This window comes from Carcharodon carcharias, chromosome 27, assembly GCF_017639515.1.
Source record: "Carcharodon carcharias isolate sCarCar2 chromosome 27, sCarCar2.pri, whole genome shotgun sequence".
Classification (NCBI taxonomy): Eukaryota; Metazoa; Chordata; class Chondrichthyes; order Lamniformes; family Lamnidae; genus Carcharodon; species Carcharodon carcharias.
The window spans coordinates 19,666,680-19,795,458 of NC_054493.1; the positions used below are offsets into that span (position 1 = coordinate 19,666,680).

General features: G+C 44.9%; 10 protein-coding genes across 19 annotated transcripts; 6 read left to right on the top strand and 4 right to left on the bottom strand.

Moving 5' to 3' along the window:
• Positions 1-1,797: 1,797 nt before the first annotated feature.
• Positions 1,798-5,690, bottom strand: LOC121270519 (gastrula zinc finger protein XlCGF7.1-like). The gene is given in 2 exon segments (XM_041175880.1): positions 1,798-4,017; positions 5,643-5,690. A coding segment is annotated over 1 exon segment (813 nt). The 5' UTR covers positions 3,663-4,017; positions 5,643-5,690; the 3' UTR covers positions 1,798-2,849.
• Positions 5,691-7,586: 1,896 nt separating this feature from the next.
• On the bottom strand, positions 7,587-16,574 carry LOC121270504 (gastrula zinc finger protein XlCGF8.2DB-like). 3 transcript variants are annotated; one of them, XM_041175843.1, is made up of 2 exons: positions 16,414-16,574; positions 7,587-11,611 (listed from the first exon to the last, which is right to left on the bottom strand). In XM_041175843.1, exon 2 carries the CDS (start codon positions 11,218-11,220, stop codon positions 10,102-10,104), a length of 1,119 nt encoding a protein of 372 aa, XP_041031777.1. In that variant the 5' UTR covers positions 11,221-11,611; positions 16,414-16,574; the 3' UTR covers positions 7,587-10,101. The 3 variants fall into 3 exon arrangements, with proteins under 3 accessions (XP_041031777.1, XP_041031778.1, XP_041031776.1); XM_041175844.1 differs by having other exon boundaries at positions 16,469-16,562; XM_041175842.1 differs by lacking the exon at positions 16,414-16,574 and adding an exon at positions 12,109-12,175.
• A 3,525-nt stretch (positions 16,575-20,099) lies between these two features.
• LOC121270525 (gastrula zinc finger protein XlCGF49.1-like) lies at positions 20,100-24,387 on the top strand. Its single transcript, XM_041175892.1, has 2 exons — positions 20,100-20,127; positions 23,053-24,387. The coding sequence occupies exon 2, from the start codon at positions 23,155-23,157 to the stop codon at positions 23,911-23,913; it is 759 nt and encodes a 252-aa protein (XP_041031826.1). The 5' UTR covers positions 20,100-20,127; positions 23,053-23,154; the 3' UTR covers positions 23,914-24,387.
• Positions 24,388-37,581: 13,194 nt separating this feature from the next.
• Positions 37,582-40,357, top strand: LOC121270529 (zinc finger protein 664-like; the record flags this gene model as incomplete). Its single annotated transcript, XM_041175896.1, has 2 exons — positions 37,582-37,797; positions 39,672-40,357. A coding segment is annotated over exon 2 (573 nt), but the record flags the coding sequence as incomplete, so codon positions are not given.
• A 3,163-nt stretch (positions 40,358-43,520) lies between these two features.
• LOC121270527 (zinc finger protein 239-like) lies at positions 43,521-47,195 on the bottom strand. The gene is made up of 2 exons (XM_041175894.1): positions 47,111-47,195; positions 43,521-45,614 (listed from the first exon to the last, which is right to left on the bottom strand). Exon 2 carries the CDS (start codon positions 45,220-45,222, stop codon positions 44,494-44,496), a length of 729 nt encoding a protein of 242 aa, XP_041031828.1. The 5' UTR covers positions 45,223-45,614; positions 47,111-47,195; the 3' UTR covers positions 43,521-44,493.
• A 9,729-nt stretch (positions 47,196-56,924) lies between these two features.
• On the top strand, positions 56,925-92,728 carry LOC121270352 (zinc finger protein 585A-like). The gene is made up of 6 exons (XM_041175643.1): positions 56,925-56,948; positions 58,070-58,294; positions 60,905-61,771; positions 85,622-86,763; positions 88,136-88,250; positions 91,661-92,728. Exons 1-6 carry the CDS (start codon positions 56,925-56,927, stop codon positions 92,621-92,623), a joined length of 3,336 nt encoding a protein of 1,111 aa, XP_041031577.1. The 3' UTR covers positions 92,624-92,728.
• Positions 68,783-72,254, bottom strand: LOC121270511 (zinc finger protein 239-like). 4 transcript variants are annotated; one of them, XM_041175866.1, is made up of 3 exons: positions 72,182-72,241; positions 71,653-71,777; positions 68,783-69,982 (listed from the first exon to the last, which is right to left on the bottom strand). In XM_041175866.1, the coding sequence occupies exon 3, from the start codon at positions 69,871-69,873 to the stop codon at positions 68,920-68,922; it is 954 nt and encodes a 317-aa protein (XP_041031800.1). In that variant the 5' UTR covers positions 69,874-69,982; positions 71,653-71,777; positions 72,182-72,241; the 3' UTR covers positions 68,783-68,919. The 4 variants fall into 4 exon arrangements, with proteins under 4 accessions (XP_041031800.1, XP_041031799.1, XP_041031802.1 ...); XM_041175865.1 differs by lacking the exon at positions 71,653-71,777 and having other exon boundaries at positions 72,182-72,254; XM_041175868.1 differs by lacking the exons at positions 71,653-71,777; positions 72,182-72,241 and adding an exon at positions 72,030-72,051.
• Positions 92,729-94,010: 1,282 nt separating the features above from the next.
• Positions 94,011-97,972, top strand: LOC121270496 (zinc finger protein 16-like). The gene is made up of 2 exons (XM_041175825.1): positions 94,011-94,153; positions 96,439-97,972. The coding sequence occupies exon 2, from the start codon at positions 96,556-96,558 to the stop codon at positions 97,855-97,857; it is 1,302 nt and encodes a 433-aa protein (XP_041031759.1). The 5' UTR covers positions 94,011-94,153; positions 96,439-96,555; the 3' UTR covers positions 97,858-97,972.
• A 5,150-nt stretch (positions 97,973-103,122) lies between these two features.
• Positions 103,123-109,489, top strand: LOC121270518 (zinc finger protein 239-like). The gene has a single exon (XM_041175879.1). It carries the CDS (start codon positions 103,909-103,911, stop codon positions 104,749-104,751), a length of 843 nt encoding a protein of 280 aa, XP_041031813.1. The 5' UTR covers positions 103,123-103,908; the 3' UTR covers positions 104,752-109,489.
• A 3,599-nt stretch (positions 109,490-113,088) lies between these two features.
• On the top strand, positions 113,089-116,986 carry LOC121270521 (gastrula zinc finger protein XlCGF8.2DB-like). 5 transcript variants are annotated; one of them, XM_041175887.1, is made up of 2 exons: positions 113,089-113,104; positions 114,838-116,986. In XM_041175887.1, exon 2 carries the CDS (start codon positions 115,168-115,170, stop codon positions 115,924-115,926), a length of 759 nt encoding a protein of 252 aa, XP_041031821.1. In that variant the 5' UTR covers positions 113,089-113,104; positions 114,838-115,167; the 3' UTR covers positions 115,927-116,986. The 5 variants fall into 5 exon arrangements, with proteins under 5 accessions (XP_041031821.1, XP_041031820.1, XP_041031819.1 ...); XM_041175886.1 differs by lacking the exon at positions 113,089-113,104 and adding an exon at positions 113,201-113,311; XM_041175885.1 differs by lacking the exon at positions 113,089-113,104 and adding an exon at positions 113,211-113,467.
• Positions 116,987-128,779: the final 11,793 nt, after the last annotated feature.

Genomic DNA, 128,779 nt, shown 5'->3' on the forward strand with positions numbered 1-128,779 from the left:
TTATCCTGAATCTTTATAAATCACCGATTATTCCTCAGCTGAAATATTGTGTTCAATTCTGAGCACCACACTTTAGGAAAGATGTCAAGGCCTTGGAGAAGTTGTGTGGAAAAATTCCCAGAATAGTGTCAGGAATGAGGGGTTTCAGTTTGGTGGACAGACTGGAGAAGCTGGGATTGTTCTCTTTAGAGCAGAGAAGTTTAAGGGGTGATTTAATAGAGGTGTGGATGTTTTTGAGGAGTTTTCATCTGCAGAGGGAGAAATTGTTTTCATTGGCAGGATGGTTGGTAACCACAGAACACAGCTTTAAAATAATTGGCAAAGAATCCAGGATGGAAATGAGGAGAGATTATTTTGCTCAGTGAGTTCTGAAGATCTGGAACACATTGTCTGAATGACTGGTGGAAGCAGATTCAATCGTAACTTTCCAAAGTGATTGGGACTGATCGCTCTGCACAAGTTCAGGGTTCGTACATGTGCACAGCGCATTCAGTGGCCATGGCAACAGACTCTCTGTCTATTGGTTCAGGGGCTTGAGTGGAACTTTCCACTATTAAACTCATCATTCACTGTACATTAGGCTGCATCTACAATCTTATCTCTCACACTTCCAGTGAATGGGAGCATGTGGATGGATCACTTCAAGAAGGTCTTTACTGTCTGACGTTATTTTCTCTCTCGAAAGCCAGTTTATATACCTTATTTCTTTGCGGGGGGGAGCGGTCTCAGGTCAATCACTTATTCAATTGTCCATTAACAAGGGATAGGTATTCAAAGTAACCCCTCCTATGAAGTCTTCATGAACCCCTCCATGAAGTCTTTTGCGGCTCATCACTTGCTGGGACATCCTGTTTACCCTTTACTCAGACAGTTGGTTTACATATGGGTCATGAGATCCCCTCACCCGATCAATCTTGTCTTGTTTCACGGTCTGTGCCAGAGACATGTCCTTGGCAGAGAAACAGGCCTCACTGTCCTGTGTTTCTCAACCCAGGAAGCTTTCTTCATGAGAGGAAAACAGATATTCAATACATTTCTGATGATTTTATAAGGTTATTGGACAGTGATTTCTCACAGATCTCTCCACCTTGAGAAGGGAAAATCCTTATTGACTTCTCACAACTGATTTCTGACTAACTTCACTATTTCTAAGCTACGAGCTTGTTTTCCAAATTTCTTGATAACAAACTGTAGATAACATACTAAAGCTACTAGAATGTTCAGAATCAGCAACACAAACCATTGAACTGCCACCAAGAATAAATGTCAAAACTTTTCCACTAAATGTGATAACTATCGTCTTATATTCATCCTCCCCACCTGCTGATCATCTCTCACAATTCTAAATTATTGACATGTTGTAAATACATCTGGTTCAAACAAAAGTTCATGCACAGACTTTAAAGACTCTCCAGCTCTCTGTTCACCTGCATCCACCTTGTGGATATTTTCTAACTGATTCTGGACCTTCTTCACCTTAATTTGTCCTTTCTGACCCTCTTTAGAAATCCTATTGCAGATATACACGTAATCCTGGTCACACTCTTCTCCAAGCACCAGGATATCTCTCACCCCCGGCCCACCTGTTTTCTCTGTCAGACCATCAGTCGCTCCCTGTAATGTGTCAATGCCATTGTATACTCCTGGCTTCATTAAGGAACTTCTCCATTCACATTTAACTGAGACTGTTGCTTCTCAAGCCTATGATCCTAATCACTGTGATCCCACTCCTAACACCAAATGTAAGATTTAGGTTCGGGAGTCACAGATTACCTAAAAAGGGGATCGAGTTCAGAATTGAATTTATAGTAGTTTATTGAGAAGCAACAGTTTAAATATGATGCCAAAGCTAAACAGACACGAAAAAATACGACTCATGACAGATGAAAACAATTTACTGGTCCTGGAGGACAAACGGACAAATGACGCAGAGTGAGCGCTGGTCTCTGTAGCTGGTGGTGACAGTCTCCTCTGAACGGTTAACTGGTGTGTGCCAGAGTGTGGGTGTTGGGCTGAAAGCCAGTGTGGATCACGTCAATATCTCTGTGCTCTCAAGAGCCTGTTTTAACCTTTACACACACTTACAGATGGGCCATGAGACCCAATCGTATCAGGATTAGAAATGTCCTGTGCGAGAGACATGTCCTTGGCAGAGATAACAGGCCTGTCCTCCATTTCTCAGTCAGCAAGCTGCTATGGAAGATTTCTTCATAACAGCGAGAGTGTTTTGGTAATATACAATGAATCTCTCAACATTTTATAAGGCTATTAAGTGCGACTTCTTCCAGTCTGTTACTTGGATTGAACTTGTCCCCATTCCCATGCCGAGGGGATTTCTGTACCAGACGGGAGGGGTAACATTTGGGAACTCTTGATTATCCATCAGTTCCCATTTCCCTTCTTTCTGGTGGATAATGGAGGTGTCACTGTGAGTAATGCGCAAGTCTGTAAGAATTGTCAGCAAGGATTAAATCAGCACTTCTTAAATGGGGATGTTAATCAGTGAAACCTCTCAGACACTAAATTGTAGAGTTCGTACCAACGATTAATTTAGGATTGAAGTAAAAGTTCAGAATCGTGTTGGAAACTAATTTCTGATGAGAGTTCCTGAATTATGGCGAAAGAGCAGAGACAACGGTTCTTAAAGGGACACTTCAGCCCCGAGAACACAATCAGTTATTGATCCAGGATATTAAACTCCAGCCCAGTTGCAGGGATTATTAACATCAGCAGAAACAAACCACAGCTGTCAGAAAGAACGTGGTTCAGTCCTGGATGTGATTAACAGCAGCAAATAGAGCAGAATCCAACCCCTGCAGTCACTTGTGAACTCGCTGGTGTGTGAACAGCTAGGATGACTGAGTGAATCCCTTCCCACACTTGGAACAGGCGAAAGATCTCTCCCCAGTCTGAACTCCTTGGCGTTTCAGAAGGTTTGACGAAGACTTGAATCTTTCTCCACAGGAAGTGCAGCTGAATGGCCTCACCTCAGTGTGAATTCGTTGGTGCTTTACTGTGTCAGAGGACCCAGTGAATCCTTTCCCTCATACAGGGCAGGTGAATGGCCTCGCTCGATTGTGAACCTGCTGGTGTGTTCGCAGTTGGGATGACCGAGTGAATCCTTTCCCACACACAGAGCACGTGAACGGTCTCTCCCCAGTGTGATCTCGCTGGTGTGTTCGCAGTTGGGATAACTGAGTGAATCCCTCCCCACACAAGGAGCAAGTGAACAGCCTCTCCCCAGTGTGAACTCGCTGGTGTGTTCGCAGTTGGGATGACCGAGTGAATCCTTTCCCACACACTGAGCATGTGAACGGTCTCTCCCCAGTGTGAACTCGCTGGTGTGTCAGCAGGGTGGATGACTGAGTGAATCCCTTCCCACACTCAGGGCAGGTGAACGGTCTCTCTCCAATGTGAACTTGCTGGTGTCTCAGCAGGTCAGATGACTGAGTGAATCCGTTCCCACACTCAGAGCAGATGAATGGCCTCTCCCCTGTGTGAACTCGCTGGTGTGTCAGCAGGTGGGATGACCGAGTAAATCCCTTCCCACACTCGGAGCAGGTGAACGGCCTCTCCCTGGTGTGACTGCGCCGATGGTTTTTCAGCCAGGATGGGTAACTGAACCCCTTCCCACAGTCCTCACATTTCCACGGTTTCTCCATGGTACGGACGTCCTTGAGTCCGTCCTGGATGGATGATCAGCTGAAACCTCGTCCACACACAGAATACGTGTATATTTTCTCCTCACTGTGAATGGTGAGATGTATTTTCAGGCTGCGTAACTAGTTGAAGCTCCTTCCACAGTCAGTTCAGTGGAACACTCTCACTCGGGTGTGTGTGTGTCTCGGTGCTTTCCCAGTCACTGATGTTTGAAATGTTTTCCCACAGACAAAACAGACAAACATTTCTCCTCCCACATTCAAAGGTGATGGTATTCAGGCCCTGATTAATCGAGTGACTGTCAGATCTTGATGTGTTTGGTTTGAGTCTTCTGTATGCAAATCCTCTCCTAATACCCTGTAAAAGGATGTTATAAAAGTCATCACTGCTAGTACAGGATAGAAAGTCAGAACGGACAATTCTAGTCTCTATGAAACATTTTTTCTTCCCTTGTTCCACCAAAGCTGCGAAACCCTGTCCCACACACTCCCTCTTCTCTGTCCTGAAATCAAAATCAAGATGTACAAGCTTATGAGGGGCATGGACAGGGTGGATAGGGAGCAGCTGTTCCCACTAGTTGAAGGGTCTGTCACGAGGGGACATAAGTTCAAGGTGAGGGGCAGGAGGTTTCGGGGGATGTGAGGAAAAATTTTTTTACCCAGAGGGTGGTGACGGTCTGGAATGCACCACCTGAGAGAGTGGTAGAGGCAGGTTGCCTCACATCCTTTAAAAAGTACCTGGATGAGCACTTGGCACATCATAACATTCAAGGCTATGAGCCAAGTGCTGGTAAATGGGATTAGGTAGGTAAGTCAGGTGTTTCTCACATGTTGGTGCAGATTCAATGGGCCGAAGGACTTCTTCTGCACTGTGTGATTCTGTGAAGTGTTGGATAATTCTTTCAGCATCTTTTTAATAAATTAGTTCAACTAGAGATAGGCTTTCCCCCATATTCTACATGCATAAACTTATAGCCATCCCAAAGTGTTGTCTGTGTCTTAAATCACATCCTGTTCCCCTATCATCCCTGCAAGGCCTGATATGCCTTGGGTCCAAGTCAAGCAAACTCTTCATTTTAAAATTCTTACTCTCGTTTACTAATCCCTCCACGGCCTCATCCCTCTATATCTCTACAATGTCCTCCAACCCCATAACCCTCCAAGACACCTGAGCTGCTATAATTCTGGCCTCCTGTGGGTTCCTGTTATAATTGCTCCACCATTGGTGGCCGTGCCTTTAGTTCCCTCGGCCCCAAACTCTGGAATACCCTCCCTACACCTCTCCGTCTCTCTCTACCTCAGTTTCCTCCTTTAAGTCTCTCCTTAAAACCAACCTCTTTGCCCAAAATTTTGCTCACTTATTCTAACATCTTCTTACGTTGTCTGGGTCTCACACTTAGCTTTATAATTTTCCTGTGAAGTTCACTGGGGTGATTTAGGATGTTTAGGATGATTTAGGGTGCTATATAAATAGAAGTTGTTGTTGTTTCTGTCTGTAATCCTGACCTCCTGTTTCACAACAGACCATTAATTTCACACCAAACTCTTATCTCTGATTTACTGTATCCTCCATCCCTAACAAGCTGCGGGGTTTTGCAACCTTTATAAAGAAACCCGACAGTACAGCTGTCAATGAATCAATCGTTTTCTCTCCTGGTCAGTGGGACCCTGAAGCCCCGCCCACCTGTTGCTTTCACCAATCAGAGTGAACGAGGGGCGGGGCTGAGCTAGACGCTCCCGATTCGCTCCTGGGCCCAGGGAGGCTGCGCATGCGCTCCTGCCGCACTCTGCCTCCTCTCAAAATGGCGGCCGTTAAACCCGGGTTTCTGATCCGGAGAAGATCCACAGCTGGGGACCCGGGCGGGGAAAAGGTGGGGCCGCTGGTTCTATATTCGGGGTTCAGGGTCTACCCTGAGTGCTTATGAAGCATTTTCACCCTCTCATTGCATCCATCGCTCCCTTTGCGACGCCCAATAAACTTACCAGCTGCAGAGAGCAATAATTAAGCAGCTGCACATCGCCATCATCCGCACTGCGCATGCGCACTGGTTCGCTTTGCTGCGCTGGGACATTCTCCACCGATAGGAATGCTGGGAACAAGACTTCCAGGTTCTGCAGATGTTGTTCATCTTCATCATTTACAACATTCAGGACAGACAGCAGGGATTATTAGAGGGAATTAACACTGTGGTGGGAAAGGAAATTCAGTGACTGGTTTGGGGAGCTGGGACTTGTAACTGAAGGTTTGAGAACTGAAATAATCTGGAGTAAGGAAGGAGAGAATCACAACAAACTGAAATCCACGTGGGGTAAGTCGGAGACGGAGACAGTCACTGAGAAAAGAGATATGGCTGTGAAAGCGGGTTTTAGTAAACACCTTGTCAAACACTAGGAGGGAAATGGAAAGCAAAGAAGGTGAGCAAGACAACAGAGAGATACGGAAATCTTCACACCCTGCTTCCTGTAAGGACTCCATCCCATTCTCTCAATTCCTTCGCCTCCGTCGCATCTGTTCCGATGATGCTACATTCAAAAACAGTTCCTCTGACATGTCCTCCTTCTTCCTTAACCGAGGTTTTCCACCCACGGTCGTTGACAGGGCCCTCAACCGTGTCCGGCCCATCTCCCGCGCATCCGCCCTCACTCCTTCTCCTCCCTCCCAGAAACATGATAGGGTCCCCCTTGTCCTCACTTATCACCCCACCAGCCTCCGCATTCAAAGGATCATCCTCCGCCATTTCCGCCAACTCCAGCATGATGCCACCACCAAACACATCTTCCCTTCACCCCCCTTATCGGCATTCCGTAGGGATCGCTCCCTCCGGGACACCCTGGGCCACTCCTCCATCACCCCCTACTCCTCAACCCCGTCCTATGGCACCACCCCATGCCCACGCAAAAAATGCAACACCTGCCCCTTCACTTCCTCTCTCCTCACCGTCCAAGGACCCAAACACTCCTTTCAAGTGAAGCAGCATTTCACTTGCATTTCCCCCAACTTAGTCTACTGCATCCGTTGCTCCCAATGTGGTCTCCTCTACATTGGAGAGACCAAACGTAAACTGGGCGACCGCTTTGCAGAACACCTGCGGTCTGTCCGCAAGAATGACCCAAACCTCCCTGTCGCTTGCCATTTCAACACTCCACCCTGCTCTCTTGCCCACATGTCTGTCCTTGGCTTGCTGCATTGTTCCAGTGAAGCCCAACGCAAACTGGAGGAACAACACCTCATCTTCCGACTAGGGACTTTACAGCCTTCTGGACTGAATATTGAATTCAACAACTTTAGGTCGTAAGCTCCCTCCCCCATCCCCACCCCCTTTCTGTTTCCCCCTTCCCTTTTTTTTTTCCAATAAATTATAAAGATTTTCCTTTTCCCACCTATTTCCATTATATATATAAAAAAAATATAAAATAAAACCCACTAGAGCTATACCTTGAGTGCCCTACCATCCATTCTTAATTAGCACATTCGTTTAGATAATATCACCAACTTTAATTTTAACACCTATGTGTTCTAATGTACTATTGTCGTTGACATCTTTTGATGATCTGCTTCTATCACTGCTTGTTTGTCCCTACAACCACACACCCCCACCCCCCCTCCACCTCTTTGTCTCTCTATCTCTCCGCCCCCCACACACACACCTTAAACCAGCTTATATTTCAACTCTTTCTTGGACTCGAACGCAAGTTCTGTCGAAGGGTCATGAGGACTCGAAACGTCAACTCTTTTCTTCTCCACCGATGCTGCCAGACCTGCTGAGTTTTTCCAGGTAATTCTGTTTTTATTTTAAACTCCAGCCCTGTTAGGTATAGATTATTAAAATCAGTGGCAATAAACTCCCAAAGTCAGAATGAAGATAGTTCAGTCCTGAATGTGATTAACAACAGCAATAACAATTTTTATTTATATAGCATCTTTAACACATTCAACATCCCAAGGTGCTTCACAGGAGCGTTATCATACAAACCTCAACACCAAGACACAAAAGGAGATATCAGGACAGGTGACCAAACACGGGGTGAAAGAGGCAGGTTTTAAGGAGCCTGTTAAAGGAGAGAAGAGAAAGTTACAAAGGTTGAGATGGTTAGGGAGAGAATCCAGAGCTTTGCACCCAGGCAGTGAGTACAGAGGTAATGGGTGAATGGCACTAACTTTGAGTTAGGATACAAGCAGCAGTGTATTTCCAGCAGCTGGAATATGAAAGGAATGTTAGGAGAACTTTTGAATAGTTGGGACCAGAGGGAGAAAAGGCAGGAATATGAGGGCTTCTGCAGCAAATTGGCTGAAGCAGGAGAAGAGATGGGAGATGTCACAGAGGTGGAAGTAGGCGGCTTTGGTGATGGAGCAGATATGGGTCAGAAAATCAGCTCAGGGTGAAATTGACACTGAGGTGATGAACAGTTTGGTTCAGGCTCAGAGAGAGGCCAGGATAACAGCAGAATCCAACCAATCCAGTCAGATGTGAACTCGGTGTGTCAGCAGGTTGGATGACTGAGTGAATCCCTTCCCACATTCAGTTCAGGTGAATGGTTTCTCTCTAGTGTGAATGAGTTGGTATTTCATCAGATCTTTAAAGCTTGTAAATCTTTTCACACAGTGAGAGTAGAGTGAACAACTTGATGGACAGTGAGGCCAGATGCACAAGTGAATCCTTTCCCATAAATGGAGTCAATGAGTGACATCTTCCTTGTATGATTTCACGTGTGTTTCTGGCAACTGGATATCTGGCTGAATCACTTGCCACACTTATTATAAGAAGTTTTACAGTTTTGTCCCAGTGTGAACTCGCTGGTGTTTCTGGAAGCTGGGTGATTCAGTGAATCTTTCCCACACGCGGTGCAGGTGAATGGCCTCTCCCCGTGTGACTACGCTGATGAGTTTCCAGCTGGGATGCAGAACTGAATCCCTTCTCATAGGCCCCACATTTCCACTGTTTCTCCCTGTTGTGGCTGTTGCTATGTCTCTCCAGATCGGATAATCAGTTGAAGCTTTATATAGGATTAGCTTTACACAGGGTATACAGCACAGAGGTAGGTCATTCAGCCCAACCAGTCCATGCTGGTATTATGTTCACTTGAACCTCCTCCCACCTTTCCACTTCGAAATCAATCACTGTAACCCGATATTTCCTTCTCCCTCATATACTTGTCAAACCTTCCCATAAAACATATACAGTAATCACTTCAACCAACCCCTGTAGTTGCACGTTTCATATTGTTAACACTTTCAAGTGAAGAAGTTTATTCTGAATTTCCTATTGAATTTCTTGGTGACTATCTCATATTGATGACCTCTAGTAATGCTCCTCTCCACAAGAGGAAACATTCTCTCTGCATCAATTATTTGTCAATTCTGCAGTTTATTAATGTCCGCCTGTCTCTTGTTGCAGATCTCCTCAGGACTGACTATCTCCCCAGTTTGGTGCCATCCCAAATTTAGAAACTGTGCATTTGATTCCAAATTGTTAATGTAAATTGTGAACAGCAGTCGTCCCAGCACTGATCCTTGTAGAACACAGCTTCCCACTTTCTGTCACTCCTAATCACAGCTTTCCGTCTTGAAGCTAGCTAGCAGGCCATTCTGCCACGTGTCCCCTGACTCCACAATCTCTGTCCTTATTCATTAGTCTATTATGGGGCATATTAGGAATTACATCAGCTATCCACCATACCCCTGGCACTACACCTTCTGTGAATGAATTATGTGCAGTACTGCCTGTGCTATCTCTTCCCTACGTTCTTTTAAAATATGTGGATTCAATCTATCCAAGCCACTTTATCTCATTTGAGTTTTATTAGTTCATTCAATACATTCTTCCTTGACTTTAAATGCACTTATCTCATTACTCACCTCATCATTCAATGTCATGTTTTCCTGTTCTGTCTCCCTGGGAAACACCAAGCCAAACAATGATTGAATACTCCTGCCATCGCTCTGTCATTACCTGTGATTTCATCCTATCTAGTCCTTTAATGGCCCAATTTACATCACAGACTACCTCTTTTTTGATGTGCCTGTAAAACATTTTACTGCTTTGTTTATGTTACTTGATAATTTAGTTTCATAATGGGAGGTGTCACTGTGTGTAATGTGCAAGTCAGTAAAAAATGTCAGCAAGGATTAAACAGCACTCTCTAGTTGAGAGTGGAACCTCTCAGACACTGAATTGTAGAATTAGTCCCAAAGATCAATTTAGGATTGAATTAAAAGTTCATAACTTTATTGTAATCAAGTTTCTGTTCAGAGTTTGTGATTAAGAGGAAAGATAGTGGTGCTTTTATAACTGCAGCTCCAAAATCAGTGACATATCCAGAATAATAAACGCAGAGAGTTATAGGGGTTATGAACATCAGCAGAAACAAACCAAACATCGTCAGATAATCAGTCTTGGAATTGATTAACAGCAACAATAACAGCAGAACACAACCCCTGCAGTCACTTGTGAACTCGTTGATGTGACAGCAGGTGTTGAGACTGAGTGAATCCCTTCCCACAAATGGAGCAGGTGAATGGCCGCTCCCCAGTGTGAATTCGCCGGTGTGTCAGCAGGTGAGAGATCTGAGTGAATCCCTTCCCACACACAGAGCAGGTAAAAGGTCTCTCCCCAGTGTGAACTCGCTGGTGTGCAGTGAGTGCAGAAGAGTGCCTGAACCTCTTTTCACATGAAGTGCAGTTGAATGGCTTCTCCTCAGTGTGGATTCGCTGGTGTGACCAAAGGCCAGATGAATGAGTGAAACCCTTCCCACACACAGAGCAGGTGAATGGCCTCTCCCCAGTGTGAACTCGCTGGTGTGCAGTGAGGTCGGAAGACTGCCTGAACCTCTTTCCACAGTAAGTGCAGCTGAAGGGCCTCTCCTCAGTGTGAATTCGCTGGTGTAACATGAGGCTGGCTGATTGAGTGAATCCCTTCCCACACTTGGAGCAGGTGAACGGTCTTTCACCAGTGTGAACTCGCTTGTGTGCAGTGAGGTTGGATAACTGCCCGAAACTCTTTCCACAGTAAGTGCAGCTGAATGGCTTCTCCTCAGTGTGATTTCGCTGGTGTCTCAGCAGGTTGGTTGACTTAGTAAATCCCTTCCCACACATGGAACAGGTAAACGGCTTCTCCCCAGTGTGACTACGTCGATGAATTTCCAGCAGGCAAGGGAAATTGAATCCTTTCCCACAGTCCTCACATTTCCATGGTTTCTCCATGCTGCCGGTCACCGTGTGACTGCGTCGATGGTATTCCAGCAGGGATGGATAATTGAATCCCTTCCCACATTCCTCACATTTCCATAGCCTCTCCCCAGTGTGACTGCGACGATGGTTTTCCAACAGGGATGGATAATTGAATCCCTTCCCACATTCCTCACATTTCCACGGTCTCTCTCCAGTGTGAATACGTCGGTGAATTTCTAGTATGGATCGATAACTGAATCCTTTACCGCACTCCTCACATTTCCATGGTTTCTCCATGATTTCAGCCCCAACGTGACTGTGGCGATGATATTTCAGCCGGGATGGATAATTGAATCCTTTACCACAGTCCTCACATTTCCACGGTTTCTCCATGGTGCCAGTGTCCTTGTGTCTCTTCAGGTTAGATGATCAGTTGAAGCCTATCCACACACGGAATATGTGCGTAGTTTCCCCTTGCTGTGAATAGTGCAATGTTCTTTCAGAACATGTAACTGGTTAAAGCTGTGAGCGTACTGGAGTACTCACACTCGGGCGTGTGTGTCTCGGTGCTTTTATAAGGGAATAGAATCATACAAAGGCCACAGCAGTCGGAGGCAATCAAACTGAAGTTAAAACCCTTTCTCAGTGACAAAACAGGCAAACATCTCTCCTTGTACATTCAAAGGCCGACCATATTCATGTTCTGATATAAAAAGCGACTCTATCAGATCTTGTTGTGAACCTGATTTGAGTTTCCCATCTGTAAATCTTCCCTTTTAATACCCTGTGAAAGGAATTTATAAAAGTCATCACTGCACGTGCAGGACAGAAATGCAGAACAGGCAATTCTAGTTTCTGTGCAATATTTTCTCCCTCATTCGTTGCACCAAAGCTGTAAATTCCCATGGCACACACTCTCACTCCTCCCTGTACTGAAATCTAACCCCATCCCACCAGCTCCACCTACTCTGGCTAGGTTCACTTCTTCAGCCTCTGTCTGCAGAGTGAGAATAAAATCAATGAATCGATCACATTCTCTCCTGGTCACTAGACCTCGAATCCCCGCCCACTCTCTGCACGTCACCGTGATAGCCACGCATGCGCCCTGCTCCGCACTGGAACAATATGGCCGCCGCCAACCTGGGCCTACTCCCTGTTCAAAGCCCGGCGCTGCAGACGCGGGAACTCCAGGTTTTCATTGAGGGTTTGCGGCCTACACCGGGTGTTAATGAACCTTCCCCGCCGACCCGCTGGTTCCCCTCCCCCGCCGCCGCCTCTTACCGGCTGCCGATCGACAAATAAGCGTCTCCCCATCGTCATCGCTCACCCTGCGCTTGCTCGGAGTACTGGGCGGCACTGCGCATGCGTACAGGTCCCCTGCTCTGAATAGAGGACATTCTGCACCGCGGGGAATGCTGGGTAAGGTCCTTGCCATTGGAAGTCCCCAATCATTTATAATTATTCATTCGCTGTTACTCAGGTTGCGCTCAGCTTCCTGCGTGCTCCGCGCTGGAAGGCCGGCACTGGAGGCGGATTCCTTTGCATGTGCTTTGGTACCCATCTGATGGAGATAGGCCGTATTCACCCACTCTGAACTTTCCAGGTAGTAGATAAAAACAAAAAAACTGCGGATGCTGGAAATCCAAAACAAAAACAGAATTACCTGGAAAAACTCAGCAGGTCTGGCAGCATCGGCGGAGAAGAAAAGAGTTGACGTTTCGAGTCCTCATGACCCTTCGACAGAACTTGAGTTCGAGTCCAGGAAAGAGCTGAAATATAAGCTGGTTTAAGGTGTGTGTGTGGGGGGTGGAGAGATAGAGAGACAGAGAGGTGGAGGGGGTTGGTGTGGTTGTAGGGACAAACAAGCAGTGATAGAAGCAGATCATCAAAAGATGTCAACGACAATAGTACAATAGAACACATAGGTGTTAAAGTTAAAGTTGGTGATATTATCTAAACGAATGTGCTAATTAAGAATGGATGGTAGGGCACTCAAGGTATAGCTCTAGTGGGTTTTTTTTTTAATAATGGAAATAGGTGGGAAAAGGAAAATCTTTATAATTTATTGGAAAAAAAAAGAAGGGGGAAACAGAAAGGGGGTGGGGATGGGGGAGGGAGCTCATGACCTAAAGTTGTTGAATTCAATATTCAGTCCGGAAGGCTGTAAAGTCCCTAGTCGGAAGATGAGGTGTTGTTCCTCCAGTTTGCGTTGGGCTTCACTGGAACAATGCAGCAAGCCAAGGACAGACATGTGGGCAAGAGAGCAGGGTGGAGTGTTAAAATGGCAAGCGACAGGGAGGTTTGGGTCATTCTTGCGGACAGACCGCAGGTGTTCTGCAAAGCGGTCGCCCAGCTTACGTTTGGTCTCTCCAATGTAGAGGAGACCACATTGGGAGCAACGAATGCAGTAGACTAAGTTGGGGGAAATGCAAGTGAAATGCTGCTTCACTTGAAAGTAGTGTTTGGGTCCTTGGACGGTGAGGAGAGAGGAAGTGAAGGGGCAGGTGTTGCATCTTTTGCGTGGGCATGGGGTTGTGCCATAGGAGGGGGTTGAGGAGTAGGGGGTGATGGAGGAGTGGCCCAGGGTGTCCCGGAGGGAGCGATCCCTACGGAATGCCGATAAGGGGGGTGAAGGGAAGATGTGTTTGGTGGTGGCATCATGCTGGAGTTGGCGGAAATGGCGGAGGATGATCCTTTGAATGCGGAGGCTGGTGGGGTGATAAGTGAGGACAAGGGGGACCCTATCATGTTTCTGGGAGGGAGGAGAAGGAGTGAGGGCGGATGCGCGGGAGATGGGCCGGACACGGTTGAGGGCCCTGTCAACGACCGTGGGTGGAAAACCTCGGTTAAGGAAGAAGGAGGACATGTCAGAGGAACTGTTTTTGAATGTAGCATCATCGGAACAGAAACATGATAGGGTCCCCCTTGTCCTCACTTATCACCCCACCAGCCTCCGCATTCAAAGGATCATCCTCCGCCATTTCCGCCAACTCCAGCATGATGCCACCACCAAACACATCTTCCCTTCACCCCCCTTATCGGCATTCCGTAGGGATCGCTCCCTCCGGGACACCCTGGGCCACTCCTCCATCACCCCCTACTCCTCAACCCCCTCCTATGGCACAACCCCATGCCCACGCAAAAGATGCAACACCTGCCCCTTCACTTCCTCTCTCCTCACCGTCCAAGGACCCAAACACTACTTTCAAGTGAAGCAGCATTTCACTTGCATTTCCCCCAACTTAGTCTACTGCATTCGTTGCTCCCAATGTGGTCTCCTCTACATTGGAGAGACCAAACGTAAGCTGGGCGACCGCTTTGCAGAACACCTGCGGTCTGTCCGCAAGAATGACCCAAACCTCCCTGTCGCTTGCCATTTTAACACTCCACCCTGCTCTCTTGCCCACATGTCTGTCCTTGGCTTGCTGCATTGTTCCAGTGAAGCCCAACGCAAACTGGAGGAACAACACCTCATCTTCCGACTAGGGACTTTACAGCCTTCCGGACTGAATATTGAATTCAACAACTTTAGGTCATGAGCTCCCTCCCCCATCCCCACCCCCTTTCTGTTTCCCCCTTCTTTTTTTTTCCAATAAATTATAAAGATTTTCCTTTTCCCACCTATTTCCATTATTAAAAAAAAAACCCACTAGAGCTATACCTTGAGTGCCCTACCATCCATTCTTAATTAGCACATTCGTTTCGATAATATCACCAACTTTAACTTTAACACCTATGTGTTCTATTGTCGTTGACATCTTTTGATGATCTGCTTCTATCACTGCTTGTTTGTCCCTACAACCACACCAACCCCCTCCACCTCTCTGTCTCTCTATCTCTCCGCCCCCCACACACACACCTTAAACCAGCTTATATTTCAGCTCTTTCCTGGACTCGAACTCAAGTTCTGTCGAAGGGTCATGAGGACTCGAAACGTCAACTCTTTTCTTCTCCGCCGATGCTGCCAGACCTGCTGAGTTTTTCCAGGTAATTCTATTTTTGTTTCCAGGTATTAGTGCAGTCAAGAAATGGAAAGATTATGTGTCACACTCATTGAAAATTAAAATGGTACAAAACACTGAATATTATCTACTCCCACTCGTTACCCATCATGCACAAAATGAATGTAGTGATAGCAATACTTATTTTCATTACTTTTAAATGGTTTTCTTTAAACATATAATCATGTTTATCTGATTTTATTTCCCAATTCAGATTCATGATCTCAACTTTGTTTCTTCCTGCCAGCCCAGAACTCCATCTGATAGGGTAATGGTGAGAGGTGATTAATTGTTCTGGAAACCAACAGGAAGGGAATGCAAAGGCAGAAGGACCAAGGGAGCAGCGAGTTCTGTAACAACTCATGGATCTGGCGGGCTGGAACCTGTGTTGACTCATTGTGAAAGCCTGATTACCGATTTACATATTCAACTTAAACCTGCCGTTTCACTTTCAGTCAGGAACAGATCAGTTTTACACCAATCTCTGGTCTGACAGCAATTTCAAGAATTCACCATTGTTCTTCCGGGCTCTAAACACAGCCTTCTGTTCCGTGTCTAGGAGCTCTGAAGCATGGAAGAGAGTGGCTGGGACACATTTCTTACACATGTCAGGTTTAACCCTCATTGGGACTTTGCTGTCAGTTAAGAGAGATGAGAGAGAACAAAGTGCTGTTTGTCTCTCTAAGTGTGACCCTGAAGGACAGTGCCCAGGCCGACCTTCTGTTCTTGCCATATGATCCTCCCGACAGATTGTCTTTTCTGAGCTTCAGCCAGGTGATGTTGAACATTCAGGTGGAAAAGACAGAAATCGACAACAATGTGCTTGAAATATAGCTGACTTATTTGACATTTACCCGGAATATTAAACTCCAACCCAGTTACATGGATTTTTAACATCAACAGAAGCAAACCCCAACAGTCAGAATGAACATGGTTCAGTCCTGGATGTGATTAATGGCAGCAATAACAGAAGAATCAAACCCCTGGAGTCACTTGTGAACTCACTAGTGTATCAGCAGGTAAGATGATTGAGCGAATCTCTTCCCACATACGGACCAGGTGAGCAGTCTCTCCCCAGTGTGAGTACACTGGTGGAATCTGAGTTCACATGATCACCTGAACCCAGTCCTACAGTGAGAGCACCTTAACTGTTTCTCGTCAATGTGAACACATTGATGGCACATCAGTTCAATAGAACATTTTTAACACTTCCTGCAATCCAGACATTTAAAAGATCTTACATCAGTGTGAACTTGCTGGTGTGTCAACAGGTTCAATGAATCATTGAATCCCTCCCCACACATGGGGCAGGTGATTGACCTCGCCTGACTGTGAACTCACTGGTGTTGCAGCAGGATAGACAGTCACCTGAACATCTTCCTGTGCTGAGAGCAGATGAATGGAGTGGAACCAGAGTGATTGCACTGGTGAAGCATCAGTGAATGTGTGTTTTTAAAGCTCTTGTCACAGTCTAAACATTTAATCCTTCTCTCTGCAGTCTGAACTCACTGGTGTGTGTGTGGAGGCTGGATGCAGAAAGATGGGAATTCAGGGATCAGTTGCTGATGTGGAGGTGAATAATTACCTGCCCCCTGTACAGGAATACAGTCTCTCTTGTTTAGTGGCACAGCAGAGCTTACACTGATCTCTTGGGAACAAGACCCAGAGTTTGAGGAGCTTCTCTTGTAGACAGAGTTAACTGAGAGTAGCCAGACGATGTCCCCGGAGGTCCCAGATGTTGTAGGTGGAGCATTGGATCTCCTCTCTGATAACACTGATGAATGTCTAACCTGTTCAGGTAAGAAAAAGAAGCATTGTCATAGCATTAATTTGAAAATTTATTTCATTCCTCTTCTTGGTATACGAACATACAAAATAAGGGCAGAAGTAGGTCATTCAGCCCCTCAAGCCTGCTCTGCCATTCAATAAGATCATGGCTGATCTGCTGGTGTTTCAAGTTCCACGTTCACGTCTACCTCTGATAACCTTTGATTCCCTTGCCTAACAAGAATCTATCTAACTCTGCCTTAAAAATATTCAATGGCCCGCCTCCACCACCTTCGGAGTCAGAGTTCCAAAGTTACACAACCCTCAGAGAAAAAAACTCTCCTCAGCTCTGTCCTAAAAGATCGACCCCTAATTTTAAAACCGTACCCCTAGTTCTGGATTCAGCCACAAGAAGAAACATTCTTTCTGTGTTAAGACTGTTCAGGATCTTATATACTTCAACCAAGTCACCCCTCACTCTTCTAAACTCCAGTTTGTTTCAAGCCCAGTCTGTCTAAAGTTTCCTCACAAGACAACCTGCTCATTCCAGGTATTAATCTAGTAAATCCTCTCTGAACCACTTCCAACACATTTTCTTTATTCCTTGAATAAGGAGACCAAAACTACACACTATTTTCTAAATGTGGTATCACCAATGCCCTGTATAACTGAAGCATAGCATCCTTAGTTTTATGTTTAATTCCTCTCGTAATAAAGGATAACACTCCATTAGCCTTCTTAATTGCTTTCTGTACCTGAATACTAACTTTTTTTGACTCATGTTCTAGAACACCTAGATCCCTCTGCACCTTGGAATTCTGCAGTCGTTCTCCAGTTAAGTGATACTCTATTTTTTTCTTCTTCCTGCCAATGAACAATTTCACATTTTCCCACATTATACTCCCTCTGCCAGGTTTTTGCCCACTCACACAACCTGTTTATATCCATCTGCAAACTCTTTATGCCATCTTCACAACATACTTTTCTACCTATCGTGACCATCTATCACTCCACCAATGGTTACCATTTTGTTATTTAGTGAGGACACAAGATCTGAAATTTCCTCCTTAAACTTCTCCACCTCAGTTTCCTCAAGATACTCCTTAAAACTTCCCTCTTTGACCAAGCTTTTGATCACCTGCCCTAATATCTCCTTATGTGGCTCAGTGTCAAATGTTACTTTCTAACATTTCTGTGAAGTGCCATGGAAAGTTTTATTATGTTAGAGGCACAAATAAATACAAATATTGTCACTGACTTGGACATATATTGTTGTTCTGCCTCATTAGTAAGACATTGTAACTCAACATGTGAAGTAGTTGTTCCCATTCTGCCATTGGAAAATTTTCAACAACATTGCCCCTGAAAAATATGGCAGCCGCGCTTGCATCCCCTGCACATTGCGAATAAAGATGGTGGTCGTTAATCCGGATCTGCAATTGGGAGAAAGCTGAGGCCTCACTCGGGGCAATCAGCTGTCTGGCTTAAAATTTCAAACAATGCTTGGCAGTAACTCTCAGTCACCATTAACTGGTACATTCTCCATGGCAACGCTTCTACCAATCAGAGTCCACTTACCAAGCAATCAGCACTCTTCTCATACAGTATAGAGTTGTTGCTTCCCCTGACATTGGTAGTCTTGTGATTGTCCTGATGAGCACATGATGAAAAGCTTTGACAACGTGTCTTTATTCAGCAATATACTTAATGGCAGTGTTGCAAAGAGTGTACAGGGACAGGGGGAACTGGGCTTTGATGTGTACAAATGTTTGGAGGTGACAGGACATATTCAGAGAGCAGTTAACAGAACATCTGGGATCTTGGGTTTCATAAGCAGATATAATGTATGCAAAAGCAGAGAAAGTATGCTGATCAAAAACAGAATTACCTGGAAAAACTCAGCAGGTCTGGCAGCATCGGCGGAGAAGAAAAGAGTTGACTTTTCGAGTCCTCATGACCCTTCAACAGAACTAGGTGAATCCAAGGAGAGGGGTGAAATATAAGCTGGTTTAAGGTGGGGAGTGGGTGGGGGGGTTGGGTGGGGGGAGAGAAGTGGAGGGGGTTGGTGTGGTTGCAGGGACAAGCAAGCAGTGATAGGAGCAGATAATCAAAAGATGTCACAGACAAAAGAACACAGAGGTGTTGAAGGTAGTGATATTATCTAAACGAATGTGCTAATTAAGAATGGATCGTAGGGCACTCAAGGTACAGCTCTAGTGGGGGTGGGGTGGAAAGACTAGCAGGGCATAAAAGATTTAAAAATAATGGAAATAGGTGGGAAAAGAAAAATCTATATAAATTATTGGAAAAAAACAAAAGGAAGGGGGAAGAAACAGAAAGAGGGTGGGGAGTTCAAGATCTAAAGTTGTTTAATTCAATATTCAGTCCGGAAGGCTGTAAAGTGCCTAGTCAGAAGATGAGTTGCAGTTCCTCCAGTTTGCGTTGGGCTTCACTGGAACAATGCAGCAAGCCAAGGACAGACATGTGGGCAAGAAAGCAGAGTGTTTAAATGGCAAGCGACAGGGAGGTTTGGGTCATTCTTGCAGACAGACCGCAGGTGTTCTGCAAAGCGGTCGCCCAGTTTACGTTTGGTCTCTCCAATGTAGAGGAGACCAAAGTATGTTGATCCTCCTTTATAAAGCTCTGGTTAGGTCACACCAAGAGTATTGCATCCAGTTTTGGTCTCCACCCTTTCAGAAAGATGTGAGGGTCCTTGAGAGGAAACAGGGGAGATTCATCAGAATGGTTCCAGGAAAAAGGGAATTCAGTTGCAAGCTTAGATTGGAGAAGCTGGAGTTATTCTTCTTGGAGTAACGGAGTTGAGGGGAGATTTGATGGAGGTGTACAAGATTGTGGCAGGTTTAGATCAGGTGGACAAAGTAAAAGTTGTTTCCATTTGGTGATGGTACAAGGATTAGGGGGACATAGATTTAAGGTTATGGGCGATAGACACAGGGCAAATGCAGGGAAGAACTTTCACACAGCCAGTGGCAGTAGCCCCAAACTCACTTGAGTAAGAGGGGAATTGAAGCAGAGACGTTTGGTTTGAGTTTCCCGTCTTTAACTCCTTTCCATATAATAATATAAAAAGGAGATTTATTTTTAAAATCCATCAGAGAGACCAGGATAGAAATTGAGGTGAGACAAACATATCCCTTGGTTTGAGTTTACTGTGTGTAAATCCTCCCACTCCTAACCCCCTGGAAAAGGTGTTTCCAAACATTCGGTGTAAACTGGGCTCCGGGAGTTTCTAATCCGGGTTTGGAGTCCTACACCGGGTGTTTGTGAACCCTCCCAGTTCACCCTCCAGCTCCATTATTCTCCTGCACTCGGCCCTTTCTCACGCCCTGGACTTTCACCCTGAGCGCTTGCAACTCGCACTGCGCATACTTCACTCGCAGCTCGGCCCCGCCCATCATTCACTTCGATTGGCTGGAGGACCTGCCGCTACCATTCGGTCTTCCAGCCCCGCCCCCTCTTTCTGCCGTCAATCATTCTGAGCTGGCGCATGCGCAATCTCTGGACGCAGACGGTGAGAGACTTAGAGCGAGCGGATTTAAAATGTGGGGTTTACAAAAACCGAGTGCGGATTCAGAGCTGAAAATAAACCTCGGATCATAGATAGGGCTGGGAGGCTTTATAAATTTATGTTTTTTCCCCCAAACCTTCGATAAGGAGCCAGTGATTCCGCGTTTCATGAAGTCAGACTTAGGCCTCTTTTCCAGAAGTAGGCCCGTGTTAACGGCGCCATCTTTATAGGGGACAATGAGCGACAGGGCATGTGTGGCCACCATCTTTGTGGGGGGCAATGTCCAACAGGGAGCATGTGTGGCCGCTATCTAAACAGGCTGCAGACCCGGATGATTGACCCGCAGGAGGGACAATAAATCAGAGATGGAGTTTGGTGTGAAATCAATGGGTTGTAAAACAGGAGATCAGGGTAACAGTCAGAAACAACAACAACTTCTATTAACATCATAAATCATCCCAGTGACCTTCACAGGGAAATTATAAAAGAAAGTGTGACATCCAGACACATGAGATATTAGGGCAGGTGACCAAAAACTTGGGCAAAGAGGTTTAAGGAGAGTTTTAAATAGTCTCTTGGTCGTACAGAGCTTGAGTATTACTGAAAAAAGAGACATGCTGTCAAAGCTTTTCGCTTTGCGCTCATCAGGGTAGATGCAAGAATCCCAAATTTCAAAGGGAACAACAATTTATCCTGCATGAGAAAAGAGTGCTGAATGGCTGGCCAGTCAGCTCTGACTGGTTCTTCCAACGGAGAATACAGTGGGGAGCAATTGTTCTCTGTGCTTTTGTTCAATTCAACGTAAGGTCCCCAGCCTGAATTTGTTACTTCTGCCTCCTGCAGTGTAAATGAGCCCAACCGATAATCTTTGCAATTTGATGTTCTTGCATCCTGATGAGTAAAGATAAATAGTTTTGACAATAATTTGATTAATATTCAAGTGTCTTAAAGGGGGGAAAAGTGTGGTAGACATGTGGAGAGTTAAAGGGAGAGAATTTCAGAGCTTTTGGATGAGGGAACTGAAGGCACGCTCACTAATGGTGGAGCGATTAAAATAGGGAATGTACAAGGCCAGAATTAGAGCAGTGTAAATATCTCAGAGTGTTGTGGGGCTGGAGGAGATTGCAGAGATAGGGAGGGATGAAGCCATGGAGCGATTTCAAAACAAGGATGAGAATTTTAAAATCAAGTTGCTACTAGACTGGGAGCCAAGGCAGGCCAGGAAGCAGAGGGACTCGCTGCGAGTGAAGATGCAGACAGCAGATATTTGGATGGCTTCAAGTTTACAGAGGGTAGAATGTGGGAGACCAGCCAGGAATGTGTTGGAATAGTCGAGTCTGGAGGTAACAATGCAGGGATGAGGATTTCGGCAGCAGGTGCACTGAGAGCTCGGGTGATAGTATGGAGGTGGAAACAGGCGATCTTAGCGATCGCACATATATGAGGTCACAATCCCATCTCGAGATCAAGTGCAACACAGAGGTTGTGAATAGACTGGCTGAAATCTCAAATTAAGCCAAGGAGAGGGATGGAGTTGGTACCTAGGGAATTCACATTGGAGCAGGGACTAAAAACAGTGTCTTCAGTCTTTTCAGTGTTTAACTGGGGTTAATTAGTCATCAGGAAGAGAAGCAGGAACCAGAATGTGCCATGAGACTGATCCCAGGTTTAATTTAGTTAGAGAGGGAAAGAAGGAAGGAAGGAAACCCAGGGAGGTTTGGAGAAACAACCTTCACGATTGCTCATGAAATCTCTACACTGTAAATTTTTGGACACAAGGTCTGCTATTCTGCCTGGTCGGTGAGGGGGTTTCAGATTAATGTTTTGTCTTGGGTAGTGATTCAAGTGAATGATCAAAAAAGTTGCTCCCTCTGGTTGTACGAATTTGTTAAAAAAGATACAGAAAGAATTGTCCAAAGCTTTGTTTGGATTTCAGCACAGGGAGGAGGGAGTGTGGTCAATGTTGTCTCCTCTACACTGGGGAGTCCAAACGCAGACTGGGTAACAGCTTTGCAGAACACCTCCGGTCTGTCCACAAGCATGATCCAGACCTTCCTGTCGCTTGCCATTTCAACACACCATCCTGCTGTCATGCCCACATGTCCGTCCTTGGCCTGCTGCAACGTTTCAGTGAACCCAACTGGAGGAACAGCATCTCATCTTCCAATTAGGCACTTTACAGCCTTCCAGACTTAACGTTGAGTTCAACAACTTCAGACCATGAACACTCTCGTCTATCCTCACCCCATTTTTAATCCCCTTTTTTTCCAGATTCATCTTTATTTTTCATCCAGTTATTTTAATTTTTATTTTTATTCATTTATCCATGGTTTTATCCCCTTTTTGATTCCTCCTTCTATCCTTTTATCCCCAACACCACCCTCTCCCCCCACCCCTATCCCCAAAAGGGCCATCTGTTACTTGTTCCATGTTGTTCTTTCACACAATGCTACCCTTGTTCTGCTATAATCGCATTTTGCTTGCTTACCTTTACGCCACTATCAGCACTTTTTTTAGCCCTTACCATCATCGTTAACTCTCCCTTTGTCCTTTAGCTCATGATACCTTTGCCCCCACCTATCGCTGGCCTTCTACCCAGCTTAACCTGCTCCAACCCCCTTAACCAGTATAAATTTCATCACATTTCCACTCTCCTTCAGCTCTGAAGAAGGGTCATACGGATTCAAAACGGTAACCTCTGTTTCTCTCTCCACAAATGCTGCTAGACATGCTGAGGTTTTCCAGCATTTTCTGTTTTTTTTTTCATATTTCCAGCATCTGCTTTTATCAGGGAAGAGGGAGAGTATGTGGGACGGGGATTTGCAGCTTTGGGGGAACACAAATGGAAAAATGTTTCTGTGGAACTAGAATTGTCTGTTCCACACTACCTGTACTAGCAGTGATGAATTTTGTAAACTCCTTTTTCAGAGAATTGGAAGGGGAGGATTTGCAAACGGGGAACTCAAACCAAACACGTCAAGATCTGACAGTCACTCGATTCATCAGGACCTGAATATCATTGGTCTTTGAATGTGGAGGGAGAAATGTTTGTCTGTTCCGTCTGTGGGAAAAGATTTCAAACATCAGTGTGACTGGAACGAGAGACACACACACACCCGAGTGAGAGTGTTCCAGTGCACTGACTGTGGAACGAACTTTAACCAGTTACACAGCCTGAAAAGACAAATCACACCGTTCATAGCAGAGAAACTGTACACGTGTTCTCTGTGTGGACGAGGCTTCAACTTATCATCCAACCTGGAGACACAGAGACACTTGAACATGGAGAAACCGTGGAAATGTGAGGACTGTGGGAAAGGATTCAATTACCCATCCCAGCTGAAAAACCATCGACGCAGTCACACCAGGGAGAGGCCGTTCACCTGCTCCGAGTGTGGGAAGGGGTTCACTCAGTCATCCAGCCTGCTGACACACCAGCGAATTCACACTGGAGAGAGGCCATTTACCTGCCCTGAGTGTGGGAAGGGATTCACTCGGTCATCCCACCTGCTGAGACACCAATGGCTTCACACTGGGGAGAGACCATTCACCTGCTCTGAGTGTGGGAAGGGATTCACTCAGTCATCTGACCTGTTGATACATAAGCGGATTCACACTGAGGAGAGACCATTCACCTGCCCTGTATGTGGGAAGGGATTCACTGGGTCCTCTGAACTGGTGAAGCACCAGCAAGTTCACACTGGAGAGAGACCGTTCACCTGCTCTGAGTGTGGGAAGAAATTCACCCAGGCAACTAACCTGTGGACACACCAGCGAGCTCACAACTGACTCCAGAGTTTGGATTCTGCTGTTATTGCTGCTGTTAATAACACCAAAAACTGAACCTTCTTCATTCTGATAGCTGGGGTTTGTTTCTGCTGATGTTCACAATCCCTGTAACTGGGCTGAAATTTAATGTTCTGGATCCATAGCTGATTGTGTTCTCGGGGCTGCAGTGGACCAGGAGGCTCCACAAATATCTCCATCCTCAATGATGGAGGAGCCCAGCACATCAGCATGAAGCATTTGCAGCAATAATCAGCCAGAAATACCTAATCGATCCATCTCGGCCTCATCTGGAGTTCGCCGGGATCACAGATATCAGCCAATTCAAATTAATCCACATGGTATTGAGCAATGATTGTCGGCACTAGATACCGCAAAGGCTCTGGGCCCTGACAATATTCCGGCAATTATACTGAAGACTTGTGCTCAATGCCGCACCCATAGCCAAGCTGCTCCAGTACAGCTACAACCCTGGCATCTACCCAGCTATGTGGAAAATTGCCTAGGAGTGTCCTGCACACAAGGAGGATAAATCCAACCCGACCAATTACCGCCCCCATCAGTCTACTCTCAATAGTCAGTAAAGTGATGGAAGGGCTCGTCAATAGTGCTATCAAGCGGCACTTGCTTCGCAGCAACTTGCTCACTGTTGCTCAGCCTGGGTTCCACCAGAGTGACTGAGCTTCTGACCTCATTACAGCCTCAGTTCAAACCTGGAAATAAGAGTTGAGCTCTAGAGGTGAGGTGAGAGTGACTGCCCTTGACATCAAGGCTGCATTTGACCGAGTGTACCATCAAGGAGCTCTACCAAAAGTGGAGTTGATAGGAATTGGCGGGGGTTTGGGGGCGTGGGGTGGGGGGGCGGGGGGGTGGTGAATCTCTGCTAGCTGGAGTCAGACCTAGCACAATGGAAGATGGTTGGGAGTTGTTGTTGGTCAAACATCTCAGTTCCAGGACACCATTGCACGAGTTCCGCAGGGTAGTGTCCTAGGCCTAACCATCTTCATCAATGACTTTCCCTCCATCAAGTGGGGATGTTCATTGATGATTGCACAATGTTCAGCACCATTCACGACTCCTCGGATACTGAAGCAGTCCATGTCCAAATGCAGCAAGACCTGGACAATATCCAGGCTTTAGCTGACAAGTGGCAAGTAACATACACACCACACAATTGCCAGCCAATGACTATGTCCAGCAAGAGAGAATCTGACCATCGCCTCTTAACACTCAATGGCATTGCCATTACTGAATCCCCCACTATCAACATCCTGGGGGGTTATCATTGACCAGAAACTGAACTGGACTAGCCATATAAATACTGTGGCTACAAGAGCAGGGTCAAAGGCTAGGAATCCTGCAATGTGTAACTCACCTCCTGACTCCCCAAACCTGCCCACAATCTACAGGGCACAAGTCAGGAGTGTGGCAGAATACTCTCCGCTTGCCTGGATGAGTGCAGCTCCATCAACAATCAAGAAGTCTGACACCGTCCAGGACAAAGCAGCCAGCTTGATTGGCTCCACATCCGCAAATATTCACTCCCTCTACCACCAATGAACAATGGCAACAGTGAGTACCATGTACAAGATGCAATGAAGAAACTCAACAAGGCTCCTTAATAGCACCTTCCAAACCCACGACTACTACCATCTAGACGGACAAGGGCAGCATATACATAGGAGCATCACCACCTGGAATTTGCCCTCCAAGCCACTCACCATCCTGACTTAGAAATAAGTCGCCATTCCTTCACTGTCACTGGGTCAAAATCCTGAAGCTCATTCCCTAACAGCACTGTGGATGTAACTACACCAAAGGAACTGCAATGGTTCAAGAAGGCAGCTGGCCACAACTGTCACTACGGCAATTAGGGATGTGCAGTAAATGTTATATTTCTACACATGAGAGTGACAGAGGCCTAAGGAGAGACAAATACCAGAATGAAATGATATCGCCAACTTTGCTCAGTTTTTGTTCCATTTCTGACTGGAAATTTGTCAAATGAATGGAAATAAGAGAACATGGATGTGTTTGGATAGCTTTTCCTCTATTTGCACGATAATTAGTTCTGTCAGCGCTCGGTTAAAATTGTACATAATGTGAAGTGTAAGCGGCAGGATTCAAACTTACGTGGGGAGACCCCAATGGATTTTTAATCCACCGCCTTAACCACTCAGTCACGACTATATACTGTCATGAAGCAACATTACTGTATATACTGTTATTGGAAATTCGATGGGCCAAAGGGCCTTTTTCTGTGCTGTAGACCTCTATGACTCTATGACCCTATTTTTAAATTGGACTTGTAGCAGGGCCTCTGCCTGTGTGTGTCCGAATTGGATTAAAGCCAGCTGGTCTGGGTGTTTTGATGTATAGTAGTTTTGAGATGTTAAACATTAAGGTGAAGAGGGGACACTTGCATTTTGTTGAATAAAGGGGACACTTGCGTTTTGTTGAATAAACCATTCAAATACTGGGGATGAAATATTGCACCTAGCTAGGAGACACCAAGCAATGTTTATATTACTATTAAAATGGCTGCTATGAAAGTGGTTTTATTATTAAAAGAGGTTGGTTTCAAAGGGCCTGGTGATACAATGAGAATTTACATTGAAAGGGAAGGCTAGGTATATACAGAAGAGTTTTGTGTGCGGAAGTCAGAGGCATGGAAGATCTAACCACTGTGTTTGCAAAGGAACCTCATTTTGAATTCATACGGTAAAATGTGCTGTGCTCGATGTCTGTTTAAGTCTATGGGTTATTGTTGCCTTGGGGAAGATTGCCTGGGAGTGATTAATTTGGGACTTGTTTGAAACCTATTATGGTAGTAATTTGTAGACGTGTAGGTGTTCAATTTCTTATAGGTGATGACAGTTGTTTAAAGTTTCCCTCTCGGATTTTAAATAACTCAGCCTTTACCAGCTGCTGTGTCATACACAGACATTGTCAGCATATTAATATTATTTGTATAAAATCATAAAATGGTTGTAGCAGAGAAAGAGGATCTTCTGCCCGTCTTGTCCCTGCCCTGACCCAACCTTTTCCCCGGACACTGCAATTTATACTGACTCTCCCTGTTCTTGCTACCAAACTGGGAATGAAAGAGAGTATGAAAGAGGAAGGGAAGTGATGGGTTTTGTCAATCCCAGGGGAAAGAGACTCCAAGATCAGTTCATTGTGACAGTTCATAAAGCAACCAGAAAACAACATTCCCTAATGAGGGCCAAACCTGGACGGCAGTGGGAGCGCAGAATAATAGCATGTTTAGTTCAAACACAGAAGACTTGTTCAGCCAATAACAGCATCGAGTGTGTTAGACATGAGCATGAATGAACAGTGAGATGAAATAGTGCCACAAGCTGCGGATGAACAACTTCCAATTTCCAAAACCAACCAACCTAATCTCTGAACCTTTCAAGGTGCAGTCCCCAGAACTACACCCAGTCCTCCAGGTGTGATCTAACCAGAGCTTTGTATAACTGTAGCAAACCTTTCCCTCATTTCTATAACAGCCTCTGTAACCGGTTGTGCAGCAAGGGGGATTACGTTGTATATATCGACTGAGAAAAATAAGGAGGTGCTTGATCAGAATAAAATTCCTTTGCAAATTTGATTTGAAATTAACTTCATTTTTTGGAAAGCTGTATAAGAATCCCCAGCCTAACTTTTCATGTCATTGGGTCAGGGAAACTTTGTTAATTTTCACACACTGTGCATGGACACTGCAGAAGCCCCTGCACCTCTTTCAATATTGTTTTTCTTCACTTAGGGTTTTCAAAAGGGAATTGGACAATGACTTGAAGGGGAGAAAAATCAGGGTTATGGAGAAAGAGAAGGAAATTAAGACCAATTGGAAAGAACATTGTGAAAAGCTGATGTTAATATGATGGGTTGAATGGTCTCCTCATGTGCTCTGCCATTTTATGATAACACTATCAGATTAATTTGACGACAACATTTCTAAATCTGTCACCCCAATTCCACTTCCGTAAATCAAAGACCCAAAGTGCTGCTGCATGACCTCACAGTTTAACATGATGTGCAGGTGCCTCTGGCTCTGTCAGGTATTTTGTAGAGGAGTGGTTTTCACATGTCACATCTCAGTGAATCCAGCATTTGATATCCCAGTAATATTACCACTGTGCTCCCATTTCCTCAGTGACTCCATTATTAGATATGCCAGTAATATTATCATTGTGCTCCTGTTTGCTCAGTGACTCCATTATTAGATATCCCAGTAATATTACCACTGTGCTCCCCTTTCCTCAGTGACTCCATTATTAGATATGCCAGTAATATTATCATTGTGCTCCTGTTTCCTCAGTGACTATTATTAGATATCCCAGTAGTATTACCACTGTGCTCTCGTACCCTCAGTGACTCCATTATTAGATACCCCAATAATATTACCACTGTGCTCCCATTTCCTCAATGACTCCATTGCTAGATATCTCTGTAATATTACCACTGTGCTCCCGTTTCCTCAGTGACTCTATTATTAGATATCCCAGTAATATTACCACCCTGCACCCCTTTCCCCTGTGATTCCACTGTATTAGATAGTGGAAGGGGTAATGGAAGGCGTCATCAGCGGTGCTATCAGGCAGCACTTGCTTACAATAGCCTGCTCGCTGATGCTCAGGTTCGGTGACACCAGGGCCTCTCAGCCCCTGACCTCATTAAAGTCTTGGTTCAAACATGGACAAAAGAGCTGAATTCCCAAGGTGAAGTGAGAGTGACTGCCCATGACATTAAGTCAGCATTTGACAAAGTGTGGCATCAAGGAGCCCGAGCAAAGCAGGTGTCAATGAGAATCAGGGGGTAACCTCTCCATTGGTTCAAGACATACCTAGCACAAAGGCAGATGGTTGTGGCCATTGGAGGTCAGTCATCTCAGCTCCAGGACATTACTGCAGGAGTTCCTCAGGGCCGTATCCTTGGCCCAACCATCTTCAGCTGCTTCATAAATGACCTTTGATCCATCATAACATCAGAAGTGGGGATGTTTGCTGATGATTGCACAATGTTCAGCACCATTCGTGAATCCTCATATACTGAAGCAGTCCATGTCCAAATGCAGCAAGACCTGGACAATATCCAGGCTTAGGCTGGCAAGTGGCAAGTAGCATTCACGCAGCGCAAGTGTCAGGCAATGACCATCTCCAACTAGAGAGAATCCAACCATCCTTGATGTTCAATGGCATTAGCATCACTGAATCTCCCACCATCAACACCCTGGAGGTTACCACTGACCAGAAACTGACTAGCCATATAAATAGTGTGCCTGCATGAGCAGGTCAGAGGCTAGGAATCATGTAAAGAGCAACTCACCTCCTAACTCCCCAAAGCCTGTACACCATCTACAAGTCACAAGTCAGGAGTGTGATGGAATACTCCACACTTGCCTGGATGAGTGCTGCTCCAAAAACATTCAAGAAGCTTGACACCATCCAGGGCAAAGCAGCCCACTTGATTGGCACTACATCCACAAACATTCATTCCCTCCAGCACTGACACACAGTAGCAGCAGTTTATACCATCTAGAAGATGCACTGAAGGAATTCATCAAGGCCCCTTAGACAGACCTTGCAAACCCACAACCACTAACGTCCTAGAAGGACAAGGGCAGCAGATAGATGGGAATGTCACCAGCTGGAAGTTCCCCTCCAAGACACTCAACACTCTGATTTGCAAATGTATTGGCTGTTCCTTCACTGTCACTGGGTCAAAATCCTGGAACTCCCTTCCTAATGTGGTGTACCTACACCACATGGACTGCAGAGGTTCAAGAAAGCCCTCAAGGGCAACTAGGGATGGGCAATAAATGCTGGCCCAGCCAGCGAAGCCCACATCCCATGTATGAATAACAAACTGTCTGCAGAATTAATTATTGGCTAAATAAAATAAAAACCACCCAAACACCCCTGAGTTTCTTCATCTCCATTTATTTTATAATTCTTCTCATCCGTGTTAATAAAAGTTATTTCAGCAGCAAGCATTCACTAAATTTGCAGTCTGAAATGGAACAATAATTGGCCAAGTTGGTGGCATCCTTGCTTTCTGGGTGTTTGTTTCTCCTTAGGCCCCTGTCGCTCTTGGTGTATATGTCTGTGTGTGTTCCTCTGTGTGTGCCAATGTGGTTCAGTTCCCCAAGGGGTTGAACACATTCTTACCATCACAGCTTTATTCACATTAGCTGTTCAGCTTCATATCAAAATGTCACAGGGAAAAATATCACGATGAAGGATGCAACAGGAGCTTGCAATGTTTGGAAGCAGGTGCAGCTAAGATTCAACGAGAAGTTTCCTTCTCATTTAACACGGGGTTTGGAACAAGATCTGGGGGATATTTGTGTCTGTGTAAACAGTACAATCTCCCCTATTACTCCTATATTTTGCCTTGTGCCTACATCTCTATAGTCAGTGCTTTGCAGCCTATCACAGCCCTCTTCTCATTCCCTATCTTCACCTCTGTATTTGTGCTCGACCTGTTGAGCTGAGAGATGGTTCACTTTGCTGAGTGTTTATTCTGTGAAATGATGAACAGCGAATAAAATATGCTTGCAAGATACTGTGTTCAGTTAATATTCCACAACAAATGGAAGCAATTCAACCTTTCTCTCATTTAAATAAGAAAGCTTTGATAATGTTTCAGCCTGGTTTAAACCGGGGACTTTTCGCATGTAAGGCGAATGTGACAACCGCTACACTGCAAAAACACTTCGCTACATTGTGCCCAACGCACCTGATTACAATGCAGTTCTGCAGCAGCAAGTTGGGACTTTGTTTTGAAGAAATGGAATTCGGCTGTTCTCATTAGGAACACTGGACACAGACTGATCAACAATGTCATCATCTAATGGCACAACATATTGGAATGTCATTAGATCATCATATCTATCCAAATCCAGGCCACAGCGGTGAATGTGCTGAATCCTAATCAGTAAACCTATCCATGCCAGCTCCTGTTGTGTAGAACAACCAATTAGTCTTAATTTACTTCTCTTTTTTCATAAACCTGATGCTTATCCACTTTAAGTAATTGTCCAATTCGCTTCTGAAGGAGTTTCTGCAGAATCCATGCACAGTTTGCCTGAATTAACAAAGTTTCCCTGACCCAATGGAGTGATGAGTTGAACTTTATACTGTTTTCGACTTAAACATTACTTATTTACACAATTGATTTTATACTGAATTTATAAAAGACGCTTATTCTGATTCAGCATGTCCTTATTATTCCTGAGCTGATATCTACATTCTCATTACAACCTCTACAACCTGCCAACCGAGTCTGTTATAGAACAGAGATAAATGATTGTTACAGATATCCAAAGGCCTGGCTCCATCACATGCTGAAATACATAGTTTTGTCCAATTGGTTTAAAATAATTTAGGTCTGGGAATGGAATCTTATAGAGGATAAGTATTTGCCTTGGATACAGGAAAACGAATCTCTGTGAAATACAAATCCCATGGTGCTCATTTTGACATTTGGTGAATGCTTGTAGATGAATGGAAATGAAGGAATGCGGAAATGGAGCAGGAAAAACACACGGGAGTGTTTGGAAGGTTTTGATTCCATTTAACTAATAATTAATTCTGGAGGCACCAAAAGGAAAGAACAGGGAGCAGCGCAGGGGGAAATTCCCAATGGATTTCCTTTAATCACTCAGTCACAACGACGAGCCTTCAACCAGCATTACTGTTGTTCATTTAAATTCATGGGATAGTTACAGCAGAGGAAGAGGGCATTCGGCTCAATTGATTCCAGGTCACCCTGCAAATTATACTGCCTTGTTCTTCCAACTAAAGTAAAGAACCGCAAACGTCAGTGCCCGGACAATAAACCCTGACATATTTGCTCAGGTGAGGAACCAGCTGAAGCTTTCAACATTGGTTTTCTTAACTCTGAGTTTCCAAATGGAAATTTTGCAATGGCTTGAAAGCGAGAAAACACGGTTAAGAAGAAAGAAAAGGAAATTGAGATTAAATAGAAAGCTGTTTGTACAAAGCTGACATAGATACCATGGGTCCTCTTACTGCGCTGTGCCATTTGATGATGACATTGTTGATCAGTCTGTCTCCAGCATTCCTAATGAGAACAGCCGAATTCCATTTCTTCAAAACAAAGACCCAAAGTGCTGCTGAATGACATCACCGTTTAATATTCTAGGCAGCTCCTTTGGGCTCTTTACAGCACAGGGTTTACATGGGCGAGTGTAGTTATATTCCCATCACATGTGAAAGAGCAGCAGTTTGAAACCTGGCAGGAGCATTATCTCAGCTTGTTCATTTAACTAAGTGAAAGTTCAATAATTTGTGTTTGTTATAAATATGAAAACGAGGGTTTTCGCTATTTGTGATTTTAACCGAATTAATTATCACTTAAATGGAAGAAAACCCATCCAGATACATCCGTATTTTCTGATTTCCAGTAATTTGTCAACATTCAGGAAAATTGCTTTCAGGAATGGAACAATAACTGAGCCAAGTTAGTGACATCCTTGCTTTCTTGGCATGTGTGTCTCCTTAGGCCTCTGTCACTCTCAGTGTATATCTCTGTGTCTTTTCCTCTGTGATTGTCAATGTGGTTCAGGTCCCTGAGGGGTGAACGTGTTTTCAATGCCACAAACTTCATTCACATACGTTGTTCAACGTCATGTTAAAATGTTGCAGAGAAAAGTATCAGCAAGAAAGATAAAAGAGGAGATTGATCAAAAGCAGCCTCCATTAGCCAAATTTCAAGTCTTGTTTGTAGTTTCTCTGGTGGTCCACTGACTCAGATTCGGCACTTTCATCGGACCAATAGGTTGGAGGATTTTGGAAATTGAAAGTTGCAGATGAGCAGCTTGTGGGACAATTTCACCTCGTTGTCGAGATGCGAGGCAAAATATATGTGGGAGAATGGCGAATTTTGCTGCCTAATATTTGGACCAGCAGAAATAATACTCCTGAACAACCAATCAATCAGAACTGCTCTTTGAAGGCAGCACACAGGGCCAAATGGCCTCTTTCTATGCTGTAACTTTCTATAATTGTATATTTCCCAACACCACGGTTGCTTCTTTCACAGTCACTCTGCCATTTTATAACTCACTGTAGAGAGATGCAATTTCGAACCTTATTTTCAGCTCTTTTTAAACCAAAACACGGGTTCAGCGAGTTTTCTTATCACTTCCAGCACGAGATTTGTCATGAGACTAATTGAACAACACGCTAATGGTGCTGATCCTTCACTGGAGCTCAAAGAGCACGTCCAAAGAGCACTGTTATCATCAGCCTGTTATGTACCTTCTTGCAGTACATCTGCTGAACAATACAAGCTTATCACAGCTCTGCTTTCTTCACATTGAATTCTAGTGTGAAAATATGAAAAAATTCAAAGCTGAACAATGTACACAAGACTGGAAGGAGAGTGTGATTGTGGAGAATTGGCACTGTGCAAATTCCTGTAATCAGTATCTAAGAGAACCAGGACAATCAGGCCTGCTGTCTCTTTACCTTGCTGTCTGCAAACCTATTGCCTTGTGTCCCACGAATTGACTGTGTCTGCATCAAGCAGTTAATTGATCTGGAAGCTGGAAGGGCAGAGGGAGCTGGAGGCAAGGCAAGGACATAAGCAGAAAGAGATGCAACGTGAAATTGCTTTGAATTTAACATCTGTCCATTGCTTTCAGTGGTGAATGTCTGCCCTGTAAGTTTCACGGGAGCCTCAATGATTAGGTTAATGTCTTCTTCTTTGAAAGCAGCACGTTTTTTTAGAAAATTACATCGCCCAGCACAGGGCTTGAACCCACAACTCAGAACCCAGGCTCTACTGATGGAGCTAGCCAGGCATGTGTGATGGAAATGCTCCATATACCAACATACATGGAGACAACTGTTGCTTTCCACCTGATTCTTCAGCTTGCTCTGAATTTCAAAGTCTAGAAGGTAATCGATCTACAAAAGCCCCAAGGTTGCAATGCATTCCTCTCAATCATCAATAACATTATTCACATCTTCCACTTCTTAGCTGCACCTCCTTCCAAAACATTGCAAAATCCTCTTGCACCTTTCATCCTGATACTTTTCTCTGTAACACTTTAATGTGAAGCTGCACAACCAATGTGAATCAAGTTTGTGATGATAAAAATGTGTTCACCACCTCGGGAAACTGAACCACATTGACACATACAGAGGAACACACACATACATATACACCGAGAGTGACAGAGGGCACAGGTTTCTCTCTAAGGAGAGACAAGCACCCAGAAAGCAAGCACGATACCAAGTTTTGTTCCAGTTCCAACTGCAGGTTTCGTGAATGTTTTCGTGAACGAACAGAAAGAGGAAAACTTCCGAGTTTCTGGATGGATTCTATTCAATTTAGCCGATAATTAACTCTGTAGACACAGTTAAAACCAGGAATAATGAGAAGCGGGAAACCCCAATGGATTTGGACTCCATCGCCATAACCACTTGGCCACAACGACTGGCCCTGTGGATGGGGTAATATCGTTGGTATAAAATTACAGATGGTGACAGCAGAGGAGGAGGACATTCCGCCCATCGCGCTTATGGAAGAGAATTTCAGCTAATTCGACAACCCTGCCTTTTCTCCACATCATTTTATATTTGTATTGTCTCTCCTCGTTCTTCCTGTTAAAATGAAACACCGCACACACCGGCTTTAACTGTGAGCTGGTACCTCTTCAATCAATGGGAGCTCTGAAACTAGAAGCATAATACAGTGCTTTAGACCTCTTGGCCATGCTACCAAGCTCAGACTGCTACTTCCCATCGCCTTGACTGTTATTGCTACTGAGATAGAACAGAAGCAAATCAGCAGCAATACATCATAAGGCCCCGCAAGCCTCCCCCATCACTTAATAAGATTATGACGGATCCCCAGTCCCAACAGCAATTTTCCACCCAATCCTGATAGCCCTTCATTCCCTTAGAGTCCAAAAATCAGAATTTTTGGATGAAAGCAAATTAATGCAGATGCTGGAAATATGAGATAAAAACAGAATATTCTGGATAGGTCCAACAGGTCTGGCAGCATCTTTGGAGAGAGATAACGCTTCTAGTCTGTATGACCCTTCTTCAGAGATAAACAGGATTTTGGGGTCTCTTTTTTTCTTCCATTGATCAGACAGTTAATTCTGTAGGCATCTGGTTGAAATCAGCAATAATGAGAACCACAGTCGGTAAGATTTGAACCTACCTGGGGAGATCTCAATGGAATTTAAAACCCTCCATGTAACCATTCGGCCACAATGATTGACCAAAGACTTAACACTTTCCAGTTAATCATAACAAAATCATTCACAGCTTCCCCTTCTTAGCTACACCTCCTTCCAAGCATCGAAATTTGTTTCTGGATTTAATATTTACCTGCTTTGTGTCCTCATTTTGAAATCAGATTCGCTTCAATATCCAACACAAATTGAATTGCAAATCGGATGGACAATCAGTGGAAAACAAGTCACTCGGTAACACAAATCTCGTGGTGTTCATTTTCAGCTTCACAACAGTCAAATTTTCAATAAAATTCAGAAAGTTAAGGTGACTTTTATTTGTGACTCACTCACTCGGGTATTCTGTAAATGCTGCTCGGAGGTTTAATGACCAGGATATAATCTACCTGCATTTTCCCGAGCCTATGTTCTTTGTATTGGGAGATTTGGCCCGGGATGGATTATCTTGTGTCTCAGAGATGGGCAGAGACTGCTTGCTGAAGTGACCCGCTGACTGAAGCTGCAGTCACTGCTTTCTACTGGCAGCAGGTGATTGGAGAGTGTGGGGCAAAATCCTGCTGCTTGTTCCTGTCTCACTCACTATGGAGCTAAGGAAGAGAGAATAATTGCTGTTCTGATGAAGAGTCATACAGAATCCAAATGTTAACTCTGTCTTCCTCTCCACAGATGCTGTCAGACCTGCTGAGTTTTTCCAGCTATTTTTGTTTTTGTTTCAGATTTCCAGCATCTGCAGTATTTTGCATTTATATTAGAATAACCTATGTGTTTGAATCGAATAATTTGATAGATTTCTAATGGGTTAGATGAAGATACTTAGTGGATCCAAATCTTTTCTCATTATATTTGACAGAAAAGTTAACTTTAAAAAAAACTGTTCAAATTGGAACTCACCAGATAACAGTGGATCTGGCAACATTATGCGAATATTATCTTGCAGCTGAAGTACCCACTGACAACACAGGACTCTGTGACAATGAATGCTAATGGGGAGAAAACAGTATAAGGCGCATCCCTAAATCATGTTGAACCACCAACCTTTTAGTTAGCAGGGAAACATACTGACCAATTCCACCACAGAGAATGATATAAGCTCAAACTGCAAGGTATCCCAAAAGGGGTGTCAGTGAATAAAATCTTCAAATTGCCACTACCCAAATGAGATTTGTTCTCTATCAGTTTCACTTTTCCAAAATAAGGTTTGGGACATTCATTGTGGATACATGGAAACCGTCTGATCTCACCCACTGCAGATACATCCATGTCACCAGGAATCAGCTCTCCTGCAACTGGTGCTATCTCCCTTCGAGCATTTCGGTGTTTTGTTTGTTACCAAGTATTCTGATTGTCCTGAAATCGATATTAGATTTGAATTCCTGATGTGCAGTAACGAGAATCCTTTCAATGTCTCAGATCAGTTAATTTCACTGTTAACATCAGAGTCAATGTTCCAGCGACTTAAAGAAGGGAAAGGTCCCTTGACTGTCTCTGGTCAGTTGAACAGTTCACACTTCATTCTCCTCTGATTTTATTTCTGAAAGGATATTTTCTTTTTCTTTTTGAGTTCCCTGGCCACATCTGGCAGCATAATTGGATTGAGAGGCATAATTAACAGTTCAGCTGCAGTGCAGCTCTGATGAAAGATTACAGACCCGAAATGAAAACTATGTTTCTCTCTCCACGGGCCTGCTGAGTATTCCAGCATTTTCTGCTTTTATTTCAGATATCCAGCACCTGCAGTATGTTGCTTTTCTTTAACTGATTAGTGCCAAGAATGTGGAACCAATTCCCAAAAGGGTTTCAGATGCATGCCTAAGCTGAAAATGTGTAGGTAAACTCATACTGTAAACAGATCATTCACCGCCTGGATTTAGAAAGGGATTCATTCTATCATCCCATTTACAGATACAGCAACACAGTCTCACCAGTGCGAGCCCATTCAAATACTTCACGTGTGCAAAGGGGTTTATTTGGTTTTCCCACCTGTTAACACTCTCACTTTAAAAGTTCAAAGCAGATCCACAATCAGAGCATTACTACTGGCAAGACACGGTTTAAATGTTCCATATATGGGGGTAAAAGAGTCACTAGCTCACCCCATCTTCTGAGACTCCACTGAGTTCTGGTCTAACTGTAGGGGTTTGTTCTGCTGTTCATTACATCCAGGAGAGAATTATGGTGAATGCCAGAGCAATTTGGTCGCTGCTTCAATTTATTCTAGAATTTTATATCTTGGCCCTACGGCACATCGGTATTCTGATTACAGGACATAGGTTTCTGTTCTACGTTGGCGGTGTGGTCATTCAGCATTCATTGCGGGACAGAAGGTGCCCTATCCAAATTACCAGACCTCACTGCGCATGCGCATTTCGGAACATGCATCGAGCATGCGCATTGGTGTGTCTTTCACGAGCATGCGCAGTGTTGGTCTGTGACTGAAGCTGTTTAGAGTGGGTGAGAGAATGTCGAATGGAGTAAACAACAGGATTAGTGGGTGTGTGAGGAGGAATGGAGCCAGCAGAGTGGGCAGGGAGGCTTCATAACGACACAGTGCAGGTCGCAGACCCAAAATAACAAGGTACCGGTCTTGCGTTTGCAGAGAACAGGCCGAGAAAGTCTGGATTTCTTCCTTTGCCAGGCCCGAGGTAACGGCCGCCATCTTTATAGGGGGCAATGTGCAGCAGGGCGCATGCGTGGTCATCCTGGTCTAGGTAGCAGGAGGAGAGAATGTTGTGAATTTCTTTCCTGGGCTGACAGGGATGGATTTTGGAAACTCATTTTACAGGGCGTTAGAAGAGGAGGATTTAGACACAGCAAACTCAAACCGAGAGGAATGTTTGCCTCTTATGATATAGATCTGGTAAATTTCTTTTACAAGAAATTAGAATGGGAGGATTTACGGTCAGAAACTCAAATCAAGAATCTCATAAAAATTTGACAGGGTCACTCGATTCCTCAGGACCTGAATATCATCGGCATTTGAATGCGGAAGGAATAAGGTTTGTTTGTTTTATTTATGGGATGAGATTTTGAACATCTGAGTGACTGGGAGTAGAGAGAAAGAGACCATGGAGGGATTTGTAACTAAGGATGTGAATTTGAAAATTGAGGTGTTGCTTCACCGGGAGCCTGTGTATGAGCAGAGTGCTGATGGAGGGAAGAGACAGTGTGAGTAAGATTTATTTAGATTTGATTTAGAGGTGTTCAAAATCATGAGGGGTCAGGACAGAGTAGATAGGGACAAACTGTCCTCATTGGTGGAAGAATCGAGCTTAAAGATAATTGAAAAAAGAATCAATGGAGACACAAGGAGAAACTTTTTCACACAGTGAGTGACTAAGATCTCAAATGAGCTGCCTGAGAGTGTGATGGAGACAGCTTCAATTGAAGCATTCAAGCGGAAATTGGATTTTTATCTGAAAAAGAAGAATGTGCAGGGTTATGGGGAGAAGGTGGGGGAATGGCACGACGTGAATTGCTCATTTGGAGAACTGGTACAGACAGGACATGTTGAATGGCCTCTTTCTGTGCTGTAACAATTCTGTGTTACAGACAGTGAAGTTTTGAATGATCTCAGGTTTATGGAGGTTGAATGTGGGAGGCCGGATAGGAAAGTGTCGGTATAGTCATGTCTAGAGGGAACAAAGGAATGGATGAAAGTTTCAGAAATGGTTGAGCTGAGGCAGAGGCAAAGCCAGACGATGTTACTGAGGTGGATCCACCCGATCACAGACCTTCCCTTTTGTTTTTCCCCCACAATCCCCCTTTCACTGACTCATTTCTATCTTTCCTCTGTTCTGAGGAAGAGTCATCACAACCTGAAACTTTAACTCTCGTTCTCTCCACAGATAATGCCTGACCTGCTGAGTATGTCCAACAATTTTTGTTTTTATTACTGAGGTGATAGGCGGTTTTGGTGATAATGTGGGTATGTGGTTGGAAGCTTATTTCACCATGATTGTGAACAGTCTGTTTCAGTCTCAGACATTTGCCAGGGAGAGGGATGGAGTCGGTGACTAGGTAGTGGAGTTTGGAGTGGGGACTGAAAACAATGGCTTCAGTCTTCCAATATTTAAATGGAGGAAATGTCTTTTCATCCAGTACTGGATGTCAGACAAGTCAGGATGGTTTGTGACTTGGAGGCGATGGTGTTCACATACACCTGCTAACCTGGTCCTTCTAGGTGGTGGAGGTTGAGGGTCTGGGAGATTCTGCCAAAGCTCTTGTGATGTTGTAGATATATAAAATCCCTCCCCTTCAAGTCCCACCACTTTGTCACTCCTTCCACAGAGGCCAGAGTCTTATGTAGTTCCAGATTGGGTGGCAGGTTCGCTTCCTTGAAGGACATTAGTGAACCAATTGGATTTTTACAACAATCCAAACCAGCTTTCATGGTCACTTTTTCCTAGTGCCAGCTCCACAAATTAACAGATTCATTCAGCTCAATTTCACAACCTGCCTTTGTGGTTTTGTGGGTTATCTCTCACTCCCTTCTTTCTGTTTTAAATCAATATCTTAGGGTATTAGGAGAGGATTTGTAAACAAGAAACTCAAACCAAACATCACATCAGGTTCTGACGGAGCTGCCCAGTTTATCGTAACCTGAATATCAAATATCATCGGATTTTGACCATGGAAGGAAAAAGCACCGTTCACAGTGGGGAGAAACCGTACACGTGTTCCGTGTGTGGACGAGGCTTCAACCAATCATCTGGCCTGTCAGAACATAAATACAGTCACGATGGGGAGAAACCGTGGAAATGTGGGGATTGTGGGAAAAGATTCATTTCCCCATCAAAGCTGGAAACTCATCGACGCAGTCACACTGGGGAGAGGCCGTTCACCTGCTCCGAGTGTGGGAAGGGATTCACTCAGTCATCCAACCTGCTGAACCACCAGCGAGTTCACGCTGGGGAGAGGCCGTTCACCTGCTCCGAGTGTGGGAAGGGATGCACTCAGTTATCCCACCTGATGACGCACCAGAGAGTTCACGCTGATAAGAGACTGTTCAGATGCTCTGACTTAGAGACTGCTTTCAGGTGTTCAGCGGACCTCACGATACACCAGCATGTCCATAACAGGGAGAGACCGTTCACCTGCTCCGTGTGTGGGGGGCGATTCACTCAGTCATCTGCCCTGCTGAGACACCTGCGAGTTCACACTGGGGAGAGGCCGTTCACCTGCTCCGAGTGTGGGAAGGGATTCACTCAGTCTGCCAACCTGCAGACACACCAGCGAATTCATACTGGAGAGAGGCCGTTCACCTGCTCCGAGTGTGGGAAAGGATTCACTCAATCTGTCAACTTGTTGACACACCAGCGAGTTCACAATAAAGTGATGGGATTTTACTCTTAATTACTGGGCTGAGCCATGTTATTTGGGGTCTGTTTCTGCTGATGTTAATAAACTCCAGCCCAGTTATAGGTGTTACTATTCTGGATAAAAGTCAAATAAATCAGCTTTGTGTTAAATACAATGTTTTGAATCTTTTTACTGTCTCTAACACATTAGTTCCAGTTGAAGTTCTCTCCCTCTCCCCTCCATCCTTATCTCTAGCAACAAGCGTGAGGAGCTCATGGAGCTTCTTCAATTGAAGATTGAAACAATCCAATCAGCTGCTTCTGCTGCTTCCCTCCCTTCCACCAGCCCACTGGGACAAACTGTCTCTAAAGTCTTGTCAGTATCTCAGGTGAGAATACAATGGATTTGTTTCACAAAGTCTATTAATCTGATTTTAAACAATTTTGGTATTCACTGGGCCAGTCTCTTAAGGTTACAATGTGATTTTTCCCAAGGCTCTTTATCAGGGATCCAGAAGGTTTCATAGTTAGAACAGTTTGTTTGAAAGTGCACTTTCTCACAATAATTGAACTTAACAAGTTTTAAATCAAAACCCAGTCTTTCTCATGTGATTATTGATTCTGTAATTATAACTCAATCAAGGCTTATGACTTGTATGATCATTTTTTTCATGACTGATTATTACCTTAATGCAGTATTTGATTAACAGGTGGTTAACACAGAATATGAAATGGTTTCATTAGCCAAGTGTCAATATCAAAAAGGCTTCCTTGACCTTGTTAGTTGTTACAATGGATGCAATATAACAATGGTCATGTCAAGCTAAAATCTACCCACCCAGACCTATTTTACCCATATAAGAAAATACAAGTAAAGAAACAGACATGAATGGAGTTAAAAGATTAGCCAGTTTTCCTTTCACCTGTGTCCAGCCTGTGGATAATTCACACTAAGGATTATTTCTTCCTTGCTTCCAATTGTCCCCACCCAAATCCTTTTACTTTAATACACTAATTTAATTCTTTAAAATACACTTGTATCAAATGACTGGGCTGAGGTCTGCCTTGGATAAAAATGAGGATGACTTGTCACCACAGAATCATAGAGGTTTACAGCACACAGGAGGCCATTCAGCCCATCATGTCTGTACCAGCCAAAAATGAGCTATCCAATCTAATCCCACTTTCCAGCTCTCAGTCCATAGTCCTGTAGGTTATAGTTCTCTTACATTTCAGTTACTCTCACAGACATTTGAAAGATTTTAGACCGGGACTCTCAGATTACAAAAAAAGGAGTCCAAGTCCAAGGTGATTTTAAAACATTTTATTAAGAAGCAGCAGTTTAGATATGATGCATAAGCTAAACAGGCGGAGAAGACATACGAGCCACTACAGGTGTGAATGGTTTACTGCTCCCGGAACAGGGGGATGCTGATCTCCATGGCTGGAAGTGACAGTCTCCTCGGAATGGTTTTACTGGCCCCAGCTCAGGGGGATGCTGATCTCCGTGGCTGGAGGTGGCAGTCTCCTCGGAATGGTTTACTGCTCCCGGAACAGACAAACAGACGGTGAAGCTGACCTGCACGGATGGATGTGGCAGTTTCGTCTTTTTTCAGTCTTCTTGAGCTGGGCGAACTATTAGGCTGAGGCCAGTGTGGATCACTTTGAGAAACTCTTTTCTGTCTGGACTGATTTTCCCTCTTGACAGCCTGTTTATGTACCTTATTTCTGGGGACCTAATGTCAGTCACTTACTCAATTGTCCATTAGCAAGGGACAGAAATTTGAGGTAATCCCACCCATTTCCATCAGAAGCCCATGAAGTCATTTTGTGGCTCATCACTTGCTGGGACATCCTGTTCACCCTTTACTCGAGAAGTTGGTTTCCATATGGGTCACGAGATCACGTTTGCCTTGTTTCAGGTTCTGTCCTAGAGACATGTCCTTGGCAGAGAAACAGGCCTGACCTGTGTTTGTCAACCCAGGAAGCTTTCTTGATAAGAAAGGGAGAGAGAAGGAGCTGTTCCAATAATATTCAATGGATTTCTGCAGCTTTTATGAGGTTATTAGACAGTGATTTCTTACCGATCTCCCCAGCTTGAGAAAGGAAAATCCTTATTGACTTCTCACAACTGATTTCTGATTAACCTCACTATTTCTAAGCTATGAGCTGGTTTTCCTAATTTCTTGATGATAAACAGTAGATGACATACGAAAGGTACCAGCACGATCAGAATCAGCAACACAAACCATTGAGCAACCACCAAGAGTAAATGTAAAAACTTTTCCACTAAATGTGACAACTACCGACTTAGAATCATCCTCCCCACCTACTGATCATCTCACACAATTGTAAATTATTGGCATGTGGCAAATACATCTGGTTCAAATAAAAGTTCATGCACGGACTTTAAAGATTCTCCAGCTCTCTAGTTTACCTGCATCCACCTTGTGGATATTTTCTAACTGATTCTGGACCTTCTTCACCTTAATTTGTCCTTTCTGACCCTCTTTAGAAATCCTGTTGAGGATATACTCATAATCCCCATCACCCAGTTGTGGTGTACACAAATGATTTGGATTTAAACATACGGGGTACAATCAAGAAGTTTGCAGATGACATGAAAATTGGTAGGGTGGTAAATAGTGAGGAGGATAGCCATAAACTGCAGGAGGCTATCAATGGACTGGTCAGGTGGGCAGAGCAGTGGCAAATGGAATTCAACACAGAAAACTGTGAGGCAATGCAGTTGAGGAGGGCTAACAAGGCAAGGGATTACCTTGTTAGGAATGGTCAGACCCTGGAAAGTACTGAAGATCAGAGGGACCTTGGTGTGCATATCCATAGATACCTGAAGGTAGCAAGGCAGGTAGATAAGGTGGTTAAGAAGGCATACTTGCCTTTATTAGCCGAGGTGTAGAATACAAGAGCAGGGAGCTTATGCTGGAACTGTATAAAATGCTGGTTAGACCACAACTGGAGTACTGCATGCAGTTCTGGTCACCACATTATAGGAAGAATATGATTGCACTGGAGAGGGTGCAGAGGAGATTTACCAGGATGCTGCCTGGGCTGGACGGTCTGAGTTATGAGGAAAGATTGGATAGGCTGGGGTTGTTTTCCTTGGAGCAGCGAAGGTTGAGAGGGGACCTGATAGAGGTGTATAAGATTATGAGGGACATGGGTAGGGTGGAAATAAAGGAGCTTTTTCCATTAGTAGAGGGGTCAATAACCAGGGGGCATAGCTTTAAGCTAAGAGGTGGGAGGCTAAGAGCAGAGTTGAGGAAAATTTTTTTCACTCAGCAGGTGGTAGGAGTCTGGAATTCACTGCCTGTTTTAACCTTTACAGAGACAGTACGTTTATGTATGGGTCATGAGATCCAATCGTATCAGGGTTAGAAATGTCTTGCTTCAGGGCCTGTGCTAGAGACATGTCCTTGGCAGAGATAACAGGCCTGTCCTGTGCTTGTCAGCCAGCAAGCTGCTATAGAGGCTTTCTTCATAAGAGAGAGAGAGTGAAATGTTTTGGTGATATACAATAAATCTCTCAACATTTTATAAGGCTATTGGACATGACTTCTTACAGTCCATGGATTGAACTTGTCTCCATTCTCGTGCTGAGAGGATTTCTGTACTGGGTGTGAGGGGAAACATTTGGGAACTCTCAATTCTCCACCAATTCCCATTCCCCTTCTTTCTGCTGGATAATGGAGGTGTCACTGTGAGAAATGCACGTCAGTAAGAATTGTCAGCAAGATTAATCAGCACTTTCTAATTGGAGATGTTGATCAGTGGAACATCTCAGACACTGAATTGTAGAATTCGTACCAAAGTTCAATTCTGGATTGAAGTAAAAGTTCAGAATCTTGTTGGAAACTAATTTCTGATGACAGCTCCTGAAAAATTAGAGACGGCGATTCAAGGGACACTGTAGGCCCAAGAACAGAATCAGCTACAGATCCAGAATATTAAACTCTAGCCCAGTAACAGGGATTATTAACATCAGCAGAAACAAACCCCAACTGTCAGAATGAACATGATTCAGTCCTGGATGTGATTAACAGCAGCAATGACAGCAGAATCCAACTCCTGCTGCCACTTGTGAACTCGCTTGTGTTTCAGCAGGTGGGATGACTGAGTGAATCCCTTCCCACACTCGGAGCAGGTGAACGGCCTCTCCCCAGTGTGAACTCGCTGGTGTACAGTGAGTTGGGATGAAGACCTGAATCTCTTTCCACAGGAAGTACAGCTGAACGGCCTCTCTTCAGTGTGAATTTGCTGGTGCTTCAGCAAGTCAGAGGATCTAGTGAACCCTTTCCCACATACAGGGCAGGTGAATGGCCTCTCCCCAGTGTGAACTCGCTGGTGTGTTCGCAGGTGGGATGACTGAGTGAATCCCTTCCCACACTCAGAACAGGTGAATGGCCTCTCCCCGGTGTGAATCCGCTGGTGCGTTCGCAGGTGGAATGACAGAGTGAATCCCTTCCCACACTCGGAGCATGTGAACAACCGCTCTCCAGTGTGAATCCGCTGGTGTGTCAGCAGGTCAGATGACTGAGTGAATCCCTTCCCACATTCAGAGCAGGTGAACAATATCTCCCCAGTGTGAAATCGTTGGTGTGTCAGCAAGTAGGCTGACTGAGTGAACGCCTTCCCACACTTGGAGCAGGTGAACGGTCTCTCCCCAGTGTGAATGCGCTGATGTTTTTCCAGCTGGGATGGGTAACTGAATCCTTTCCCACAGTCCTCACATTTCCACGGTTTCTGCATGGTGCAAGTGTCTCTGTGCCTCTCCAGATTTGATGATCAGTATTCAACAGGAAGTACAGCTGAACAGCCTCTCTTCAGTGTGAATGATCAGGATTCACCTCGTCCACACAGAACACGTGTGCAGTTTCTCCCTGCAGTGAATAGTGTGATTTGTTTTTTTTTCAGGTTGTGTAACTGGTTAAAGCTCTTTCCACAGTCAGTGGACTGGAACACTCTCACTCAGGTGTGTGTCTGTGTCTCGTGCTTTTCCAGTCACACTGATGTCACACAGACAGAACAGACAAACATTTCTCCATCCACATTCAAAGGCCTGATGAATCAAGTGACCCTGTCAGATCTTGATGTGTCTTTGATCTGAGTTTTCTGTCAGCAAATCCTCCCCTTCCAATTTTCTGTGAAAGTATTTTACAAAAGTCATCATTGTAAGAACAGGATAGAAACTTAAAACAGACAATTCCAGTTTCTCTGGAACATTTTTCCTCTCTTGTTCCCCCAAAACTGGCAAATCCCCATCCCACATACTCTTCCTCCTCCCTGTCCTGAAATCCAAATAAAGTGTTTGGATAACTCGGTGTCTTTTAAACAAATTGGTACAGTTAGAGATAACAATATCTTATCTCTCATATTCTACCCTCCATAAGCTTGAAGCCATCCCAAAGTCTGGTGTCTGTGTCTTAAATCGCAGCAAGTCCTGTTCCCCTACCAGCCCTTTGCTCCCTGATGTGTATTGGCTCCCAGATAAGCAACGTCTTGATTTCAAAATCCCCATCCTTGTTTCCAAATCCCTCCATGGCCTCGTCCCTCACTACCTCCACAATCTCCTCCTGTCCCACAACGCTCTGAGATATCTGTGCTGCTCCTACTCTGGCCTCTTGTACATTCCGTATTATAAATACTCCACCACTGGTGGCCGTCCCTTCAGTTCCCTCAGCCCCAAGCTCTGGGATTCGATTCCCACATCTCTCTGTCTCTTTACCTCACCTTCCTCCTTTAAGACACCCCTTAAAACCTGCCACTTTGCACTGGCTTTTGGTCATCCACCCTATAACTCCTTATGTGTCAGGATGTCACATTCTGTTTTATAATTTACCTGTGAAGCCCGCTGGGATGACATATGAGTGTGAAGGCACTATATAAATAGAAGTTGTTGTTGTGTTTGACTGTAACCCAGATCTTCTGTTTTATAATAACCCACTGATTTCACAACAAACTCTATTTCTGATTTATTATTCCGCCTTTGTGTTTTTAATCCGGGTTTGCAGCCTCCATAAAGAAACTCTGCAGCTGCCCATTAATCAATTTTCTCCCCTAGTCCCTGAAGCCCCGCCCATCCTATGTTGCTTCGCCAAGGTGGCTGCGTATGAAGCAAAAAGCCCCGGACAGGCAAATTCGGGTGCTGCAGCTTCTTATTGGGTGTTTGCGGCCTCTGGCAGGTGTTTCTCCTTCCCAGAGATCTAAGTCCTCATTGATTTGAGCCCAAATCATTTATTGCAAAAGCAGAAAATGTTGGGAAATCTCAACAGATCTAACAGCATCTGTGGGTTGTCCTCCGTCTGGACCAAGGGGACGTGAGGGCGGGGCTGGAGGACTGAGAAGGGCGGCTGGTCCTCCAACCAATCAGAGTGAACGAGGGGGCGGATCTTAGCCCTACTCGCTCGGACTGGCTCCACGGCCTAGGATTGGTGCGCATGCGCCCTGCCGCACACTGCCTCCTATAAAGATGGCGGCTGTTAACCCGGGTCTCTGATCGGGGGAAGGCACACAGCTGGGGCCCCCAGCGGGAGTGCTGGCTCCATGTTCGGGGTTCACGATCTACGCTGAGTGCTTATGAAGCATCCCACCTGTCCATTGCATCGATCGATTCCTTTTCAACAGCCAATAAACTTACCGGATGCAGAGAGGAACAAACAAGCAGCCTAGCATCGTCAACACCCACACTGCGCATGCTCTGGAAATTGTGCGGCGTTGCGCATGCTTCAAACGGAGCTACGAACCGCACATGCGCACTAGTCCCCTGTGGTGTGGATAGGGGACGTCCTCCACTGATAGGACTGCTGGGTACAAGACCTCCAGGTTCTGCAGATGTTGTTCATCTTCATCATTTACAACATTCAGGACAGACAGTAGGGATTATTGGAGGGAATAAACACAGTGTCGTGGGAAAGGAAATTCAGTGTCAGGTTTTGGGCGCTGGGGCTTGTAACTGACGCAAAAACAGAAATACCTGGAAAAACTCAGCAGGTCTGGCAGCATCGGCGGAGAAGAGCAAAGTTGACATTTCGCACCCTCGTGACCCTTCAACAGAACTAAGTAAAAATAGGAAAGGGGTGAAATATATGCTGGTTTAAGGTTGGGGGGGGGAGAAGGGGGAGTTTGTTGAGACAAGCAAGCAGTGATAGGAGGAGATAACCAAAAGATGTCACAGACAAAAGAACAAAGAGGTGTTGAAGGTGGTGATATTATCTAAAAGAATGTGCTAATTAAGAGTGGAGAGCAGGACAAGCTAGGTAGCTCTAGTGGGGGTGGGGTGAAATAAACAATGGGTGGAATACATTTAAAAATAATGGAAATAGGTGGGAAAAGAAAAATCTATATAAATTATTGGAAAAAACAAAAAGGAGGGGGAAGAAACGGAAAGGGGGTGGGGATGGAGTTCAAGATCTAAAATTGTTGAACTCAATATTCAGTCCGGAAGGCTGTAAAGTGCCTAGTCGGAAGATGAGTTGCTGTTCCTCCAGTTTGCATTGAGCTTCACTGGAACAATGCAGCAAGCCAAGGACTGATGTGGGCAAGAGAGCAGGATGGAGTGTTAAAATGGCAAGCGACAGGGAGGTTTGGGTCATTCTTGCGGACAGACCGCAGGTGTTCTGCAAAGTGGTCACCTAGTCTGCGTTTGGTCTCTCCAATGTAGAGGAAGCCACATTGGGAGCAACGAATGCAGTAGACTAAGTTGGGGGGAATGCAAGTGAATTGCTGCTTCACTTGAAAGGAGTGTTTGGGCCCTTGGATGGTGAGGAGAGAGGAAGTGAAGGGGCAGGTGTTTGCATGGGGAGGTTCCATAGGAGGGGGTTGAGGAGTAGGGGGTGATGGAGGAGTGGACCAGGGTGTCATGAAGGTTTGAGAACTGAAATAATCTGGAGTAAAAAAGGAGAAAATCACAACAAACTGAATAATCAGTAACAGGACATCAATTAGTCTCCTCTTATCAAAGGGAAATCAGAAATTCATCACAGCATGTGAAACAAAACTGATTAATGACATGATATCCAGAATTTTAAACTCCAGCCCAGTTAGATAGAGATTATTAAAATCAGCAGCAATAACAACTTGTATTTATATAGCACCTTTAACAGCTAAACATCCCAAGGGGCTTCACAGGAGTGTTATCAACCAAACCTCAATACCAAGACACAAAAGGAGGTATTAGGACAGGTGGAAAAACACTGGGTCAAAGAGGTAGGTTTTAAGGAGCCCCTTAAAGGAGAGAAGAGAAAGTTAGAAAGGTGGAGATGGTTAAGGAGGAAATCCAGAGCTTTGCACCCAGGCAGCTGAATGCACATACAGCACTGGTGGAATGATGAAAATTGGGGATGCATAAGAGTCCAGAATTGGAGGAGTGGGAAGATCTCAGAGGGATGTTGGGCTGGAGGTGGTTACAGAGAGAGGCAGAGGTGAGACCATGGAGAGATTTGAAAAACAATCTGTGGATTGTAAAATTGATGCATTGCCAGACCAGGAACCAATGTAGATCAGTGAGTACAGGGGTAATGGGTGAATGGCACTAACTTTGAGTTAGATATAGGCAGCAGTGCATTTCCAGCAGGTGGAATATGAGAGGAACGTTAGGAGAACTTTGGAATAGTTGGGTCTAGAGGGAGAAAAGGCAGGAATGGGGGTTTCAGCAGCAAATTGGCTGAAGCAGAAGAGACGGGAGATGTCACAGAGGTGGAAGTAGGCGGCCTTGGTGATGGAGCGGATATGGGTCAGAAAATCAGCTCAGGGTGCAACTGATACTGAGTGATGAATAGTTTGGTTCAGGCTCAGAGAGAGGCCAGGAAAACAATAGAATCCAACCAATGCAGTCAGATGTGAACTCACTGGGTTGTCAGAAGGTTAAATGACTGAGTGAATCCCTTCCCACACTCAGTGCAGTGAATGGTTTATCTCCAGTGGGAGTGAGGTGGTACAGATGTTTAGAGCTTTAAAAGCTCTTCACACAGTGAGAACAATTAAAAGGTCTCTTATCAGAGTGAACGACTCGATGGACAGTGGCTGGATGCACGTGGATCCTTTCCCCCATGTGGAGCTGATGAATGACATTCCCCTGGTGCGAACTCATCTGTGTTTCTGGCGACTGGATATCTGACTGAATCTCTTTCCAGGCATATAATAAGTTTTACAGTTTCACCCCAATGTGAACTCGCTGGTGTTTCTGGAAGCTGGATGATTCAGTGAATCCTTTCCCACACACGGTGCAGGTGAACGGCCTCTCCCCATGTGACTGCACCGATGAGTTTCCAGCTGGGATGGAGAACTGAATCCCTTCTCCCAGGCCCCACATTTCCACAGTTTCTCCCTGTTGCGTGTGTCATTATGTCTCTCCAGGTTGGACAATCAGTTGAAGCTTCATATAGGATCAGCTTTACACAGGATATACAAACAGAGACATGTCATTCGCCCCAACCAGTCCATGCTGACATTTATGTTCACTCGAACCTCCTCCCACCTTTCCACTTCGAAATCAATCACTGTAATCCAATATTTCCTTCTCCCTCATATACTCATCGAGCCCCCCATAAAAACATCTACAATAATCACTTCAACCAATCCCTGTGGTTGCACATTTCACATTCTTAGCACTTTTAAGTGGAGAAGTTTCTTCTGAATTCCCTATGGATTTCCTGGTGACTATCTCATATTGATGGCCTCTAGTTATGTTCCTCCCCACAAGAGAAAACATTCTCTCTGCATCCTGTCCATCAATTATTTGTCCATTCTGCAGTTTATTAATGTCCTCCTGTAACTTGTTCCAATTCTCCTCAGTACTGACTATCTCCCCAATTTGGTGTTATCCCCAAATTTAGAAACTGTGCATTTGATTCCAAATTGTTAATGTAAATTGTGAACAGCAGTGGTCCCAGCACTGATCCTTGTGGAACACAGCTTCACACTTTCTGTCACTCTGAATAACTGCTCTTTACTCCCACTCTCGGCTTTCCGTCTTGAAGCCAGCTAGCAGTGCATTCTGCCATGTGTCCCCTGACACCACAATCTCTGTCCTTATTCATTAGTCTATTATGGGGCATATTACTGAAGACCATTTGAAAATCCAGATCAATTGCATCTACTGCATTACTCTCCCTGTTACCTCATAAAAACATTCAATATGGTTGGTCAGGCAAAATTTTCCCAATTAAAACCAATTCTGACTATTCATTGTTATAATTTCTCATTTTTAGATGTTCTTCTACTCTCTCCTATAGTGGGGATTCTATTATGTTTCCTATCATTGATGTTAAGCTAACTGGTCCATCTTTACCTGGACATGTTCTGTCCTCCTCCTCAAATCTAGGAATTACATTCGCTATCCTCCAGTCCTGTGGCACTACACCTTCGGTGAATGAATTATCAGCAGTACTATCTCTTCCCTACATTTGTTTAAAATATGTGGATTCAATCCATCCAGACCACTTTCTCTCCTTTGAGTTTTATTAGTTCATTAAACACATCCTTTCTTGAATTTAAATGCACTTATCTCATTACTCACTGCATCATTCAATGTTATGTTTCCCTGTTCACTCTCTCTGGGAAACAAGGCAAAACAATGATTGAATATTCTTGCCATCACTCTTTCATTACCTGTGGTATTATCCTGTCTAGTCCTTTAATAGTCCAATTCACATCACAGACTTCCTCTTTTATTGATGTGTCTGGAAGATGTTACTGTTTTGTTTATGTTACTTGATAATTTAATTTCATTATGGAGGTGTCACTGAGTGTAATTTGCAAGTCAGTAAGAATTGTCAGCAAGGATTAATCAGCACTTTCTAATTGGAGATGTTATTCAGTGGAACTTTGCAGAAGTTGAATTGTAGAATTTGTCCCAAAGATCAATTTAGGATTGAAGTAAAAGTTCATAATTTTATTGTAATTGAGTTCCTGTTGAGAGTGTGTGGTTAAGAGGAAAGATTACTGATGGTGCTTTTAAAACTGCAGCTCCGAAAATCAGTTTTATGCTTTGTGAACATCAGCAGAAACAAACCAAACATAGTCAGGTCATCAGTCTTGGCTTTGATTAACAGCAGCAACAACAGCAGAATACACATGCAGTCACTTGTGACTGCAGGTGCTGTGACTGAGTGAATCCCTTCCCACACACAGAGCAGGTAAAAGGTCTCTCCCCAGTGTGAATTTGCTGGTGTGCAGTGAGGGCAGAAGAATGCCTGAACCTCGTTCCACAGGAAGTGCAGTTGAATGGCTTCTCCTCAGTGTGAATTCCCTGGTGTGACCAAAGGCCAGATGAATGAGTGAATCCCTTCCCACACACAGAGCAGGTAAAAAGTCTCTCCCCAGTGTGAACTCATTGGTGTGCAGTGAGTTCGGAAGACTGCATGAACCTCTTTCCACAATAAGTGCAGCTGAATGGCTTCTCCTCAGTGTGAATTCGGTGGTGTAACATGAGGCTGGTGGACTGAGTAAATCTCTTCCAACAGTTGGAGCAGATGAACGGCCTCTCCCCAGTGTGAACTTGCTGGTATGCGGTGAGGTTGGATAACTGCCCGAAGCTCTTTCCACAGTAAGTGCAGCAATATTCTTTCGGCTTCTCCTCAGTGTGATTTCGCGGGTGTCTCAGCAGGTTGGTTGACTTAGTAAATCCCTTCCCACACACGGAAAAGGTGAATGGCTTCTCCCCAGTGTGACTGCCTCGATGAATTTCCAACAGGCGAGGGAAATTGAATCCTTTCCCACAATCCTCACATTTCCACGGTTTCTCCATGCTGCTGGTCCCCGTGTGACTATGTTGATGGTATTCCAGCAGGGATGGATAATTGAATCCCTTCCCACATTCCTTACATTTCCATGGCCTCTCTCCAGTGTGAGTGCGTCGGTGGATTTCCAGGACAGATGGATACCTGAATCCTTTACCATACTCCTCACATTTACATGGTTTCTCCACAGTTTCAGCCTCAGTGTGTCTGTGGCGATGGTATTCCAGCTGGGATGGATAATTGAATCCTTTACCACAGTCCTCACATTTCCACAGTTTCTCCATGGTGCCACTGTCCCTGTGTCTCTTCAGGTTAAATGATCAGTTGAAGCCTTATCCACACACGGAATGTGTGAATGGGTGCAATATTCTTTCAGGCCATGTAACTGGTTAAAGCTCTTTCCACGGCGAGTGCACTGGAGCACTCTCACTTGGGCGTGTGTGTGCCTCGATGCTTTGTAAGGGAATAGAATCAAACGAAGATCACAGCACGGAAGGAGGTAGTCACACTGAAGTTAAAATCTTTTATCAGAAATAGAACAGGCAAACATTTCTCCTTTTACATTCAAAGGCTGATCACGTTCATGTCCTGACATAAATAGCGACTCTGTCAGATCTTGATGTGAATTTGATTTGAGTTTCCCGTCTGTAAGTCTTCCCTTTTAGTACCCTGTGAAAGAAATTGACAAAAGTCATCACTATAAGTACAGGACATATAATTCTGGTTTATATGGAACATTTTCTTCCTCACTTGTTGCACCAAAGCTGTAAATTCCCATCCCACACTCTCGCTCCCCCCTGTACTGAAATCCAAACCCATCACACCAGCTCCACCGTTACGTTCTTCCCCTCCCAGTTTTCTCCCTCTCTTTCCTCTGTTTGGTTTTAGTTCTCCAGCCATCCACCTCCCCTCTCCTCCTTGTTAACAATGAGAATAAAATCAATGAGCCAATCATTTTCTCTCCTGGTCACTGAGACACTGAAGTCCCGCCCACTTCCTGTCGCGTCACCGTGATATCCGCGCATGCGTCCTGGTGCCCGCTGGAACAAGATGGCGGCAGTTAACCTCGACCTCCTCCCGGGTAAAAGCCCCGGAGGTGCAGACGCGGGAGCTGCAGGTTTTTAATGGGAGTTTGCGGTATACAAAAAACGCCCACCCGCCGGTTCCCCGCACCCTCTTCTTACGGGCTGCCGAATGACAAACAAGCTTCGCCCCAGCGTCATTACTCACGCTGCGCGTGTTCGGAACACTGGTCGGCACTGCGCATGCGTTAAGATCGCCTGCAGGGTGGATAGGGGACGTTTTCCACCGCGGGGAATGCTGGGTAAAAGCCCCGCCATTTGAAGTCCTCATTAGCTTTTAATTTTTCGCTATTAGAGACAGCGCTCAGTTTCCTGCAGCGCACCGCGCATGCTCCGCGTAGAGGTCGGAGCCCTCCAGAGCAAGTGCTTTGGTGACCTTTTGATAGAGTCGGTCGTATTCACCCACCCTTGGCTTTCCGAGTTATCGGGTTGGTCATTTAAACAATCAAGAGAGGGAAAGATCACGTATTAAATGGGAGAAAGCACTGAATATTATCTACTCCCACTTGTTACCCATTATGTGCAAAAAATATATTAATAGCAATAATTATTCTTATGCATTTTAAATGGTTTTCTTTAAAAAATTTTATCATGTTTATCTAATTTTATTCCCCAACTCAGGTTCATGCTCTCAATTTTTTTTCTTCCTCCCAGCCCCTGCACTCCATTTGACAGTGTAATATTGGCGAGAAATGATTGATTGTTGTGGACACCAACAGGAAGGTAACTCAGAGGCTGAAGGACCAAGGGAGCAGCAAGTTTGGTAACAAATCGTGGACCTGAAGGGCTGGAACCTGCATTGAGCCATTGTGAAACCCTGATTACCAATTTATGTATTCAACTTAAACCTGCCGATTCACTTTCAGTCAGAAACAGATCACAGTTCTACAACAATTTCTGACAGTACGTTTCCAGTCTTCCAGACTCTAAACACAGTTATAAAGAAACCTTCTGTTCTATATCTAGGATCTCTGAATCATGGATGGGCGTGGCTGGGATCCATTCCTTACACATTTCAGGTTTAATCCTCATGGGGACTTTGCTGTCAGTTGAGAGAGATGAGAGAGAACAAAGTGCTGTTTTTCTCCTGAAGTGTGTCCCTGCAGGACTGTGTCCATGCTGAAGTTCTGTTCCTGCCGTATGATCCCCCCCACAGATTGTCCTTTCTGAGCTTCAGCCAGGTGATGTTAAACACTCAGAATGGAAAGACAGAAATCGACAACAATGCGTTTCAAATGTAGCTGACTTATTTGACATTTATCCATAATATTAAACTCCAATCCAGGTACAGGGATTATTAACATCAACAGAAGCAAACCCCAACTGTCAGAATGAACATGGTTCAGTCCTGGATGTGATTAACAGGGTCCCCATAAGTATCGAACCCAGTGAGTTACTTGTGAACTCACTGGTGTGTCAGCAGGTAAGATGATTGGGTGAATCTCTTCCCATACACGGACCAGGTGAACAGTCTGCCCCCAGTGTGGGTGCGCTGGTGGACACTAAGTTTACATGGTCACCTGAACCCAGTGAGAGCACCTGAACTATCTCTCGTCAATGGAACAAGTTGATGGCACATCAGCTCAATAGAACTTTTATAACATTTCCTGCAATCCAGACATTTACAAGACCCTCCATCAGTGTGAACCCGCTGGTCTGTCAACAGAGATAAAACTGTCGAAGGGTCATGAGGACTCGAAACGTCAACTCTTTTCTTCTCCGCCGATGCTGCCAGACCTGCTGAGTTTTTCCAGGTAATTCTGTTTTTGGTCTGTCAACAGGTTGAATGAATCAGTGAATCCACCCCCACACATGGGGCAGGTGAATGACCTGTCCCTGGTGTGAACTCACTGGTGTTGCAGCAGGATGGACAATTACCTAAACCTCTTCCCGCACTGAGAGCAGATGAATGGAGTAGAACTGGAGTACTGGTGAACCATCAGTGAATGTGGGTTTTTAAAGCTCCTGTCACAGTCTAAGCATTTAAACCCTCTCTCTCCAGTCGGAACTCACTGGTGTGTTTGGAGGCTGGATGGAGAAAGATGGGAATTCAGGGATCAGTTGCTGATGTTAAGGTGCTCCTGTGTGTAGGAATACAGTCTCCCTTGCTTAGTGGCACAGCAGAGTTTACTCTGATCTCCTGGGAACAAGAAGCAGAGTTTGAGGAGCTCTCTTGCAGGCAAAGTTAACTGAGAGTAGCCAGGCAATGTCCTCAGAGGTCCCGGATATTATAGGCAGAGCATTGGATCTCTTTTCTGGTATCACTGATGAATGTCAAGGTGAGAAACAAAAGCATAGTCATAGCATTAATTTGGAAATTTATTTCATTCCTCTTCTTGGTATACAAACATACGAAATAAGAGCAGAAGTAGTCCATTCAGCCCATCGAGCCTGCTCCACCATTCAATAAGATCATGGCTGATCTGGTGTTTCAAGTTCCACGTTCACGTCTACCTCTGATAACCTTTGATTCCCTTGCCTAACAAGAATCTATCTACCTCTGCCTTAAAAATATTCAATGACCCCACCTCCACCACCTTCGGAGTCAGAGTTCCAAAGTTACACAACCCTCAGAGAAAAAAACTCTCCTCAGCTCTGTCCTAAAAGGGCGACCCCTAATTTTAAAACCGTGCCCCTAGTTCTGGATTCAGCCACAAGAAGAAACATTCTTTCTGTGTTAAGACTGTTCAAGATCTTATATACTTCAATCAAGTCACCCCTCATTTTTCTAAACTCCAGTTTGTTTCAAGCCCAGTCTGTCTAAAGTTTCCTCACAAGACAACCTGCTCATTCCAGGTATTAATCTAGTAAATCCTCTCTGAACCACTTCCAACACATTTTCTTTATTCCTTAAATAAGGAGACCAAAACTACACACTATTTTCTAAATGTGGTATCATCAATGCCCTGTATAACTGAAGCATAACATCCTTAGTTTTATGTTCAATTCCTCTCGTAATAAAGGATAACACTCCATTAGCCTTCTTAATTGCTTTCTGTACCTGAATACTAACTTTTTTTGACTCATGTTCTAGAACACCTAGATCCCTCTGCACCTTGGAATTCTGCAGTCGTTCTCCAGTTAAGTGGTACTCTATTTTTTTCTTCTTCCTGCCAGCGAACAACTTCACATTTTCCCACATTATACTCCATCTGCCAGGTTTTTGCCCACTCACACAACCTATCTATATCCATCTGCAAACTCCTTTTTTCCTCTTTGCAACATACTTTCCTACCTATCGTGCCAATCTATCACTCCACCATTGGTAACCATTTTGTTATTGCTGAGGATACAAAATCTGAAATTTCCTCCTTAAACTTCTCCACCTCAGTTTCCTCAAGATACTCCTTAAAACCTATATCTTTGACCAAGCTTTTGATCACCTGCCCTAATATCTCCTTATGTGGTTCAGTGTCAAATGTTACTGTCTAACATTTCTGTGAAGTGCCACGGAAAGTTTTATTTTGTTATAGGCCCAAAATAAATACAAACTATTGTCAGTGGCTTGGACATATATCGTTATTCTGCCTCATCAATAAGACATTGTAACTCAAAGTGTCAAGCAGTTTGATGGAAAAGTTGTTCCCATTCTTTCACTGGAAAATTTTCAACAACATTGTTCCCTACAAATATGGCGGCTGCGCATGCATCCCCTGTTCGTTGCCCTCAATAAAGATGCTGGTCGTTAACCTGGGTCTGTAACTGGGAGAAAGTGGAGGCCTCACTCGTTGCAATCAAAGTCAAGCTGCCTGGTTTAAAGTTTCAAACAATGCTTGGCAGTTAACTCTCAGTCACCATTAACTGGTGCATTCTCCTTGGCAATGCCTTTACCAATCAGAGTCCACTTGCCAACCAATCAGCACTCTTCTCGTATAGTATAAAGTTGTTGCTTACCCTGACATTGGTACTCTTGCGATATTCCTGATAAGTGCAAGACAAAAAGCTTTGACAAAATACTTAATGGTAGTGTTACAAAGGGTGTGCAGAGACGGGGAACTGGGGTTTGATGTGTACAGATGTTTGGAGTTGCCAGGATATAGTCAGAGAGCAGTTAACAAAATATGTGGGATCGGGCTTCATAAACAGATATAATATTTATTAGCAGGGAAAATATGCTGACCCTTTATAAAGCTCTGGTTACGTCACCAGAAGAGTATTGAATCCAGTTTTGGTCTCCACTCTTCAGGAAAGATGTGACGGCCCTTGAGAGGAAGCAGAGGAGATTTACCAGAATGGCTCAGGAAAAATGAAATTCAGTTACAAGATTAGATTGGAGAAGCTGGAGTTGTTCTTCTTGGAGTTATGGAGTTGAGGGGAGATTTGATAGGGGTGAACAAGATTGTGACAGGTTTAGATAATGTAGACAAAGATAAAAGTTGTTTCCATTTGGTGATGGTACAAGGATTAGGGGTACACGGATTTAAGGTTATGGACAATAGACACAGGGCAAATGCAAGGAAGAGCGTTTTGCACAGCGAGTGGTAATAACCCTATTAACTCTAACTCTTCCTATGAGGGGGAGTGAAGCACAGATGTTTGGTTTGAGTTTCCCATGTGTAAATCCTTCCCATTTAATTTCCTGCAAAAAGGTTATAAAAAATGTCCATCACTGTGAGTACAGGATAGTCATTGAGACAAATAATCCTCTTGATTTGAGTTTGTTGTGTGCAAATCCTCCCCTTCTAACCCCCTGTAAAAGGAGTTTCCAAACTCAGCTTTGGGAGTTTCTTTATCCGGGTTTGGAGTCCTACACCAGGTATTTGTGAACCCTTGCAGTCCACCCTCCGGCTCCATTCCTCTCCTGCACTCGGTCCTTTCATCGTGGTCCTGCAGAGGCACTGCGCATGCTTCACGCCCAGCCGGCTCCTCGTCATTCACTTCGATTGGCTGGAGGACCAGCCGCTCCGGCACGGTCCTCCAGTCCCGCCCCCTCTTCCTATTGGTCCGCTGCTGCTGTCAGTCATTGTGAGCTGGAGCATGCGCAATCAGCGAAGACAGACGGTAAGAGAGTTCGAGGGAGCGGATTTAAAATGCGGGTTTTACAAAGACCTAGTGTGGATTTTCGTAGCCGTGAACATATATAGAGCCGGTGGGTAGGTTGGCAGGCTTCATAAACTCACGGTATCGGCCGCAAATCCTCAATAAAAGCCATCGATCCCGCCTTTCACGAACTACGATGATAACTGAGGCCTGTTCTCCGGATGTAGGCCTGAGTTATCGGCCGCCATCTTTTTAGGGGGCAACGAGCTACAGGGCGCATGCGTGGCCGCCATTTTTACAGGGGCTAAAAACCCAGAGGAATGACCCGCAGGAGGGACAATAAATTGGAGATAGAGTTTGGTGTGATATCAATGGGTTGTTGTAAAGCAGGAGATCAGGGTAACAATCAGAAATAACAACAGCTTCTATTAACATCATAAATCATCCCAGTGAGCTTCACAGGAAAATTATAAAACAAAGTGTGACACCCAGACACATAAGGACATATTAGGACTGGTGACCAAAACCTTGGGCAATAAGTTGTAAGGAGAGTCTTGAATAGTCGCTTGGTTGTATAGAACTTGAGGATTACTGAAAAAAGAGACAAGCTGTTGAAGCTTTTTGACTTGCACTCATCAGGACAGACACAAGAATCCCAAATTTCAAAAGGAACAACAGCTTATACTGCATGAGAATAGGGTTCTGATTGGTTGGTCAGTTCTCATTGGTCATTGCCATGGAGAATGCACCAGGGAGCTATCATCCCCTGAGCTTTGGGTTAATTCAACAAAAGGTGCTATGCCAAGACATGTTCCTCCTGCCTGCAAAGGACAGGTCTTTGTGCGTGAATATATATAGCTTCTAGCAAGTATAAATGAGCCACATTATGAGACCAACTGATAATTTTTGAAAAAAGCAAAAAACTGCCGATGCTGGAAATCTAAAACAAAAACAAAAATACCTGGAAAAACTCAGCAAGTCTGGCAGCATCTGCGGAGAGGAACACAGTTAACGTTTCCAGTCCGAATGACCCTTCAACAGAACTAAGTAAAAATAGAAGAGAGCTCTCCGCAGATGCTGCCAGACTTGCTGAGTTTTTCCAGGTATTTTTGTTTTTGTTTTGATAATGTTTGAAATTTGGTGTTCTTGCGTCTGTCCTGACGAGTACAAGATAAAGTATTGACAGAATGTCTCTTTTTTGAACAATACTCAAGTGTCTCAAAGGGGAAAGTGTGGTAGACAGAAAGTGAGGCACAGGGAGAGAATTTCAGAGCTTGGGGAGATGTGGGAGACCAGCCAGGAATTGTTAGAATAGTCGAGTCTAGAGGTAACAGTGGCAGGAATTAGGGTTTCAGCAGCAGATGCTCTGAGATAGGGTGAGGTTGAGTGATATTACGGAGGTGGAAACAGGCAATTTAGTGATGGCACAGATATGAGGTCACAAGGTCATCTCGAGATCAAATGAAACAGCGAAGTTGTGAACAGACTGGCTTAATCGCAGACTGTTTGCAGCGAGAGGGATGGAGTTGAGAGCTAGGAAACAGTTTCTTCAGTCTTCTCCATATTTAATTGGAGTTCATTAGTTATCAGGAAGAGAAGCAGGAACCAGAATGGACCATGAGACTGATCCCAGGTTTAAATTAGAAAGGGAGAGAAGGAAGGAAGGAAACCCTGGGAGGTTTGGAGAAACCACGTTCACAATCGATCATTAAATCTCCACACTAAGTTTTGGACACAAGGTTCATCTCTTCTCTTCTGTATGCTCGGTCAGGGGGGTTTCAGATTAATGTTTTGTCACGAGTAATGACTGAAACATATCATAGAACAGAAAATGTTGGAAATCTCAGCAGACATAACAGCATCTGTGAAGAGGAAAAAAAAACAGAGTTAACGTTTTGAGTCCTTATGACTCCTCTTAAGAGCTAGGAAGCTCTGAAGAGCTCTTCAGGGAGATAAGAACTCGAAACATTAACTGTTTTACCATCCTCAGATGCCTTTAGATCTGCTGAGTTTTTCCAGAATTTCCTGTTTTTGTTTCAGATCTCCAGCATCTGCAGTATTTTGCTTTTATCAAACGTATTTTGATCTCCAGTTGCACAAATTTGTTAAAAAGATACAGAAAGAAATGTCCAAAACTCTGTTTGGATTTCAGTTCAGGGAGGATAGAGAGTATGTGGGAGGGGGATTTGCAGCTTCAGGAGAACAAGAGAGGAAAAAATGTTCCATAGAAACTAGAATTATCTGTTCTGAATTTCTGTTCTGTACTGACAGTGATGACTTTTGTAAACTGCTTTTACAGGGTATTAGAAGGGGAGGACTTGCAGACGGAAACTCAAACCCAAACATCCCATCAAGATCTGACAGAGTCACTTGATTCATCAGGACCTGAATATCATCGGTCTTTGAATGTGGAAGGAGAAATGTTTGTCTGTTCTATCTGTGGGAAAATATTTCAAACACCAGTGTGACTAGAAAAGCACCGAGACACACACACCCAACTGAGTGAGAGTGTTCCAGTGAACTGACTGAGGAAAGAACTTTAACCAGTTACACAGCCTGAAGAATCATTGCACCTTTCACAGCGGGGAGAAACTGTACACTTGTCCTGTGTGCGAACAAGGATTGAACTGATCATCAAACCTGGAGAGTCACGGGGACACCCGCACCATGGAGAAACCATGGAAATGTGAGGACTGTGGGAAGGGATTCAATTACCCATCCTGGCTGGAGAACCATCGACGTAGTCACACCAGGGAGAAGCTGTTCACCTGCTCCGAGTGTGGGAAGGGATTCACTCAGTCATCCAAACTACTGAGACACCAGCGAGTTCACACTGGGGAGAGGCCGTTCACCTGCTCCGAGTGTGGGAAGGGATTCACTCAGTCAGCCTACCTTCTGAGGCACCAGCGAGTTCACACAGCTGAGAGACCATTCAGCTGTTCTGAGTGTGGGAAGGGATTCACTCAGCTGTCCAACCTGTTGATACACCAGCGAGTTCACACTGGGGAGAGGCCATTCACCTGCTCTGTATGTGGGAAAGGATTCACTGGGTCCTCTGACCTGCTGAAGCACCAGCAAATTCACACTGACGAGAGACCGTTCAGCTGTACTTCCTGTGGAAAGAGATTCAGGTCTTCGTCCCACCTCACTGCACACCGGCGAGTTCACACTGGAGAAAGACCATTCACCTGCTCCGAGTGTGGGAAGGGATTCACTCAGTTATCCAACCTGCTGAGACACCAGAGTGTTCACACTGGGGAGAGACTGTTCACTTGCTCCGAGTGTGGGAAGACATACACTCATTTATCCAACCTGCAGAGACACCAGCTGCTCCACACTGGGGAAAGACCGTTCACCTGCTCCGAGTGTGGGAAGGGATTCACTGAGTCAGTTGATCTGCTGAGACATCAGCGAGTTCACACTGGGGAGAGACCATTCACCTGCTCCAAGTGTGGGAAGGGATTCACTCAGTCATCCCACCTGCTGAGACACCAGCGAGTTCACAACTGACTGGAGGAATTGGATTCTGCAGGTTTTTTTAATTCATTCATGGGATGTGAGCATCACGGGCTAGGCCAGCATTTATTGCCCATCCCTAACTGCCCTTGAGAAAGTGCTGATCCTTCTTGAACTGCTGCAGTCCATGTGGCGTAGGTACATTCACAGTGCTATTAGGGAGGGAGTTCCAGGATTTTGACCCAGCAGCAGTGAAGGAACGGTGATACATTTCCAAGTCAGGATGGTGAGTGGCTTGGAGGGGAACTTACAGGTGGTGGTGTTCCCATCTATCTGCTGTCCTTGTCCTTCTAGATGGTAGTGGTCACAGGTTTGGAAGGTGCTGTCGAAGGAGCCTTGGTGAATTCCTGCAGTGCACCTTGCAGATGGTACACACTGGCTGCTACTGTGCATTGGTGGTGGAGGGAGTGAATGCTTGTGGATGTGGTGCCAATGCTTTCTACTGGATAGTGTCAAGCTCTTGAGTGTTTTAGGAGCTGCACTCATCCTGGCAAGTAGAGAAGGTTCCATCACACTCCTGACTTGTGCCTTTGGGGAGTCAGGAAGTGAGTTACTCTCCGCAGGATTCCTAGTCTCTGACCTGCTCTTGTAGCCACGGTATTTATATGGTTAGTCCAGGTCAGTTTCTGGTCAATGGTAACCTCCAGGAGGTTGACAGTGGGGGATTCAACAATGGTAATATTAACGTCAAGGGGCGATGGTTAGATTCTCTCTTGTTGGAGATTGTCATTGCTTGACACTTGTGTGGCCCAAATGTTACTTGCCATTTGTCAGCTCAAGCCTGGATATTGTCCAGGTCTTGCTGCATTTGGACATGGACTGCTTCAGTATCTGAGTAGTCGCGAATGGTGCTGAACATTGTACAATCATCAGTGAACATCCCCACTTCTGACCTTATGTTGGCAGGAAGGTCATTGATGAAGCAGCTGAAGATGGTTGGGCCTAGGACACTACCCTGAGGAACTCCTGCAGTGATATCCTGAATTGAGATGACTGACCTCCAACAACCACAACCATCTTCCTTTGTACTAGGTATGACTCTAACCAATGGAGAGTTTTCCCCCTGATTCGCTTTGTTAGGGCCCCTTGATCAAATGATCAAATGCTGCCTTGCTGTCAAGGGAAGTCATTCTCACCTCACCTCTGGAGTTCAGCTCTTTTATCCATGTTTGAATCAAGGCTGTGATGAGGTCAGGAGCTGAGTGGCCTTGGCAGAACCCAAACTTAGTGTCAGTGAGCAGTTTATTGGTAAGCAAGTGCCACTTGATAGCACTCTTGATGATCCCTTCCATCACTTTACTGATGATCGCGAGTAGACTTATGGGATAGTAATTGGCCCGATTCAATTTATCTTGCTTTTGTGTGCAGGACATTCCTGAGCAATTTTCCCCATTGCTGGGTAGATGCCAGTGTTGTAGCTGTGTTGGAGCGGCTTGGCTAGGGGTGCAGCATGGAGCACGTCTTCAGTACTATTACCGGAATATTGTCAGGGCCTGTCGCCTTTGCAATATCCAGTGCCTTCAGCCGTTTCTTGATATCATGTGGAGTAATCGAATTGGCTGAAGACTGGCATCTGTAATGCTGGGGACCTCCAGAGAAGGCTGAGATGGATCATCCACTCGGCACTTCTGGCGGAAGATTGTTGAAAATCCTTCAACCTTATATTTTGCACTGATGTGCCAGGCTCCCCCATTATTGAGGCTGGGGACATTTGTGGAGCCTCCTCCTCCAGTGAGTTGTTTAATTGTCCACCACCATTCACGACTGGATATGGCAGGATTGCAGAGCTTAGATCTGATGTTTTTTTTTTGCAAAAATATACTTTATTCATAAATCTTCAAAAACATTTCGAAACATTTCAAAATCACCATTACAAAAATACAAACAGGTTCAACTTTTAAAACATGAATCACACGGTGTATCAGTACAAACAATGAATATTACAATCATTGGCAGACATTCATTTTAAGCTGTACAGCCTGAGGGGCTCTTTACAGTTCCCAGCCCCTCAGTGCACTGCGGTAGAAAGGTCTTAGGCAGCGACCCTTCTCCATTGCGCTTTTGTGGCGGCTGCCCTAAGCTTAATTCTGTCCCTTAGCACGTAGTCCTGGACCTTGGAATGTGCCAGTCTGCAACACTCGGTCGGGGACAACTCTTTGCGCTGGAAAACCAACAAGGTTCGGGCAGACCAAAGAGCGTCTTTCAGAGCTTAGATCTGATCCGTTGGTTGTGGGATTGCTTAGCTCTGTCTATTGCTTGCTGCTTATGCTGTTTAGCACGCAAGTAGTCCTGTGCTGACATCTCATTTTTAGGTATGCCTGGTGCTGCATTGTTCATTTGGGGAGAGGCAGTGGCCTAATGGTATTGTCACTGTACCAGTAATCCAAAGACAGAATGTAATGTTTTGGGGACCCAGTTTTGAATCCCTCAATGGCAGATGGTGTAATTTGAATTGAATAAAAATGTCAAATTGAATAAAAATGTCAAATTAAAAGTAGATTGATAACCATGAAACCAGTGTTGATTATCTTAAAAACCCCATCTGGTTCGCGGATGTCCTTTAAGGAAGGTAGTCTGCCATCCTTACCTGGCCTGGCTTACATGTGAGTCCAGGCCCACAGCAATGCGGTCGACTCTTCACTGCCCTCAGAAATGGCCCAGCAAAGCAACTTGGTTGTATCGATGCACTAAAAAGTCTGAAAGGAATGGAACTGGATGGACCACCTGGCACCAGAAGCGACAACAGCCTTTTGTCTCTGTTAATCACATCCAGGACTGAACCATGTTCATTTGGACAGTTCAGGTTTGTTTCTGCTGATGTTAATAGTCCCTGTAACTGGGTTGGAGTTTAACATTCTGGATCTGTAGCTGATTGTGTTCTAGGGGCTGCAGTGTCCCTTTAAGAACCACTGTCTCTGATCTTTCCCCATAATTCAGGAACTCTCATCAGAAATTAGTTTACAACAAGATTCTGAACTTTTATTTCAATCCTAAATTGATCTTTGATACGAACTGTACAATTCAGTGTCTGAGAGGTTCCACTGATTAACATCCCCAATTAGGAAGTGCTGATTAATCCTTGCTGACAATTCTTACTGACTTGCACATCACTCACAGTGACACCTCCATTATCCACAAGAAAGAAGGGGAATGGGAATTGATGGAGAATCGAGTTCCCAAATGTTACCCCTCCCGTCTGGTACAGAAATCCCATCGGCACGGGAATGGAGACAAGTTCAATCCAAGTAACGGACCGTAAGAAATCAGTCTAATAACCTTATAAAATCTTTAGTGATTTATGGAATATTAAAGAAATAACTCAGTCTCTCTCTTATGAAGAAAGCCTCCATTGCAGCTTGCTGGCTGACAAACACAGGACAGGCCTGTTATCTCTGCCAAGGACATGTCCCTAGCACAGGCCCTGAAACAAGACATGTCTAGCCCTGACACGACTGGATCTCATGACCCATACATAAACCAACTGTCTGTGTAAAGATTAAAACAGGCTCCCGAGAGCACAGAGATATTGAAATGATCCACATTGGCTTCAGCCCAACACCCACGTTCTGGCTCACACCAGGTAACCGTTCAGAGGAGACTGTCACCACACCAGCTACAGAGACCAGCACTCGCTCTGCATCATCCGTCCATTTGTCCTCCAGGACCAGAAAACCGTTCTCGCCTGTCACGGGTCATGTGTTGGTCCTGTTTATTTAGCCTGTGTAATTAAACTGTCACTTCTCAATGAACTACTTTAAAATTACTTCTGAACTCTACCCCAATTTTGAGTAATCTGTGACTCCTGAACCTAAACCTTACCAGCCATAATGAAGAGGGCAGTTGAGGTCACCATATTATAGAAAAAGGTATTGAGTCACTGGATGGGCCCAGAGCAGATTCATAATGATGATACCGAAATGTGCAGGTAAACATATCAGGAAAGGATTGACAGACTTGGTCTCTTTCCTCTTGAGAAAATAAGACTGAAGCTAATCAAGGTCTTTAAAATGATGAAAAGTTTTGATAGAGCTGATACAGAGAGAATGTTTCCTCTTGTGAGGAAGAGCATAAATGGAGGCCATCAATATAAGATAGTCACCAAGAAACCCATTAGGGAATTCAGAAGAAACTTCTTGATACAAAGGGTGTTGAGAAAGTGGAACTTGCTACTTGGGAGTGGTTAAAGTGAATCATGTAGTTTTTGTTTAGTTGAAAAAGGCGCAATGCGTGGATGTGTTTTTTAATTTTTTGCAACGACAGGGCCCTGTGTGTGAATACACGTAGCTTCTAGCACGTGTGAATGAGCCACACTGTGAGCCCGACTGATAATCTTAAAATAGTTGTTAGTGTAATTCTGAGCACAATCAGGATTGTCCAATTGTGGAATCACATCTAATATCCAAGGGGAGACTAGACAAGCACAAGCAGGAGAAGGGAATAGATTCTTACAAAGATAGATTTAGATGAGGAAAGATGGGAGGAAACTCTGTTGGAGCATTAACACCAACGTGGACTGGCCAGACCGAATGGCCTGTTTCTGTGTTGTGTATTGTATGTATTTACACTCCTGAAGGGTCGCATTCTAAATTTTAGGCTATACCACCGATTCCTAGATTGCTCTGTTCCCCTTAATGTATTCGATTCTGCTGTTACTATCACTGTTAATCACATCCAGAACTGAACCATGTTCATTCTGACAGTTGGGATTCATTTCTACTGATGTTAATAATCTCTGTAACTGGGCTGGAGTTTAATATCTTGATGTCTGTTAAATAAAACAGTTTTGTTTCAAACACGGAGTAGTTCAGTTCTTAATTTCCCCAGGATGAGAGGAGACTAATTGATGTCCTGTCACCAACTGTTCCATTTTTGGATCTTTTCTCCTTTCTAACTTTAGATTCTTTCAGTTCTCATACCTCTGGTTACTCTCATGGACAAGTCCGAGCTCCCCATGCCTCCCTGAGAGCCTCTCTTCACCTTGGGATCCATGGAATGTATCGGTATTAAAAACATAAAATGCTGGAAATAATAATCCATACTTTTCTAATTGCCAATTGATTTTGTCCTGGATTATTGTCTCCAGCCTTTCCCCACCACTGATGTGAAGCTGATTGTCCTGGAATTGCTGTGTTTTTGAACAGGGGTGTAACATTTACAATCTGTCAGTCCTTTGACACCACTACTATATAAGGAGGATTGGAAGACTGACCAGAGCCTCCACAAGTTCCATGTGAAGGATGCTGTCTCTGACAGTGCAGCAGTCCCTCAGTGTCACCCTGGAGTGTCAGCCTAGATAATGTGCTCAGGTTTATTAATATTTCCTCTTGTTATTGATGTGGATCATTAAAAAACAATGGACTCATGATGTCATCATGACTTAAATAACAGGAGCCTGAAACAGTGACCATTAATTTATCAATTTTGAATGGTGATTGACCTGCTGTGTATTTCCCCAGGTTTGTGTTTTTCAGGTTTTCAGAATTTATATTTTTTTAATCTTGACAAAAGCATATTCTTGTTCTGACACAAATCCAGAGTCAATCCCCATCGAATACACAGGAGGACTCAACTGGTCCAAACTTTTTATGGTATCAATAAACAAAGGTCTGACAAGATGTTTATATGGGGAAATGTTTTTCTCTGAGACCAGGGATGGTCAAACTATGTCCCAAATTTCAGATTTGGGCCTTGAGCCTGGGCTATGGGGCCCACATAAAAAGACCACCTTTACCGGATGTCCTTCATCCCCGACTTTAATCATTCCACCTTCAGCTGCCTGGGCCCTAAGCTCTGGAATTTCCTCCCTAAACCCCTCCACCTTTCTACTTCACTTTCCTGCTTTAAGACACTCCTTATAACCAACCTCTTTGAACAAGCTGACCTAATATGTCCCTATGCTCCCATGAAACTCCTTGGGATATTTTATTATGTTAGAAGCTCGATGTAAATATATGTTGTTGTAGTTGCTATTGTGAGATCTGATCACTTACTGAGTCTGTATCATTGTAACTCAGATAGAGAGCTTGTGTGATAGTTCAGTGAGATCTGATCACTTTCTGAGTGAGTGTGTATAAATGTAACTCAGATAGACACAGCTTGTGTCATAGTTCAGTGAAATCTGATCACTTACTGAGTCTGTATAAATGTAACTCAGATAGACACAACTTGTGTCATAGTTCAATGGGATCTGATCACTTTCTGATTGAGTGTGTATAAATGTAACTCAGATAGACACGACTTTTGGATCAGACCTGAGGAGAAGGAAGCTCTGAACTAACCACTGGACTTTCTGTTCTTCAGAACTCAGATTCTTTCCAAACATTCAAAATGATGAATAAAGTAATTCAAGATGATTTTTTTGTTGTGAGCTGAATTATTAATGTGGCGTTATAATAAATGAGTGGGATTGGCCCAAAGCCTGAGTCACTACTTTAAGGACAGGAAGAGAGAGAATCTGGAGAGGAAAAAATAAATAAAAATAAAATAAAATAGAAGACTGGGCGTTGAATCCGGAACAACGGACAGAGGGGTGGAGGAGTGTTTGAGACAGGGATTTATAGACTTGGAGGGATGAAAGGAAGAAGAACATTCCATAGAAATCAGAATTGTCTGTTCTGAATTTCTATCCTGTACACTAACAGCCTCTGATTAGGGAAGGAGAAATGGGGTCTGTACTATGTGTGCAGATGAGGCTGCAACTGATTGTCCAACCTGGAGAAACAAAAGGAAACCCATCTGAGGGGAGAAGGGAGAGAAACTAGAGATAGACGTGAGTTCAAGCCTAAGACAGGAGAACATCAGAGACAGTTTGTCCCGGTGGGCAAATGGAAGGGAGAGAAGCAGCAGAGGCAACTGACCGGATTGTCTCAATCTTAGTGGCAAAGAAGCTCCATGAGTTCCTCACACTTGTTGCTGAGGATGAGGAGACGGGAGAGGGAGAGCACTTCAAAAGGAACTGACTTGTCTTAGAGATATTCAAAGATTCAACACGTATTTAACACCAAGCTGATTTATTTGACTTTCATCCATGATATTAACACCTATAACTGGGCTGGAGTTTCTGAACATCAGCAGAAACAGACCCCAAATGGGTCCTACATATGATTAACAGCAAAATCCCACCACTGCAGTTACTTGTGAACTCGCTGGTGTCTTAGCAGGTTTGATGGGTGATTGAATCCCTTCCCACACTGAGGACAGATGAAAGGTCTCTCACCAGTGTGAACACGCCGGTGTGTCAGCAGGTGGGATGACTGAGCGAATTCCTTCCCGCACTCGGAGCAGGTGAATGCTTTCTCCCCGGTGTGAACTCGCTGGTGTATCAGCAGGTTGGACGGATGAATGAATCCCTTCCCACACTGAGAGCAGATGAAAGGTCTCTCCCCCATGTGAACTCGCTGGTGTGCCCGCAGACTGGATGAATCAGTGAACCCCTTCCCACACTCAGAGCAGGTGACCGGCCTCTCCCCACTGTGAATTCGTTGGTGTCTCAGCAAGTTGGATGGATGACTGAATCCCTTCCCACAGTCAGAGCAAGTGAACGGTCTCTCCCCAGTGTGAATTCGCTGGTGGTCAGTGAGTTGAGATGATCGCCTGAACCCAGCCCCGCAGTGAGAGCACCTGAATGGTCTCTCATCAGTGTGAACACGTTGATGGGTCATCAGGTTCCCAGAACTTTTATACCTCTTGCCACAATCTGGGCATTTGAAGGGCCTCTCATCAGTGTGTACTCGCTGGTGTGTCAGCAGGTGGGATAATTGAGTGAATCCCTTCCCACACTGGGAGCAGGTGAAAGGTCTTTCCCCAGTGTGAATTCGCTGGTGGGTCAGCAATTGGGATAACTGATTGAATCCCTTCCCACACTCAGAGCAGGTGAATGGTCTCTCCCCAGTGTGACTGCGCCGATGAGTTTCCAGCTGAGATGGATAATTGAATCCCTTTCCGCAGTCCTCACATTTCCATGGCTTCTCCCCAGTGTGACTGTGCTTGTGTTTCAGTAGGTCAGAGGATCGGCTGAAGCCTTGTCCACAAACAGAGCACATGTACGGTGTCTCCCCACTGTGAATGGTGGTTTTTCCTTCCATGTTCAAAATCCAATGATATTCAGGTTACAATAAATTGGGCGACTCCATCAGATCCTGATGTAATGTTTGGTTTCAGTTGCCTGACCGTAAATCCTCCCCTTCTAACATCCTGTGAAATTGATTTAAAACAGAAAAAAAAGGGAGTGAGAGAGAACCCACAACAACACAAAGGCAGGTTGTGAAATTGAGTTGAATTAAACTGGGAATTTGTGGAGTCGGCACAAGGAAAAAGTGACCATGAAAACTGCTGGATTTTCATAAAAACCCAACTGGTTCACTAAATGTCGTACAGGGAAGGGAACCTGCCACTAAATCTGTGACCACTCAAGACTCTGTACACAAATTTCAAAATTGCACCTGAACACCAAGGTCTGGGTTAATTATATTTATTAGGAAGAGCAGGGGTCCTCGCAACGACTCCTGGGGAACTCCACTATAAACCTTCCTCCAGTCTGATAAAAATCCATTAACCATCACCCTCTGTACCTTGTCACTCAGCCAATTCCGTATCCATGTTGCTCCTGTCCCTTTTATTCCTTGAGCTATAACTTTTCTCACAAGTCTGTTGTGTGGCATTTTACCTAAAGCCATTTGGAAGTCCATGTACGCCATATTAACAGTATTATCCTCATCAACCCTCTCTGTGACCTCTTTAAAAACCTTATGTAAGTTAGTTAAATAAGATTTTCCTTTAAGAAATCCATGTTGGCTTTTCTGAATTAATCCACATTTGCTAAGGTGACCTTTAATTTTGTCCACAATTGTGGAAGTTTCCCCACCACTGAGGCTAAACTGATGGCCTGTGGTTGCTGTGGTTTTTGAGCAATGGAGTAACATTTTCAACGCTCCAGTCCTCTGTCACCACTCCTGAATCTCAGGAAGATTGAAAAATTATGGTCAGTGCCTCCACAATTTCCACTATCACTTCCGTAAGTACCCTTGGATGCATCTCATCCGATCCTGGTGGCTTATCATCTTTAACAGACAGACTATCCAACACCACCTCCTTATCAATTTAAAACCCCACAAGTGTCTGGTACCCCCTCTTTCACCTTGACCTGTGCATCTTTGTTGGTAAAGACAGATACAAAATATTAATTTAATACCTCATCCATGCCCCCTGCCATCATGAGTAAATCACCTTTTTGGTCTCCAATCCTCCCTTTACCACCCTTTTACCATGTATACGCCTGTATAAGACCTATTGATTTTCCATGCTAGCTTGCCAGTCTCTTTTCATACTCTCTCTTTGTTTCTCTTATTCGCTTCTTCAATTCCCCTTTGAGCCTTCCCTATTCAGTTCGGTTACTGGTTGCATTAGCCATCTGACATCTGTAATAAGCAGACTTTTTCTACTTCTATCTTTCTTCTTCAAAAGCATCCCATTGTTCTGTTCCAGTTTCACCTTCCAAACTTTGATTCCAGTTTACTGGGTCAGATCCATTCTTACCATGCTGCAGCTTACCCCTGCCCTTGCCCCACGTTAATACTTCTTTCTCTTACTAATAATCTTTGCCCACAAACAGAACATAGACTCATTATCATCTACAGTACAGAAGGAGGCCATTTGGCCCTCGTGTCCGCACCGGTCAACAAGGATCCCACTTTCCAGCCACTTGAGTTCTGATGAAGAGTCATACGAACTTGAAACATTGACTGTATTCCTCTCCACAGATGCTGTCAGGCCTGCTGAGTTTTTCCAGCTATTTTTGTTTTTGTTCCTACTTTCCAGCGCTTGGCCCGTAGCCCTGGAGGCAATGCCCCGGAGAACAGACAAACCTTTTTAACCGTGCACATTCAAAGGCTGATGATATACAAATCTTGATGAACCAAGTGACTATGTCAGATCTTGATGTAAAGTTTGATTTGAGCTTTTTATCTTGTCAATCTCCACTTCTAATATCCTGTAAAAGGAATGTACAAAGTCCCTCACTGTCAGTGCAGGATAGAAACGCAGAGCAGGCAAACATTACTCTTGGTTTGAGTTTGCTGTGTGTAAATCCTCCCCTTCTAACCCCGTGTAAAAGGAGTTTCCAAAATCCATCCGTCAGTCCAGGATAGAAAGTCACAATATTCTCTCCTCCTGCTACCAGGACTAGGATGACCGCGCATGCGCCCTGCTGCACATTGTCCCCTGTAAAGATGGCGGCCGTTACCCCGGATCTGAAGAAGCCGCAGCTGTTGCCAATTTGGTGCAAACGCGGGGCCGAGAATTTCTAATTCGGGTCTCGAGTCTTACACCGGATGTTTATGAAACCTCCCACTCCACACTGACTCCATCTCTCTCCTGTACTCGGCTGTCCCTCACCTTTTCCCGCCACCTTCCTCCTTCAACTTCCACTTTCCACGGGCATCGGGTAGAATGACACTGCGCCTGCGCCGGGGCTCAGCGGGAGGGTGGTCACGTGCCGATTAAGCCCCGCCCCCCCCCCCGCCGCTCAGTCACTCCTCGACCCCTTCTTTCTGTTGGTCCGGAGCTGAGCTGCCGTCAATCTCAAACGCTGAGAGCGGCTACAGACTCAGCCTGACTTGCTGATTCTTGGCAGCATTTTCTGTTTGGGAATTAGAGCTAGAGATGGATGATCAGTTCCCCTCTGTCCGGGGGGGATTCACACTCATTTTCCTAGTGCACTGATTATCACGTTTACTTTACATGAGGAAAGTCCCTGGTTCAATCCCGGCTGGAAACTTTGTGTTTACAATAGTTACTGAGGAGGAATTAACAGTGAGTTTAGTTTCATGTCGAACAGGGGGATAATTATTGTCTCATTCTGTAAAAGCTCCTTCTTCACCTTTAAACAGGGAAAGATAATTCAGAGAAAACTGATCCACTGTGACTCAAAAAGATACTGCCGATGCTGGAAATCCGACCTCAAAACAGAAAATGTTGGAAACATTCAGCAGCTTCCGTGGAGAGTGAAACAGAGTAAATGTTTCAGGGCGATGACCTTTTATCCAAACTGGAAGAATTTCTCAACCCCATTCTCCTGCCTTCTCCCCATATCCTTTGATCCCCTTACCAATCAAGAACCTATCTATCTCGGTCTTAAATACACTTAATGACCTGGCCTCCACAGCCTTCTGCGGCAATGAATTCCACAGATTCACCACTCTCTGGCTAAAGAAGTTTCTCCTCATCTCTGTTCTAAAAGGTCTTCCCTTTACTCTGAGGCTGTATCCTCGGGTTCTAGTCTCTCCTACTAATGGAAACATCCAGGCCTTTCAGTATTTTGTAAGGTTCAATCAGATCCCTCCCCCCATCCTTCTAAACTCCATCGAGTATGGACCCAGAGTCCTCAAACGTTCCTCATATGTTAAGCCTTTCATTCCTGGGATCATTCTCGTGAACCTCCTCTGGACCCTCTCCAGGGCCAGAACATCCTTCCTGAGATACGGGGCCCAAAATTGCTCACAATATTCTAAATGTGGTCTGACTAGAGCCTTATAAAGCCTCAGCAGCACATCCCTGCTTTTATATTCTAGTCCTCTTCAAATAAATGCCAACATTGCATTTGCCTTCCTATCTACCAACTCAACCTGCAAGTTAACCTTAAGAGAATCCTGGACTAGGACTCCCAAGTCCCTTTGCACTACAGATTTCTGAATTCTCTCCCCATTTAGAAAATAGTCTATGCCTCTATTCTTCCTACCAAAGTGCATGACCTCACACTTCCCATGTTGTATTCCATCTGCCACTTCTTTGCCCATTCTCCTAACCTTCAAAACCTTCTGCAACCTCCCCGCCTCCTCAATACTACCTGTCCCTCCACCTATCTTTGTATCATCTGCAAACTTAGCCAGGATGCCCTCAGTTCCTTCATCTAGATCATTAGTGAAATGTGGTGGTCCCAACACTGACCCTTGAGGAACTCCACTAGTCACCGGTTGCCATCCTGAGAAGGACCCCCTTATCCCCGCTCTCTGCCTCCTGCCAGACATCCAATCTTCTATCCATGCTAGTACCTTGCCTCTAACACCATGGGGTCTTATCTTTCTGAGCAGCCTCCTGTGCAGCACCTTGTCAAAGGCCTTCTGGAAGTTCAAGTTGATAACATCCATTGGGTCTCTTTTGTCTAACCTACTCATTACCTCCTCAAAGAATTCTAACAGATTTGTCAGGCATGACCTCCCCTTGATGAAACCATGTTGACTTTGCCCTATTTTACCATGCTCTTCCAAGTATTCTGAAATCTCATCCTTAATAATGGACTCTAAAATCTTACCAATGACCGAGGTCAGGCTAATTGGCCTGTAATTTCCCGTCTTTTGCCTCACTCCCTTCTTAAACAAGGGGGTTATATTAGTGATTTTCCAGTCCTCTAGGATCCTCCCTGACTCAAGCGATTCCTGAAAGATCACCACTAACACCACTATCTCTTCAGCTATCTCCTTCAGAACTCTGGGGTGTAATCCATCTGGTCCAGGTGATTTATCCACCTTCAGACCTTTCAGTTTTCCTAGCACCTTCTCCTTGGTAATGGCCACCATACTCACCTCTGCGCCCCCCCCCCCCCCCAACTCTCTTGAACTTTGGGAATGTTACTCGTGTCTTCCACCGTGAAGACTGACGCAAAGTACCTATTCAGTTCCTCCGCCATTTCTTTGTTCTCCACTACTACTTCTCCAGCGTCATTTTCCAGTGGCCCAATGTCCACTTTTGCCTCTCTCTTACCCTTTATATATCTGAAAAAAACTCTTGCAATCTTCTTTTATATTCCTGGCTATTTTACCCTCATATTTAATCTTCTCCCTCCTTATTTCTTTTTTAGTGGTCCTCTGTTGATCTTTGTAGGCTTCCCAATCCCTTGGTTTCCCACTGCTCTTCGCCGCATTGTATGCTTTTTCTTTAGCTTTTATGCTGTCCCTGACTTCCTTTGTCAGCCATGGTTGCCTCGTCCTCCCTTTAGTATGCTCCTTCTTCCTAGGGATGAATTTTTGCTCTGTCTCCCAAATTACTCCCAGAAACTCCTGCCATTGCTGTTCCACTGTCTTTCCTGCCAGGCTGATCTCCCAGTCAATTCTGGCCAGCTCCTCCCTCATGCCTCTGTAGTTGCCTTTATTCAACTGTAATACCGATACATTTGATTCCAGCTTTCTCCTCTCAAATTGCAGGATAAATTCTATCATATTATGGTCATTTCCTCCAAAGGGTTCCTTTATCTTAAGCTCCCTTATCAAAGCTGCCTCAATACACATCACTAAATCTAGAATTGCCTCTTCCCTAGTGGGCCTCACCACAAGCTGCTCCAAAAAGCCATCTCATAGACATTCCATAAATTCCTTTTCTTGGGATCCACTACCAAACTGATTTTCCCAGTCTACCTACATATTGAAATCCCCCATGATCACTGTAACCTTGCCTTTCTTACACACCTTTTCTATCTCCTGGTGTATCTTGTGTCCCACATCCTGACTATTGTTCAGAGGCCTGTACATAACTTCCATTATGTTTTTTTTTACCTTTGCGGTTCCCAAACTCTACCCACACAGATTCTACATCATCTGACCCTATGTCATTTCTTGTTATTGATTTAATTTAATTTCTTACTAACAAAGCAACCCCACCCCCTCTGCCAACCTGCCTATCTTTTCAATAGGATGTATATCCTTGAATATTTAGCTCCCAGTCCTGATCCCCTTGCAGCCAGTGGATGTGGTTTATTTGGACTTTCAGAAGGCTTTTGACAAAGTCCCTCATAAGAGATTAGCATGTAAAATTAAAGCGCATGGGATTAGGGGTAGTGTATTGAGATGGATAGAAAACTGGTTGGTAGATAGGAAACAAAGAGTAGGAATAAAATGGCAGGCAGTGACTAGTGGGGTACTGCAGGGATCAGTGCTGGGACCCCAGCTATTCACAATATATATTAATGATTTAGATGAGGGAGCTAAATATAATATCTCCAAATTTGCAGATGGGTGGGAGGGTGAGCTGTGAGGAGGATGCAGAGATGCTTCAGAGTGATTTGGACAAGCTGAGCGAGTGGGCAAATCCATGGCACATACAATATAATGTGGATAAATGTGAAGTTATCCACTTTGGTAGCAAAAGCAGGAAGGCAGATTATTATCTGAATGGCTATAAATTGAGAGAGGGGGATGTGCAATGGGACCTGGGTGTCCTTGCACACCAGTCGTTGAAGGTAAGTATGCAGGTGCAGCAGGCAGTAAAGAAGGCAAATGGTATTCATAGCAAGAGGATTCAAGTACAGGAGCAGGGATGTCTTGTTGCAATTATACTACTTGGAATATTGTACGCAGTTTTGGTCTCCTTATCTGAGGTCTCCTTATTCTTGCTCTAGAGCGAGTGCAGCAAAGGTTTACCAGACTGATTCCTGGGATGGCAGGACTGATATATGAGGAGAGATTGAGTCGGTTAGCATTATATTCGCTGGAGATCAGAAGAATGGGGGGGATCTCATAGAAACCTATAAAATTCTAACAGGACTAGACAGGGTAGATGCAGGAAAGATGTTCCCAATGGTGGGGGAGTCCAGAACCAGGGGTCACAGTCTGAGGATATGGGGTAGAGCACTTAAGACTGAGATGAGGAGAAATTTCTTCACCCAGAGAGTGGTGAGCCTGTGGAATTCGCTACCACAGAAAGTAGTTGAGGCCAAAACATTGTATGTTTTCAAGAAGGAGTTAGATTTAGCTCATGAGGCGAAAGGGATCAAAGGGTATGGGGAGAAAGCAGGAGTAGGCTATTGAGTTGGATGATCAGCCATGATCATAATGAATGGCGGAGCAGGCTTGAAGGGCCGAAAGGCCTACTCCTGCTCCTATGTTCTATGTTCCTATGAGAGATCAGAGTTGGAGTGTGGTGGAGAAATAAACAGGTAAATAATCAGAAACTCTGGATCACACTTGCCGACTGCTGACGGTCCACAGAGCAGTCACCCAATCTGGATTTAGTTTCGTCATCAAAGAGGACACCACATCATGAACAGTGAATACACAATACAAAATGCAAATAAGTACAAGTATACCTGTGATACCTGGAGAGTGTGTCTGGAGCCCTGGAACTTGGGGTGGAGGTGAAATGGTGGGTGCTGCATCTTCTGGACTTGCATGGAAATGATTCACAGTGAGGTTCATAAGAACACAAGAAATAGGAGCATGGGTAGACCTGCTGCACCATTGAATCATTTTCCACCTCAACTCCACTTTCCCGCCCTAACCCTTTATCCATTGATCCCCTTAGTGTCCAAATATCCATACATTGAGTCTATCACTCTCCATCCTGAGTATGTTCAAGATGGAAAGCCATGGAGTCAATGCAACTATTGCTCCAACCTGGCCAATTACTGCCCCATCAGTCTACTCTCCGTCATCAGTAAAGTGATGGAAGGGATCATCAGCAGTGGTATCAAGCGGCACTTGCTTAGCAATAATCCGCTCACTGACGCTCAGTTAGGGTTCTGCATGGGTCACTCATCTTCTGACCGCGTTACAACCTTGGTTTAAAAGATCTGAACTCCAGGGGTGAGATGAGAATGAGTGCCCTTGACATCAAGGCAATATTTGACTGAATGTGGCATCAAGCAGCCAGAGCAAAAGTGGGGTCAATGGGAATCAGGGGAAAACTCTCTGCTGGTTGGAGTCATACCTAGCACAAAGGGAGATGGTTGTGGTTGTTGGGGGTCAATCATCTCAGCTCCAGGACATCACTGCAGGAGTTCCTCAGGCTAGCGTCCTCGGCCCAATCATCTTCAGTTGCTTCATCAATGACCTTCCTTTCCATCATAAGGTCAGAAGTGGGGATGTTCACTGATGATTGCATGATGTTCAGCACCATCCACGACTCCTCAGATACTAAAGCAGTCCATGTCCAAATGCAGCAAAACCTGGACAATATCCAGGCTTGGGCTGACAAGTGGAAAGTAACATTCACGTCACACAAGTTCCAGGCAATGACCATCTCCAACAAGAAATAATCTAACCATTGCTCCTTGACATTCAATGGCATTACCATCTCTGAATCCCCCACTATCAACATCCAGGGGGTTACTGTTGACCAGGGGCCAAACTGGACTAGCCATGTAAATACTGTGGCTAAAGGGCAGGTGATAGGCTAGGAATCTAGCAACGAGTAACTCACATCCTAACTCCCCAAAGCCTGTCCACCATCTACAAGGCACAAGTTCAGGGAAGTGATGGAATACTCTCCACTTACTTGGATGAGTACAGCTTGAACAACACTCAAGAAGCTTGACACAATCCAGGACAAAGCAACCCACTTGATTGGCAGCACACCCACAAACATTCATTCCCTCCACCAACAATGCATAGTGGCAGCAGAATGTACCATCTACAAAATACACTGCAGCAACTCACCAAGGCTCCTTAAACAGCACCTTCCAGATTCACTGTTACCACATGAAGGACAAGGGCAGCAAGTACATGGGAACACCACCCCTTCCAGTCACTCACCATCCTAACTTTGAAATATATTGATGTTCCTTCACTGTCACTGGGTCAAAATCCTGGAAGCTCCTCCCGAACAGCACTGTGGGTGTACCTACACCACAGCGACTGCAGTAGTTCAAGAAGGCAGCTCATCACCGCCTTCACAAGGAGCAATTAGGGATGGGCAATAAATGCTTGCCTAGTTAGTGACACCTACATCCCGTAAATGAATAAAAAAAACTGGAAAATGCACAAGCAATGTGCACAGGCATTCCATATTCATCTCCTCGCTGCTTGGCAATCGTTTCAACTCAACTCTCCATGAAATCTAGTCATTCTCTGACAGATATTCTTAGTAGTATAATTAGAGGATTTAGAATGAAAACCGTCCTCTGTTGCATTGCCAGGATGGAAGACAACTTTGTGGATGATTCATAATGTTACAGGCAGGCTCATTTGACCTGGTCATTTCATCCCATCTTATTTTCAGCTAATGGGAGAATGGCTGAAATAGAGGATGGTGAATAACAGCTCAAAACCACAGTCCATTCTCCCACTGACGTACTGATCCTTCCCACATACAGGAATTTGGGGTAATAGTGATGTTGATACTCAGATCAGCTCTGTCTCCATGTAATGAGATGGATCAAGAAGCACTGGCGAATTTGCCAATAAGATTGACTGGAATTATGACAGAACTGGAAAGCTATATCAATCAATAAAAATTGAATTGGTTGAAAAGGTTTCATCTGGAAAATAAGAGTGAGGGATGACATAAGACAATGTAAGGGTTTGACAGGGTAGATAAGTGGCAGATGTTACCACTTGTGGATGGATGAGAAGCAAAACAGAGATGAGGAGATTTATTTTTTTCTCAGAGGGTCATGAGTCTTTGGAACTCTCTTTCTTAAAAAGTGGTGGAAGCAAAATCTTTTAATATTGTTAAGGCAGTGGCCAACAGATTCTTGATAATTAAGTTGGTGAAAGTTTATCAAGGGTAGCTGGGTGGAGTTGAGGTTACAATCACATCAGCATGATCTTGTTGAATGATTGAGCAGGCTCAAGGGGCAGAATGGCCCATTCCTGTTCCTAATTCGTATGTGCTTTATGTTTACATGTCAATAGTAAACATCTGATGTACAAATCGGGAACAACTTTAACCAGAAATAAAGCAAGAAGTGCTGGAAACACTCAGCACATCTAGGAGTATCTTTGGATTGAGAAACAGAGTTAAGTTTTCAGGTCTGTGCACTGATGCAGCGCCATTCTGATGAAAGTCACAGCCCTCAAATGTAAACTATGTTTAGCTCTGCTCAGGTGCCACCAGATCTGTTGAAAATTCAAGCATTTTCTGTTACGTTTTCATATTTACAGCACCTGATTTTCTCTAACTGTAGACGGTTGAGAATGTAGAACTCATTATCAGAAGGGCTTGAGACCCCAGCATGAGCTGGATATTCATGGGTACAATCACACTGTGAAAAGGTCGTTCTCCAGCTGAATGTGGAAGTGGATTCACTCAATTGTCCTGTTTGCTGACACAACAGCATAGTCATGTCTGAGGAAGACCTTTTAGATACTTCATGTGTTCAAAGGCATTATTCACATTGCCACCTGTTAATACTCCAGCTTTAAGTTTGAAGGATTTGATCCATAATTGCAACATTCTTACTGACAAGATGGGGTTCAAACATTCTGTGTTTGGGAGGAAAAAGATTTGTTCACACTCCCGCTGAGACTCCCGTGAGTTCACATCTAACATCCTCCCTTACAGCAGTGTGCATGTACACCACATGGACAGCAGTGGTTCAAGAAGGCAGTTCACCACTACCTGCTCAAGGCAATTAGGGATAGGCCTAGCCAGTGACACTCACATCCCGTGAATGAATAAAAACTATAGAGGTTTGTTCTGTTGCTCATTACACCCAGGACAGAACAATGTTGGAGGGCTGGTGCATTTTCATTGACATTTGATTGAAGTAAGAATTGTGTATGTTGGCCTGTGACTCCAATCGTAATTAGATTACAAAACATCATCTTCTATACAACAAAATTGATTTTCGATGGCGGCGAAGTTACCCAGGAAACAATGGGGGAGACAATATGCCCTATCGTCACCGCAGGAGCTCCAAGCGCATGCGCTATCTGCCCAGTGACTGGAACATGCGCATTGCGGTCTTCCAACTGAAGCATGCGCAGTATGGTCTGTACCTGGAGCTGTTCGAAGCGGCTGAGAAATGACGAACACAAGCGAGTAAATGGAGCCGGTGAGTGAGGAGAAATAGAGGCGGCGGAGTAAACTGGGAGGCTTCGTAAACACCTGGTGGAGGTCTGAAACCGCGAAATGAAGCTACCAGTCCCGCGGTTGCACTGGACGGGACGGCGGCTGCTGTGGCCGCGACTTCCCTCGGAGACAGGCCCGAGATATCGGCCGCCATCTTTGTAGGGGGCAAGATGTGGTAGGGCGCATGCGCGAACGCCATTTTGCCCGGGGACAAAGTACAGTAGGGCGCATGCGTGAAGACAATGTGACTTTCTAACCTGGATTGACTGGGATGGATTTTGGAAAGGGGAGGATTTACACTCAGCAAACTCAAACCAAGAGAAATGTTTGTCTCCTCAATTTCTATGCTTCCCTGACAGTGATAGATTTTGGAAACTTCTTTTACAGGACAGTAGAAGTGGAGAATGACAGACGGAAAACTCAAACGAAACATCACATCAAAATCTGACAGAGTCACCTGATTCATCAGGACCTCAATGTCAGCAAACTTTGGATTTAGAAGGTACACAGTTTGTCTGTTCTATCTGTGAGCAAAGATTTAAGGTGAGAGTAAAATCATTAACTGGGGAAAGCCAACTTCAGTGGTGTCAGAACGGATCTGATCCAGGTAAATTGGAATCAAAAGTTGGCAGGAGAAACTAACTGAACAATGGGCTGTCTTTAAAGAAGAAATAGTTGAGACACTGTAAAGATATGTTCCCATGGAGGGGAAAAGGGTAAGGCAAACAAATCCAGAGCTCACTTGGATGATAAAAGAGATGGAGATTAAGATAACAATGAAAACATCCGCTTATGACAGATGTCAGGCACAGCAAGTAATAAGGAAAACTAATAGAATGTTATGATTGATTGTGAGAGGAATTGAATACAAAAGTAGGGAGGTTATGCTTTAGTTATACAGAGCACTGGTGAGACCACATGTGGAGTACTGTGCACAGTATTGGTCACCTTATTTAAGGAAGGATGTAAATTCACTTGAAGCAGTTCACAGAAGGTTTACCAAACTAATACCTGGAATGGGTGGGTTGTTTGTGAGGAAAGGTTGGACAGGCTGGGCTTGTATAAGAGTAAGAGGAGACGTGACTGAAACACATAAGATCCTGAGGGGTCTCGACAGGGTGGATGTGGAGAGGATGTTTCCACTTGTGAGAGAATCTAGAACTAGGGGTCACTGTTTAAAAATAAGGAGTCACCCATTTAAAAGGGTCGTTAGCCTTTGGAACTCTCTTTCTGAAAAGGTGTTGGAAGCAGAGTCTTTGAATATTTTTAAGGCAGAGCTGGATAGATTCTTCATAAGTAAGGGGGTGATAAGTTATCAGGAGGACGCTGGATGCAGATTTGAGGTTACTATCAGATCAGCCATGATCTTATTAAATGGCAGAGCAGGCTCGAGGGGGCTGAAATGGCTTCCTGCTCCTTGTTTGTGGAATACAACCAAGAACCAAGCTGAAGGTAGAAGGTTCAGATGGGAATTGAAAAAAACAAACAAGGGAAGCAAAGAGGGAGCATGAGAAGAGACTGGCAGCTGACATAGAAGGAAATCAAAACGTCATCTATAGGCTTATAAATATTAACAGGATGGTAAAAGGAGGAGCCAATTAGAAATCAAAAGGGTGATTTACACATTGGAACAGGGGACATGGAGGAGGTATTAAATGAATATTTTGCATCTGTCTTTACCAATGAATATTATACTGCACAGGTCAAGTTGAAAGAGGAGGTAGATCAGACACTTGGGTTTAAAATTGATAAGGAGGAGGTATTGGATTGGCTGTCTGATAAAGTTGATCCGGCACCAAGACCGGATGAGATGCATCCAAGGATGCTGAGGGAAGTGAGAGTGGAAATTGTGAAGGCACTGGCCATAATTTTCCAATCATCCTGAAATTCAGGGGTGGTGACAGAGGTCTGGAGAATTGCAAATGTTACACCACTGTTCAAAAAAGTGTGTAAAGATAAGTCCAGCAACTACAGACCAGTCAAGATTACCTCAGTGGTGAGGAAGCTTCGAGAAACAATAATTTGGGACAAAATTTTAACACATGTGGGTGAGTTACAGATGTCATGAAGCTATTAATGTATGTAATATATTGGAAAATATTTTTCTTTTAAAATAGAGATTTAGTCTATGGGTGTGTCTTAATTGGATTAAAGCCAGCTTTGATATGTACTAGTTTTGAGATGTAAACAGAGAGGTAGAGTGTATTTACATTTTTTGAATAGAGTATTCAAGAAGTGGGATGAAAACAGACGCCTTTGTAGCAGCTACCAGGCCATATGTTTATATTACTAATAAAATTGGTACTATGAAATGGGTTTTATTGTTAAGAGGTGAGTGATACAGTGAGAATTTACATTCAATGGGTGGCGGCAGATATAACTCCAGCAGTTTTGTGTGTGTAGAGAAGAGGCAATGTGATATCAAAAGGCAGCTGCAAGCCGCCAACTGGCTCCAAGGGAACAAAAGTGAAAAGAGCCTCATTTTGAATTCGTAAGATGAAAATGCTTTGCCTGGTGTTTAGTTAAGTCTATGGTTTGCTGTTGCCTTAATGGAGATTAGTTTGGGAATTTGTTAAAAGTGGTGACAGTAGTCATTTGTAGCCATGTGTATATATATATATTTTTAACCTGTGTAAATTGATAAAATGTTTCACTTAGTTTAATGTAAAACTTCAAGAACTTGTGGTCTGATTCCTCAATTTAGAGTCGCATCTCAAACATAACATTTAAATTATAAGTAATGACAGTTGTTTAAAGTTTCCCTCTAAGATTTTAAATAACTCCGCTTTAACAACTGCATCATTCATAACAGAGAAAGCCAGCATGGATTCGTTAAGGGTTTTGAATAGATAACAGAGAGGGTTGATGAGGGTAATGTTTTAATGTGGTGTACCCAGTTTTCCAAATGGCATTAGATAAAGTGCCACACAACAGACTTGTGAGCAAAGTTATAGCTCATGGAAAAAAGGGACATTAGCAACATGGATATGAAATTGGTTGAATGACAGGAAACAGTGAGTAATGGTTAAAACAAAAACAAAAATACCTGGAAAAACTCAGCAGGTCTGGCAGCATCTGCGGAGAGGTTTAGGTTTTTCCAGGTATTTTTGTTTTTGTTTTAACCATTACTCACTGTTTCCTGTCATTCAACCAATTTCATATCTATGTTGCTAATGTCCTTTTTTTCCATGAGCTATAACTTTGCTCACAAGTCTGTTTGCAGTTAACGTTTCCAGTCCGAATGACCCTTCAGCAGAACTAAGTAAAAATAGAAGAGAGATGAAATATAAGCTGGTTTAAGGAGAGGGTGGGACAAGTAGAGCTGGATAAAGGGCCAGTGATAGGTGGAAATAACCAAAAGATGTCACAGACAAAAGGACAAAGAGGTGTTGAAGGTGGTGATATTATCGAAGGAATATGCTAATTAAGTGTAGAAAGCAGGACAAGCAAGGTACAGATAGCCCTAGTGGGGGTGGGGTGGGGGGAGAGGGATCAAAAAAAGCTAAAAGGTAGAGATAAAACTTTTAGCCTTTTTTAATTCCTTCACCCCACCTCACCCCCATTAGGGCTATCTGTACCTTGCTGGTCCTGCTTTCTACCCTTAATTAGCACATTCGTTTAGATAATATCACCTTCAACACCTCTTTGTCCTTTTGTCTGTGACATCTTTTGGTTATCTCCACCTATCACTGGCCCTATATCCAGCTCTACTTGTCCCACCCCCCCTTAAACTAGCTTATATTTCACCTCTCTTCTATTTGTACTTAGTTCTGTTGAAGGGTCATGCAGACTCGAAACGTTAACTGTGCTCTTCTCCGCAGATGCTGCCAGACCTGCTGAGTTTTTCCAGGTATTTTTGTTTTTGTTTTGGATTTCCAGCATCTGCAGTTTTTTGCTTTTATATTAAGAGAGTAATGGTTATTGGATGTTTCTCAGACTGGAAGAAAGTTTATACTGGAGTTCCCCAGGAGTCAGGACTCCTGCTCTTCCTAATATATACAAATGACCTGGACATTGGGGTGTTCAGGCACCGTTTTCAAATTTCTGGACAGTCTTGGGTGGGCACAGAGCGAAAAGCAGGTTGTGTGGTCTGCTGTAGGATGATCAATAAAGATTGATTATCAATCATGAGAAATTGGAGCAGGAGGAGGTCATTTGACCCAGCGAGCCTGCTTCACCATTCTATAAGATCCATGGCTCATCAGATTGTGGCCTTAACTCCACTTTCCTGTTTGTACTGGTGCGGGGGGGGAGGGGGAGGGGGGGCGGGGACGGGGACAGGGAGGAAATTCCTCAGCTTGTGATTAAAATCAGGAATGCTGAAGAGGCCAGAATTAGATGAGTGTAGGGATCTTGGAGGGGTGTGTGGTTGGAGGAGATCACAGAGATAGGTGTGAGGAGAAACATGGTGGAAATCAAGGATGGTAGTTTCAAAATTTTGGTACTTCTGAAAAGGAAGCCTTTGTAGGATAGTGAGCACAGGGGTGATGGGTGAACAAGACTTGGTGCGAGTGAGCACATAGGCAGCAGAGTTTTGGATGACCTGTATTAAAGATATGTAGAATCTTTCTCCTTCACCTCTTGCGTCTCCTGTCTGTGTGTCTGTGTCTGTCTGTCTGTCTCTCTCTCTCTACCTCACACTCTCTCTCACACTCTCTCTCTCTCTCAATCTCTCTCACACACTTTCTCTCACATTCACTTTCTCTCTCACACTCACTCTGTCTGTCTCTCAATCTCTCCCCTTCCATAGAGTCTTGTGTTTGCCCAGACTGGGTGGCAGGTTCCCTCCCCTGAAGGATATCAGTGAACCAGTTGAGTTTTTATGACAATCCAGCAGTTTTCATGGTAACTTCTTCCTAGTGCCGGCCCCACAAATTACCAGATTCATTCAGCTCAATTTCACAACCTGCCTTTGTGTTTTTGTGGGTTCTCTCTCACTTCCTTTTTTCTGTAATAAATCAACTTCACAGGGTTTTAGAAGGGGAGGATTTGCAGTCGGGAAACTGAAACCAAATATCACATCAGGTTCTGACGGAGTTGCCCAGTTTATCGTAACCTGAATATCATCGGATTTTGAACATGGAAGGAAAAAGCACCGTTCACAGTGGGGAGAAACTGCACACGTGTTCTGTGTGTGGACGAGGCTTCAGCCAGTCATCTGACCTGTCAGAGCATAAACTCAGTCACACTGGGGAGAAACCGTGGAAATGTGGGGACTGTGGGAAGAGATTTAATTACCCATCTGAGCTGGAAACTCATCAGCGCAATCACACAGGGGAGAGGCCATTCATCTGCTCCAAATGCGGGAAGGGATTCACTCAGTCATCCACCCTGCTGAAGCACCAGCTAATTCACACCAGGGAGAGACCTTTTAAATGCCCAGATTGTGGAAAGTGCTATAAAAGTTCCGAGAACCTAATGTGCCATCAACGTGTTCACACTGACGAGAGACCGTTCAGGTGCTCTCACTGTGGGACTGGGTTCAAGCAATCATCGCAACTCACTGTCCATCAGCGCAGTCACACTGGGGAGAGACCATTCACCTGTTCCGAGTGTGGGAAGGGATTCACTCGATCATCCCACCTGCTGACACACCAGCGCATTCACACTGGGGAGCGGCCATTCACCTGCTCCGAGTGTGGGAAAGGATTCACTCAATCATCCGAGCTGCTGTCGCACCAGCGGGTTCACATGGAGGAGAGACCTTTTAAATGCCCAGACTGCGGGAAGTGCTATAAAAGTTCCGGGGAACTGATGCGCCATCAACGTGTTCACACTGACGAGAGACCATTCAGGTGCTCTCACTGTGGGACTGGGTTCAGGCAATCATCTCATCTCATTGTACACCAGCGGGTTCACACCGGGGAGAGACCATTCACCTGCTTTGTGTGCGGGAAGGGATTCATTAATTCATCCCAACTGCGAACACACCAGCGAGTCCATACTGGGGAGAGGCCGTTCACCTGCTCCGAGTGTGGGAAGGGATTCATCAATTCATCTCACTTGCTGACACACCAGCGAATTCACACTGGGGAGAGGCCGTTCACCTGCTCTGAGTGCGGAAAGGGTTTCATTACTTCACCCCACCTGCTGACACACCGGCGAGTTCACACTGGGGAGAGGCCATACACCTGCTCTGTGTGTGGGAAGGGTTTTACTCAGTCATCTGCCCTGCTGAGACACCAGCGAGTTCACAAGTAACTACAGTCATTGGAGTTTGCTGTTAATCACATCCAGGCTGTTTCTGTTGATAACAAATTCCCACCCATTCATAAATGTTAATATTGTGGGAAAAAGTCAAATAAATCAGCTCTGTGTTAAACACGCAATGCATTGGGTTTTTAATATCTCCATCAAGTCAGTTTCTTTTGAAGTTTTCTACCTCTCCCCTGTCTCCTCCATCCTCATCTGCAACAAGTACAAGGAGCTCGTGGATCTTCTTTGTCACTAAGATTGAGACAATCCAATCAGCTGCCACTGCTATTTCCCTCCCTTCCACTAGTCCATTCCTAGACCCCAATGTCCTTACAAATCCCAACCCCATCACTAACCTCCATTTCCTCTCCAAAGTCTTGATTACCTTCCAAATCCATGTTTTCTTCCCTAGAATTTCATGTTTGAATCCCTCCAAAGGGATTTCTGCCCCTGCCACAGTATTGAAACAGCACTTATCAAAGTCACAAATTATATCCTATGTGAATGTGACAAAGGTAAACTCTCCCTCACTGTCTGCAGTCTTTGACACCATACCAAACAATCCTCCCGCAATGCATGTCCAGCTGGGTGGGACTGCATGCTCCTGATTCCTTTCTTATCGATCTCATTGTAGCCAACAAATTACCTGCAGTAGCTGTGATTATTTGGGTTCCATTTTCACAGACTCACTCACTCGCTAGGTGATCAAATGTCACTGAACTTGGACAGAAAATTTCATGATCACCCTCACAGGGATCATAGTTTGCAGACCAAGTGCATCTATCTACTCCAGCCCTTTGGATATGATCACCAGAGAAGAGTGAAAATGTTGCAGTCCACAACCGAAGCACATTGTGGCAAAAACATCTGATCATTCCAATTAAAATCCAAAGTATATCAGAACAAAGTATCATTCTGCTACAGGTTTATCAATAAAGATTGGTTATGAATCATAAGATCATTAGCAATTAGAACAGGATTAGGTTATTCGGCCCAATGAGCCTATTTCAACATTCAATAATATGGAAGGTGTGATTGTGGTCTTAACTTCATTTCCCTGCCTGTCCCCATAATCTATAACTCCCTTGTGGATCAATAACCTATGTAGCTCAGTTTTGAATATCTTCAAAGACTCCACTGCTCCCTAGGAAGAGAATTCCAAAGATTAACAACCATCTAAATGAAAAAAAATTCTCCTTATCCCCACTGTAAATGCACGGCCCCTTAACTGTGCTCCCTTGTTCTACATTCCCACGAGAGGTGATACCTTCTCAGCATCTACTGTCAAATACCATCAGGGATCTTACATCGTTCAATAAGATCACCTTTTATTCTTCTAAACTGCATGATTATAGGCTCAACCTTTCTTCACAGAGAACAGCGGCATTCCAGAGTTCAACTGAGTGAACCTTCTCTGAATTGCTTCAAATTGAATTATATCCCTCCTCAAGATTATCCCACAATTCAAGATTATCAGAAGCTGCGAATGGTAGGAGTTGGAGCTTTGTTTTTGAAAATTTCTAACCTCTGTGGGAACATGATCCAGATTCAGACAAAGATTAACTGGGAGTGTGTCTCTAATGGCGGCCGGATTACCCACAATCCCGCGCGCCTCAGAAACCTCTCTATCTGCCGCGGGTTATCTGGGTGGATGGCGCATGCTCGGCGTCCCTGCTCTCTTTGCCTGAGGTTTGTGCCGGAAGAGGCGGATAGTGGGAGTGGAGAATGTTCATTGGTTCAGATTCGGCTCTGGGGCCGCACTCGGTATTTGGAAACCCCGCCCTCCGACACCGACCTCTCACCTGACAATGCCGGGCTGATTGATGGCTGCTTCTGGCCAATAGAAAGAGGAGGTGGGACTGGAGGACATTGCGTGAGCGGCTGGTCCTCCAACCAATCGGGGTGAGCGGGGGCGGGGCCTGGTTGGGAGTGAAGCATGCGCAGTGTGAGTAATGGCGTTGGAGGGTTGCTTTTTTTTTCGAATGCTCAACCGGTGAGGGAGTAAATGGGTGCGGAGGGAGCAATAGATCTGGCGGGTGGGCGGAGGAGCTTCGTAAACATATTGTGTAAACCGTAAACCCTGAAAAAGAACTTCGCGGTCCCCGGGGGATCGTCCCTCTGTTTACGCCCAACGAGGCCGGAGCTATCTCCCAGTTCCAGTCCGGGTTAACGGCCGCCATCTTTATTGGGGGCAATGTGCAGCAAGGTGCATGCGCGGTCGCCATCTCTGTCCCCCAAGGACAGAATGGGAGCAAATTGTCCATTTTGTGGCAGAGTGAAAAGGTATATATGTAAATGCAAGGAGCATAGTAAATAAAGCCGATGAGCTGAGGGCACAGATAGACATATGGCAGCATGATATCATCCCTATAACGGAAACTTGGCATAAGGAGCGGCAAAAATGGCAGCTCAACATCTCTACATATAGAGATTTCAGGCAGGATAGGGAGGGGGGATAAAAAAGGTGGGGATGGAGCATTATTGGATGAAAAATCAATTCCCTCTGTGAAGAGGGATGGTATGCTAAATTATGCATCAAATAAGGCCATATGGGATGAGCTGAGAAATAAAAAAGGGGTAGCCACACTGCTAGGAGTGCACTATAGATGCCCAAATAGTGGGAGGGAGTGAGAAGAGCAAATACTTAGGCAAATTTCTGAGTGAAAAAACAATAGGGCAGTAATCGTTATGGACTTCCCTACCTTGAAAATTGAAATTAAGAAGACAAAGAGAGGATACGAAAAAAAATCAAAGAAAAACCAGTACATTAAGAGCAAGAGAATAACTGAGGAAAACGTATGGCCTATCAGAGATGTACATGATAACTTGAGGGTTGGTGTAGAAGATGTGGGCAGGGTACTTTGTCTCTGTCTTCACTAAGGGGAAGGATGATGCAGACATTCTAGTTAAAGAGGAGGACTGTGATATATTAGATCCAATAAGTATAATGAGAGAGGATGTACTGGAGGGACTGGCATCCTTGAAGGTGGATAAATCACCTGGGCCAGATGGATTGTATTCCAGGCTGTTGAAGGAAGCCAGGGAGGAAATAGCGGGTGCTCTGAGGATCATTTTGCAATCCTCACTAGATTCAGGTGGGGTCCCAGAGGATTGGAGGTCTGCAAGCATTGTACCAATATTTTAAAAAGGTGCGAGGGCTAGGCCAGAAAATTATCGGTTGGTCAGTCTGACTTCGGTGGTGGACAAATTATCGGAAACAATTTTGAGAGACAGGGCAAACTGTCACCAGGGATAGTCAACTTGGTCCTTTTAGAGGAAAATCGTGTCTTACTAACTTAATCAAATTTTTTGAGGAAGTAACAATGAGGATTGATGAGGGTAGTGCAGTGGATGTTGTCTACATTAATTTTTGTAAAGCATTTGATAAGGTCCCCATGGCAGACTGGTCAAAAAAGTGAGATCCCATGGGAAGCTGACATATTGGATTCAAATTTGGCTCATCGACAGGAAATAAAGAGTAATGGTTGATGGATATTTTTGCAAATAGAAAACAATTTCCAGTGATGTTCCCCAGGCTCTGTGTTGGGACCCTTGCTGTTTGTTGTGTATATTAATGATTTGGACTTAAATGTGGGAGGCATGATTGGGAAATTGGCCGTGTAGTTGATAGTGAAGAGGATAGCTGTCGACTCTTGAATGGTTTGGTTGAGTGGGCGGAAAATTGGCAAATGGAATTCAATCTGGAAAAGTGTGAGGTAATGCATTTTGGCGGGGAAAACAAAGCAAGGGAATAATCAATAAACGGGAGGATATTGAGAGGGGTTGAGGAAGTGAGAGACCTTGCAGTGCATGTGCACAGGTCCCTGGAGGTGGCAGGACAGGTGAACAATATGGTCAAGAGAAAATATGGAATGCTTTCCTTTACTGGGTGAGTTATTGAGCAGGGATGTAATGATGGAACTGTATAAGATGCTGTTTAGGCCACAGCTGGAATTTTGTGTCCAGTTCTGGTCACCACATTACAGGAAGAACATAATTGCTCTGGAGAGAGTACAGAGCAGATTTACAAGAATGTTGCCAGGGCTTGAAAATTGCAGCAATAATGAACGATTGGATAGACAGGGTCGTTTTCCTTAGAACAGAGGAGGCTGAGGGATGACCTAATTCAGGTGTACAAAATTATGAGGGGCCTAGATAGGGTAGACAGGAAAGACCTGTTTCCCCTTGTGGATGGGTCAATTACCAATTTACGGTAATTGGTAGAAGGATTAGAGGGGACGTGAGGAAAAACTTTTTCGCCCAGAGGGTGGTGGGCGTCTGGAATTTGCTGGAAACGCTCAACTAATTTAATAGGCACCTGGTTCTGCACCTGAAGTGTTGCAACCTGCAAGACTATGGACCAGGTACGGGAAAGTGGGATTAAAAATGTACGGCTGGCTTCTTTTTCCCTCCTTTTTGGCTGTTGCTGACACAATGGGCTGAATGGCCTGTTTCTGCTGAAACTTTTCTCTGGTTCTATGGGTGGCAGGTTCCCTTCTGTGAAGGACATTCATCTTCACATACACCTGCTACCTTGGTCCTTCAAAGTGGTGGACGTTGAGGGTTTGGGAGATTCTGTCAATGCTCTGGCTGCACTGTAGAAATATGAAATCTTTCTCCTTCACCCCTTGCCACTCTTAGCTCTCTCTCTATCTGCTCTCATTGATGCCAGAGTCTTTCTATGCCCAGATTGAGTGGCAGACTCCATTCCCTGAAGGACAGTCATGAACCAGTTGGATTTTTATGACAATCCAGCAGCTTTCATGGTCACTTTTTCCTATTTTAAGTTTTTTTTACAGGGTATTGGAATGGGAGGATTTGCAGGAAGGAAGCTCAAAGCAATCGTCAAATCAAGAGCTGACAGAGTCACCAATTTTCTTCTAACCTGACGATCATCAGACTTTGAACATGGAAGGAAAAAGCACCGTTCACAGCAGGGAGAAACCGTACACTTGCTCTGTGTGTGGTCGAGGCTTCAGCCAATCATCTGGCCTGTCGAGACACAAGTGCAGTCGCACTGGGGTGAACCTGTGGAAATGTGGGGACTGTGGGAAGGGATTCAATTACCCGTCTGAGCTGGAAACTCATCGACGCAGTCACACTGGGGAGAGACCATTCACCTGCCCAGAATGTAGGAAGGGATTCACTCAGTCATCTACCCTGCTGACACACCAGAGGGTTCACACTCAGGAGAGGCCATTCACCTGTTCCAAGTGTGGGAAGGGATTCACTCGCTCAACCATCCTGTTGAAACACCAGCGAGTTCACATTGACGAGAGACCTTTTAAATGTCCAGACTGCGGGAAGTGCTTTAAAAGTTACGGGGAACTGATGCGACATCAACGTATTCACACAGACGAGAGACCGTTCAGGTGCTCTCACTGCGGGACTGGGTTTAGACAATCATGTCATCTGACTCTACACCAGCGGGTTCACACTGGGGAGAGACCATTCACCTGCTCTGATTGTGGGAAGGGATTCATTAATTCATCCCATCTGCTGACACATCAGCGAGTTCACACTGGGGAGAGACCGTTCACCTGCTCCGAGTGTGGGAAGGGATTCACTCAGTCATCGCACCTGCTGACACACCAGCGAGGTCACACTGGGGAGAGACCTTTCACCTGTTCCGAATGTGGGAAGGGGTTCACTCAGTCAGCCACCCTGCTGAGACATCAGCAAATTCATACCGGGGAGAGACCGTTCACCTGCTCAGTGTGTGGGAAGGGATTCATTAATTCATCTCACCTGCTGACACACCAGCAAGTTCACACTGGGGAGAGACCATTCTCCTGTTCTGTGTGTGGGAAGGGATTCCCTCAGTCAGCCACTCTGCTGAGACACCAGCAAGTTCATGAGTAACTGGTGATTGAATTTTGCTGTTAATCACATTCATATCTGAACCATGTTCATTGAGGTCTGTTTCTGCTGATGTTAATAAACTCCAGCCCAGTTATCAGTGTTAATGTCCTGGATCAAAGTTAAATAAATCATTTTTGTGTTAACTACAGTGTGTTGAATCTTTTTCAATACATCTAACAGAAGTTAATTCTTTTTGAAGGGCTCTCCCTCTCCCGTCTCCACCGTCCTCACCTCCAACCACCAGTGTGAGGAGCTCATGGAGCTTCTTTGTCATTAAGATTGAGAAAATCTGATCAGCTGTCTATGCTGCTACACTCCCTTCCACTTACCCATCCTTGACCCCAAAGTTCTTGCAAACCCCCGATCCATCTCTCTCCAGCCTTTCCGTTCCAAACTCCTGGTCACGTCCCAAATCCATGCCCATCTCTCCTGGAACTCCACATTTCAATCGCTGCAATAAGATTTCTGCCCCGGCACAGTATGGAAACAGCTCTTATCAATGTCACAAATTACATCCTCTGTGAATGTCCGTCTCGGTCTTTCTGCAGTCTTTCACAATGTTCACCAAACCATCCTCCTCCAATGCCCCTCCACTGCTTTCCAGCTGGGTGGGGCTGCACGCTCCTGATATAGATAAGAAGGGAATCAGTCCCTCCTTATCTATCTCATTGTAGCCAGAGAATCCCCTGCAATAAAAGTGGTTATTTGAGTTATAGTTTTAGATATTCACTCAGTAAGTGATCAGGTCTCACTGCACTGATATAAAAATGTTCCATTATCACTCTCACAGTGCCCATACCTTACAGGCCAAATCCGAACTGCACAAGCCCTCTGGATAAGATCAACAGAGTAGAGTGAAGACGTTCCAGTCTACAACCCAAACTTAGAGTGGTAAAAACATCTGCTAGTTGCAGTTAAAATATAAAGTGTAGCAGAACAACTCCATATTGGTCTGTCACAGGCTTATTGAAACATATTCATTGCCAAAATTGGCTATTAGTTCCATTGTTGCAGGGAGTGGATGGTTAGAGTTGGACCATAATCCTTTTTATTTTCCAATCCCTATGCTAACAAAATCTGATTCCTTTCCCCGTTCAGATAAAGATTAACCGAAACAGGGTCTCTAATGGCGGCCGGATTACCCACAAACGTGTGCGCCTCAAAAACCGCTCTATCTGCCGCTGGTTGTCCGGGTGGATGGCGCATGCTCGGAGTCTCCTGCTCTCTTGAGGTGGGTGCGGGAGAGAAGCCCGGAAGCGGCGGATGGTGAGAGTGGAGAGTGTTCATTGGTTCAGATTCGGCACTGGGGCCGCTCTCGGGATTATAAACCTCGCCCCCCGACTCTGACCTCACCGAACAACTCACAATGCCGGGATGCTCCTGACCAATAGGAAGAGGGGGTGGAGCTGGATTATTGTGGACCAACGGCTGGCCTTCCAACCAATCGGAGTGAATGACGGGCTGGGAGTGAAGCATGCGCAGTGCGAATAATGGCGACGGAGAGACGGTTTTTTCCCAGATCCAAAATCGGTAAGGGAGTGAATGGCGGGGCGGAGGACGCGATGGACGGAGACGCTTCGTAAATATGTTGATTGAACTTCAAGCCCCGAAAAAGAACTTCCCTGTCCCCGGGAGACCCTCTCCCCGTTTGCACCCTCTCCCCGTTAGCACCCAGCGAGGCCGCAGCTTTCTCCCCAGGACAGACCCGGGTTAACGGCAGCCATCTTTATTGGGGGCAACGTGCAGCGTTCGCCCCGAATGTGAGGTCGCCATCTTTGTTGGGGGCCATAAGACCATAAGACAAAGGAGCAGAAATTAGGCCATTCGACCCATCGAGTCTGCTCCGCCATTCTATCATGGCTGTTAAATTTCTCAACCCCATTCTCCCGCCTTCTCCCCATAACCTTTGATCCCCTTACCAATCAAGAACCTATCTATCGCGGTCTTAAATACACTCAATGACCTGGCCTCCACAGCCTTCTGTGGCAATGAATTCCATAGATTTGCCACTCTCTGGCTAAAGAAGTTTCTCCTCATCTCTGTTCTAAAAGGTCTTCCCTCTACTCTGAGACTGTGCCCTCGGGTTCTAGTCTCTCCTACTAATGGAAACATCTTCCCCACGTCCACTCTGTCCAGGCCTTTCAGTATTCTGTAAGTTTCAATCAGATCCCCCCCTCATCCTTCTAAACTCCATCGAGTATAGACTCAGAGTCCTCAAACTTTCCTCATGTATCAAGCCTTTCATTCCTGGGATCCTTCTCATAAACCTCCTCTGGACCCTCTCCAGTGCCAATACATCCTTCCTGAGATACAGGGCCCAAAATTGCTCACAATATTCTAAATGTGGTATGACCAGAGCCTTATAAAGCCTCAGCAGCACATCCCTGCTTTTATATTCTAGTCCTCTCGAAATAAATGCCAACATTGCCTTTGCCTTCCTAACTACCGACTAACGACTGTGAGCAATGTTTTTGGAATCTTTTCAGTGACAATGGGAGCAACTTGTCCATCAAACTGCTTCATGCTTTGAGTTACAATGTCTTATTGATGAGGCAGAACAACGATATATGTCCAAGTCAGTGACAATAATTTGCCTTTAACATAATGAAACTTTCCAAGTTCATTGCACAGAAATGACCCAAAGTAACATTTGACACTGAGTCACATAAGGAGATATTAGGGCAGGTGACCAAAAGCTTGGCGAAGGAGGTAGGTTTTAAGGAGTATTTTAAAGGAGGAAGAGAGATGGGGAGGTTTAAGGAGGAAATTCCAGAACTTGTGGCCTAGGCAAATGAAAGAACAGTCACCAGTGGTGGAGTGATTAAAATCAGGAATGCTCAAGAGGCCAGAATTAGATGAGGGTAGAGAGATCGGAGGGGTGTGTGGATGGAGGAGATTATGAAGATAGGGATGGTCAGAACCAAAACAAGGATAGGAATTTTAAATTTTTGGTGCTTCTGAAAAGGAAGCCTTTGTAGGTTAGTGAGCACAGGGGTGATGGGTGAACATGATTTGGTGTGAATGAGCACACAGGCAGCAGAGGTTTGGATGACCTCAAGGTGACAGGGAAGTTGAATGTAGGAGGCCGGCCGGGAGTGCGTTAGGATAGTTAAGTCTAGAGGTAACAAAGGAATGGATGAGATTCAGCAGCAGATGAGCTGAGACTGTGGTGGAGTCAGGTGATGTTACTGTGGTGGAAGTAGGTGGTCTTGGTGATGATGTGGATATGTGGTTGGAAGCTCATCTTGGGGTGAAATATTTCACCATGGTTGTAAACAGTCTGGTTCAGTCTCAGGCAGTTGTCAGGGAGAGGGATGGAGTCAGTGTCTAGGAAGTGGAGCTTGTAGCGGGGACTGAAGGCAATGGCTTCAGTCTTCCTGATATTTGAATGAAGGAAATTTCTGTTCTTCCAGCACTGGATGTCAGACAAGTCAGAAGGGTGTGTGACTTGGAGGTGACGGTGTTCACATACACCCTCTATCCTGGTTCTTCCAAGTGGTGAAGGTTGCGGGTTTGGAAATTCTGTCAAAGTTCTGGCAGAGTTGTAGATATATAAGATCACTCTCCTTCCCAGCTCTCTCTCAGTCTTTCATCTCAATAAGGCCAGAGTCTTGTGTAGACCCAGACCGGGTGGGAGGCTCCTTTCTCTGAAGGACATTAGCGAACCAGTTGGTTTTTTTTACATCAACCGGCAGCTTTCATTTTTTCCACGTGGCAGGCCAACGGATTAACAGTTTCGTTCAGCTCAATTTCACAACTGCATTTGTGTTTTTGTGGGTTCTCTCTCACTCCCTTTTTTTTCTGTTTTAAATCAGTTTCACAGGGTATTAGAAGGGGAGGATTTGGAGTCGGGTAACTGAAACCAAACATCACATCAGGGTCTGAGAGAGTTGCCTAATTTATTGTAACCTGAACGTCATCGGATTTTGATCATGGAAGGAAAAAGCACCGTTCACAGTGGGGAGAAACTGTACATGTGTTCTGTGTGCGGACAAAACTTCAGTCAATCATCTGGCCTGTCAAAACACACGTGCAGTCACACTAAGGAGAAACCATGGAGATGTGGGGACTGTGGGAAAGGATTCAATTACCCATCTGACTTGGAAAAGCATCGGCGCAGTCATTCCGGTGAGAGGCCGTTCACTTGCTCCGAATGTGGGAAGGGATTCACTCAGCTATCCCATCTGCTGAGACACCGGCGGGTGCACAGTGGGGAGAGACCATTTAAGTGCCCAGGCTGCGGGAATTGCTATAAAAGTTCTGGGGAACTGATGTCCCATCAACGTGTTCACACTGATGAGAGACCATTCAGGTGCTTTCAGTGTGGGACTGGGTTCAGACAATCATTTCAACTCACTGTACACCAGCGAATTCACACTGGCGAGAGACCGTTCACCTGCTCCCAGTGTGGCATTGGGTTCACAGAGTCATCCAACTTGCAAAGACACCAACGAGTGCACACTGGAGAGAAACCGTTCACCTGCTCCCAGTGTGGGAAGGGATTCACTCGGTCATCCAACCTGCTGAAACACCAGCAAGTTCACACTGGGGAGAGGCCGTTCACCTGCTCAGAGTGCGGGAAGAGATTCACTCAGTCATCCAAGCTGCTAACACACCAGCGAGTTCACACTGATGTGAGACCTTTTAAATGTTCAAATTGTGGGAAGTGCTGTAAAAGTTCCAGAGAACTGATGTCCCATCAACGCGTTCACACTGACGAGAGACCATACATGTGCTCTCACTGTGGGAGCGGATTCAAGACATCATCTGCCCTCTCTGTACACCAGCGCACTCACACTGACGAAAGACCGTTCAAGTGCCTTCACTGCGGGTCTGGGTTCAGACAGTCAGGCGACCTCACTGTGCATCAGCGCACTCACACTGGGGAAAGGCCGTTCACCTGCTCCAAGTGTGGAAAGGGATTTATTCAGTTATCCACCCTGCTGAGACACCAGCAGGTTCACAATGGGGAGAGACTATTCACGTGCTCTGTGTGTGGGAAGGGATTCACTCAATCGCGATACCTTTTGAGACACCAGCGACTCCACACTGATGAGAGACCTTTCACCTGCACCGAGTGTGGGAAGGGATTCACTACCTCATCCACCCTGCTGAGACATCAGCGAGTTCACACTGACGAGAGGCCTTTTAAATGCCCAGACTGTGGGAAATGCTATAAAACTGCTGGGAACCGGATGACCCATCAACGTGTTCACGCTGAGATGGTGGTGTAGTGGTAATGTCACTGGACTAATAATCCCACAGCCCAGGCTAATATTCTGGAGTCATGGGGTCAAATCCCCCCATGACATTTGGTAGAATTTAAATTCAATTAATAAAATCTGGAAATGGAAGCTTGCCTTAGTAATAATGACCTTGAAACTATCAGACATTGTTGTAAAAAGTCCCAGCTGGTTCACTAATGTCCTTTAGGGAAGACCAGGACATACCTGGAACAAAAACAAAAATAGCTGTACAAATTCAGCAGGCTGACAGCATCTGCGGAGAGGGATACAATTAACGTTTCAAGTCCATATGACTCTTCATCAGAACTAAGGAAAAATAGAAATGAGGCGAGGGAGATGGGAGAGGTGGAGCTGGATAGAGGGCCAGTGATAGGTGGAGGCAAAGAAGAGATTGCCAAAATGTCATAGACAAAAGGACAAAGGGGTATTGACGGTGGTATTATCTAAAGGATGTGCTAATGGGGATATTAAGAGTATTTGTAAACCCCGCCCTCCCCGACACTGACCTCTCACCTGACAGCTCACAATGCCTGACTGACTGATGGCTGCTTCTGACCAATAGGAACAGGAGGTGGTACTGGAGTACCTTGCTGGTCATTCAGCCAATCGGAGTGAACTGGGGTGGGTCCTGGCTATGAGTGAAGCGTGTGCATTAGAGGGATACCTGGTCTGCCCTATATGCGACTCCAGACCAGCAGCAATGTGTTTGACTCAACTGCCCTCTGAAATGGCCAAACAAGCCACTCAGTTCAAGGGCTATTTACAGTTGGACAACAAATGCGGGAATGGCCTTGACAGTGATGGCAAACCTCATAAGTAATGAAAACTCAGGTGCTCTCAGTGTGGGCCTGGGTTCAGGCGATCATCTGACCTCACTGAACACCAGCGAGTTTGCAGCGGGGAGAGACGGTTCACCTGCTCCAAGTGTGGGAAGGGATTCACTTGCTCATCCTACCCACTGAGACACCAGCGAGTTCACAAATGAGTGCAGTAATTGGATTTTGTTGTTCCTATTGAAGGGCTCTCCCTCTCCCCTTTATCCTCCTCTCAAACAACAAGTGTGAGGAGCTCATGGAGCTTCTTTGTCACTGCGATTGAGCCAATCTGATCAGCTGCCTCTGCTGCTTCCCTCCTTTCCTCTAGCCTACCAGGACAAACTGTCTCTAAAGTTCTCCTTAGTTCCATTGCTGAATTCCCATCTTTTTCCATCCAGCCTCCACACACACACACACACGCACACACACCAGTGAGTTCAGACTGGAGAGAGAGCACTTAAATGCTTAGATTGTGAAAAACGCTTTAAAAACCAACACTTACTGATGGTTCACCAGTGTATTCACTCCGGTTCCACTCCATTCATTTGCCCTCAGTGCGGGAAGAGGCTCAGGTGTTTGTCCATCCTGCTGCAACACCAGTGAGTTCACACTGGGGAGATGTGTCCCCACCCACTGGGGATTGTGCGCTGTAACAAGCCCCATTGTTCCTCGAGCTGAGAGAAATGTGAAAAGTTTGACCAAACCACCAGATTGCCCCAACTCTAATTCAGGTTAATAGGATAGGAGCACCAGGTTTGTAAACTTAATAAGTAAATAACTGTTTATTGAACAAATGGGCTTTAACCAGTGGCAAAAGAAAGAAATATGAACTGCTAACTTCTAACACAAAACTTAAACTCTACCCTTCCTTAAACCCCTCTACACAAACACACGCACACAGACATTAGACACACAAAACATGGATTTTAAGGGTGAGATAAAACAGTTCAATAGCACCAATCTGGTGTCCAGGATTAGATGGGTTCATTTTGCTTGATGTCTTCCAAAATTCCTTGCAGTTTGTTGTTGATGACACGAGGTGGTCTCCAGCACTTTCAGTCTGTGGTTCACTGGTTGAAAAACTTGCTTTTCAATGTCTCTACTGGTGATTTCTTCCCTTTTCCTCTTGACAGGGGTTTTCAGAGAAAGCAGGTTACAGAGATATGAGGAATAGCCAGCTAGCTACTATGGCAGAATCACTGGAATCTTACAAACACAAGAGTGAGAGGTTTTAGGTCTTCCCTCTTTGCAGGCTAGGAGCTGTACTGCCTGCACTGTTACCACACACAACCCTGGTCACCTGGTCAGGCGCCAATTAAAATGTTGTCGTCAGGCAGTTCCTTTTAGTCCAGGACTCCTTTCTGGCACCATCCTGTTATTTTATAGCACGCTGTCTTCCAGGATAGCAATGTTGTAGATGTTCCTCATCCTATGCCAGTGAACATGTCTTTCAAACTGCAGCCATAGTAGTTTTTAAAGCCACAGTCCAATTTTAAAGCAACAGTCCAAGAAAAATAAATATAGGTTCTTTACAGAGGTCATTCACCTGCTCCGTGTGTGGGGACAGATTCATTAATTCATTCAACCTGTTGACACACCAGTGAGTTCACACTGATGGGAGATCTTTTGAATGTCTGGGTTGCAGGAAGTGCTTTAAAAGCTCTGTGGAACTGATGTGCCATCAACTTGTTCACACTTATAAGAAACCTGTTCAAAGTTCTGATCTTGAGCAAAACGGTCTGCTGACATACAAACAATACTGGTTAGAGGTTGCTCTGCATGTGGGAAGAGATTCACTCAGTCATTTCATCTAGTGACACACTAGTGAGCTCACAGATGACTCCAGGGATTGAATTCTGCTATTTTTGCTGCTGTCAATCACATCCAGGACTGAAGATTGTTCATTCTGACAGTTGAAGTCTGCTTCTGCTGATGTTAATAATCCATGTAACTGGACTGGAGCTTAATATTCTGTAGAAATGTCAAATAAATCAGCTACATTTCAAACACACTGTTTTAGATTTCTGTCTTTTTAACCTGAGTGTTTAATAATGGCACATGGCTGCAGTTTAGAAGGACAATCTGGGGAATCATGCGCCAGGAACAGAACTTCAGCCTGGGCACAGTCCTTCAGACCATGAATCTGAGTTGTGAAGTAAAATTAGATGAACATGTTAAAATTTTTAAAGAAAGTAAAATATACATTTTATTATTTTAATTAACAAATAAAATAAAATTAATAAATAAAATAAGTAAATAAAAGGTGTGGCTATGGGTACCCGCATGGGACCCAGTAATGCCTGTCTCTATGGGATATGTCGAACATTCCTTGTTCCAGTCCTACTCAGGACCCCTCCTAAAACTCTTTTCTCAGTACATCAATGACTGTTTTGGTGCTGCTTCATGCTCTCATCTGTACCTGGAAAAATTTATCAATTTTGCTTCAAATTTCCACCCCTCCATCACTTTCACGAGTCCATCTCTGAATTTCCCTTCTCTTCCTTGACCTCCCCGTCTCAATTTCTGGTGATAGACTGTCGACCAATATTCATTACAAACCCACCAACTCCCACCAACTACCTCGACTACAACTCCTTACACCCTGCGTCCTGTAGGGACTCCATCCCATTCTCTCAGCTCCTTCACCTTCGTCGCATCTGTTCCGATGATGCCACTTTCCAAAACGGTGCTTGTCACGTCTTCCTTCTTCCTTAACCAAGGTTTCCCACTTACTGTGGTTGACCCATCTCCCGCGCCTCTGCCTTCACACCATCCTCACCCTCCAACAACCATGATAGGGTCCCCCATGTCCTCACTTTTCACTCCACCAGCCTCCCCAAAGGATCATCCTCCGCCATTTCCACCAACTCCAGCATGATGCCATCACCAAACGCATCTTCCCATCACCCCCCACTGTTTGCATTCCATCAGGACTATTCCCTCCAGGACACTCTGGTCCACTCCTTCATCACCCCCAACAATTCATCCCCCTCCCATGGCACCTTCCCATGCAATCACAGAAGCTGCAACACCTACCCCTCTACCTCCTCCCTTCTCACCATCCAAGGGCCCAAACACTCCTTTCAGATGAAGCAGCACTTCACTTGCACCTCCTTCAATTTGGCCTACTGCATTCGCTGCTCCCAATCCTCTACATTGGAGAGACCAAACGCAGACTGGGTGATCGCTTTGCAGAACACCTTTGGTCTGTCTGCAAGCATGACCCAGTCCTTCCTGTCGATTGCCCTGCTCTCATGCCCACAAATGCTTCCTTGGCCTGCTGCAATGTTCCAGTGAACACAAACTGGAGGAACAGCACCTCATCTTCCGATTAGGCAATTTAAAGCCTTCTGGACTTAACATTGAGCTCAACAGCTTCAAACCATGAATTCTCTCCTCTATCCTCGCCCCTTTTTTAATGTTCATTTTTATTTTTATCCTTTAATTTTTATTCATTTCTTCATTGCTTTATCTGTACTTTTTATCCTATTTTCGAACATTTTCCCCCACCACCATCCCACCCCCACAAAGGCCATCCTTTACTTGTTCATGTTGCTCTTTTCAGTGTGCTTATCCTTATCACATTGTTTTCTTACCTCGATGCCGCTATTAGCTCCTCCTTTAGCCCTTATCACTGCCATTAACCCCCACTTTGTCCTTTTGTTCATGACATCTTTGGCAATCTCTCCTTTGTCCCAGCCTATCATTGGCCCTCTATCCAGCTTTACCTGCTCCACCCCTCTTAAACAGTATAAATTTCATCACCTTTTTATTTCTCTTTAGCTCTGAAGAAGAGTCATACGGACTCGAAACGTTAACTCTGTTTCTCTTTCCGCGCATGCTGTTAGACCTGCTGACCTTTTCCAGCATTTTCTGCTTTTGTCTCAGATTTCCAGCACCCGCAGTATTTTGCTTTTACCTTTGCTATTAATGCATTCATTTTGTACATGATAAGTAACGAGTGGCAGTGCATAATGTTCGCTGCTTAAGACCATTTTATTTTTCAATGGTGATGACACATGACGTTTCCCACAATTGATTGGATAGAGTCTGGCAGCACCACCCAGAAAGCTCAGAGAGTATGAAGACGGCACATCTCCATCAGAAGGGCACCAACGCACATGCGCGGGAAAGCTCCGCCCCCTCCCCCACCCCCGACTTCCCCTCCCTGGGTGGAGCATGCGCAGGAACAGGCTGCCGGAAGCTGAGCGGGGCCGAGCGCAGCCTCAGTAACAGCGAATAGGATTGCAACCAGCGCTCCAGTAGGCATGCGCAGTACCGCCCAGCATTTCCGAACCTGCGCAGGGTGAGTGATGACGATAGCGAGACACTCTGTTTGTTGCTCGGCAGCCGGTAAGAGGCGGCGGCGGCGACGACGGAGGAGGGAAACCGACTGGCCGGCGGGCAGGTGGGAGGGGAGGCGGTGGGGGAGGGCTCATTAACATCCGGTGCAGGCCGCAACCACCACCCCACCCCCCAACAAAAACCTGCAGCTCCGGGGCATTTATCCGAGAACAGGCCCAGGTTAACGGCCGCCATCTTGATCCAGTGGAGCGCAGGGCGCATGCGTGGCCATCATGGTGACGCAAGACAGAGTGGGCGAGGCTCAGGGTCCCAGTGAGCAGGAGAGAAAATGATTGACTGATTTACTTTATTCTCACACTGCACACGCACTGAACCCAGCCAGAATGGAAGGAGGGAGAAAATTTGGAGTGGAGGAAATAAATGGTGCGATGAACTGGGCTTCACCACAGGGAGCAGGGAGATTTACACACTTAAACAGCTTTGAAAGAAAAAAGAGGGAAAGAAATGTTCCAGAGAAATTAAAATTGTCTGTTCTGAATTTCTATCCTGTAATTACATTGATGGCCTTTATAAACAATTTTTACAGGTTCATTAGAAGGGGAGGATTTACAGAGGTGAACCTCAAACCAAACATCACATCAGCATCTGACTGAGTCACTCGATTCATCAGGACCTGAATGGGGAGGGAGAAATGCTTGTCTGTTCTGTCTGTGGGAAAATATTTCAAGCATCAGTGTGGCTGGAAAAGCACCAAGAGTTTGAGTTACAGTGAACTGGCTGTGGAAAGAGCTTTAACTAGTTACACAGCCTGAAAAAAACATTGTAGCATTCACAGTGAGGGAAACTGTACACATATTGTTTGTGTGGACGAGTTTTCAACTGATTTTCCAATCTGGAGAGGCACAAGGACACCTGCACAATGGAGAAACCATGGAAATGTGAGGACTGTGGAAAAGGATTCAATTATCCATCCCGGCTAGAATTTCATCGCCGCAGTCACACTGGGGAGAGACCGTGGAAATGCGAGGACTGTGGTAAAGGATTTAATTATCAATACCTGCTGGAAAACCATCACCGCAGTCACACTGGGGAGAAGCCATTCATCTGTTCCGTGTGTGGCAAGGGATTTACTCAGTCAGCTTGCCTCATGTCACACCAGCGAGTTCACACTGAGGAGAGGCCATTCAGCTGCAATTACTGTGGAAAGAGGTTCAGGCAGTCATCCCACCTCACTGAACACCAGCGAATTCACACTGGAGAGAGACCGTTCACCTGCTCTGAGTGTGGGAAGGGTTTCACTGTGTCCTCCCACCTGCTGAAACACCAGCGAGTTCACACTGGGGAGAGGCCTTTCACCTGCTCCGTGTGCGGGAGAGGTTTCACTCAGTCAGCCAACCTTGCATTACACCAACGAATTCACACTGAGGACAAATCATTCAGCTGCAGTTACTGTGGAAAGAGGTTCAGGTCTTCATCTGAAAGCACTGCACACCAGCGAGTTCACACTGGAGAGAAACCATTCACCTGCTCTGTGTGTGGGAAGGGATTTACTCAGTCATCCCACTGTCTGATACACCAGCGAGTTCACACTGAGGAGAAGCCCTTCAGCTGCACTTACTGTGGAAAGAAGTTCAGGCATTCAGGCAACCTCAAAGCCCACCAGCGAGTTCACACTGGAGAGAGGCCGTTCACTTGCACTGTGTGTGGGAAAGGATTTCATTGGCTATCCAGTTTACTGAGACACCAGCAAGTTCACAAATAACTGAAGGGGTTGGATTCTGCTGTTAATGCTGCTGTTAATCACGTCCAGAACTCACAAGTCTGTCTATATTTGGTTTGTTTCTGTTAATGTTAGCAACCCTATAACAGGCTGGAGTTTGAAACTCTGGGTATGTCACTGATTTTCGGGGCTATATTGTCTCTTTTTCAAAGCGCCATCTGTGACATTTCCCCTTAATTGAAGAACTCTCAACAGGAACTCAATTTCAGTGAAATTATTAACTTTTACTTCAATCCCAAATTGAACTTTGGTGCAAAATCTACAATTCAGTGTCTGAAAGGTTCCGCTGATTAACACCTCCAATTAGAAGGTGCTGATTAATCCTTGCTGAAAATTCTTACTGACTTGCACATTACACACAGTGACACCTCCTTTATATGGATGTTTAGGAACAAAGACTTAGGAGCAGGAGGAGGCCATTCAGCCCTTCAAGTTTCCTTCAGCATTCAATTAGAGCATGGTTGATCTGGTTGTGGTCTCAACTGCAATTTCCTATCTTCCCCTATAACCCTTGACTGTTGTCTATCAAAAATCTGTCTAACTCTGCCTTGAATAAATTCAATGACCCAGCCTCCACTGCTTTCTGGGGAAAATAATTCCACATAACAATGAATCTTTGAGAGAACAACATTTCTCATCATCTACATCTTAAACGGTGGACCTCTTATTCTTAAACTGTGTCCTCTATTTCTAGTGCCTCCTCCTGCTATCTACCCTATCAAATCCCTTCAGGATCTTATAAGTTTCAATAAGATCACCTGACATTCTTCTAAACTCCAATGGGTAACAGCCCAACTTGTTCAAACTTTCTTCATAAGACAAGCCCCTCACCCCAGGAATGAGTTGCGTGAACCTTCTCTGAACTGCTTTGAATGCACATATATCCTTTTCTAATAAGGAGACTAAACTGCACACAGTATTCCAGGTGTGGTCCCATCAAGGCCCTGTACAGCTGCATTCAAACTTCCCTACATTTATATTCCATTTTATATTTTGAACTTTAATTATCAAGGAACATAAACAAAATAGTGAAATATTTTACAGGCACATCATTAAAAACTTCATCAACCAACAGTGATATTGTTGAATCTTGGAAGTCGCTGAGTCGAATCACTTCTGACACAGCAGCAACATTTGGTAAAGGTGGAATCCACAACAAAGGCTGGTTTGAGACCCAGTCAGCAGAGATGAATCTGTCATTGAAGCAAAAAACAAAGTCTACCTGATGTACAACATAAACCCAACAGCTAGAACACTGTGTAATTTGAAATTAGCCAAGATGGTCATGCAAAAGACAGGGAGATACTGTGCAAGTAAACACTGGATCAGCCTACGCCATGAAATCCAAACTGCCTGTGACAACGGAAATCTGCGTGCTGTGTATGATGGGATCAGGAGGACGCTTGGTCCGACCATCACCAAAGTTACCCCTTGAAATCGGCAGATGGTGAAGTTCTCACCGACAGAAGTAAACAGATGTCCCTCTGGGTTGAACACGACTGAGCTGTACTCCCGTGAGAAGGACATCTCCCAGTCTCCGTTTGGCTCTCTCCTGCAGCTTCCTGTCATGGTTGAGTTGGATGAGGAACCTTCATCTCTTAAGCTTGGAAAGGCCATTAATTGCTTAGCAAGTAGAAAGGCACTCGGCAAGGATGAAATTCCAGCTGAACTGCTTAAGCCCGGAAAGTCCCACCTATTTCCATATCTTCATGACCTGATCCTTCTCTGTTGGAAGGTAGGATCCAATCCAGAGGACACGTGTGACACAAATATCACAGTATAGAAAACAAAGGTGACAGAAGAGATTGCAACAAAATACAGGGACATCTCACTCCTCAGCATCATGGGGATGACCTTCACTAAGGTTATGTTTAAAGACTGCATCTACTTGCAGACAGTGGTTCCAGAAGCACAGTGTGGTTTCTGTGCTGGCAGATCGACTGTGGTCATGATCTCCTCCATACACCAGCTACAAGAGAAGTGTACAATTGGGATTGAATCAAAAATGCTGTCAGCTTCTGTGCTGAGAAAAGTGAAAGGTTATAATTACTGAGGGAAAGTAAACCTTTATGAATTACAATGAACTTGTGTAATTGTAAAAGGCATCGATAAGTTGGATTCCCTAAAGGTAAGCTTCAGCCTTGAGGTTATGTGGGAACCTCCACCCTCTTTAACTCTTCTGTTCTCAGAAGTTTGAAACTTCTGTTTACTTGTGAAAGGTAACTTTTTAGATTTATTTTCCTTTGGTTTTATTATAACTATGTGGAAAGATGCCTGAAGAAAAAAAAAACATTTGGGCAAAGCTGAGAAAAATAGCAAAAGATTTGGCAAAACAAAGATTAAAATAATGTTTGGTCTTTGATCTGAAAAAAGTTACATTACATTCATACAACTGTACACATTTGTAATATTTGTGCAGTGCTTCTCGAAACACTGACAGCTTGGTGACAATTTGAACTAAATACTTTGCTCCTTAAAGATTTGGCTTCATCCCATTTGTTTTCATTCAAGGCAAAGTGCCTGAGAAGGGGAGATATGGGGGTGATCTTCAAACTGATTGAAAGTTACTTTGGCCTCTGATTTGAAAACACCATATTCTGAGAATATTGAATTGGATGGTAAGTTCCTGAAGAGCTCTTGAATGAGATAGAATGGTAATTCATGGGATGTCCCACTTAGAATAAAAGAGAAAGATCACAGCATCAAATGGGAATTGGAATAATCATCCTGGATACAGTTCAATAGAATAGATCAAGCTCTTATCCATGTCCATTCTTGTGAAAGACAAGAAAGTGTAGATGAGATGAGTAAATAGATAGCTTTCTCTTGGGGATGTTTGTATCCCTGTATCTGAATGTTTGAAAAAAAAAAACTGAATGTGATAGTCTGGCCACTACCTGAGGCTTTGCACCATGCAGGGGGAGATAAGCAAACATCTTTAGACAGACACTCTAATCTTTTGGTGAGATTACCTGAAAGTCAAGTGTGGCATGATTTTGGGACAGGTCTGAGTGTACAGTTGTGATTTGTTACTTGTGGAGTAAGTCACCTGAAAATGGATGGTGAAACTGCACTGAATACCAGGTCCCAGACATGCTCAGCTACTCAACCACAGAACAACATCGAGTGACTAATGTGGACAGTAGAGTGAGACAACATTTCAAATCATCAAGGCATTAACACATACCCCATGGAGAAACTGACTTTCAAACATTCAGGATAGAATTAAACACACAGCTATGTATCAGAGGGAGCAAAAATTAATGGGAAGAGGGAAATAGAATCTGGATTTAGAAAATATCCACAAGGTGGATGCATGCAAACAGAGAGCTGGAGAATCTTAAAGTCCGTGCATGAACTTTCGTTTGAACCAGATGTATTTACGACATGCCAATAATTTTGAATTGTGTGAGATGATCGGCAGTTGGGGAGGATGAATCGAAGTCGATAGTTATCACATTTTAGTGGAAAAGTTTTGACATTTATTCTTGGTGGCAGCTCAAGGGTTTGTGTTGCTGATTCTGATAATTCTAGTAGCTTTAGTATATTATCTACAGTTTGTCATCAAGAAATTAGGAAAACAAACTCATAGCTTAGAAATAGTGAGCTTAGTCAGAAATCAGTTGTCAGAAATCAATAAGGATTTTCCCTTCTCAAGCTGGGGAGATCTGAGAAATCACAGATTTTAGCTGGAATGGGGTTCTAATAACTTTATAGAATCTTCAGAAATGTATTGAATTTTATAGGAATAGCACTCCTCTCTCTTAGGAAGAAAGATTCCTGGCTTGACAAAGTTAGGACAATATATGTCTGTGTTCATGGGAATGAACTCAGTAGTAAGGGAATGGAATTTGTAGTGGTGATTGAAGCTTGTCTTCCCAATTCTTAACAAGTAGGAAATCTCTGCTCATCCAATACTGAATGTGGGATAAGCAGTTTGATAATTTAGTAACAGTGGAGGAATGGAGAGGGATGGTGGTGAGGTACAGCTGGGCATTGTCAGTGTACATGTGAAAACCAACACAGTGCTTTTGGATGATGTCACCTCGTGGCAGCATGTAGATGAGAAATAGGAGGGCCCAGGATAGATTTTTTAGGAGTGATGATGGCAGATGTAAATGTGAGAGGGACAGTACCAGAAGAGAGAGAGAGAGAAAACCGTTATCAATATCAGCTAACGTGGAGAAGTTTAGAGGTCAGCATTTTAATTGGAATGGAGTCAAAGGGAACCGAAGGCAAGTCTCTGGGACAAGATGAGAGGGCATGAGGAGAGATAGGAGAGAAACTGGAGAGAGGTGTGTATTCAGGGCTCGGACAAGGGGGATCTTTAGAGACAGTTGGCCCAGTGGGCTAGTGGAAGGGAGGGAAGCAGCAGAGGCAGCTGATCAGATTGTCTCAACCGTAGTGACAAAGAAACTCCATGAACTTTTCATACTTGCTGTTGGAGGTGAGGATGTAGGAGACACAGGGAACGGAACTAACGTGTAGAGATAATAAAAAGACTCGACACACTGCGTTTGACACAAAGCTGATTGATTTGACTTTTATCCAGTGTCAGGAAGATATAAGATTACTGGTAAACACAGTATGAGGATAGGCATTTTAAGATCTAAGAAGTGTGAAAAGCCTTCAGAATCTACACCTCAAGCTGCTGTCTACAAAGAACTGAAGTTAAGGAAACTCACTTTGAATTGGATTGTCAGGGTTTCAAGTTTCTTTGCCTGTGCCTTTTAAAATCTATGTGTTTTACTGTTGCCTTAACGAAAATGTAACTGGGAGTTAGATTAATTCGGGGATTTAGAAGTTATCATGGTAGTAATTTGTTGATTTGTGTATGTATTTAAAATAATTTCTTCCATTAATAAAGGTTTAATTTAGTTTGGTAAGAAACCTAGAAGACTTGGTGGTCTTGTTATTCAAAGCACACACCTTGAAATTTTTACAAATTGCAAAATAAATTGTGGCAGTTATCTCAAGTTTCCCCCTGGAATTTGAACAACTCCACATTTACCATTTGATGTGCCATAAAACCAGAATATTAACGTCTATAACTTGGCTGGAGATTATTAATATCAGCAGCAACAAACGCCAATGAATATGGTTCAGTCCCAAATGTGATTTACAGCAAAATCCAATCACTGTAGTTATTTGTGAGCTCAAGTTAACATTTTGAGTCCGTGTGACTCTTCTGAAGAAGAGTTATATGAACTTGAAATGTTAATTCTGTTTCTCTCTCCACAGATACTGCCAGAACTACTGAGTCTTTCCAGCACTTTCTGTTTTTATTTCAGATGTCCAGTATCCGCCGTATTTTGCCTTGATACTTTTGAACTCGTTGATGTCTCTGCAGTGTGGATGAACAACAAAATCCCTTCCCACATCCAGAGCGTGAGAACGGTCTCTCCCCCTGTAAATCTGCTGGTGTACAGTGAGGTCAGATGATTGCCTGAACCCAGACCCACAGTGAGAGCACCTGAACAATTTTTTGTCAGTGTGAATACGTTGATGGGACATCAGTTCCCTGGAACATTTCTAGCTCTTCGCACAAGCTGGGCATTTAAAACGCTTCATCAGTGTGAACTCACCGGTTTGTCTGTGTCTGCAGATAGGGCAACTGACTGAATCACTTTCCACACTTGGAGCAGGTGATGGTCTCTCCCTAGTGTCGAATAGCACTTGAGTTGAATAAGGTCTACATTGGAGAGACCGAAGGCAGAACACCTTCGGTCTGTCCGTAAGCATGACCCAGACCTCCCTGTCGCTTACCATTTCAACACTCCACCCTGCTCTCATGCCCACATGTCTGTCCTTGGCCTGCTGCATTGTTCCAGTGAAGCTCAACGTAAACTGGAGGAACAGCACCTCATCTTCCGACTAGGCACTTTACAGCCTTCCGGACTGAATATTGAGTTCAACAATTTTAGATCATGAACTCTCTCCTCCATCCCCAACCCCTTTCCGATCCCCCCCCTCTTTTTTTCCAATAATTTATATAGATTTTTCTTTTCCCACCTATTTCCATTATTTTTAAATGTATTTCCACCCATTGTTTTACCTTTTAGCCTATTTCAATTCCTTCACTCCACTCCCACTAGGGCTATCTGTACCTTGCTTGTCCTGCTTTCTATCCTTAATTAGCACATTCCTTAGATAATATCACCACCTTCAACACCTCTTTGTCCTTTTGTGTATGACATCTTTTAGTTATCTCCACCTATCACTGGCCCTCTAGCCAGCTCTACCACCCCCCTCCCCCCCACCTTAAACCAGCTTATATTTCACCTCTTTTCTATTTTTACTTAGTTCTGTTGAAGAGTCATACGGACTTGAGGTGTTAACTGTGTTCCTCTCCGCAGATGCTGTCAGACCTGCTGAGTTTTTCCAGGTATTTTTATTTTTGTTTTGGATTTCCAGCATCCACAGTTTTTTGCTTTTATCTTAAGGTCTTTTGATTGCCTGAACCCAGTCTCACAGCGAAAACATCTGAACGGTCTCTCGTCAGTGTGAACAAGTCGTGGAACATCAGTTTCCCACACCGTTTAAAGCACTTCTCACGCTCTGAGCATTTAAAAGGTCTCTCATCAGTGTGAATGCGCTGGCGTCTCAGCAAGCGGGATGATGTCCTGAACCTCTTACCACACTGTGAGCAACTGAATGGCCTCTCCTCAATGTAAATTCGCTGTGTTTCACTGCGAAATTTCTCATGCAGAATTTAAGTATTGTTGAAAAAAGAAATGCAGTTGAAGGTTTTCCTATTGCACTTATCCAGACAGATGTAAGAAGACCAAATTTCAAAGCGAACAACAAACTATGCTGCATGAGGAAAGAGTATTGAGATTGGATAGAAATTGAGAAGAGACAAACATTTCTCTTGGTTTGAGTTTGCTGTGTGTAAATCCTCCCCTTCTAACCCCCTGGAAAAGTAGCTTCCAAACACTCGATGTAAACTTGGCCCCCGGGGTTTCTAATCTAGGTTTGGAGTCCTACACCGGGTGTCTGTGAACCCTCCCAGTCCAGTCTCCGACTCCATTCCTCTCCTGCACTCGGCCCTTTCTCGCTGGCTTCACTGTCAATCCGACTGCCTTCATTCCACCTTCACCCCGATACAGCACCCACAATGCGCATACTTCAGTGCCAGCCTGGCCCTGCCCCTCATTCATTCCGATTGGCTGGAGGACCAGCTGCTCCCACTCCATTCTCCTGGCCTGCCCGCCTATTCCTATTGGTCCGGATAAAAGCAAAATACTGCGGGTGCTGGAAATCTGAAACAAAAACAGAAAATGCTGGATAAACTCAGGGTTTAACAGCATCTGTGGAGAGAAAAACAGAGTTAACATTTCAAGTCTATATGACTCTTCTTCAGAGCTAAAGAGAAATAAAAATGTAATGAAATTTATACTGTGTTGGGGAGGTGGTGGAGCAGGTGAAGCTGGATAGAAGGCCAGTGGTAGGCGGGGGCAAAGGAAGATTGACAAAGATGTCATGAACAAGAGGACAAAGAGGTGTTAATGGTGTGGGGGACTGAGAGGAGCAGGATGGTGTTTTGAAATAGCAAGCGACAGGAAGGACTGGGTCATGCTTGCAGACAGACCAAAGGTGTTCCGCAAAAGTGGTCACCCAGTCTGCGTTTGGTCTCTACAATGTAGAGGTGACCGCATTGGGAGCAGTGAAAGCAGCAGACCAAATTGAAGGAGGTGTGAGTTAAGCGCTGCTTCACCTGAAAGGAGTGTTTGGGCCCTTGGATGGTGAGGAGGGAGGAAATAAAGGGGCAGGTGTTGCACCTTCTGCGGTTGCATGCAAAGGCACCATGGAAGGGGGATGAGACGTTGTGGGTGATGGAGGAGTGGACCGTGCTGTCCAGGAGGGAAGAGTTCCTAAGGAAGGCTGATGGGGGAAGGGGGGTGGGGGAGAGGTGGTGGAGGTGTTTGGTGGTGGCATCATGCTGGAGTTGGCGGAAATGGCCCTTTGAATGCGGGGGCTGGCGGGGTGATAGGTGAGGACGAGGGGAACCCTATCATGGTTCTGGGAGGGAGAGGAAGGGGTGAGGGCAGAGGCGCGGGAGATGGGTCGGACACGATTGAGGGCCCTGTCAACCACCGTGGGTGGGAAACCTCGGCTAAACAAGAAGGAAGTCATGCCAGAAGCGCTGTTTCGGAAGGTGGCATCATTGGACCAGATGCAACAGAGGCCAAGGAGCTGAGAGAATGGGGTGGAGTCCTGACAGGGTGTGAGGAGACGTAGCGAGTTCCGGGGCTCCTATTGGTCCGGAGCAGCCGTCAATCATTATGAGCTGGAGCATGCGCAGTTCGCTCAGACGGACGGTCAGGACGCTCGAGTTAGTGGATTGAAAATGCGGGTTTTACCAAGACCGGGTGCCGATCCGGAGCCGAAAATAAACCCATGAACAGAGATAAGGGTTGGGGGGGGGGGGGGGGGTTGTTGTTTTTAATTCTTCACGAGCTCACGGTTTCGACTCCATAAACCTTGATCAAGGAGCCGCTGCGGCCTTGCTCGAGAAGAAAGGCCCAACATCTTTCGGAGGGTAACGTGGACAAAGGCGCATGCACTGCCGCCATCTTTTCGGGACAATGCCCTACAGCGCGGATGCGCACTCGCAATGAACATCAGTGTTTCTACCAGGGCCCGAGGGAGACATTAATAACTGTGCGCTCACTTTTAGATCAGCAACAATAGAATTGTAAACCCCTAGCCACTCAGCAGTACAGAATTTAAGTATTGCTGAAAAACGATATGCTATCAAAGGTTTTCCTGCTGCACTCATCTGGACAGATGCAAGAATACCAAATTTCAAAGCAAACAACAAACAGCGCTGCATGAGGAAAGGGCATTGATTGGTTGCTGTGGTCAGTCAGCTCTGGTTGGTCTAGCCGTCCCCATGGAGAATGCACCAGGGAGCTATCACTGCCCCGTGCTTTTGTTTATATTAAGAAATGGTGCTATTTCTGTGGACATGACCCTTCTGCCTGCAGAGGACAGGCCCCTGTGTATGGATTTATGTAACTTCTAGCAAGCGTAAATGAGACAGATTACGAGTTGTGCTGATAATCTTTGAAATTTGGTAAAAAAAAACAGAATTACCTGGAAAAAACTCAGCAGGTCTGGCAGCATCGGCGGAGAAGAAAAGAGTTGACGTTTCGAGTCCTCATGACCCTTCGACCGGTTCGGTCAGACCTGCTGAGTTTTTCCAGGTAATTCTGTTTTTGTTTTGGATTTCCAGCATCCGCAGTTTTTTTGTTTTTATCTTTGAAATTTGGTATTCTTGCATTTGTACTGATGAGTACAAGATGAAAGGTTTTGACAGAATGTCACTTTTACCCACGTGTCTTAAAGGAGGAAAATGTGGCAGACAAAGGGAGAAATGTACAGCAAGAATTTCAGAGTTTGGGGACTGAAGGCATGGTCATTAATTGTGCAGCAATTAAATTGAAAATGCACAAGAATCCAGAATTAGAGCCGTGCAGATCTCTCAGAGGGTTGTGGGGCTGGAGGAGATTACAGAGAAAGGGAGGGGCGAGGCCATGGAGGGATTTGAAAACAAGGATGAGAATTTTAAGATCAAGCTGTTGCTTGACTGGGAGCCAAGGCAAGTCAGGAAACAGAGGGGTCTTAGGGGAGCGGGCCTCGCTGTGAGTGAAGACATGGACAGCAGACGTTTGGATGGCTTCAAATTTATGGAGAGTAGAATGCGGAAGACCAGCCAGGAGTGTGTTGGAATAGTCGAGTCTGGAGGTAACAATGGCAGGAATGAGGGTTTCAGCAGCAGATGCTCTGGGACAGGGTGAGATCGGGTAATGTTACGGAGGTGGAAACAGGTGATTAGAGTAATGACACAGATATGAGGTCAGAAGCTTATCTCGAGATCAAGATACAGAAAGAATTGTCCAAAACTCTGTTTGGATTTCAGCACAAGGAGGAGGGAGAGTGTGTGGGCCGGGGATTTGCCGCTTTGGGGGAACAAGTGGAAGAAATGTTCCATAGGAACTAGAATTGCCTGTTGTGAATTTCTATCCTGCACTGACAGTGATGACTTTTGTAAACTTTTGACAGAGAATTAGAAGAGGAGGATTTACAAACGGGAAGCTAAAACCATACACCACTTGATTCATCAGGACCTGAATATCATCGGACTTTGACTGTGGGAGGAGAAATGTTTGCCTGTGGAAAAGGATTTCCAACATCCTGGAAAAGCACTGTGACAAACACACCTGAGTAAGAGTGTACCAGTGCACTGACTGTGGAAACAGCTTTAACCAGATAAACAGCCTGAAAAAAGAAAATCACACCATTCACAACACGGAGAAGCTGGACATGTGTTCTCTGTGTGGATGAGGCTTCAACTGATCATCCAACCTGGAGAGACACAGGGACACCCGTACCATGGATAAACTGTGGAAATGTGAGGACTGTGGGAAAGGATTCAATTGCCCATCCCGGCTGGAAATTCATCGACGCAGTCACACTGGGGAGAGGCCATTCATCTGCTCCGAGTGTGGGAAGGGATTCACTCAGTCGTCCCAACTGCTAACACACCAACGGTTTCACACTGGAGAGACGCCATTCACCTGCCCCAAGTGTGGGAAGGGATTCACTCAGTCATCGGACCTGCTGAGACACCAGCGAATGCACACTGGAGAGAGACCATTCACCTGCTCCGAGTGTGGGAAGGGGTTCATTCAGTCATCCAACCTGCTGAGACACCAGCAAGTTCACACTGGAGAGAGGCCGTTCACCTGCCCTGTATGTGGGAAAGGATTCACTGGACCCTCTGACGTACAAAGTCACCAGCGAATTCACACTGAGGAGAAGCTGTTCAGTTGTACTTCTTGTGGAAAGAGATTCAGGTCTTCAACCCACCTCAGTGTACACCAGCGAGTTCACACTGGGGAGAGGCCGTTCACCTGCTCCGAGTGTGGGAAGAAATTCACTCAGTTATCTCACCTACAGACACACCAGCGAGTTCACACTGGGGAGAGGCCATTCTCCTGCTCCAAGTGTGGGAAGACATTCACCTGTTCATCCCACCTGATGAGACACCAGCAAGTGCACACTGGGGAAAAACCGTTCACCTGCTCCGAGTGCGGGAAGGGATTTACTCAGTCTGGCAGCCTACAGAGACACCAGCGACGTCACAAGTGACTGTAGGAGTTGTATTCTGCTGTTATTGCTGCTGTCAATCACATCCAGGACTGAACCATGTCAATTCTGACAGTTGCGGCTCGTCACTGCTGATGTTAATAATCCCTTTAACTGGGCTGGAGTTTAACATTTAGGAAATGTAGCTGATGGTGCTCTCAGGGCTGCAGTGTCCCTTTAAGAACTGCTGTCTCTGATCTTTCCCCACAATTCAGGAACTCGCATCAGAAATTAGTTTACAACCAGATTCTGAACTTTTACTTCAATCCTAAATTGATCTTTGGGACAAACTCTACAATTCTGTGTCTGAGAGGTTCCACTGATTAACATCTCCAATTAGAAAGTGCTGATTAATCCTTACTGACAATTCTTACTGACTTGCACATTACTCACAGTGACACCTCCAATATCCACCAAAAAGCAGGAGAATGGGAATTGGTGGAGAATCAAGAGTTCCCAAATGTTACCCCTGCCGCCTGGTACAGAAATTCCCTTGGCACGGGAATGGAGACAAGTTCAATCCAAATAACGGACTGTATGAAATCTCTCCCTAATAGCCTTATAAAATCTTTTGAAGTTTATGTTAAATGACAAAAAAAAAACAGCTCAACACCCTTTCTCTCTCTTATGGAGAAAGCTTCCATAGCAGTTTGCTGGCTGCCAAACACAGGAAAGGCCTGTTATCTCTGCCAAGGATGTGTCTCTGGCACAGACCCTGAAACAAGACATTTCTAACCCTGACATGATTGGATCTCATGACCCATCTGTAAACCAACTGTCTGTGTAAAGGTTAAAACAGGCTCTCAAGAGCACAGAGATACTGATGTGATGCATACTGGCTTCAGCCCAACATGCACACTCTGGTTCACACCAGTTAACTGTTCAGAGGAGACTGTCACCACCAGCTACAGAGACCAGCACTCACTCGCTCTGTGTCATCCTTCCCTTTGTCCTCCGGGAACAGTAAACTGTTCTCACCTGTCACGGGTCATGTGTTTTCTTGTCTATTTTGCCTCTGCATCATATTTAAACTGTTGCTTCTCAATAAACCACTTTCAAATCACTTCTGAGCTCAACCCCCTTTTTTGGGTAATCTGTGACTCACAAACATAAATCTTACCCGCCGTAATGAAGAGGGCAGTTCTGGTTGCCACGTTATACAAAAAGATTTAGAATCAGTGGATAGGGCCCAGAGTAGATTTAGTTTTTGTTTTGTTAAAAAGGCACAATGCGTGGATGTGTTTTTGTGCAAAGGACAGGGCACTATGTGTGAATATATGTAGCTTCTAGCACATGTAAGTGAGCCACACAGAGAGCCCGACTGATAATCTTAAATTGGTTGTTATGTAACTCTTAGCACAGTCAGGATTGTTTAGTAAGTGTTGTCCAATCATGGAATCACATCTAATAATGTTCAAGGGGAAGCTAGACAAGCACAAGAGGGGGAAGGGAATAAATTGTTATGATAGATTTATGTGAGGAAATTCAGAGGAGGCTCTAGTGGAGCATTAACACCAGCATGGATTGGGGTTGGGCTGAATGGCTTGTTTCTGTGTCCCGTATTCCATGTAATTACACTCCTGAAAGGTCCGGTTCCAAGTTTTAGACTATACCATCTATTCCTAGACTGCCTAACCAGCAGAAATAATTTATGTTTACCCTCTGTTTCCTTTAATGTGCTCGTTCTGCTGTTACTGTGATTATGAATCACATCCAGAACTGAACCATGTTCATTCTGACAGTTGGGGTTTATTCCTACTAATGTTAAAAATCCCTGTAACTGGGCTGGAGTTTACTATCTTGATGTCTGTTAAATAAATCCGTTTAGTTTCAAACACAGCATGTCGAGTCCTTGATTTCTCCAGGATAAGAGGAGGCCAATTGATGTCCTGTTTCCAACTGCTCCATTTTTGGATCTTTTCTCCTTTCGAACTCTAGATTCTATCAGTTTCCATACCTTTGGTTACCTCTCACGGATAAGTCCCAGCTCCCAGTACGTCTCAGAGTCTCTCTTCACCTTGGGATCTAGGAAAGGTATCGGTATTAAAAAAATAAAATGCTGGAAATAATAATCCATACTTTTCCAAGTGCCAATTGATTTTGTCCCAGATTATTGTCTCCACCCTTTCCCCACCACTAATGTGAAGCTGATTGTCCTGGAATTGCTGTGCTTTTGAACAGGAGTGTAACATTTACAATCTGTCAGTGCTTTGACACCACCACGATATAAGGAGGATTGGAAGATTGTGACCAGAGCCACCACAAGTTCCATCTGAAGGATGCTGTCTCTGACAGTGCAGCAGTCTCTCAATGTCACCCTGGAGTGTCAACCTAGATAATGTGCTCAGGTTTATTAATATTTCCTCTGGTTATTGATGTGGATCATTAAGAAACAATGGACTCTTATGATGTCATCCAGTCCCAGTGCAATGATGTCATGAAGACTATTAAATACCAGCGGAGCCTTAGTGGTGAAAACAGTTTTGTTCGAGATGGCAGCAAGTCCATTACTGATAGATCAGCAAATGGAATTAATGGGAAAAAAAAATGAGGCAGCTCATGAACATCAGGAATAGTGTTGTGAATTATGAAGATGAGCATTATCTAGAGTATCGGCTTGGTATGGTGCAATACCTGTCCCAGGAGCAGCAATGAACAAACTTGGGAATATTGAACTACAGAGTCAAAACAACATATTCTTTCTCCATGTGACCTGCCTCAGAATTCTCTCCATCAACCAGACCATCAACGTGAGGGGAATTAATATTTTTGGTAATTCCAAGAGGGAAGTAGAGGCTGTAATTATCCAGGGACCTTGTTCTGAAATTTTACAACCTCCCAGCCTGGCAATAGACAGCTCATTGTTATAACTGCGTTGTTGCCTCTAGACTTAATGTTCAGAGTAAGGGGTGGGATTGGATGGTCAAAACTACTCAAGGGCGAAAGAGGATGATGTTGACTTGAATTTTCCAAAAATTCGGGACTGCATAGGAGCCAATAGTTTATCCCCAGTATTAGTCAGTTTGGTTGGTGTTGTCCACTCAATAGGACAGGGAGCGTCCTCATGTCTGTATGGGTGAGAGTGTGTCTCTGAGTGTGGGAGTGTGTGTGTGAGGGGAGAGGATGTCTGCATATGTGTGTGTGTGTGTGTGTGTGTGTGTGTGGGAGGAGGGATTAAATAGGAGGAGGTGCTTGCTGCCTTACAGCGAATAAAGGTAGATAAATCTCCCGGGCCTGACATGATATTCCCTCGGACCTTGAGGGAGACTAGTGTAGAAATTGCAGAGGCCCTGGCAGAAATATTTAAAATGTCCTTAGCCACGAGTGAGGTGCCGGAGGATTGGAGGGTAGCTCATGTTGTTCCGTTGTTTAAAAAAGGCTCCAAAAGTAAACCAGGTAATTACAGGCCAGTGAGGCTGACGTCAATAGTAGGTAAATTATTGGAAGGTGTTTTGAGAGATTGGATATACAATTATTTGGACAGCCAAGGGCTGATTAAGGATAGTCAGCATGACTTTGTGCGTGGTGGGTCGTGTTTAACAAACCTTGTAGAGTTTTTCGAGGAGGTTACCAAGAATGTAGATGAAGGAAAGGCTGTGGATATTGTCTACATGGACTTTAGTAAGGCCTTTGACAAGGTCCCTCATGGGAGATTAGTTCAGAAGGTTCAGACACTTGGTATCCATGGAGAGGTTGTAAACTGGATTCAAAATTGGCTGTGTAGGAGAAGACAGAGAGTGGTAGTGGATGATTGCTTCTCAGATTGGAGGTCTGTGACTAGTGGTGTGCCTCAGGGATCTGTGCTGGGACCATTGTTGTTCGTTGTCTATATCAATGATTTGGATGATAATGTGGTAAATTGGATCAACAAGTTTGCTGATGACACTAAGATTGGAGGCGTGGTGGACAGCGAGGAAGGCTTTTAAAGCTTGCAGAGGGATCTGGACCAACTGGAAAAATGGGCCAGAAAATGGCAGATGGAATTTAGTGCGGAAAAGTGTGAGGTGTTGCATTTTGGAAGGACAAACCAAGGTAGGACATACACAGTAAATGGTAGGGCACTGAGGAGTGCGGAGGAACAAAGGGATCTGGGAGTTCAGATACATAATTCCCTGAAAGTGGCATCACAGGTAGACAGGGTTGTAAAGAAAGCTTTTGGCATACTGGCCTTCATAAATCAAAGTATTGAGTATAGGAGTTGGGATGTTATGGTGAGGTTGTATAAGACATTGGTGAGGCCAACTTTGGAGTATTTTGTGCAGTTCTGGTTGCCTAACTACAGGAAGGATATCAGTAAGATTGAAAGAGTGCAGAGAAGATTTACTAGGATGTTGCCGGGTCTTAAGGGGTTGAGTTACAGGGAAAGATTAAACAGGTTAGGACTTTATTCCTTGGAGCGTAGAAGGATGAGGGGAGATTTGATAGAAGTTTACAAAATTATGAGGGGTATAGGCAGAGTAAATGCGAGTAGGTTCTTTCCACTTAGATTAGGAGAGATAAACACGAGAGGACATGGCTTTAGGGTGAAAGGGAAAAGGTTTAGGGGGAACATTAGGGAACTTCTTCACTCAGAGAGTGGTGAGAATGTGGAACGAGGTACCATCCGACGTGGTAAATGCAGGCTCACTCTTAAGTTTTAAGAATAAATTGGATAGATACATGGATGGGAGAGGTCTGGAGGGTTATGGACTAGGTGCAAGTCAATGGTATTAGCGGAATAATATTTCGGCACAGACTGGCCTGTTTTCTGTGCTGTAGTGTTCTATGGTTCTATGGATTGAAAGAGGATGTCTATGTGCGTATGTGGAGAGGATCTCTGCCTGTGTGTGTGGAGAGAGGATGTCTGTATATGTGCATGTGTGTGTGGGGAGAGGTTGAGAGAGGATGTCTGTGTATGTGCGTGTGTATGGGGGCAGAGGGTGTGTGTATGGAGAGAGGATGTCTGTGTGTGTGTGGAGAGGATGTCTGTATGTGTGTGTATGGAGAGAGGATGTCTGTATATGTGCGTGTGTGTGTGGGGGGAGAGGGTGTGTATATGTGGAGAGAGGATGTCTCTGTGTGTATGTGCGTGTGTGTGGGGGGAGAGGGTGTGTGTATGGAGAGAGGATGTCTTTATGTGTGTGTATGAGAGAGAGACAGACAGAGAATGTGTATGTGAGCCTCTGTGTTTCAGTGTTTGTGTGTACTGCTTTTCATTAGCGATAACACAAACCTTCCTCTCCAAGCAGACAATGTGGCTTTTGAGAATCCCATCGAGTGATGTGCATGTTACGATTCCAACGTTCTCCATCCAGGGTGAAACCACAGGCTGACTGTGCTGTGTAAAATACAACCAGGCCCCACTTCTCCTGGAACAACGTGAAGTGTCTGCTGCTTTCCAGATCCATTCCTTTCCCCACACTATTATCCTCAGATTGTTTGCAAATTCCTTTGAACCAAAGAACCATAGAAAAGTTACAGCACAGAAGGAGGCCATTCAGCCCATATTGTCCATGCCAGCCCGAGGACCCCAGGTGCCCTTTCTAATCCCACCTTCCTGCACCCGGCCCATAGCCCTGCAGCTTACAGCACTTAAGGTGCAGATCCAGGTACATTTTAAAAGAGTTTAAAGTTTCTGTCTCTACCACCAACTTGAGCAGCGAATTCCAGACACCCACTACTCTCTGCGTAAAAATGTTCTTCCTCATGTCCCACCTACACTGTCTACCACTTACCTTGAATCTATGTCCCCTTGTAAGATGTGACTTTTTTTTTCCAAAAGCCATGTTGAGCATCTCTAATGGCTCCTTCTCTTCCCCAGCAATCAGAAACAGAATCTCTTAGGATCCTTTCAAGCGTCTTCCCTGTGATCGAGGTCACACTGATGGGCCTTTCGTTCCCTGGCTTGGACTTGTCCCCAATTTGGAAGGTGGGAACTACATGAGCTGCCTTCCGATCCCAGGGAACAATCGCTGACTCTATTGAGCTGTTGAAGATATGGACAAGGGGGTCACAGAGCCCCCGTCCTATCTCTTTAAACCCCCTTGGGTGGATATCACCTGGATCTGGAGCACCATCTAGTTTGAGATTTCCTATTATCTCCAGGGTGACAATCCCTTTCTATTTTAATATTGATGATGTTACTGTCGACAGCACATCCCACAGCTGGAATCTGAGCATTATCCACAGAAGTGCAGACTGATGTGAAACAGTCATTTAACAGCTCTGTCATAGCCTGGCAATCTGATTCAATCTGTCCTCAATTGTCTTTCAGTGGCTTGAAATCACCTTTAACCATCTTCCCACTCCTGACAGAGCTGGAAAAGCTTTTGCTGTTATTCCCACAATTGTTCACCATCTTCATTCCCAAAGATCTCTTCTCTTCCCTAATGGCTGCTCTTCTCTCCCACAATAGTGGGTGATATTTGTCTAACACGCACACACACACACACACATCAATAAAACAGGGAATTCCAAAAAACACACAGCAGCTCCTTCTTTATCTGGAGATCAAATGTCTGTTGCATAACTCCCCCAGCAGTTAACAGATACCTCTAAAATTGTCCATCTGTCATTTTACTGCAGAGTTTAATCCAATGTATTTAAAACAGATTTATTATTTATGAGTTAACACATGCCTTTCAATGGTGGATACAGAATAATTGCCACAAGCATTTTCAGACTGGAAACTTAAACCTGCTGCTTCACTTTCAGTCAGGAACAGATTACAGTTTTACAGCAATCTCCGATTTGACAGCATGTTTCCAGCTGTTATTCTTCCTGACTCTAAACACAGTTGGAAAGGAGCCTTCTGTTCCGTGCCTAGGAGCTCTGAACCATGGAAGAGAGCTGCTGGGACACATTTCTTACACACCTCAGGATTAACCCACACGGGGACTTTGCTGTCATTGAAGAGAGATGAGAAAGAACAAAATGCTGCTTGTTCCTCTTCAGTCTGACCCTGAAGGGCTGTGTCCAAGCTGAAGTTCTGTCCATGATGTATGATCGTCCCTCAGATTGTCTTTTCTGAGCTCCAGCTGGGTGATGTTAAACACCCAGGTGGGAAAGACAGAAATTTACAAGTGTCCAAAACAAAGCTGATTTGTTTGACAGTTCTCCAGAATATTAAACTGCAGTCCAATTACATGGATTATTAACATCAGCAGAAACAAATCCCAACTGCCTGAATGAAAATGGTTCAGTCCTGTCTGTGATTAACAGCAGAAACAACAGCAGAATTCAACCTCTGGTGTCATCTGTGAACTCGTTGGTGTGTCAGTAGGTGAGATGACTGAGTGAATCTCTTCCCACACACAGAGCAGGTGAACAGCCTCTCTCCAGTGTGAATGTGTTTGTGTTTTAGCAGATCCATTTGGCTTTTAAATCTCTGTTCACGGTCAGAACTTTGAAAAGGTTCCTTAGCAGTGTGACCAAGTTGAATTGGGTGACTGAGTGGATCTCTTCCCACACACGGAACAGGTGAATAGTCTCTCCCCAGTGTGAGTGAGCTGGTGGACACTGAGTTCACAGGATCACCTGAACCCAGTCCCACAGTGAGAGATCCCGAACAGTGTCTTGTCAGTGTGCACATGTTGATGGTACATTGGTTCCACATAATTTTTATAACCTTTCCTGCAAACCAGATGTTCAAAAGAGCTTCTGTCAGTGTGAACTCGCTGATGTGTCAACAGGTTGAATGAATTAATGAATCCCTCCCCACACACGGAGCAGGTGAATGACCTCTCCCCGGTGTGAACCCACTGGTGTTGCAGCAGGATGGACAATCACCTGAACCTCTTCCCGCAGTGAGAGCAGATGAAAGGAGTGGAACTGGAGAGAATGCACTGGTGAATGCGGGTTTTTAAAGTTCTTGGTACAATCTAAGCATTTAAACCCTCCCCAGTATAACTTCACTGGCTGGATGGAGAAAGATGTGAGTTTACGGCTCAGTTATGGGAAACTTTACAGACAGTTTCCATGAGCTCCTCACACTTGTTGAGGTGAGGATGGAGGAGACGGGAGAGGGAGAGCACTTCAAAAGGAATACAATTGTGTGAGAGATATTAAAAAGGATTCAACACGTGTGTTTGATAGAAAGCAATTTATTTGACTTTTATCCAGAATATTAACATCTGTAACTGGGCTGGAGTTTATTAACATCAGCAGAAACAGACCCCAGTGAACAAGGTTCAGTCCTTTAACAGCAAAACCAATCACTGTAGTTACTTGTGAACTCGCTGGTGTGTCAGCAGGTGGGATGATTGAGTGAATCCCTTCCCACATTCGGAGCAAGTGAACGGTCTCTCCCCAGTGTGAGTGCGCTGGTGTATGGTGAGATGAGATGAACGCTTGAACCCAGCCCCGCAATGGGAGCACCTGAACGGTCTCTCATCAGTGTGAACACGTTGATGAGACATCAGATTCCCTGAACTTTTAAAGCACTTCCCGCAGTCTGGGCATTTAAAAGGTCTCTCATCAGTGTGAACTCGCTGGTGTGTCAGCAGGGTAGATGAATGGGTGAATTCCTTCCCACACTCAGAACAGGTGAAAGGTCTCTTGCCACTTTGAAGCGGTTGGTGTCTCAGCTGATATCGCAATTGAGTGAATCCCTTCCCACACGAGGAGGAGGTGAATAATCTCTCTCCAGTGTGAACTCGCTGGTGTCTCAGCAGTGTGGATAACTGAGTGAATCCCTTCCCACAGTGGGAGCAGATGAATGGTCTCTCCCCGGTGTGAATTCGCTGGTGCGCAGTGAGTTCAGATGATCGCCTGAACCCAGTCCCACAGTGAGAGCACCTGAACGGTCTCTCGTCAGTGTGAACACGTTGATGGAACATCAGTTCCCTGGAACTTTTAAAGCATTTCCCGCAGTCTGGACATTTAAAGGGTCTCTCATCACTGTGAACCTGCTGGTGTTTCAGCAGGTTTGATGTGGTAGTGAATCCCTTTCCACACTTGGAGCAGGTGAATGGCCTGTCCCCCGTGTGAGTGCGCTGGTGTGTCAGTAGATTTGACAAATGTAAGAATTTCTTCCCGCACTCGGCACAGACGAACAATCTCTCCCCAGTGTGAACTCGCTGGTGTACAATGAGGTTAGATGATCGCCTGAACCCAGTCCCACAGTGAGAGCACCTGAACGGTCTATCGTCAGTGTGAACACGTTGATGGGACATCAGTTCCCCAGAACTTTTATAGCACTTCCCACAGTCTGGGCATTTAAAAGGTCTCATGTCAGTGTGAACACGTTTATGGGACATCAGTTCCCCGGAACTTTTATAGCACTTCCCGCAATCTGGGCATTTAAAAGGTCTCTCATCAGTGTGAACTCTCACGTGTCTCAATAGGTGCGATAGCTGAATGAATCCCTTCCCACAGATGGAGCAGGTGAATGGCCTCTCCCCAGTGTGAGTGCGCTGATGCTTTTTAAGGTCAGATGAGTTATTGAATTCTTTCCCACAGTCCCCACATTTCCACGAGTTCTCCCCAGTGTGACTGCACTTGTGCTTTGACAGGCCAGCTGATCGGCTGAATCCTCCACACACAGAACACGTATTGGGTTCCTCTCCACTGTGAACGGTGCTTTTTCCTTCCATGTTATAAATCCGACGATATTCAGGTTACGATAAATTGGGCGATTCCATCAGATCTTGGTGTGATGTTTGGTTTCAGTTTCCTGACTGCAAATCCTCTCCTAGTACCCTGTGCAATTGATTTAAAACAGAAAAAAGTGAGAGAGAACACACAAAAACACAAAGGCAGGTTTTGTGGAAATTAAGCTGAATGAATCTGGTAATTTGTGGATTGGGCATGAGGAAAAAGTAACTGTGAGAGCTGCTGGATTGTTATACAAAAAACAATTGGCTCACGAATGTCCTTCAAGGAAGAGCAACCCTCATCCATTCTTTTGTTACCTCAAGATTTCATGATCCTAACACACTTCCGGCTGGCCTCCCATATTCAACCTCCCTGTAATCTTGAGGTCATCTAAAACTCTGCTGCTTCTGTGCTTACTCGCACCAAGCCTTGCTCGCCCCTCACCCCTGTGCTCACTGGCCTTTTGAGAAGTACCAAAATTATAAAATTCTTATCCTTGTTTTCCTCCCTGACTGTGACCATCCCTATCTCTGTAATCTTCTCCAGCCACACACCCCTGCGATCTCTCTACACTCATCCAATTCCGTCCTCGAGCATTCCTGATTTTAATCGCTCCACCATTGCCAACTGTTCTTTCGTGTGCTAGGACACAAGCTCTGGAATTTCCTCCTTGGACTTCTCCACCTCACTTTCCCTGTTTAAGATACGCCTTAAAGCTTTTGGTCACCTGCCCTAATATCTCCTCAGTGTCAAATGTTACCTTGTAACATTTCTGTGAAATGTCTTGGAAAATTTTATCATGTTAAGGGCACAATATTCATACAAGTTATTGTCACTGGCTTGAACATATATCGTATTTCTTCCTCATCAATAAGACATTGTAACTCATAGCGTGAAGCAGTTTGATGGACAAGTTGTTCCCATTGTCATTGAAAAGATTCCAAAAACATTGTCCCTACAAAGATGGCGGCCACGCATGCGCCCTGCTGCACATTGCCCCCCATAAAGATGGCGGCCGTTAACCTGGGTCTGTAACTGGGAGAAAGCTGCGGCCTCGCTCGGACCAAACAGGGGGACGGTCCCTCACGATACAGGGAAGTTCTTTTTCGGGGTTTGTGGCTTACACAACATTTTTACGAAGCCTCCCGCCCGCCCGCTGGCCGAATCGACCGCGCCCTCCGCCCCGCCATTTACCCACTCACTTATTGCGGATCCGAGAAAGAAGCGTCCATCGCCATTATTCAAACTGCGCATGCTTCACTCCCAGCCCAGCTCCGCCCCTCACTCACTCCGATTGGTTGGAGGGCCAGCCGCTCCTGCTCGGTCCTCCAGTCCCGCCCCCTCTTCCTATTGGTTCGCAGTTGCTGTCAATCAGTCGAGCATTGTGACGGTTTCAAACGCTGAGAGCTGCCACAGACTCAGTCTGACTTGCTGATTCTTGGCAGCATTTTCTGTTTGGGAATTAGAGCTATAAGTAAGTAAAAGGTGTGGCTATGGGTACCCGCATGGGCCCCAGCTATGCCTGTCTCTTTATGGGGTATGTGGAACATTCCTTGTTCCAGTCCTACTCCGGCCCCCTTCCACAACTCTTTCTCCGGTACATCGATGATTACTTCGGTGCTGCTTCATGCTCTCGTCGGGACTTGGAAAAATTTATTAATTTTGCTTCCAATCTCCACTCCTCCATCATTTTCACGTGGTCCATCTCTGACACTTCCCTTCCCTTCCTTGACCTCTCTGTCTCAATCTCTGGTGACAGACTGTCCACCAATATCCATTACAAGCCTACCGACTCCCACAGCTCCCTCGACTACAGCTCCTCACACCCCGCTTCCTGTAAGGACTCCATCCCATTCTCTCAGTTCCTTCGCCTCCGTCGCATCTGTTCCGATGATGCTACATTCAAAAACAGTTCCTCTGTCATGTCCTCCTTCTTCCTTAACCGAGGTTTTCCACCCACGGTCGTTGACAGGGCCCTCAACCGTGTCCGGCCCATCTCCCACGCATCCGCCCTTGTGCCTTCTCCTCCCTCCCAGAAACCTGATAGCGTCCCCCTTGTCCTCACTTATCACCCCACCAGCCTCCGCATTCAAAGGATCATCCTCCACCTTTTCTGCCAACTCAAGCATGATGCCACCACCAAACACATCTTCCCCTCACCCCCCCTATCGGCATTCCATAGGGATCGTTCCCTCCAGGACACCCTGGCCCACTCCTCCTTCACCCCCTACTCCTCAACCCCCACCTATGGCACCACCCCATGCCCACGCAAAAGATGTAACACCTGCCCCTTCACTTCCTCTTTCCTCACCGTCCAAGGGTCCAAACACTCCTTTCAAGTGAAGCAGCATTTCACTTGCATTTCCCCCAACTTAGTCTACTGTATTCGTTGCTCCCAATGTGGTCTCCTCTACATTGGAGAGACCAAACATAAACTTTGCAGAACACCTGCGGTCTGTCCGCAAGAATGACCCAAACCTCCCTGTTGCTTGCCATTTTAACACTCCACCCACATGTCTGTCCTTGGCTTGCTGCATTGTTCCAGTGAAGCCCAACGCAAACCATTGAACTGTCCGAAAAATGGTGATTTTGATCTGAAATTGTTGAAATGAATGTTGAGTCTGGAAGGTTGTAAAGTGTCTAATCAAAGTTGTGCTGCTGTTCATCGAGCTTCAATTGAGCTTCATTGGAACAATGTAGGAAGCTGAGGACAGAGAGGTCAGAGCGGGAGTGGGTGGAGAATTAAACTGGTAAATGGTTAGAAGCTCAGGATCATGATTGATCCACAAAGCAGTCACCCAATTGGGATTTAGTTTCCTCAGTGTAGAGGAGACCACATCGCGTGCAGCAACTACACAATATTAAATATAAAGAAGTATAAGTAAATTACTCTGACAGTAACCTGGATAGAGTGTTTGGGGACCTGGGAAGTGGGAAACGAGGAAGTGAGAGGGCAGGTGCTGCATCTGCTGTGCTTGAGTGGAAATGATTCACAATGATATTCATAAGAACACAAGAAATAGGAGCAGGGGTAGACCCTTGAGTCTGCTCCACCAGTGAATAATCTTCCACTTCCACTCTACTTCACCCCACCCCACAATATCCTTTGATTCCCTGAGTGACCTGAGCTTTCCATCTTGAATATGCTCATGATGGAGAACGATAGGTTCAATTGAAGTTCTAATCTGGAAAATGCACGAACAAGGTGCACCTGAATTGCAAATTCACTTCCTCACTGCTTGACAATCATGTTAACTGAACTTTCCACTTGCTCTGTGCTGAA

What these genes read in the sequence shown, in the direction of transcription:
- LOC121270504 (XM_041175843.1), bottom strand. Translation starts at nt 11,220, where the DNA reads ATGGAGAAACCGTGGAAATGTGAGGACTGTGGTAAAGGATTCAATTAT.
- LOC121270525 (XM_041175892.1), top strand. Translation starts at nt 23,155, where the DNA reads ATGTGGAGGGAGAAATGTTTGTCTGTTCCGTCTGTGGGAAAAGATTTC.
- LOC121270527 (XM_041175894.1), bottom strand. Translation starts at nt 45,222, where the DNA reads ATGCAGAAACCGTGGAAATGTGAGGACTGTGGGAAAGGATTCAGTTAC.
- LOC121270352 (XM_041175643.1), top strand. Translation starts at nt 56,925, where the DNA reads ATGGCGGCTGCGCATGCATCCCCT. An exon ending in GCAATCAGCGAAGACAGACG is followed by an intron (nt 58,295 to 60,904) that starts GTAAGAGAGTTC and finishes GGATTGAACTGA; the next exon opens with TCATCAAACCTGGAGAGTCA. An exon ending in ATTATCAGAAGCTGCGAATG is followed by an intron (nt 88,251 to 91,660) that starts GTAGGAGTTGGA and finishes GACGATCATCAG; the next exon opens with ACTTTGAACATGGAAGGAAA.
- LOC121270511 (XM_041175865.1), bottom strand. Translation starts at nt 69,873, where the DNA reads ATGGAAGGAAAAACCACCATTCACAGTGGGGAGACACCGTACATGTGC.
- LOC121270496 (XM_041175825.1), top strand. Translation starts at nt 96,556, where the DNA reads ATGGAAGGAAAAAGCACCGTTCACAGTGGGGAGAAACTGTACATGTGT.
- LOC121270518 (XM_041175879.1), top strand. Translation starts at nt 103,909, where the DNA reads ATGGAGAAACCATGGAAATGTGAGGACTGTGGAAAAGGATTCAATTAT.
- LOC121270521 (XM_041175887.1), top strand. Translation starts at nt 115,168, where the DNA reads ATGGATAAACTGTGGAAATGTGAGGACTGTGGGAAAGGATTCAATTGC.